The following is a 144,179-nucleotide window of genomic DNA, read 5'->3' on the forward strand; positions in this document are numbered from 1 at the left end:
TGAATCTTGGTTTAATAATGGGATAATTAATTATTTTATGGAGCTGAATTTTGTCAGAGTTTAAACAAAACTGTTGGCTGCTTAACTGCTGATAGTCAGAAAAGCCTGAGTGAGTTATTTCATATGTTGCTCATTCAAAATGGAAGTTAGCGATGGACGAGAGTGAGTCTAATAAGAAAATATCTAAAGAGAACAGATACAATACTAAACTAACTCCAAGGTATTTACTCTGAATAGTTACGGTAACAGTAATAGTTACTGGTGCATTGTCACTTAAGCTACAGTAAAAAATAATTTTGCACTTAAATGGCACTTGACCTATTCAAATCACCGAACAAACATTAAACTAATTGTTCAACATAATATCTTTCTTAGGTAAGTAAGGACTACTATGCCTATTTCATGGGACGACAAAGCAACAACAGTGGTGTTCTGTGCCCAAGACCCCTAAGATGTTACAGAGCCAAGGACTCCCTGACTTTCAGTTTTGTGACATTTTCTTCAAACCCGATCTATTACTATAGGAGCAGCTAAATGTTGCCTAAGTTAGGGAACAGGAAATACAAAACCAAGATTTGCTGAAGTTAGTGAATTTTCAAGTGTTAGTAATTATTAAAACCAGTTAAGTGGCAGCTACCCATTCATTCAATTCCTCTTTTTTGATAGAATAGCAGGGGTAGGTACTCTGCAATCACAATGGTATTTTTATTTTAATCTGCATGGGATTTGACCTGAGGACCTAGTTTCCTGTCAAGAGCCAAAGCAGACATTGGACTCATTCAGTCCAGCACCATTTTGTCTTATTTAGACTCTTTGGAGCCAAATTCTCTTGATTTATGCCTTTACGGCACCTTGCACAATGAGCCCCAGATCCTGTTTTGGACTCCTAGGTACTCTTGCAATGCAAATAACAACAGTAACTATAATTGGCAGGAAGGGAAGATTCCAGCAATAGTAAGTTTTATCATTATAGGATGAATATGATGCGCAACGTACAAAGAAACCCTTTAAAATGAGCAACTGAAAAGTTTTTTTTCCCTGTACTCTGTACTCCTAGGGAAAGAGCATTTCAAAATGTTAATAATATAAAAAAAATTACTGAAGCCCCAACTCTTTCATCTTTATTCATAGTGAATAATACATTCTAATTTTCACCACTACTGAGAGGTACAATCATAACTTCAGTTAGGTGAAGAAGAATGAACTCCTACATAACTGGCTATGCATAGATGCAAGCCTTAAGTAAACTGCTGATCTTCCATTATACTGAAATAGATTATATAGTTGATTTTCTCATTTATCTTTTAAGTAATCTATCCAGCAGTTGCTATTTAATTTTAAAAAGCAAATTGTATATTGTTTCAAACTCTTGTTTTTTCTCAATTCTCTCATGTATTGGTCTTTCTTACCCATTTCATTCTTCTCTGAAAATTGCCCCTCACTTTAGATACTTTTGAACTGGTCTGACAGTTAACAAATTCCATCATTTTGAAGTTTGAGATTGGAGAGGTAGGGAGATTAAACCAATACTTCAAAGACTGAATTGCTTTAATAAAATCTCTAAAGCATTTACAGTCCAAATCTTAAAACGAACATCAGTGAAAAGACAATCCTATCCAAAGCAGGTGTTAATATTACTAATGCCAAATGACTTGAAGAATGTCAAGGTAATTTACTAAATTGCTAAGAAATTATTAAAATTGTCATAATGTGCTAAAAGTGCTAACTATTTTTAGTATAAGAACCAAAGAAAGCACCTCTTTGTTTATAATAGTTGCTATTATTCTTTGTTCTACACTAACTCAAAAAATAATATGAAATTGTTCAGTTACACATGTACTCTCTATGAGAAGCAGAAATGGAAATGTATACAAGGACAAAGGAATGCACCAATTGCCAAGAGGTATTTAACCACTAACAAAAGCACTAATCACTAACATTCAGAATTATGCATGTGTTAACTCAGTAGGATTTTAAAATCCTATCACAATTTAACTAGAAGTATATGGGAATCAATGGCAAATACTAAACAACAAAAAGTCAGTGTTAATGTCAGCAGTGCATACACAGCAAGGAGAGTGTGTGTGGAGAAGAGATGCTGAAATAGAAAATGAATTTTTCTCCTTGAACCAGACAACCAAAGCAATTTAGTCATCTAGTGACAGTAGGGAACTGAATAACTGATGACCTTAGCTCTTTTCTGCACTAAACATTTTCTAAATGTTCTTTCGTTACCACTAGTTCAGCACCAGCAGAGTAGCAACAAGGAGACTTACTAGTGTGGACATGATACCAATGGTCCCCCTTGGCCTGGTCTAATGCTTGAACCATTGCAGATGCAATCTTGAAGAAGCCTTCTCATGTGACATCACAGCAAGAGGCAATGAAGCTAAAAGCCCCCCAAATTCAAAAAGAAGGAGTGTTGTGGCAGATTCTTTTCCAGAAGTTTGGAATTAATTGTCCTACCTTTCTCATTGAATTTGTTCACCATTAAAAATATTACAGAGCCAGCCTATTTATTTTCTCCTGAATTCCTTTCAGGGTTGGCTTGAGGAAATCAGATATTCTGCTCTTTTTTAAATGCTCTAATCTGTTAAATGTGAATATATTTTTAATAATATTGTACATGCACTCAGAGCTCTAACTGAGCACATTTTTATAAACAGAAATAAATACATTTGGTAGGGATTTGGGGGGCTTTAGTTCTTGGCTACTCATGCCTTTGTCTTTGCTCATGACAAAATCATATTTACCATCTTGTTCTACCCTGGCACATTTTTCCAGAGTTCATGATGTGACTAATTCTTATTAGGGATCAACAGCTTCAGTTCTGAACCCAACATTTGCCAACAAAGTTGGACAACAGAAAAAAATTACCAGCTATTTATAATACCATAACAAAGTCCATTTGTTTAATATTTCCTCCCTTTTTATTTATTGATCAATCTGTCTGACTCAAACTTACAATATTATAATGTTTGCCTTCCACCTGCTATTCCCAGCCCTGAAAGAGTAAGATAGCCAGAAGGGTGTCAAAACAATCGTAGAGTTAAATTACGTAGCTCTTCATGTAGTATGGTACAAATCTTTAAACCAAAACACATGCCAATAGACACCCACTACAAAGAACAAAGCAGCAGGGAGACCAAATCCCATCTGCCCACCCGTGATAATAAGCATGTTGCTCTCTTCTGTAATAGCTGCAGGCTGAAGCTGCTTCTTAGGCAACCCAAGATAGAATGCACTGCAGTAATCCAGTCTTAATTACACAAAGGGATGAGTTGCATTAAAAACAGAACACAGATCAGACCAAGGTATGCTGATATTCTTAAAGTACAGTTCCACTCTGAAAAGTGATTGCAAGAATGGATTCTGAGGAGTTCCAGTTTGTTTCATAAAATCCATACCAAATTTTAAAATAATTTCTTTACACTCTACTCCTCTCCTCCCCCAAACACTACAGCTGAAAACCTAACCTCAGTTCTAAATTCATGGAGGGTTTCCTTTTCATGCATCGTCATCAATAAATTAGACTGTACCAACCAATTATGCTCTTACAGGCACCTGTGCAGCTGCATTTTTTTAAATGTACACCAATAAATTATCCGAGGGCATAATTTGACCCACAGAATCATTCATGCATGAAAAATAAAGAACACATATTCCTCCCCATGGAGTTGCATCCTATCATTAATGAGCGGATACTCTTATGTCTACACTATGCGCTTTGCCGGAAGAGGCAATGAAAATGAAGCGCAGATTAGCATTTTCTCATGCTTCATTAGCATAATCTTTTCCGATCTGTTTTTGCACAAGAGGTTTTTGCACAAAAACAAGCAGTGTTGATGTTTCCTTTTTGCACAAAGGGGCTACGTCTACACTGGCCCCTTTTCCGGAAGGGGCATGTAAATTTCACCAGTCGTCGTAGGGAAATCCGCGGGGGATTTAAATATCCCCCGCGGCATTTAAATAAAAATGTCCGCCGCTTTTTTCCGGCTTTTAAAAAAGCCGGAAAAGAGCGTCTAGACTGGCCCCGATCCTCCGGAAAAAGTGCCCTTTTTGAAGTAGGAATAAGACCCTCCGGAAAAGGGCACTTTTTCCGGAGGATCGGGGCCAGTCTAGACGCTCTTTTCCGGCTTTTTTAAAAGCCGGAAAAAAGCGGCGGACATTTTTATTTAAATGCCGCGGGGGATATTTAAATCCCCCGCGGATTTCCCTACGACGACTGGTGAAATTTACATGCCCCTTCCGGAAAAGGGGCCAGTGTAGACGTAGCCAGGAGGCATAAGGATCTTGCGCAGGAGTTTTTGTGCAAAATGGAAACATCCATACTGCTTGTTTTCGCACAAAAACCTCTTGCGCAAAAACGGATCTGAAAAGATTATGCAAATGAAGTATGAGAAAATGTTAATCCATGCATGCTTCATTTGCATTGCCTCTTCCGGCAAGGCGCATAGTGTAGACATTTAGAGTATCAATGTTTAAGATCATGCATGATCTGTTATGACACTGACCTAACACATACAGCCTATCTTTGGAGAAAGACTATGACAGCCCATACATTTTGCCTTTAGACCAGATTTCAGCCTGACTTGACCCTACACCACAGTATCTTCTTAACAAAACGAGGTGCTCCTTGCTTCATTATAATGTAAAATACCACCACATACAATTTACTGTGATCGTTTCCCCTCTGTTTTCTCATTTTCTGTCTTTCTTTTTAGGGAAACTGATTTAATAAAATCATTGTTATTAAGCTGAAAACATTTTTGATGGAAACTATGCTAGCACTTCCTCCATTCAGATAAACATGCCTGGCTTTACAATTTGCAGTTTTCCTATGAATTTAGGGTAGTAGAGTTGAATATTAACTAACCTTAGTGTATTTATAAATTAAGACCAAGACTGTGAAAAAGAACCTTATATTTAACACTGTCCACATGGTACATCAAGGAACATCTAAATGTATACAATATCCGTGTCTATAGTAGATTTGTTTCCTGAGAAGGAAAAGATTGAGGGATAATGTGAAAAACAGGATACTGTGATTGACTAACCCCAAACACCGTAGTATATTAGAAAAGGCCACCCAACCTTGATCTAAAACAGTATAAGCATATTACTAGGAATTGTTTAAGACTACTTTACTAGATGCCCAAAAATCTACAATTCTTAAAATGATCTGATTTAAATGGGAGTGAAAGTAGCTATACAAATAAAAATATATATATAACAAGTCAAAGAAACAATGAAGAGTTCTGTGGCACCTTAGGGTATGTCTACACAGTAGTGGTATTTTGAAATAAGCTATTTCAGAATTAAAACTCTGAAATAGTTTATTTCAAAATAGAACATCGACACGGATTGGAGCCTCAATCGCATTTAAAGCTCTCCCCCCAGCCCCGGAAGCACTTCGGGCAGGACAGCAGTCACTTCCTGTAGCCTCATGACACCCTCAGGTACAGTAGTGACTCAGCCTCCTCTTCTTTGCCTACTACATACTTGAGGCACAGCAAAGCCTTTTCACTGCCTGCTCTGGTTGCCCTTGTGGACACTATAGCACTCCAGCCATGGAACTGGACTTGCTGCCAAGCAGTCACCAGCAACTGGACCTTCCTGGTACAGTTACTGCAGGCTGCCCCCATGGGCAGGGTGGTACCAGCTCCAGGGACTGTATGAGCTCCTTGTTGGTGGACATGGTGGTATCAGTGGCCTGGTCCTGCTCTTCCTCCTCAGCCCCAACCATGCCCTCTGGGAGGGTAACAATGGATGTCTTCAATCCAGAGTCTACAACAAGTGGAGAGGAAGGGAATGACCACTCTCCCAGGATGCTGTGGTGCTGGTCAAAGAAGGGGCAGATCTGGGGTGCTGCCTCTGAGTGGGAGCTGTGCTCTCTGGCCTTTGTGTAGGCTGACCTAAGCTCCTTGACTTTAATGCGCATCTGCTCCTGGGTGCGCATGTGGCCCCTCTGGCCCGGGCTGTCGGCCATCTGGCCGTAGATCTCAGCGTTCCTGCACCTAGTGCGGCGAGCCTGGAGGATTGTCTCTTCTCTCCAGATCTCAGTGAGATCTAAGATCTCTGCACCAGTCCAGGATGGTGCCCACCTCCTCCACCCCCAGAAAGGGGCTTGGGAGCTGTCTGCAGCAGTGCCGGTAGCAGTGGAGGGTTCTGAAGGCATGCTGTGTTCTGCCATGGCAGGAGGGAAGGCAGATCTGGGTGCTGCAGTGTAGCACAGGGCTCACAGAGCCTGCTGTGTGCCACAAGCACTTTCCACTGGGGCTGCAGCTTTAAGGGGTGAAGGGGAAGGGAAACTATAGAGTTTTGATGAATGTGGACAGAGTGGCTAGCAGGGAACCTGTGGGAAGAACTGGAGGCCACTTATTTTGAAATAACCACAGCTGCCCCATCTACACACACCCTATTTCAAAATAGGCGTTATTTCTCATAAAGTGAGGGTTACAGAATTCAAAATAAGACACCCATTATTTTGAAATAATTTCAGACTAATGGGCTTGCTGTATAGATGCTCACTTTGTTATTTTGAAATAACACGAGTTATTTCAAAATAATGCTGCTGTATGGACGTGCCCTTAGAGACTAATGCTGCTGTGTGGACTCTTCATTGTTTTTGAAGATACAGACTAATAAGGCTACCCCTCTGAAAAGTGGAAGAAAGCAGAAGCTGGTAGTAATTGGAAGTTGGAAATTGTAGAAAATTGATAATGAAAGCAAGGAGACACAACGAAAAATCTATGGCCGGCATGGTTATGGGCAATAAGATGACATTTTCAAGAATATTAGGAACACAAAGAATCCTGACAATAGTATTGCTCCATTACTAGCTGGAAATGAAGCATTATTCATAAGAATTCAGAAAAGAATTCAGAAGTGTTCAGTAAATGAATTCTAATTTGTGAAAGAAAGAGATGATGTAGATATTCATATGATGGTGACAACACTCTTTCTATTCCACTAGTATCTCTGGAGGATGTTAATCAGAAGCAACTAAAGTTAGACATTTTAAAGTCAGCAGGTTCAGATAATTTGTGTCCAAGAGGTTTAAAAGAGATGACTGAGGAGCTCACTGAATATAAATGTTGAATTTCAGTAAGTCTTGGAACACTGGGAAAGTTCAAGAAGGCTGGGGGAAAGTTAATTTGTGTCAATAATGTAAAAGGAATGAACCTAATAATTATAGTCAATCTTATATCAAGCCTGGACTAGATAACTGAATGACTGATATGGGACTTATTTAATAACGAACTAAAGGAGAGTAATATAGAATGCCAATCTACATGGGTTTATGGAAAATGGAATCTGTCAAACTAATTGAATTTTTTATGAGACTACAAGTTTGGCTGGTAAAAGCAATTGCATAGATACAGTATACAGCAGTTAGATTTCTGCAAAGCATTTTAATTGACACCACAGATATAAAATTAATATGGCACACAATACATGGCTTAAAAGTTGGCTACCTGATAAGTTTCATAATACAACTGTAAATGAGAACTCATCAATGTGTATGTGTCTCCAATGGTAACAGGCAGGGATTCATTCTCTGGTCCTATACTATTTAAGATCTTTATCAATGATGTGAAGAACGTGAATGTGATAACGTTTCAGACAACACAAATATTGGAGGACTGGTAAATAATGAAAAGTAAAAATCATTGATACAAAGTGATCTGCATTACTTAGTAAGATGGGCACAAGCAAATGATATGGACTTCAGTGTGGCTATATGTAAGTAACTACATCTAGGGACAAAGCAGTAATAATACAGAGGTGAGAGGGTATGTCTACACTACCACCCTAGTTTGAACTAGGGTGGTAATGTAGGCAACCGGAGTTGCAAATGAAGCCCGGGATTTGAATTTCCCGGGCTTCATTTGCATAAAGCCAGGCGCCGCCATTTTTAAATGTCCGCTAGTGCGGACTCCGTGCCGCGCGGCTACACGTGGCACGGACTAGGTAGTTCGGACTAGGCTTCCTAGTCCGAACTACCGTTACTCCTCGTGAAACTACTCATAAAACGAGGAGTAACGGTAGTTTGGACTAGGAAGCCTAGTCCGAACTACCTAGTCCGTGCCGCGTGTAGCCGCGCGGCACGGAGTCCGCACTAGTGGACATTTAAAAATGGCGGCGCCCGGATTTATGCAAATGAAGCCCAGGAAATTCAAATCCCGGGCTTCATTTGCAACTCCGGTTGCCTACATTACCACCCTAGTTCGAACTAGGGTGGTAGTGTAGACATACCCTTAGTGAATAATCACTGACCAAGAGCTCCCAGTCCAATGCTGAGCCAGGTTGGCAGAAGCCCCTGCAGTCAGGTTCCATGGTCCCTGGTAGTGGTTCCTCTAAGGGTGTGTCTAGACTACAGGGTTTTGTCGACAAAAGTGGACTTTTGTCGACAAAACTATACCTGCGTCCACACTACCGCTGAGTTCTGTCGACATAACGTTGACAGAACTCAGCAGTTTTGTCGATGCTGGTAAACCTCATTTCACGAGGCATAACGCCTTCTGTCGACAGAAAGCGTTATTGCATGTAAACTGTCCTTGTGTCTACACTGCCATGTCGACAAAGCAGCTTGCTTTGTCAACAGAACTGAATGTAGTGTAGACGCTCTTTGTCGACAGAAGCTTTGTCAACACTATCTGTCAACAAAACTTCTGTTGACAAAACCCTGTAGTCTAGACGTACCCTAAGATTTTCCTCTCTTGGGCAGGCTGAATTTTTTGGGGTGCAGGTTGAAATTTCTTATGTGCAACACTAATATTGAGGTCGTATGTGGATGTTCACTCACCAGTATAAACAAAAACCATAGATAAATATATTAATAGCTCATAGGTGTGGAAGAAAATATATTAAAAAAAGGAATAATTAACAAGGAGCAATGCTTATGATTATTTAATGTGAAATCAAATAAAAAGAAAATTGACACTACCCTTGGCTGAAGAAGTGGATTGTGCTCAAGAAAGCTCATGATACTATTTATATATTTTTGTTAGTCTAAGTGCTACAGGACCACTGTTGTTTTCTTAAGTATTTTTAGTTACAGACTAACACGACTACCCCTCTGAGACCTTAGAGTACATGTATCATGATCATTTCTAACAGAGAGATGCATGTTTCAAAGATCTTGCAAATAAGGTGTCATTCTACAAACAACTAGCAACACACCTAGTACTTGCTACTTCCGACTCATAAGAGCCAGAAATTACCACATAGCAAGATCTGGCCTTAATCCAATACAATTCACCATGTATTAATTAGTAACACAGGATTTTTTAAAAATCATTAAGATCAGAGATTTAAATATTGGCAACACTCAAAAAAATTCTGTTAAAAGAATCTTTCTTTCTTACCTTAAGCTATTAACACTTATGTAAACTTTGCTTAAAATGTAATCATGCAAATGTGTCGCGCATGCACGCGCGCGCACACACACACACATATCAGGGGAGTATAACACAGGGGATCCTAGCCCAGCCAATTCTTAAATGGGAGGACTAGGGGAGAAGCAGGAACGGGGGAGACTGCTGCTCTGTCAGCGGTTCAAAGGGCAGGGGAGAATTTGGGAAAGAGACAGAGAAGTTGATCCTATCTGGTAGCTTCTGTAACTTACCCAGCATCTTCCACATGGTTGGTGGCAGGTAAGGAAGCACAGATCCCTCTTCCCCTTCATCTGCCAGCTTCAGCATGATCTGGGTCACATGATCCCCCAACTACTTCCTGCCTCCCTGACTGGAGAACTCACTCACCCCAGTGAGTACAGATGCTTCAGGTGGGTGGGGAAGGGAGCGGGGAAGACCAGAGTAGAGGCCGGAGCAGGTACAGCAGACAGCTGCTACTGCTACTGCTTCTGCTCCTCCACTGTGAGGGAGCAAGTACCTGTCCCACGCTTCCCCAGCCAATCACCTGAGCTCCCTGCCTGAGCGGGGAGCTCTGAAATTCTGTGCGGGGCTCAGTTGCACAGGCACACAGCTTACAGGGAAACTTGGTCCCTGGTGCACAAGACATCCTTAGTGATTAACCCCTTCCTGCCCATGCTGTAGCAAGAGGACAGAAGGTGGCTGGGCTATGTCAGTGGCCAGTGCAACTTGGAAGTGTTAGCTGCCTTTCCCTTTGCAAAAAGGGACAAGCAGCTTCTTCTGGAGTGGGGTGAGGAGAGAAGAGATAATTTCTGCAAACACATGCAAGCCATCCCCAACCGGAAGCCGCTCCTGTCCCTTCCTTCTTACACTGTGCCGAAAGGCTGCTGTGGCCATGTGCTGGTGTGAACCCTCTCATAAACCTGTGTGCCCCCACATGTTCCCTTAAGAACTCACGGCGCCAGGTACCAGGAGAGGCAGGTCTAGCCCAGGGCCCCAGCCAGGCGTGGAGCATGGAGAGCACTAGGCATGGCGGATTAGGTCAGGTCAATCAGCCAGCCACCACTATCCCACCAGTGAGAGAGGTGTACATGTGTCACCTCTCCCCATGCAAACCTTAAGGCTACATCTGCACTGTCATGATTTTGCGCAAGAACTCTTTTGCGGAAGAGCTCTTGTGCAAAAACTCTTCCAGAAGAGAGCGTCTACACTGTCATGTGCCTTTGCGCAAGAGATGTGCTTTTGCGCAAGAGCATCCATGCCGTTCTTCCTGAAAAGTAAGAGGTGTAACAGCATTGCGCAAGAGGGTTTTCTTGCGCAAGAAGGGGCAGTGTAGACGCTCCTTCTTGCGCAAGAGCCTCTTCTGAAAAAAATGGTGGCTCATTAGGAATGCAAATGAGGCTCAGCGATATTCCACTCTTAGCCTCATTTGCACATTACTTGCACAAGAAGCCACGAGTGTAGACATAGCCTAGGTGTGTGGGTTACACTTACACCCCGGACAGAGCCCTCACATTCCTGTACCCCAAGCCTGTGCCCCAAGCCTGAGTCCCCTCCCATACTCAGAGCCTTGTGCCTCCCTCCCTCCACCACATTAATTTTGTTATGTGCCCTGATATGAAGACAATGTAGCACATATCACCTCCCTATTGGTGCCCATAATAAATTCATTCCACTCAGGGGTGGGAAAAATTAGAGGAAACACTCATGGTGACACTCCGTTTTTGAATAGATTTCCCTTCAAAGCCCTCCCTTCCTTTTTAACATGGTTTGAAGGTTGTTTTCCTCTTTCATACTGCAGTAATTCATGGTTATGCAGAGCAGGGTTCTCCTCCGTGGTTTTCTAAGGACAGGTCTACACTAAAATGCAGTCTTATGTAGACCTAGCCCTCTAAGGGTATGTCTACACAGCAGCATTATTTTGGAATAACTGTCGCTATTTGAAAATAACAAAATGGGCATCTACACAGCACGCCTTTATTTTGAAATAATGTCAAGCTGAAGGACTTCTTACTCTGACTCCTGAAACCCTCATTTTACGAGGAGTAAGGGAAGTCGAAGGAAGAGTGTTCTTCCTTCAACTTCCTGCTGTGTAGACGTGCCCTAAGTACGTACACTATAGCTCAATGCAGCCAATGGGTGTTTCCTTTTCAGTGTTGATGTCTTTCCATTAGGTTTAATGCTCTATTATTGCTTTTCCCAAGGGTTATAACATGCTAGGTTCTTGGAATTAGTTTTGTGTAAACAACTAGCCTGGAAAAGCTTTGGGGCCTGATTGCTTAATCCCCAATTACAAATGCTATTTTCTACACTCATATATACATGCATACATTCATAACCATAACCTGTATACATATCACCTAATGACTATCAAGTTCAGAACATTACAACATTTCATCAGAGACTTTATTTGACATACGCCTACATAATAACATTGTATACAAGCTGGTGATTCAGTTGTTTGTTCCTCGGGGTTTCAGACCCTTTTTTCTCTTTCCTGGGGGTGTTTGGACCCTGATTGTCACACTTGTGTTATTGAATAAGTGTATAATCCTCAAGTAAACTACATGTTCAAAACAAATCAATAGCTATTTTCCCATTTTATATGCATTATTTCCCCTCTGTAGACTAGCATCCATTTTTTTCCTTATTGCTTGATTTCGCCTCCTTTGGAGCTGTGCCCCTGCTTTGTAAAATAAAGACATATCCATTCCATGTCGAGAAAATGGGCTTGATGAATCCCCCAAACCCACATAATTTACTATAGCATCCCTCAATGCAGCTTTTCAGTCTAATTTAAGGCATTATTGAAGATAAAAGATTAATTAACAGCTGCCTGCAAAACTGTTCCTTTGGATGTTTCTGTGAAGCACTAGTCAAAGAAAAATTAAACACTATACACTAATGATATGCAAAAAGGATGCAAAAGAGATTTAGTTTCACTACATGAGCATTGAGATGTTAATATGATATTTTTAAATAGATACTGCTGTCCAGTCCTTTTATGTGCTAAATTTCAAGCGCCAAAAAACTGTTACTACTTTTCAGGACATATACAACATATAATAAAAACAACAATAAAACACATGGCACAATTACTGTGACTGCTTATCAAGTATGAATTAATGAGCACAGCGTCATTTATTTTTGCATTGCTGCTTCCCTGCCATTACACATTTCTATTATGGCGGGGCCGGAATCAGATCTTCAGATCTACATGTCCCCATATTTGTTTAGTTTTGCTGCTGGCATCTCACCTTTGCAACTGGCTAAAACAAAGTATCAAATGTGGGCACCTTCTTTATAGCTTATGCCTTCTTCTGTAACCACACACAGCCACCAGGACTGAATACGTACCCTCTAGTGTTAAATATTCTGGACTAACTCTGTCCAAATCTGTGCAGGCATTGTCCCTTAAGAAGCAGAGACATAACAGTGTTTAACTGGAATGTATTCAACAGCAGTTGTTGCAAACCAGGAATCATATTTATGTAATTCTTCTGCCAGGTGGAACCAGCAGCAGCCCGGGACTAGTTTACTATCTAGGGGTATCCTTCCTTCAATCCATCACAGAACTAGCTCGAGTCCCCACCTAGTAACCTGGGAAATTCACACACCACCCCTAAGTGCCTCTGAAAGTCAATGCCTCCCCACTCACAGGTGCAGAGTCTGAATGTAGAAAAGAAGATTTTAATAAAAAGAGGGAAATAACTTGGCATTAATTTGGGAAAACAATCTCAAACAAAGCTCATAAACATAAACCAGGAGTAAAAGTCTCATTCCAGTTGGTTGGGCAATATCCTTTTCTTATCAGGTTCTTACGTACAGATACTCCAAAATCTCCTTCACACACCCAGTCCTTCTCTGCACCCCACTAACAGTTGTTGTTCTTGATCAGAGGTTCATCTGCAGAGTTCACCTCCCATCCCGGGTGGAGGAAAGGAAAGAGGCATCTTAGTCGCCCCGTTGGTTGGATGCCATCTGCCTTTTCCATGTTCTGTGCCGCCACCCTACAGGCCGCTCATCACACCTCTCTGTCACCATCATGCTGACCACTCTGCTCCGCCATGACCTCTCTACATCAGTCTCTTAGCAATTTCTAGTTCTTTTGCAAGTTAGACAGAAACATTGTCCCATCTCAGCTGATTTCAGCTGCCAGTGATTTTAACTCCCAGCAGGCAGGGCAGAAACACACCTCTACCCCAATTAAAATAAAAAAGAGGTTCCTACAGAAGCCTATTTAGCTCTATTCTTTGGATCTTGGAGGAAAACAAGTCAAACCAGTCCAGGCAGTAAGGGTCTGCAGCCTCTTGACCAAAATAGTTAAACCCACCCTTCTCATTCTCACAGAGTTGTGACATTCAAGCCCGTGCTTAGCAAAGTCCTTTCTGCTAAATGTGAGCTTTCTCCTTTGGAACAGGTGCTTTCGGTATTCCCACAACAATTATAAACATTGTTAACCATAGTTCACTATCCCTGTAGTTAACATAGCTGGGATTGGATCACAAAATTATGTTGTTTCCAATGGGCAAACAACCACTCCATTTGCTGACTATCTAGCAAAATCAAAGCAAAAAAGGAACAAAATGGATTTACATAGTCACACTCAGGGTCTCTCTCCCCTTCCAGCTAGCTGTCAGCAAAACATTCCTTTAGACTCTGCTTGCAGCTACAATAATGTGTTTATTAAAATTGTTTTCATCAATTCACAAGAAGGTTTCATAAAAACACTTTGGCCTAAATCATCTCTTGTATAAGGGCTGCTGTAGCCAGACAGACCAACCCCCCAAATCCTCCATCTTATTTGCCTCTCTGAAGCATACAGGGCAGAGAAGGAGCAGTAAAATCAGCATAGTCTATGCTGGCTCATCTGATCCTGAGAAGCTGAAAAAACAGAAATGTGGAGAGAGAGCGATTAAGTCAATAAGCTGGCCTCGAGGCTGCGAGAACTGCCCCGGCTGGCATCCATGTTGATTCGAACACACACACAGTCCCTGGGAGAGGAATTTCCCACTGAGAAAAGAATCCCCAGTAATTCCAATTTAGTTATCGCTCTTACAAGTGTAAATTAAGTTCACAACTCCCTTGTAAGAACTGGTCTCACAAAAGACAGACCAGCCCCATTTGGCATGACAGATAAGAAAGAGAAATACGTGACCCCATGAGTATAAAGGTGGTACGGCAGCACACTCTCTTTTGAGTGTCATTCTACCCTCTACCTGCTGGTCGGGTTAGGTGTTTGACCTCCCGAGGTTCTATGGGGACGCCCACCTCGTATTTTCGTCTTTCCTAGGAATTGAGGGACCGGCCCTGGCCTGACATGCTGGAGTCGAGAGGCACAGAAGAGGGTAAAAATTGTACCTGGATGTGGTCCTCTGTCTTAAGTGTACACATAGAAAGAGTAAGCTGTTACTTGGTACCATTATTTCTATTTTTCTATCTTTATCTTCTTTGTAACCATTTTTAAGATCTATATTTTGCTAGCAGTTAAGAAATAGAACAATAGCCATTGCAACCATATGATTTATAAGCTTCCTCAATAAACCTGTAACTGTTTAAGCTTTAACCTGACTCCTTCAGTTGCTGTAACAGAACCAAGCACAATTTAAAAGAACTTCAGCCGGTCTAAAGGGACAGATATAGGGAGAGCTTGGGCGTTTGGATCTGTGTCACTCCCAGGTGACAGGGTCCACTGGGGCATTTCTCAGTCTTCCCCAAGGCTGCCCGCTGCGAAGGAATTATGAATTCTAGCAGCTGAAATCTGAAGTGTAATAAGCTCTCTCTCTGTACACTTATTGGGCGTCCGTCAGCCTCCTCCAGGCTGCCTGCTGCAAGGGACCCTAGTCTCAGCAGTTAAAGTCTCGGGTGTATAGTACACACACAGTATAGGAAGAGCTTGGGCGTTTGGATTTGTGTCAAACCCAGGTGGCAAAATCCGTTGGGGCACTTCTCAGCCCCCCGAGGCTGCCCGCTGTGAAGGAATTATGAATTCTAGCAGCTAAAATCTGAAGTGTAATAAGCTCTTCCTGTACACTTATTGGGGCGCCCATCAACCTCTTCCAGGTTGCCCACTGCAAGGGACCCCGGTCTCAGCAGTTGAAGTCTCGGGTGTATAGTATACACACACATACCACTCACTGCCCTGACAGTCGGCTGATAGCTGCCTTGCCCCACATAATCTGGCTGTGAAGCCATCTTAACTAGGTCATGGGAGAAGATAGAGCTGAGGGACTTTTATGCCTAGGGTACCAGGTGTCTGGTTGCGGACCCGAACACCCAGTCTAAAAGGGACCCTGGCAGCTCCGGTCAGCACTGCTGACTGCACTATTGATTATCTGGTGGCCAGCACCACTACGCTGCACTGTGCAGTCACACCTAGGCATACCTAAGAAGGCATACCCAGGGGTGGGCAGAGGGTGTGTGTGTGCATGCTGCCCTGCCCTGCCCCCCACATGCAGGTGCAGCCCCCATTGGCAGAGGCAGGGCAAGGGAGGAACTATTGCAATTCACAAGCACTCAGCAGGCAGCCATTGAGGGGTCACGTGGCACGCACCTCCCCTGCTGATGTCCAGCCCTCTTCACCTCACATTCCTCCTGCGGCTGGGTTCGAGCTGTGGTGCATGCTTTGTGATGAACCGCCGTCTGTCTGCTGTCCCATCACTGGTGCCAAGGAGTCTGAGGCATGTGTATCCCCATTTCTGAGTCCTGGGAATGGGGCTGCACCCCCATCACCTTCACTACATCCTTCCTCACTCTAACTCCCTGCACTTCCATCCCCCTCACTGCATTCCTTCCCGTCCCACCCCTCTTCCTCTTCACTGTATCCCTCTCTGTCCCACTCTGTCCTGCTCCCCACACCATCCCAGCCCCTACCCCTTACAGTGTTCTCACACCCATTCTCTTCACGTCCGAGAGCTGCCACACCCATATCCCACTCCCCTCCCACTCAGCCCACACCCCATTCATCTTCATACACTGCTGCACTCCCATTATGTCTCCATACACTCCTGCGGCCCCCCTCCATACCCATTGTAACCTTCTTGTTGTTCCCCTTTGTCAAGGAGCAAGAGGCAAGTGTACAGTTTGTTGCATTCCTCACTCTGGCTGGGGAGTGCAGGAACAGACTAACCTAGACCTGCCCCAGCTGGGGGACATGGTGTGCCTGCTGGAACTGCAGCAGCCATGGACAGGTGCTTCTCACCTGGCCCCAAGCTGCTAGGCTGTGTCTACACTGCACCCCTTTTCCGGAAAAGGGATGCAGATGAGACAAGTCGGAATTGCAAATGAAGCGGGGATTTAAATTTTCCCCGCTTCATTTGTATAAACATGGCTGCCGCTTTTTTCCGGCTCGGGGCTGATTTTAAGACGAATAAGGGATCTTTCGGAAAAGGCTTTATTTTCCAAAAGATCCCCGTCTAGACTGGCGCTTTTTTCTGTCAAAGCCCGAGCCGGAAAAAAGCGGCAACCATGTTTATACAAATGAAGCGGGGAAAATTTAAATCCCCGCTTCATTTGCAATTCCGACTTGTCTCATCTGCATCCCTTTTCTGGAAAAGGGGTGCAGTGTAGACACAGCCCTACAGTAAAAGAGAGCTGGGGTTGTTCTCTCTCCCCAGGGCAGCCTGCATACTGAACCCCTCATCCCCACTGCTGCCACAGAACAATGATTTCAATGAAGAAAAACAAAAATTGAGTTAAGGACCCGAGCAACCCTGGGTAAATCTTCTAGTATTAAATAATGTGGAAGTGTATGGATTAGTGCATGCTAGATGAGTATACGTCAATACCTGTGTGTATCTGCATGTGGGAGCCACTTTCTACAGGTGTATTTGTATAGCTATTTGCACAGGTGTGCATTTCTGTCTTGTTTCTCTGTGGATTCATATTTGGGCTTCAGAATGTGTGGCCCTAATTCCACACATAAAATTACAGTAACTTCAGTGAACAAAAATCATGGAGCTGATTATGAAAATTGGGAAGAGGGAAGGGAAAGAATCATGAAAACCTTTGTGAAATTTCATTTATTTTAATCCCCCTTTTGACTATTTTGCTGCCAGCTGGAGCACTCTGTAACAAATAAAACATGAACTTAGCATAATACATCTTTCAAAATAAAAAACATGCCTGTTAGGGACTGGCAGTGAAAATAAGCATGTGGCAGAGAGAGGGGAGATGGAGTGAATGGGGGCAGGGCTTAGGGAAGTGATGGGGCAGGGCAAGGATGTTCGGCTTTCTGGAATTAGAAAGTTGACAACCCTATTCATGACTCTTACCTCTACTTCTACAGATTTGACTAGGAAGGATAGGCATGAATATGAATAGAACACACTAGGACTGCGCTACACTAATCTTCATCTGGTTTTAGCCCCCTATAATCATTGCAAGTCTGCTTAACTTGAAGCAGCACTCAACAGTGCAAGGGGACTGAATGGCACAGAATAGTATCAAGATCATTGCAAAGGTGAACTTTAAGCCCCATCCCTACACACACTTGCGGGCTACATCTAGATTGGCATGATTTTCCACAAATGCTTTTAACGGAAAACTTTTTCTGTTAAAAGCATTTGTGGAAAAGAGCGTCTAGATTGGCACAGACGCTTTTCCGCAAAAGCACTTTTTTTTTTTTGCGGAAAAGCGTCCATGCCAATCTAGACATGGTTTTGCGCAAGAAAGCCCCGATCGCCATTTTCGCAATCGGGATTTTTTTGCTCAAAACAAATGTCTTGTCTACACTGGCCCTCTTGCGCAAAAGCATTTGCACAAAAGGACTTTTGCCCGAACGGGAGCAGCATAGCATTTCCGCAAGAACACTGACAATCTTACATGAGATTGCCAGTGTTCTTGAGGAAATTCAAGCAGCCAGTGTAGACAGCTGGCAAGTTTTTCCGCAAAAGCAGCTGCCAGTCTAGACGCAGCCCACGTGGTGTTTTAGATTCTGCTTGTAATTATTAGAACTGGGAGCACTGGCTGTTGGGAATCTGGAAGCACAGGAAACAGGAAGGAGGGGGGAGGAAATGGGCCAGACTGAGTGAGAGCTACAGAGGGGAGCAGCAGCACCTTTGTAAAGAGGTTTCACCTTTGGTAAATAAAGGCCTGTTGAAGTTTGTTACTACCTTGCTTGCATAATACAACATTTTGGCAACGAGGATGGATCTTCTGCCTCTGAACCCACCTGCACCCTTTCTACAAAGGCCAGGTGAGCCTCCAATTGCTTTTACTGCCTGGATCCATATGTTTGAGACTTATCTGCTTGCAATCAATGCTACAGAGATTTCTGAAGTAAGAAAGAGTGCTCTGCTAATCCACTGCCTTGGAGCAGAAGTGCAGTGTATATTTTACACTTTTCCCCTTGCAGATGATAAATATGAGAGTGCAGTCATTGCATTAAAGAACTTTTTTGTGCCAAAAGTGAATGTAGTAGCTAATCACTATAGATTTCGCCAGCGTGAGCAGAAACCAGGGGAGTTTGTTGCTTCTCTGAGGAGTCTGATTGTTACTTGTGACTTTGGGAATATGGCAGATGTTGCATGTTGCTTCTCTGAGGAGTCTGATTGTTACTTGTGACTTTGGGAATATGGCAGATGAGATGATTAGAGACCAGCTCATTGAGAAAACAACCATGCTTCGTGTAAGAGAACACTTGTTTCTAGAACCACAACTTACACTGGAAAAAGCAATAACCATTGCTACCGAGATTGAGTCAGCTATAGCAGAAGACAAAATAATGAGCATGGATACAGGAGGCCCAGTCCAGGCTGTGACTCCTTTGCAGAAAAGTCCACTATTGCTGCAGAGAAACAATCACAAGGGGAAAACTAATGAAAAACCACAGAATCAGCACATTCAAAGCACAGCAAAAGCATGCTTTCACTGTGGATCCCCACAACACCTTGCAAGCTACACAAGATGTCCTGCAAAAGAAGCTCAGTGCAATCACTGCAAAAAGATTGGGCATTTTGCTAAGGTCTGCCGCAGTAGCCAGTCCAATCAACAGGTGCATGCAGTTACAATACCAGCTGTTACTGTGCTGAGTGTGGACAAAGTCACTACTGCACATATTCTAGAACAGATAAGGTGCACTGTAAATGTTTCTGCTACACCTTTAGGCAAATCACATCCTATTCAGCTAGGCTACGTCTACATGGGCATGATTTTCCGGAAATGCTTTTAACGGAAAAGTTTTCCGTTAAAAGCATTTTCGGAAAAGAGCGTCTAGATTGGCAGGACGCTTTTCCACAAAAGCACGTTTTGCGGAAAAGCGTCTGTGGCCAATCTAGACATGCTTTTCCGCAAAAAAGCCCCGATCGCCATTTTTGCGATCGGGGCTTTTTTGTGGAAAACAGTACTGTGCTGTTTACACTGGCCCTCTTGCGCAAATCATTTGTGCAAGAGGGCTTTTGCCCGAACGGGAGCAGCACAGTATTTCCGCAAGAACACTGACTATCTTACATGAGATCATCAGTGTTCTTGCAAAAATTCAAGCGGCCAGTGTAGACAGTGGGCAAGTTTTTCCGCAAAAGCAGATGATTTTATGGAAAAACTTGCCAGTCTAGACACAGCCCTAATGTTGGACACTGGTTCAGCAGTATCTATACTACCTGATTCCATCTATTTGCATTACTTTAAAGATGTGCCTCTTACTGAACCCAAACTTCACTTGGTGTGCTATTTGAAAAACCAAATTCCAGTACATGGCTGCCTGTCAGCAACAGTGACTTTTGATGATTGCTGTGTAAAGTTCTACAATGTCCACAAAGGCACTCCTATCCTTGGCAGAGATGTATTGGCTGCTTTAAACCTCAGGGTAGTTGATGGACAAATTGATCTTCCTCAGCAAAGCACTCTTGCAGTAGACACACCAGTTTCAGCTGGGACCCAAGACCAGGTTAAGGAGAAACTTAGCTGTGCTTATGGGTTTGTGCATAAAGTTAAAATGAGACATAATGTGATGCCTGTACGACAGAAGTTACGGCACTTACCATTTTCAGTCAGGGAAGCTGTTTCAGAGGAACTTAAAAAACTTGTTCAAAAAGACATTATTGAAGAGATTGACTCATCGGAATGGGTTTCACCTATGGTAGTGACACAGAAGAAGGATGGAGGCATTTGCCTTTGTGTGGACTTAAGGGAGCCAAATAAAGCCATTGTGATTGACAGCCACCCTCTTCCTCACATTGAAGAAGTATTTGCAGAACTCCGTGGAGCAAAGATGTTTTCTACTCTTGATTTGCAGAGCACATACCACCAGGTTATGTTGCATGAAGATAGCAGAGACCTCACAGCATTTTTTACACATGAGGGACTATTTCATTTTAAACGGGTTCCATACAGTCTTGCATCTGCCCCAAGTGCCTTCCAAAAAATTATGTAATTGATTCTGAAGAATCTACATGGAGTTCAGTGCTATCTAGATGATATTATTGTGTTTGGAAATACTTCTGAGGAGCATGACAATAATCTGCAATCTGTACTAAACTGCATCAGCACAGCAGGCCTCAAGTTCAATATGTCTAAATGCAAATTTAGACAAACAGAACTCTCCTTTCTGGGGCATACAATTTCGCCGGCTGGACTAAAACCTGATCCAGATCATATCCTAGTAATTTCAAATGCTCCTCCTCCATCAGATTTGTAAACCTTACGTTCCTTCTTGGGTCTAACTTCCTGGTATGCAAAATTCATTCCCAATTATGCTTCTGTCATTGAACCATTACGAGAATTACTATGGAGAAGTTCAACGTTGGTGTGGACAATGGATGCACAAGCTAGTTTGGAAACTGTGAAAGACTTGATTGTACATAGTCCAGTACTTGCACTATTCAGTCCTGCATTGCCCAAAATTGTGGCTATTGATGCTTCTGATTATGGACGTGGGGCTGTCCTCACACAACTTCATGAGGACAACACAGAGAGGACTGTTGCATTTGCTTCAAGGACACTGAGTGATGCTGAGAGAAAATATTCTACAGTTGAAAAAGAAGCACTTGCTTGTGTCTGGGCTACTGAAAAATGGAGAACTTACCTGTGGGGCCGCACATTCAAGTTGCGCACAGACCACAGCCCTTTGACAACATTGCTAACCACAAAAAGACTGGGAAGAGCAGGGAATCGTATTGCTAGATGGTCTGCTAGACTACTCTCTTTCAATTATGACCTGGAATATAAACCTGGAAACCAATATGTGATAGCTGATTGCCTTTCTCGCCTGCCTTTGTCTTCACCAGATGGTCCACTGGAGGATAAGGATGAAGCAGTTGCACTTATTACAAGCACTCTTACTGCAGTTACAAGAGAGCAATTCCAAGCTGCTTGTTCAGCATGTCCAATCCAACAAAAGCTACAGGAATTTCTGACAAAGAGATGGCCCAGTAACCCTAAAAACCTTGACCCAGTTTTGCTGCCTTATTTTAGAATTCGGGATGAACTTTCTTTGCTTTATGGTTGTGTGCTATGAGGTACACACTGGCTACTTGTGCCAGAAGAATTATAGCCAAAACTCATACACCTGGCACATGATACTCATCAGGGTATTGTCAGAACCAAACAACGACTATGAGATATGTATTGGTGGCCAGGGATGGACTCCCACACTGAAGCAATCATAAAATCCCGTGTCACTTGCCAAATGCATGATAAGACGGCATTGACATGTACCCCACCATTACAGCCTGTTCCTCTTCCAGATTCTGCATGGGAAAAAGTTGCGATTGACATCGTAGGACCCTTTGATACTGCACCAATTGACTGTCATTATGCCATCACTTTAATAGACTATTTCAGCAAATGGCCTGAAGTGGTGTTTACATCACAAATTTCTTCTGCTACAGTAATTAAGTTCCTCTCTACAGTTTTTAGCAGGGAAGGTAACCCCAAATTGGTTTCGGATAATAGTAGTCAATTTACTTCTGTGAAATTTGAAACTTTTCTAGCAGAGAGAAACATTTTACATAGACGATCGCCCCTGTATTATCCTCAAGCCAATGGGGAAATTGAAAGGTTTAACAGAAGTTTGAAAGAGAGTTTGCAAATGGCTAAACTGGAAGGGCGTTCATGGATAACCTTCCCTACTGATTTCTTGAAAGCTTACAAGACTACACGACATGCTACAACGCAAAGATCACCCGCAGAGTTACTGCATGGAAAACAGATGAATACTAAACTGAACATTGCTGGATTGTTAAAGACGAGACCTGATGCACCAAATGAGGATGCTCTGAGAAAAACAGTTGAACAGAAGCAAGCAAAGTATAAGGCTTTCACAGACAAACAGCGGGGTGCTAAGGAACCTAAGTTTGAGTGTGGTTCCTTCGTTAGAGTAAGAAAACCTGGAATTTTACGGAAAGGGGACCATAAATTCACATCTCCTCTTAAAATCATAGAGAAGAAAGGACCTTACACCTATCGACTTTCTGATGGGCGGGTATGGAATGCTTCTTATCTTGCACCTGCCTATGCACCAAGAGGAGATGATGCCAACACCCAGCCCACGTTGTATGACTTCACCGTAGCACCAACACAACAAGACATTGCACTGGAACTGGGGTTTGAGAGACGGTCTGTCAGACCTAGATGACCACCTGTCTGGACTACAGACTATGTTATGTAGTATTTACAGTGTTTTCAGTGTAATATTTCTGCCAACAGTATAGTGTCTTGTTCCATATTTGTTGCTGTGGTTAGAACAATGTTTATTTTATAATTGGGAGAGCTTCTTAAGAGAGGAGGGAATGTGGTGTTTTAGATGCTGCTTGTAATTATTAGAACTGGGAGCACTGGCTGTTGGGAATCTGGAAGCACAGGAAACAGGAAGGAGGGGGGAGGAGATGAGCCAGGCCAGAGTGAGAACTACAGAGAGGAGCAGCAGCAGCTTTGTAAAGAGGTTTCATCTTTGGTAAATAAAGGCCTGTTGAAGTTTGTTACTACCTTGCTTGCATGATACAACAACACTACACATGACTTGCATTTCTTTCTGCTTGACCACATTGCAAACCCTAGTCCATTCAATTTTAACATTTCATAAAATCATAGAACTGAAAGAAAACTCAAAAGGCCATCAGGTCGAGTTTCCTGCACTCATGGCAGGACCAAACACCATCAGCCTGTGTTTCTCAATCTTTTTTTATAAAGCACCCCTTTTAAAAAAAATTATAAGTACCCCCATACCTACAGTTTTCAGACACACATTTTTTCTTACCATTGCAACACGTTTGTTTAAACAACTTAATCATAGCCAGGTGGGCGATGAAATTTTTGGGTGTAAAAAGTACAAAAATAATAAAACACTGTAAAACTTAAAACAAAAATTCAGTTTTCTCCTAATTTCAGTTGTGTTGATGTACACCCCAGACGTCTCTCAAGTACCCCTAATGGGTACTCCTACCACTCGTACCACTGGTTGAGAAACACTGATCTAGGCTATTCTTGACAGATGTTTTTCTAACCTGCTCTTAAAAAACCTCCAATGACGGAGATTCCACAACCTTCCTAGGCAATTTATTTCAATGCTTAACCACCCTGGCAGTTAGGAAGTTTTTCCCTAATGTACAACCTAAAGCTCCCTTGCTGCAATTTAAGTCCATTGTTTCTTGTCCTACCACCAGAAGTTAAGGAGAAATTTTTTTCTCTCTCCTTGTAACAACCTTTCAGGTACCCGCTCAGTCTTCTCTTTTCCAAACTAAACAAAACCATTTTTTTACTCTTCCCTCATAGGTTATGTTTTTTAAACCTTTATAATTTTTGTTGCTCTTCTCTGGATCTTTTCCAATTTGCCCACATCTTTCCTTTAATCAGGCATCCAGAACCAGGCACAATACTCCAATTGAGGCCTAATCAGTGCAGAGTAGAGTGGAAGAATTACTTCTCGAGTCTTGCCTACAACAGTTTTGTTAATACATCCAGAATGATATTTGCTTTTTTTGTACCAGTATCACATTGTTGACCCATTTAGCTTGTGGTCCGCTATGTCCTCTAGATCCCTTTCCGCAGGACTCCTTCCTAGGTAATTTGCCATTTTGTATGTGTGAAACTGAGTGTTCCTTCCTAAGTGGAATACTTTGCATTTGTCCTTCTTGAGCTTCATCCTGTTTATTTCAGACCATTCTCCAGTCTGTCCAGATCATTTTGAAATACTATCCTGCACAGCACTTGCAATCTCTGTCCCAGATTGGTATCATCTACAAACTTTATAAGTATACTCTCTATGTCATTATCTAATTAATTGATGAAGATATTGAACAGAGCCACTCCCATAACTGATGCCTGGGGGACCTCACTCATTATGTCATTCCAGCAAGACTATGAACCATAACTACTCTCTGGGAATGGTTATCCAACCACTTATGTACCCACTGTATACTAACTCCTTTTAGGTTGTATCTCCCTAGCTTGTTAGTGAGAAGGTCATAGGAGACTGTATTAAATGCCTTACTAAAGCCCAAATAAACCACGTCTACCACTTCCCCCTTATCCACAAGGCTTCTTATCCTGTGAAAGAAAGCTATCAGGTTAGTTTCACATGCTGTGTTCTTTACAAATCTATTCTGTCTGTTACTTATAATATTATTATCTTATAAATGTTTGCAAATGGACTCCTTAATTATTTACTTCATAATCTTTCCTGGTACAGAAGTTAAAATGACTAATCTACAATTCCCTGGATTTTCCTTATTTCCCTTTTTATATATGGGCACTATATTTTCTCTTTTCAGTCTTCTGCAATCTCCCATCTGTCATGATTTCAAAGATAATAGCTAATGGTCAGTTATCTCCTCAGCAGCCCCTTGAGTATGCTAGCATGCATGTCATCAAACCATGGTAACCTGAAAACATCTAATTTGTTTAAGTAATTTTTAACTTGTTCTTTTCTTATTTTACTTTCTGAACCCACTCCATTTCCACTACATATAGGCTACGTCTACACTGGCCCCTTTTTCGGAAGGGGCATGCTAATTTTGAAAGTGGGAATAGGGAAATCTGCGGGGGATTTAAATATCCCCCGCGGATTTAAATAAAGATGTCCGCCGCTTTTTTTCCGGCTTGGGGAAAAGCTGGAAAAAAAGCATCTAGACTGGCCCGATCCTCCGGAATAAAGCCCTATTCTGGAGGATCTCTTATTCCTACTTCCCCAAGCCGGAAAAAAAGCGGTGGACATGTTTATTTAAATCCGCGGGGGATATTTAAATCCCCCGCGGATTTCCCTATTCCCACTTTCAAAAGTAGCATGCCCCTTCCGAAAAAGGGGCCAGTGTAGACGTAGCCCTCATGTTTTTCTATCTGGATTACCAAGTAGTTTAAGTAGCAACTGACAATTAAGGTACCCAGGTATTTCTTTCAGCTATATATGCCTCTCACTAGTACATTTTTGTCTGGGAATCAATTGATTTCCATATCTATTTTTGTATCTCTTTAAAAAGTATTCTTTGATAGTCACACTCGAACAATGCTTTTCCACTGAGACACAAGGGAGAAAAAATAATGTTAATAATGTCAAATAACGTTAATGATGTAAAACAGGGGTGGGGAACATAAGGCCTGAGGGCTGGATGAGGCCCCCAGCTTAACTGGATCCAACCCCCAAGGCTCAGGGCTTTCCTCCTCCCTCACAACATTGGGGAGCCTACACTGGCACTCCAGCCTCCCCCCCCCCACACACACACACTGTAGGGCTGGAGCACACAAAATCTACAAGTCTGGGTACCTCTAGGCTCAGGAATGTGAGGAGTGTCTTTCTCCTTCTCAGTCGGGGGCCACATCAGTGAGGGTTTGTTTGTTCGTTTTTGCTTCTCACTGGTGTGTGGGCCCTGACTGATTTTTCTATGGGTCAGCATCCCCTGACCCAAAAAAAGTTCCCAACCTCTAAAAGATGAATCAAAAATCCCAAGACAGGATGCTAGGAGCCAAAACCTATTACAGTAGTTCAATACATCACTGAACTACTTATGACTCTCTGTGAATAATGCTGATTATTGCTGACTCTTCGTGAACAGAAGTATGGTAACAAATGATGACCGATTCTTTTAATTTCTTTAATATATTTTCTGTGCCAAGACAAGTGCTTTTTATGTCCTTTACAATTAGTAGACACAAGATGTTGGCCTAACCACCTTGCAAAAGTAAGAGACTGTGTATAATAGTAATGTCATGCAGAGTAGAGATTTTATAATTGTATTGGATAGCCATAAGACCACTGCTTTTAAAAAATCTATTATACATGAATGTATCAGTTTAAAAAACATAGCATATAAAGCCAACAGTTTTTTATTTGTTACCAGACATTTTGATAAAACAGGTCTTTCAAAACTCACAGGCCTTTCATACGGTACTTTTCAAGGTTACTCGACTTTTGCTAAATCACATGTAGAAATAACTGTTTCATACATCTTATGGACTTACTGAACTATATATTTTGTTGCTTTCTGGAAATATATATAAGTCAACTTAAGTCTCATTGACTATGTTCCTATAGTGACTATTTAGTAATATTATACTTAGAATATTTCCTAACAAAAATATTTTTACATAGGTTATTTAAACATTAGGAAAAAAGTATTCAACTAAATATTACTATATCTTCATCCTGGTTTCTGGGAGCCAAAACTAGTAGATCCATTTTTCTGAAAGACAAAGAAAAGATTGATTAGAAGCATCAAAGCAAATATACAATCTATGCTTTCTAAACACACCAAAATGAATGTAATTGAATTACTGCAAAAGAGCTATTGAGGACAGATACTTAGTGATGTAAACTGGCATAGTTCTATGGACTCCACAGAGATTTGCTAGCTTACATAAACTCAAGATCTGGCCCTTGGTTTTAAAAATTCTAAAGGTTCATAACTGACACAATACATTATTGATTTTAACTGATTTTCCCACTGATTTTTGCAATGACATACATTAACATTGCATATTTCAATAAAGTAATCCTAATGAGTATAATCTCATTTATGTAAGAGTTGTATACAAGAAATATATATTCACTGATAATTTATTAAACAAAGCTCTAGCTAGGCTTCAATTTGACTTTATACAGTACACAGATTAATATTAATAATGCCATTCACAAGGCGTTGCTTCAGATACAGAGAACCTCATGTTTTGTGACTAATCCTAAGAAACAAATGAAAAATAAGGCCCTGATTCTCCACTGTCTTGCATTTTTGTATAGTCAATTACATCTATGCCAAATATGCACAATGGAGGTGCAAAATATTTCCCTTCTGATATGGTGGTGTTTTACTCCCACTTAGCACAAGTGTGAATGACTACTCAAGGAGGAAAGCAGTGGAGAATCAAGCCATTGATTTCTTGTGTCATGCATTTAATATGGCACAAAACATTAAAATTTAACATCCACTGATTCCCAAAACATGATAGAATCCAGAATGTGTAACTGTTGGTCTCCCAATCTCAACAAACACAGTACTTCTTTTAAAGCAAATTACAGACTTATGTGCATAGATTTGTGACTCTGGCAGACCAGCCCCCAGCCCCTCCCAAAGCTTTAAGCCTCAGCCAACCACTGGCAAATTCATTGCTGAAAACCGTCTGTTTCACCTGGGTGTTAGCCAGGCCAAGATGGGTTTTTAACTTACAAACAATTCAAGAAGTCTAACAACATTGTCATAAGTTGCTTCATGCATTTATATCACTTATAATATCTTTATAACCTGCTGTAAGGCAGTATATAAGTTTCTACTTTAATAATGGCAAAAAATGTTTGCTGTGAAACTGTTGAATCTAGTCAGGAGAGGTCATCTCCTGCCCATCAAAACTAAATGGGCCATTTTTGGACACAATAAAACAAACCCTTTGTTAATTGCCCCTTCACCCTGAAGGGGCTATATGCATAAGTACTTGGCACATCAGCTTGAATTCTGGAAGAATGCAAAAAAGGAGCTAAAAAGATTTTTTTTCCCCATTTTTTTTCTTGTTTGGATTGAGAGCTATAACCCAGAAGCAAAGATATTCGTGACCAAGCAGTGTTAGCCCTAAAAGATATTCACAGATGACCAATTATTCAGACTGTCACCTTTTGAAATCCTAGAATTAGATTCCCTCTGGGTAGCAGACTTGGGGCTAGGATTAGGGCTCCTAATGGTAGGCATCCTCTTACAAGGGTTAGGGTTGCTCTGCATAGGCAATCTGGGGCCAGGGTAAGGGTTTCTACAGATAGGGGAGCTGAGGCTAGAGTTCTCTCTCCTACAGGGAGGCATCCCCACCCTTGGGTTAGGATTACTATTAGCGGGAAATTTGGTGGTAAGGCTAAGGTTCCCATGGGTAGATATCCCCACCTTACTACTGGCAGAAGATTTGGGGATCAAATTTGGGTTTCTATGGGTAAGGATCCGCACCCTACGGTAGGGCTCTATGAGTAGGGAATGCTGGGCTAAGGTTAGGGTTCCCATAGGTAAATATCCCTGCCCTACGATTAGAGCTACTACCCTAGAAAATTTGTGTATAGGGCTAAGGTTCCCATGGGTAAGCATCTCCACCCTCAGTTTAGGATTCCCATGGGTGAAGTACTTGGTGTTAGGGTTAGGGATGAGAAGGGGGTTTGCAGCTAGGATTAGGGTTCCTATGGTTAGGCATCTTCATCCTAGGTTTTGGATTCTGACAGGTAGGGGACTTGGGATTAGGGTTAGAGTTCCTACGTATGGGCACTCCTGCCCTAAGATTAGGGTTCCTGTGGGTATAGATCTTAGTGCTCGAGTCAGGATTCCTATGGATAGGCATCCCTGTCCTAGTGTTAAGGTCCTCATGGGTAGGCATCCCCATCCTAGGGTTAGGGCTCCTATGGATTGAGGACTGGGACCTAGGGTTATTGTTTGGTGGATAGAGGTCTTGGGGTAGGGTGGTGGTTCTCAAACATTGTGTGAGGACCCTGAAGTAGGTTGCCACCTTGTTTTAATGTGGTCACTAGTATTTGCACTTGACTTGCTGGGTTCTGAGACCAACACCCAAGCAGAAGCCCCACGGCTCAGGGCTGAGGTATTGACGTCAGCTGTAGGTTTCAGGGCTTAGATTACAGGTGCCCTGCCTGTGTATGAAGCCCTTGGGCTTCCACTTTGGGCCCCCTGCACAGGGTCTCAGGCTTTCTTTTATCCCTGCTGCCCCAAGCAGTGGGGCTTGATGAGGCTCAGGCTCCACTCCCCCTTCTTGGGAGGGTCATATAGTAATTTTTATTGTCAGAAGGAGGTTGCAGTGCCATGAAGTTTGAGAGTATTTGCTCTATAGTGTAACTCATTTGTGTATATATGGTAGTCTGCTTTAACCTTGTAATAAATCTCTCATTTCTTCTCATAATTAATAAGTCTTTATATTGTTTACTATTCCACTGCCTAAAATTTGGTGTGAGTACAAATTGACCTAAGGTAAGTGTCTAGTTTCTGGGGACTGAGAGCAACCTGAAAATGTTGTCATCTTTTCACTACAGGTTGAACTTCTCTTGTCCAGTACCTTCAGGACCTGACTGGTGATGAACCATAGAATTTGCCAAACCACAGGAGGTCAATATTGTCTAGCAGCATTACCAACACTTCTATTGTTTACTGGGCTCTTAGAAGACATTCAGGGGAAAATTGGAACTAAATAACAGCACAGAACACTGAGGCTGCGTCTAGACTGGCATGATTTTGTGGAAATACTTTTAATGGAAAAGCTTTTCCGTTAAAAGTATTTCCGCAAAAGAGCGTCTAGATTGGCACGGATGCTTTTGCGCAAAAAGTGCTTTCGCGCAAAAGCATCCGTGCCCAGTATAGACGCACTTTTTCACAAGAAAGCTCCAATAGCCATTTTAGCCATAGGGCTTTCTTGCGCAAAAAATTAAGGTGCCTGTCTACACTGACCCTCTTGCACAAGTATTCTTGCGCAAGAGGGCTTATGCCTGAGTGGGAGCATCAAAGTATTTGCGCAAGAAGTACTGAATTCTTACATTAGAACGTCAGTGCTCTTGCACAAATTCAAGCGGCCAGTGTAGACAGCTGGCAAGTGTTTGCGCAAAAGTGGCCGTTTTTGCGCAAAATCTTGCCAGTCTAGATGCACCCTGAGAGCCAGGACTTGTGGCTGTAAACAAACTTTACTGGATTGAAGGAAACTTGGCCATACCCTTGGTAAGTGGATATCCAGCTAACTAAAATCATGACAGACCACGGATGTTGCCGGACCAGAGAGGTTCAATCTGTATGGCAAGCAACTATCACTAGGTCCAGCTTGCCTGGGTGGCAAGATAGACTGGAATGCCCAGAGGACTGTTTGTGACTCCATGGTAAGATTGCTATAAAGTATTAGACGTTCATACTTGTTGTATTGGTATAATTTCATTAGAGAACATAGAAATAGTTTGAGGTTTCTGCCCTGCTTCTTGACAGTCTGCTCTGAGGTTGGCATGAGCAATCTTACCACACATCATCACTGAAACAAAAACTGAATTGCATTTTCGAAAGATATTTTAGAAATTTGAGAGGGAAAATAGAGCATTTAATTCAATTTACTATATTGTAGTCTTCTTGCAACTTACCTTTAATTTTGGAATAGCAGGGTTCACAATGCACAGTATTTTTGTAAATCCAAATGCTGTCTCCTGCTTTCAGGTCTTCCAAAGATCTTTTGCACACTTCACACTTTAACACATAATTATATGCACAGTTTTAAGTAAAAAAGAAATCCAAAAATCTGTCTGATATTTAAGCTCCAGCATATAAACATTCAAGGACAGAGGTGTAGCCAGCAGTATTTCGGTGTCACTGAACACAATCTCTCCAAGGAGTAGCAAACCTAATCAGCACAGTCAAATTATTACTTTCATGTAGTGCCCAAGGCTCAGTACTTTTTAACCTTGCAAACTGTAGATTTTCCTCCCCAACATTCTTAATTCTTTTTTCCATAGTTTGGGCCAGATAAGTGCGCTGTTTAACAATCTTGACCTTTATGGAATAGATAGCGGAAACAACAGGAAAAACTGCCCAAAACACAAGACTGGTCAGAAACTCAGTTCTGAGTGCAAGAGTGAGAGTGAAAGTGCAGGCAGAAACTCCACAAAAGGAAACAAAAAATACAGTAAGGAAGCACCAGATACAGAAGCAATGTTAATTTGCTACAGAGAAAAAACTAAAAGCATTGGCTAGAAAGGAGCTTAGAATTATGAGCCATGAAACTGTCTCCTGCTTGATTCTTACTGTGTGGAAGGAAACATTACTTTACAATTCATTGTTAAATAAACATGATTAAACATAAACATTAGAAAAACATAAAGGGTGTGTCTACCCAGCAAAGTTATTCCAGAATAATGGCCATTATTCCACAATAATTATGCGAGCGTCTACCCAGCCAGAGGATGAGGTGAAGGCTAGAACTTTAACACGGTTGAAAAAAGAGCTAGATAGATTCATGGAGGTTAGGTCCATCAATGGCTATTAGCCAGGATGGATAGGAATGGTGTCCTTCATCTCTGTTTCTCTGGAAGTGGGAGACAAGGGAGGGATCATGTGAGGATTACTTGCTGTGATCCCTCCCTCTGGGGCATCTGGTATTGGCCACTGTTGGCTGACAGGATACTGGGCTAGATGGACCTTTGGTCTGACCCACTATGGCCGTTCTTATGTAATTCCGTTATTTTGAAATAATTTTGAAATAACGGATGGCTTATTCTGATTTCTGTAAACCTAATTCTATGAAAAATAATACCTATTCCAAAATAGCTATTTCGTAATAAGGTGTGTGTAGATGCTCCACTTCCGCTATTTCGAAATAGCCCCTCACCAGGGCCATTTTAAGTTATTCCTCCTGGGGCTCTAAATTGAGATAGCACATGTACATAAGGGAAGCCTGCCTTGGACTAATTTTGAGGCTTCCCTGCAGTATATACCTGCTATTTCAAAATAAGCTGTTTTGGAATAACTATTTTGGAATAGCTTATTCCAAAATAACTGTGTAGCCAAAGGAAGTACCTCACTCCATCATCAATTTCTCCCCTAACAGAGAGAGCCAAAATGTCAGATCTTATGGGTAACTGTTCATATCAAAAGGGGTAACTTTACCTAAGCTTTGCTGCCCCACCTCACTAGCTCTTACTAGTCCCTGGAAAATACAGATGGAAAGAAAGTGAAACCCCTTCTTACCTTGAAACAAGTTGAGTGACAGCAAATCTGTAGGGCATCTAAGATCATTTTGGCCTCTATGCCCAGTGGTTTCCGGCAGAATGTGCACATATCTTTTTCAATTATAGACCTATGTGTAAATAATATAACATCAGCTGTCAGAAAAACAGATACCATTAAAATCCAGGGAGAGAACTGATTAATTTAGTACATTACAGTGGAAGACCATTAGTATACAGCACATCCGTCAGGAATGAACTAATGATGCATCGATATTTTGTTGTGTGATTAATAGTAGTGATGCATATACTGCAGGGTTGGGAAAACCAATTGATACATTTACCAGATAGCAAGAATACAAGCTTTATTTGGTGAGTGAAATGATTCTAAATGGCAATCAAAATGTATTAAGTTGCTGACTACCTCGGGGTGTGTTCACAAAGCACTCTAGTGTACCCACAACTGGGCGCGTATTGTCTAGTACAGACGGATGGTATCTCTTCTCCAGTCACACTGCAGCAGCATGGGTGTTAGGTCAGGCTAGCTGCCCGAATATGTACCTGGGGGTACACAGATGGCATTGTACTTGGGCAGACTGTACTCGGGAGCCACCTTCTATGCCACCATAGACACTCTGCTATTTGTAGCACATTGTCTCTCTACTGTACAGACATTCCTTAACTGGAGGGGGCAGGGAAGCTAGTGCTTAGGACATTTTAATGTTTCAAAGAAGCAATCCAAGCAACTTATAGTTAGATTTACACTCTCAGTTAAGTACCCAATCATATACTGAGTTTTGGATCATCTCAGTGCTCGCTGCCTTTTCTTGTCATATTCCCAGTCTTTTCTTTTGACACTTTCATCTGCTGCTGCTGTTCTGGCTGTGTAAACTGAACTAATTTTGCTCACACCCACACACTGTTATGCTCCTGTATCCATTCCCATTTACCATGGTTGTTTGCCCTACTAGGCTATACTTACTTACATATTAGCCCTATTTTCATTAGGGTGTAGTCTATATTACAGAAGACGGTTGAATTAAGATACACAAATCCTGCTATGTTAATTACATAGCCAGAGCTGAAATGCCTTAAATTGAGTTTCTGCACCATCCATACAGCGGGAGCCCAATGGAGTCTTCACTAGACCTGCTAAATAGAACCCCAGAAGATCGACAACAGCAGTGTCAATTTTCCACATAGTGTTGACATGGCCTAAGAGTCTTTCTCAATGCAATTATTCCCTAATAATGGGAAGGTTAATGTTATGTGAATCCTAAATGGTGGACACAGTTTAAACTTCTTTTTATTGGTAAGTGAGGTTTTATTGCTTTGAGCAGGTATTCCCTCTGTACTTGGAAATACTGTATTGTTAAAAATAAAACTTTCAATTGCAACCTTCCCCCATATCAGCCAATTTATCCATCTCTGTGCTCTGAACATTTGGTCACTACTGACTCTGTCCCCACTATAGCAAAGATAATTGTCCAAAACCAACATCTGCCAAATTACAATAAGGGCATGTCTATATGAAAGTTAGAACACAGCAAGCTGGGGTAAAAATCTACCTCGCATTAGTCTGCTGGGTGCACTAAGTGTCTGGTGTGGATCTCTAGAGCAATGGGTACTTGTAATGCAGAGCACAAGACCCTGGAAATGGCACAATTCTATTGGAAGGCAGGCCTGTCTGAGCAGACAGTCTGATCATAATGGGAGTGGCTTTTACTGTACTCGTTTGTCTATAGGTGATACTGCAAAGTGTCTGTGTTCTGCAGTACTCAGACATACATACCGATCAGAAGTAGAATAAACAGTTTTGATAGATTTTCCAGTAACATTTTCTTCATATGTATCATTGAGTGGTTTTCTGTAATACAGTAAATGATCAGTAGTTAGCAAGCAATAATTTTTTCAAAACTTTAATGCAATAAAGAAAATGTGCAGTTCACAAATGTTAACATATAACCACAGCCTAAACTGTAAAAATAAGCTGAGATGAATTTTGTCTTTGTTTTAACACTCAATTGAGAAAATAAATCTCATTTTAATAAATTCAACAAAATACCATGTTTTGTGCTGTGTTGCTTTACAATCCTTACAAACATTTCAAACTGAAATAAAAAACCCATTAAGCAAAATCTGCAATATGATAAATTTGACTGCTTGCGATTATCTCCCCATCTAAACGTTATCAGATTGATCGGTTATAAGGTCAAAAGAGAGCACTAGGATCATCTAGTCTGACCTCCTGTAGTACCCAAGCCAGATGATTTAATTCCTGTTTGAACTAAAGCATATATTTTTTTAAAAGCATCAGAGAAATGCCATGTTTTTCTACCAGTGCTGCCCTTTTAGTATTAGTCAATCATTTTTTGCTAAAATTGTGATATATCCCTAGTACAATGAGCATCATTGAGATATAAAGTTGTCTATTACACAATGGTATGTCTAGTTACCACAGTAATTGTAGAGCTCCATATACTGATAACTGGAAATACTGTAGAAAATTTAACTATTTTGGAGCTAACCAGTCAGGTATTTTTTAACAGAGCTTGTTCTGGCTATTTTACTGTTGAGAATAATTCCATTTAACATAGCAGTAATCATCAGTCGGGAAGCAAGTAAGAAAGTCTACCTGCCAAACAAATTCACAGGTTTTGAACTTTTCTGAACTTAATAATCTTACTTCTTGAGGATTACATTGGTACTATCATAAGATAATGATGACAACTTTGTACTATTGTTTTATAATGCAGTTAAAATTGCTTTTTACAGTAGTCCTTATTTGCATTAGAAGCCTTCTCTCAGGGTATGTCTACACTACAAAGTTAATTCGAACTAACAGACATTAGTTTGAATTAACTTTAATAGGCGCTACACATACAAACCGCTAGTTCGAACTTAATTCGAATTAGCGGAGCGCTTAATTCGAACTAAGTAAACCTCATTCTACGAGGACTAATGCCTAGTTCAAATTAAGTAGTTCGAATTAAGGGCTGTGTAGCCACTTAATTCGAACTAGTGGGAGGCTAGCCCTCCCCAGCTTGCCCTGGTGGCCACTCTGGGCACCACCAGGGAAATTTGTCTGCCCCCCTCCCGGCCCCAGAACCCTTAAAGGGGGACGGTCTGGCTATGGTGCCCGTGCCAGGTGCAAGCCTGCCAGCACCCAGCCAGCAGACCCTGCACCTAGCACGAGCCAGCCACCCGCTGCCACCCAGCCCTCCGCCTCTTCCCGGGACCAGGCTGGCGGCTCCCAGGAGCCTGCCCGGGGCCGCAAGAGGTGGGCGCCCGCCTGGTCTAGTTCGGAGATCGTGGACCTCATCGAGGTTTGGGGGGAAGCCTCCAACGTCCACGACCTCCGCACTAGGCACAGGAAAGTGGCCGTCTAGAGCAGGATAGCTGCCAGCCTGGCCACCCAGGAGCAGGTTTGCATGAAAATCAAGGTGGTCCAGTGAGACCCCCGACCCTGAGCCCTGAGCTTAGAACATAAGAACATAAGAACGGCTGTACCGGGTCAGACCAAAGGTCCATCTAGCCCAGTAGCCTGTTTGCCGACAGCGGCCCACACTAGGTACCCTGGAGGGGATGGACCGAAGACAATGACCAAGCCATTTGTCTTGTGCCATCCATCTCCAGCCTTCCACAAACAGAGGCCAGGGACACCATTTCTACCCCCTAGCTAATACCACTCCACGGACCCAACCTCCATGAATTTATCTAAATTCTCTTTAAACTCTATTATAGTTCTAGCCTTCACAGCCTCCTGCAGCAAGGAGTTCCACAGGTTGACTATTTGCTTTGTGAAGAAGAACTTTCTGTTATTAGTTTGAAGCCTGCTACCCATTCATTTCATTTGGTGTCCTGTAGTCCTTCTATTATGGGAACTAATGAAGAAATTTTCTTTATGCACCCTCTCCACATCACTCATGCTTTTATAGACCTCTATCATATCCCCCCTCAGTCTCCTCTTTTCTAAGCTGAAAAGTCCCAGTCTCTTTAGCCTCTTTAGCCACAAATAACATCATTTGTGTATAACTTGGTATATTCAGAATTGCTGTAGAGAAAAACACTTGGAGGTATCTTTCCAGTACCTATTCTCCTTATATGTCTTTGTGTACACAACAGTGTCCTTTGAACTTGAGGAACTGGTTGAAGTATTATTGCTGAAAGAGAAACAAACATGTATTACTGCATCTTTAAAAAAGTAATTATACTATATACAAAACAATTACAAGAGGCTGTAAATAATAGTAAAGCTAATTCCTAGTCCTGAATTTCACTGGTTATTTTAGGGTCTAATCTTGCCCTCACAAAGTTCCACAGAAGCCAGGGCCTCAGTCAGCAACTCAGTCATATTGTTTCATACAATAGCAGGAACCTATTCACTACACATAATAGAGCAGTACAAAAGGAATTAACATTGGGATGAAATCCAATCCCTCTCCCCTCCTGGAAATTCTACATTTAGAATTTTTTTTGTCAATCCTGCTGCACGTTCCTTAATTTTCACGTTGCAGTCTGGTTCTGCAGTACCTATAGCAACATAATTAGCACTCTTCGAAAGAATTAACTATGGGAAAATGGACAGAACAACACGAGGGCATTTCACTTTGTTTAAATATTTTAATGACTTAAATGTGGTTTTCTATTCACAGTGCAGTAAAGGGTACACATCCTGCCAAGTTAAAAGGAAACACTACATACTGTATCACACTCTTTACCTGTTAAAATGTCTCAGAGGAGTAGCCATGTTTGTCTGTAACTTTAAAAACAAGTAGTCCTGTGGCACCTTAGAGACTAACAAATATATATACATGTTTTGTATCATGAGTTTTCGTGAGCAAAACCCACTTCTTCAGATGAGCTGGAATGGAATATTTTTCAGCATCCAGCTCATCTGAAGAATTGGATTTTGCCCACGAAAGCTCATGATTCTTTATCTGCTGTTATTGTTTTATTATTATCCATGACACTTTTCAAAATTAGTCACAAAGCTACAAAAGCCATAACAACAATTATACACCACCTGCGAAATGCTGATCAACATGTGTGTTGAATATTTATTCTGAGTCCTGAAGTTATGTTTTCTTTCACTTTTGGCCAAATTGTCATCTGAGCTTATGTGGTAATGCACAAGTGTAACCATAAGCAAGAACGCCCAGTATCCCGTTGCAGAAATAGGAAGAGGAGGGACTGTACACCTGGTTCTTCCTTCCCCTCCCCACTTCCAAGCAAGAGGCAGGAAGAGTATGGAGAGGACAGGCGTGGGTGGAGCCTTGGCCCCAGCTGAAATAATGCACCTCCCATTCCTCATTACTGAGTAGTATCTTGCATTGCTACTGATCAAGGTCAGTAGCAGAATTCTTCCATTCTCCTCCTCAAGAGTGTTCTTTCATTCAGGCAGAATGACACATTGTTTATTTGTCATCAAAGACTTAATCTTCTGATAACCCTGTTATGACTTGGTGTGGAAAAAGCATATTATTTGTTTCACTTGCTTTCTCACTACCCTTCAATAAGTGGGAAGTTGATACTTTCTCCAAGTATCCAGTCTATAAATGTGGTGAGTTTTCAAAGAAATTTACAGTATAAGTGTCTGTAGTTACAAATTCTAGATAAAGGAAGAGACTTCAGCACTGAAAGGGAAGAACCTTTTAAAAATCTATTTGCTTCAGTATGTCCCTCACCGGAGAGACAGAAAACCCAATCGAGTTCTGCTATGAAAAGTGAGAAATGACACAAGGCATCTCTTCCTACTATGTGCCTTGGAGTTGTGCGACCTGAAGGTTCCATCTATGGCAGCATGGAAAGTTTCTGGGTGGGGCAGAGAGCTTAAAGGAACAATCAGTAAATTCATCCTTTGTTTCCCTTGTCATTCCCCAGGCTGGAGGGAGGATTCCAGACCATTCTCCATGGAACTTTCATTCATAAAACTTCTCTGCCTGGTTTTTGTATAAGGAAGAGTGCTTGAGGCATTGTTTAATTAAACTTGGTAATTTTGTTGACTACAGTACCTGGCTCTTCTGTTGTCATAAGAGGAATTTGTGTTAGCTGGTTTATTTGGAGCTTTAGTGGAATCATGAGGTTGTTCAGTTGTCCTAAAAAACAAATGACAAGACAAAGATTTATGACACCAACTATATTTTTAAATCATGCTCCGAGCACCTTCAGATACCCTTGAAGGTACCATATAACCAGTGTTACTACCATTAGACCATGAACAAAAGACATTATCTTTCTCTTCCTTTGTTTAAAAAAAAAAGGGGTGTGAATTTAGCAGGGTTAGGGGAACAAGACCTGGAGTGGGAGGGGGAGATAAAGAGGCTGTGCTTGCAGCAAGCAGGATACACAGAATCTGAAAAAGAGAGCACTTAAGACACCATAAGGCCACAGAACCTCATGCCAAGGTAACAACCCCAGCTAGTTTGGTATAGAGATACTGAAAAAGAAGGATTTATCACAGGACCTGCTGTGGCAAGAGGGATTATGTGGTGGAAACAAGGCAGGGAGCCTCTGTAGACTTGGATACACATCCAGACTTTTAAACATTTTTTTTCTTATTAAGTGAAAGCCAAACTCTGTAAGGCTCCCATTAATAGCTCTCATTTCTATGTCAAGTCGCAGTGTTGATGTTAAGGTTTTTATGTTGGCTATATTTCTGCAATGTTGGCAATCTATTTTTGGGTAAGTTCTACATTTTAAATGGCAACTTTAAAATACCAGCTCAGAACAGACATGAAGAGTTGAAAGCAAAATATAAGGACTCACTTTTTAAAGTAAAGTTTTTTTTTCTAGTTCAGAAAAGGCCACGTGGAAAATAGTCTAAAGAACATGATGTAATTGGTGTAATAGTGATGGGTTCACTAGAAAGGACTAGCTAGATAGATATACCAAGCAGCACCAGGATTTCTAAATAAGTATCACAGTTTCTTCCATTTTTCATGGCTATAAACATGACGCTCTACAGAGCATAAACTCATCAACCTAATGAACTGAATATAAATTCTAACAATATTCAGGATTTTTCTTTTACAGTGAAGCTCAAACAAATGGCCACTAACTGTATGTCAAAAGCAATAATTCTGCCAAAAGTTACGTTCAGGGAGAAAGTGATAACAATGAGCCCGAACACTGGTTATTTTGCTGGCAGTTGGATTTGTTGCAGTGCAATTGCCAAGGTTTGGATTTCTCTGCTAAATGAATCTTCCTCAATATCAGTGTTTTACATGCGCAACATGTAGCATGAACCAGTACTCTCCATTGTGCCTCAACTTTGAAGTGGCAGGGCTACTTTAAGAAAACTGAGAGAAAATTTTGTGTTCTCTAAACTTGCAGCCTTTGCCTCTCTGAGGAGACTGCTAGCCAGGGTCCTCTCCTGATGGGGATTTTTGTGATGTGAACCCCTTTCTATTAAGAAAAGGATAGAAATTATTCATTTACTGAAATGGCTAACCCTTCTTAAATACTTAGATGGTGTGTGGGGGTTTCCATTTAGGCATAAAGCGTAACGAAGGACTCCCACTAAATGAAGACAAAAGAACCACGAATAAGGTTTTCCTTGAAAGATTGACTGCTAAATTACAGTACATTTCGTTAAATGAATCAAGACTTCAATAGCTCAAGTGATCAGGAACCTTACAAGCATGGATGTATGCACTGAACTATCAAATAGTTTAATTATCTTGGTTATATGACTTTGTGACTCCAGGACATTAGGTCATGTCTACACTAGGAACCTATTTTGAAATAACTAAACTCGACTTAACTCCCAATTTTACAAAGTCAAAATAGCGTGTCCTCACTTTGGGGAAGCCTCAGAATTAGCCTGAGGCAGGCTTCGTTAATGTGGATGCACTACCTCAACTTAGAGCACCAGAAAGCACTGAGGATAACTAGTTTGAATTACTCTGGGGAGTAGTTATTTCGAAATAGTGGCACCAGAGTGTCCACATTAATGCTATTTCAAAATAAGTGTGGACACTCCGCTTATACATTTGACCTAAGGGGGGTTATTTCGAAATAAAGCCCTATGTAGACCAGGGATAAGAGAAGTAATAAGTTCAGATATGAATTTTTAAATAAATAAATAATTACAGGTGCATGCTTAATTACGTTAGGTGAATATATACATTCATATGTCTTTCTAAAGATCTGCAATTTTTACATGGTTACATTGATAAGAAACATTCTCATGCATAGTACTACACAGTAAAATGCTGCCCCACTGCAAAACATTTTAATTTTCAGTGAATGTAAAACAAAGCTATGAGTTCAGTCTCACCGATTTTTATTTTGTTCTGCAGTTTTTACTTCAATGAGATCATCAAGACCTTGGTCTCTGTGAAAATGAAATATACCTCAGTGTTAGTCATAATATTCAGTTCAATTATAAATTAGCAATACTTGCACTTTAAAAAGGAGAAAAAATTCTGTTTTCTACAAGTAAGAGAATGCTGCACTGCATCATTGTCCTGGTTGCCTGACAAACACTAGTTCCCAGGATAAAGCCCTCCATCTTGTAAATATGGCCTACATTCTTGGTTACATTCAGCCATACTGAAATGAATTTTTTTGGCTTGTGTTCAGTTTACCAAGTAATCCAGCTGGCTGTGTATCAATGACTTGTTCTCTTCACTAATTACTACTCTCCCAATCTATATGTCATCTGCAAACTTTCAGTGATTGTTTTCTATTTTCTTCCAAGCCATTGATAAAAATAGAATAGGATAAAAAGATAAAAATCTGTACACTCTCTACCACGTAAGAGAAAACCAAGATGGACAAAGCAACTTAAAAAAATATCTTTTTTATGTTGATACATTTTCTAGCATTTTTTTCTTCTTGTATAAAAAGGTGCAGTACTAGTTTACATTAGTGTGGAATTCTGTATTATAGAACTCACTACTCTCTTAATGTCACAGTGTAGCTGGCTCTTTTAGGGAGTCAGGAACTCAGTTTGCCTGAGAATAGGGTTGCCAGGTGTCCAGTACTGAACCAGGCAGTTCGGAATTTTTGTCTCTTGTCTGGTAAAAAAATAAAAAATAAACAAATACCGGACACCTAAAATGTCCGGTATCTTCTGATTTTTTTTTCCCGGCCAGGAGGCGAAAATCCTGGGCTGTCCGACTCAATATGGAGACAGCCTAGCAACCCTAGTGCTTACTGGGTTCCGCAGGGGAGCTCTACGGCCCTGCGCATAGGGTTGCGGCGCACCGGAGGGAAGCCTGGCGTGGGTGAGGGGAGCGGCTGGAAGGCGGGGCCACGATCGGCGCTAGGCGCCTGTGATTGCACAGAAGGCTGGCAGGGGCGTGGGGAGTAGCTGGGACTCCCCCACCCCCACATGGCTTCTGGGCAATCACAGGCTCCCAGCGCTGATCGCAGCCCCGCCTCCCAGCTGGGAGTCCCAGGCTGGGAGGCGGGGCCGCGATCACCGCTCTTGGCACATCAGAAGCCTAGCGGGGGCGGGGGGAGTGGCTGGGAGGCCCAGCTGGGAGGCGGGACCACGATTTGCCAGTCTGGGTATGTCAGAAGGGGTGGGGGGAGTGGCTGGGAGAGGCAGTACTTATTATCCTGTGCTCCTTTTTTTTTTTTTTTTTTTGCTTGACCAAAAGACCACGTGTCTGGTGTTTTTTGGGAGGACCATCTGGCAACCCTACCCGCGCTGGGAGGCAAGATGGCAGGCAGCCACTGGCAGCCTGTTAGGGCCCAAAAGCCTCAAAAGCGTTTCTTAAAAGGGCCATGCTGGGGGGATGGGGCGGACGGTTCGGAATTTTTCAGAAACCATCTGACAACCCTACCTGAGAGATGCTCTATTAAAGAGAACAAGCCAGGGGGCATATAGGGAGAAATATCAGCCTTGATATAAAAGGGTGTTCCAGGGGATAGTGCCTACCATAGCAACTGACATGCTTCAGAATTACAATTTTACTTGAACTAAGAGAATTAGGCAAAATAGAAAATTGCTGGGTCTCATATTTTTAGATACAGGTAGCTGAGAAGTCATGCGTACCCACTGAACAATAACTGATGTAGGATAATAGTCATGATACAAATAAAATACTGGATTTTATCAATTGTGATAAATTCACAATGGAGGCTGTAGCACAGAATAGCAGAAAATAGCTTTAAATGATATGGCAGTCATATCTTTACTATTTATTAAGGCAGATGAATGCTGAACATTTTGATTTTCTATATACAGTAAACTTCCGATAATCCGGCACCTTTGGGACCCAGGGGGTGCCGGATTATCAGATATGCCGGACTATCGGAAGGGGGACCTATGAGGGGTCTGGGTGGGGTGGGGGTGCCACCCCAGACTCCTCATAGCTCCCCCTTCCGATAGTCCGGCTCTGCCCCAAGCGTCCCTGATTCAGCCACTGCTGAAACTGACCAGCAGCGGCTGAATCGGAGACGCCTGGGGCAGAGCAGCTGGGGTGCTGCTGGGTTGGTCCCGCAGCGCCGCTCCTTGGCGCTACTGGATCAACCCGGCAGCACCCCAGCATCTCTGCCCCAGGCGTCCCCAAGAGCAGCTGGGGTGCTGCCTGGTTGATCCAGTAGCGCCGAGGAGTGGCGGTGAGGGACCAACCCAGCAGCACCCCAGCTGCTCTGCCCCAAGCGTCCCCAAGTCAGCCGCTGCTGAAATTGACCAAGAGCTGACTCCAGGAAGCCTGAGGCAGAGCAGCTCTGCCCCGGGCTTCCCGGAATCAGCCGCTGGTCAATTTCAACAGCAGCTGAATCGGGGACGCCTGGGGTGCTGCCAGGTTGGTCCCGCAGCCCCCAGGGGCAGCGCTAGGGGACCTACCCTGCAGTGCCCCAGCTGCTCTGCCTCCGGCTTCCCCGATTCAGCCGCTGATCAGTTTTAGCAGCGGCTGAATAGGGGAAGCTGGAGGCAGAGCAGCTCCAATGGTCCGGCTGCGGAGCACTTCCGGGTTCCTGATGGTGCCGGACCAATGGAGTTTTACTGTATATCCACCAAATGTGGGATGCAGCTTCCTCTCCTCATAACTTAAAGCAAGGTCAGGGTTGGTTGTGCCAGAAGCCCCAGGAAAAGGAACAATTTTCCATAACATGTAAAAGGAGGTGCTGCTGTTCTGAGGAACATGATATGAAAGTGGTCATTGGGGGCAGCAAACCCAAAGGAAAGCTATCCTGCAACGTGTCCACTGAGGGCAGCCTTCCTATCAAGGAAATGTCCAGCAGGGCTGGGGCTGCACCATCTTGCCTGCCAGCACACTGTTAAGTAGTCCCTGCCCCGGTCCCAAACCCTTTCCCCCCTCCTGGCCCTTGGCTGCAGTGGCGGGGGAGGGAGGTAGACCAGGGAGAGCAATGGGAGGGACAAGGCCCTGGTAGCTGAGGGGTGGGGGACGGGGCGGGGCGGGGCGGGGGACTGGAGGGAGAGAAAAGGCCCCTGGCTGCTAGCAGGGCGGGATTAAGACCTTTAGAGGCTCTAAGCACTGAAAAGATTATGGTGCCCCCCCATATCTAATTCAAAATAAAAACAATGCTATACCGTAAAATCTCATTTTTTGTGGTGCCCCTGCTTTGCTGGTGCCCTAAGCACGTGCTTAGTTTGCCTATTGGGTAATCCAGCCCTGGCTGCTAGAGAGAGCAGAAGGAAGAGAAAAGGCCCACGCTGGATGGGAACCCTCTCCCTGTCCCTCCTCAACCCCCAATCCTCACTCTCATCACCCCTACCTTCTGCACCCTCCCATATCCCCAAGGCCCTGCCCTGAGTCCTGCACACACCCTACACTGCCAGCCACCTGCCCTGAAGAACCCGGGTAACACCAGGTAGATCTGTTAGTAGATAATAAAATCCTCTGTAAATGTCTCTTAATATCTATATTGGATTATTTCTATTTACTATTTATTGAGAAGTTAAAAACAATAAACATGGATTTTACTTTAATAACCGAGACAAAGTCAATTAATGGTTGTGAGTTTTGGCTCATGTAACCACATTTACAGAAATAAATCCTCAGTAACAAGACACACTTTGCAGTTACCCGGCTACAATCCCTTTTTAAATTCGGAGAGAACATCACTATAAGTCTTGCCTCTTATTTTTATTTGCAGCAGTATTTACAACGGTGAGATCATCAAGGTCTTTTCTTCTGTGGAACAACAAAAATAGAGTGGTGTTAAAATATTCTGCTTGATTATAAAATTAGACATAAGTAGGATTTCTTTTAAAAAGATAAAGAAATTCATGCATATGAAAAAAAACAACAACCGTGAAGTGGGAGGTTGAAACTACCAACCCTGAAAATACAGGCACTGCACAAGTTTAAGCATCTACAGGGTCCAGTGGGAGTTCTGTGGATCACAATGGAGCTTAAAATTAGAATGTAATTGTAACTCACACACATAGCGTGGTTCACTGTCCCATGTAGTGGCACTTAGACCACTTACAGTGAGAAATAAGAACAAGTGAGCTCTGTAGCATAAGCAGAGAGTTAGCTGACTTTGTAGTTCAAGCTGTAGCAACTCCTGCATTAGGCTCCAGAGATCCCAAGTTCAAAACTGCCTGGTGCCAGTTACATAATCACTTATGTACCATTGCAGATCCAGGCCTCAGTGGCTTTCAGGGTTTGATCCAACATAAAAGCTAAATTTTGCTTTAAATTAATATTTGGGCTGGTTATAGTAGCATCATGCCCATATTGCAAGGCTGGGGGGGGGGGGGGAAGGAGTAAAATAGTGGGATTACATCATAACTACAAACAGCCTCATCCTTGTAATTGTGAGCAGAATGTGAGTCCTCGCGTGTAGAGATCATTGCATAGCTCCTATTAGCAAAGTAGCATAGCAGTTTCCTGCCAGCTCAGTCCATAAAACTGTTCATAGACCACAAGAACCTTGGTCTGAACTGCACTCTAGTGATACTGAGTTCTCACTGAGTCTGTCCCTTTACAATGTATCTAGCAAACACAGCTATTCTGGGGGTTCTTCACAATTTTATTTAATCCCCTACAAAATATATCTGAAGTTCTGTAGATAGATCTACAGGACAGTGATGAACTCCGAAGCATTTATAAATGTGCATGGATAGTGCCAAGGATTCACAAAGAAAAACCCTGGGCTGGGGTGTTGGAACAATTTGTATAAAGGGGGGTGTTCAGAGCCACTGAAGCAAACTGCTAATCTTGTATATAATGGAAACCACTTCAAGTCAGGGATGTGGCAGCACTCCCTGCACTTCTTGCTCTAGCACCTGGGTGTTGACTGATTAGTTAATAGTATGTAAATGCTATTTCATCATTGCATTATTTTCATTCTAATGTTGCCCTGTACTTAAGAACTTCATGTATTTTAATATTAGCCTTTTTTCAAATGTCTATACTAATACACCCTCAACTACAAAAAATAACGGAGCTGCTTACAAGACTTACCCCTTGTCATTTGTGTTAGATGTGGGATTTTCTTTGAGATTATCAAGATCTTGGCTCCTTTAAAGATAAAGCAAAACAGAGCACGTCACAGTCAGGACATACAACCATCCATGACTTTAAGCAAGTCCTTAGTTTTAGCTAAAAGTGGTTATTGAGACATTTTTCAAGAATGATGGAGTTAAATTGATGGCAAAGTTGAAAGCCTACATTGCTTTATTAATTCAATTATATGTAACCAGTAAATATATATCCTTTTAGGTATTTCCACTTGAACTGAAAAACACCTAGTTATGTTTTATATAGAACCAACTACACCTCACACATGAGTCAAAGGGGTAAGTTCCTTCTTAGCACTCAATCATAATAAAAAAATACTTTAAAAATTTTAAAAAATTGCATGCCTCTAGCCAGCAATGAACTTTAAAACATAAGACCACTGAAACACAAAATCAACAGAATATTCCTATGATGTGTTCAAGAACGAGTCCCTGCTGAAAAGAAACAAGTCATATGCTAGAAGAAATTAATCACTGGGGAAAAAAATGTTCCCTTGTGTTGTAGACAAGTCAGCCCTCTGGACCACTGGGATCCTGATTTAATTCTCGCAGTGTTGGTGCCACCATCTAGCCAGGTTGCCAATTCCTGGTTTTATCTGCATCTCTTGGTGTGTTTCTGGAGTCATGAGATTAAACAAGACTCTCAGTTTGACCCTTAAAAACAGAGTATTAGGTGGTTTGTTTAAGAAAAAAGCATTCAAGAATATTGTGTAGGGGAAAAGAGGGAATAGGATTTGTTGGACTATTATTTTCCATACAGCAGTGATTCTTAAACTGTTCTCCAGGGGCAGCTTGCTGGATCACATGATTCCAAATCTCCTACTTGTTTCAAAATGCTAAGTAACATAAAAATCTAGCTAAAGCATGATTAAATACTTTTTATTACTTTTCCATGTTAATTGTATTAATTGCCACGACAATGTAATCTGATCATCATTAAGAGAGGAGCCTCAGAGGGGCAGCGTCTGACAAAGTGGTTTTTACCCATGAAAGCTTATGCCCAAACAAATCTGTTAGACTTTAAGGTGCCACAGGAGTCTTTGTATTTTTTGTTTGGTTTGATTTGGTTTGATTTTTGTAGTGAGAGGGGAGATTGGTCTGAGCAAATCAGGAATGTTCTAGGACACAGTTGCACTATTAAGATGAAAAATACTTTCCATATTGTCTAAGTAACTTAAGATCCTAAGTCCTACTGACTTTCAAAGAGAGCTTGTCTACACCATGCTGCAGTGTGCTCTACAGAGCACTCTAACATGTTACACTCTAAGGCTACGTCTGCACTGTGCTCTTATTTCGAAATAACCTATTCCAGAAGAAATACTCCTAAATAGCTTATTTTGAAATAGTGTGTCTACACTATAGGGAAGCCTCGAAATAAGCCCGAGGCAGGCTCCCTTAATATGGACACACTACCTCGATTTAGAGCCCCAGGAAGCACTGACGAGTAATTACTTTGAATGGCTGGTGGAGGACCTATTTCAAAATAGCAGCAGTGGCACATCCACTCTACTGCTATTCTGAAATAACTGTTTCAGAAAATCCTTGTGGAATGAGGTTTACAGAAGCCAGAATAAGCTGCCCATTATTTCAAAATTATTTTGAAATAATGGGCTAGCTGTGTAGATGCTCGCAAAGTTATTTTGGAATAATGTCCGTTATCCCAAAATAACGTTGCTGTGTAGATACACCCTAACTGCCCCATTTGGAGTTTGCTGGTACAAACAAAAAGGTGCCTATTTTGCTTTGATGTGACCCCATTTGGAGCCTATATGTTTTTGAAAATTTAACTAAGGTCTTTAATATAAAAAATGTTGGGGACTCCAGACTTAAACATAGTATAACAATTTTCAATTAATTGTATGTCGTCCCTACCTTATAGTTCTTTCTGCTGCAATTCTTCCTTCAGCAACAGTCATGCCAGGTTTTGTTGGAGATACTAGTCTATAAAAATTAAATACTATTAATACAGTTATAATGTTTTATACAAATATATAAAAGCACCCACTCCAAAGAAGTTCAATAGAACACTCCGAATACGACATCTTATCCTGTATAAATAGTAGTGTCAAATGTTAAAAAGGAACCAGTGTTTTCCTGTGAAATACTGCATAATAGGTAGGGAATTAAAATAAAAACAAAATAGATTAAAATATTAAATTAATACATAGTCAAAAAATCTGATGAACTGTGCCATGAGGCGCAGCACGAGGCCCATGAGCCTGGCACTATTTTGCAGCAGCTCCAGCTCCTTGTCGTGAGTGCTGTGGCACCCACAAGAGCAACCAGAGCACGCTGCTTCCATTTGCTGTCCCGTGACTGGGGAGGTAGCGGAGAAGTGGCATGTGAGATGCAGCCATAGAGAGGAGCTCGTGAAAGTACGTGTTGAAGCTTGCCTGTCCAAGCAGACAGAGGAAGTGTCTGCCTTCCTGGTGCCCTCCTGGAATTTGGGGGCTCTAAATCTGAGGCAGGTTCCAATCAGTGTGGACACGCTGTTTCAAAATAATTTTAAGTCCAATGCTTCCCCATAGTGGGGACACGCTATTTCAATTTTGGTATTTCAGGTGTTATTTCAATTTTACTTATTTGAAATTATTTCCTAGTGTAGACATGCCCCCATTGAGGGCAGGAGAGATCTGGGTGCAGGGTGAGAAGAAGAATGTTTGTGGTGGAATGGCTGTCTAGGCAAAGAAAAGAAACAGATCACAAAAATGTTGTTTCTTTGGCAGGGTGAGTTAATTAGTTTTCATCTGGAAATTATGACAATAAAATAAACTCTCAGACAAATTCCATGTTTTAAATTAACCTTAAATTTACTCTTCTGTTTATATTTTAAATAACAACCGCCTATGCCAACTTCATTTTCCCCTTATAAGCTATTCTTAATACACTGAGGAACAGTATTGATTGGCTTGGAGAAGAGGGTGCAATTTCATCTCTTGTCTAAAGGGACATTAACAACAAAGGTACTTCTTCAATAAAATATGACTTCTATACTGTGTGTATATATATTTCCATCCTGTCAATCATTCTAATTTATAAAATAAAGTTGAGGAATCCAGATAAATGATACATCCTGTGATCTACACTCTGAGGTGACTCATCTGTTTAGCTATGTTGTATGGTTTCCTGGAAAAAAACATTTCCTTCTTCCATCAAATATGACCTGGTGGATATATTACATTTTACACAATGCTTCCTTAGCTCAGTCTCTTTTTATTCACCATCTGCTTGGCAGGATTAAAGTAATCAAGATTAACATCTCGCAAATTCCTCAAGTTAGGGGCAACTGGCTGGCTGAAGGAACTGGGAATAGGATATAGATTCTTAAGGTCACTAGTTCAAATACCTGTCAGGTTAATAACTACAGTTAAGATGCAATGGTTATTTAGAAAGACACAAATAATATAATAAATTCAATAGGACAACCCGCAAGGCTAACTGGATAAATTAGAATTTGCAAAACCAGATCCAAAGACTGTCTGCAGTGACATTTTTCTTAAAATTCCTACAGTTGCCTGACAAGCCTACACCTATTGTAGCAACTTCTGTAAAGCATCTGCCAGCATTTACGGCACCATCTAAGCTCTCTTGGAATAGGTCTGGCACCTTAGTGCTCTCGCCATTTCTACTACCAGTGTAGCTGCAACGCTGGAGTGTAACAATGAGAGACAGAGAAAAAAAGTGCATAAACTGATGGACTTAAGATGTAACTTGCTGAGTGGTGATTGCAAGTGCTAAGTGAATGATGGAAGTAAACCAATTTCATGGGGTGGCTTTGAGTGGGGTTTCATGTATTATAAAGGCACCAAGATTCTAGGTCAAGATTTTCAAAGGAATAGGGAGGTGCTTTCTGATAACCAGGCTCCTCTGTAATGTCTCAAGTTGGACACCTACAAATGAGGTACCAAAAACCACTAGTTATTTAAAAAATATTTGGCCTTTTAAAAATGTTGGCCTTACTTTTTATGTCTAGCTGAAATGATTTATACTCACTTTATTTTCCAGCTGACTGCTGGGTTGTAAACCAATCACTATGCAACCAAGAAAAGGTTGACAAAACCTTTGAAAACACTACCATTTCAATAATAAAGCAGAGCTAAAATCTCAAAGACATCTCTGTCCTAATAACATCAGCACTGAAAAGGGCAGTTTCAGGTTACAAAAACAACTACAAGTTGCCAGCTGGAACGTCTAAATTCTGGATCAAATGGGAAATGCATCCTGAAACATAGTAAGTAATTCAGGATTTGCATTGTACTAAGACTAACATAACAGGCCTTTCTGAGTGTTGATCGTCAATTGTCCAGACGCCCTTCAAAGCCCCTAGTACAGACATTATGGTGTGTAAATAAGAAAGGAATGGCTTTTATTCTGAATTAGGGTGTGTTTTAATCACTGTTGCAAACCAGACTAACCAATGCCAGGTTGCTTTCAATCTGCCTCAAAGGAGCCCTCACCTTGCACCAGCAGTAGCCAAGGTTGAGGAAATTGAAGAGGTCTGCAGCCGACTGTGAAAACCATTTATACTGTGCCAAAACCACAACGTGCTGCTTAGCATAGAGAATTTCAGAGCTAAATACAGAGGAAAAGTTGTTGAAGAGAATGTTTTGAGGGGAAGTGGATTGGAAAAGATCACAGGAGAAAAACCAGCAATTCATTGAGTTTTGCTTTGAGGATAAGTATGACCTTGTAAACGCTGCAAGAAATAATGCATTTGGATCTTTTCACATCAGCTCTGCAGTGGAAAATCATTTATATGATTGAACAGAAGAGATGCAAACCAACACTGCTAACCATAAAACTCTAACAGGTGCCATCTGTACTAGAAATGAACTGCAGAATCCCCCCACTCACTATAAAGTCAGTTAATGTGCAGCTTTGTTGTCTTTTGCAGTGGTGCCAAAATTTCTCACCAGAAATGCGTATATTCATTTGCAGAAAAAAGCAGTCTGGAATGTCAAAAGCTACTTTTTATAATCACAAACAGGCTTTTCAGACAAACCCAGATGTGACAGCAGTTACTAGTAACATATACTTTACACGTGCTCCAGGATTAATCCTACTTTTTTAGTAACTAGGGTATGTCTAGACTGTACCCCTTTGCGGGCAGAGGGATGCAGATTAGACAGGTTGAAATTGCTAATGAAGTGGGGATTTAAATATCCCGCGCTTCATTAGCATAAAAATGGCCGCCACGTTTTATTGGCGTGGAGCTTTGTCGGAGAAAAGCGGCAGTCTAGAGGCTGATCTTTCACAAAAGAAAGCCTTTTCTGATAGATCCCTTATGCCTTGTAAAACAAGGTATACAGTATCTATCGGAAAAGGCTTTCTTTAGCGAAAGATCAGCCTCTAGACTGCCGCTTTTCTCCGACAAAGCTCCGTGCCAAAAAAAAGCAGCGGCCATTTTATGCTAATGAAGCGCGGGATATTTAAATCCCCACTTCATTAGCAATTTCAACCTGCCTAATCTGCATCCCTCTGCCGGCAGAGGGGTGCAGTCAAGACATACCCTACGAGTCCAACACACATGTGGGTGAGAAGCAACCCATGTCTCATTCTAGTAGTCTGCCCCAGTATACTCTCTAGAAAAGGAAGGTAAATTAGGAAGACACCAAAGTGCAGTAGCTAGAAAGGAAAACTTAGTGATATGTAACTGCAGTGCATAAGCAGGATGACATGTAACATTAGACACAATTGAAAGATTCTTAGGCATATATATATATATCTTAATAGAGTTGGTTAATGGCTTCAGGCCATTAAGTAAAAATAATAGAAAAAAATAGGTAAGCACAAAAAATACACTGCTATCCTCTATAGAAAAGTCAGCTTAGTAGTTGTATTGGTATATCAGTGATGTGTGTGAGGGGTTTTTTTGTTTTGTTTTTTATTTTGGTTTTTTTGGTCAAAGAAAAAAAGTGTTACTATCTTTAACATCCCTGCAGTTATCTCAGTGCAGGTATGTTATTCATCATCATCAACAACAACCATGGGCACAACACCTGTTGGTGTTCAGTGCTTCCCTCACTATTTCCTTCCATCTTTCCCTGTCCAGCACGGAGTGGCTTAATTTCTGTGGACTAGCTCCACACCAATCTACTATATCATCTACCCATTTTCGTTGGTGACCTTCTGCATCCATCCTATTCTCAGGATCTTTCTATAACAGCTCCTCTCGAACGCCAATATCCTTCTCTTCGAATCTTTTGTTATCAGCCATGTCACACATCTGTACAACATGCTGCTAAATACACACGTTTTCAAGATGCGCAGCTTCATTCCTAAGCCAATCGCTTTACTTTTCCAGATCTTATCCGTCACCTTCAAAGTCACTCTTGCTTTCACTATTCTAGTCACTATTTCCTTCTTACTGTCTTGATCATATGTCATGTTGCTCCCCAGATACGTGAACTTCTCTACGTTCTCTAGTTCGATCCCATCTACGCTGATCTCCCTTCCTATTTCCTTATCTCCAAACACCATTGTCTTAATTTCGTCGAATGGTATACTTTATTCCCAAGGAATGAATGTGTTGTTTGAATTGCCTTCATATTTTTAAATTAAAGTTGGCAATTCTTCTTAATTCCTAAATAAAAATATTACAAAAGTGGAACGTATAGATATCTATAGATACCAACTAAATTTGTTATTTCCTGACAGAAATAATTTCCTTGCATTCCCTGAAGGAGGCTTCAATGGCCCTCCAGAAATACTAACATTCATGCCTGCAGCGAAAATATTCCCTACGATAGCAGCAGAAATTTTCCAGACAGCATTAATGGACAAAGATTGAGCTTTTCACTTCAACATAGGCTGAATCTTATTGCAAATCTCATCTACCCAAGTCCCACATTTAAATCAGGCAAAGAGTTTTCACCACATCCTACCAAGTAAAAGTGAACTATGCAAATATAGGCTCCTTACTCAAAAACATTGCTGAGAATCATAAGTCAGTAAATAAGTACATCTGAACATAAGAACATAAGAACGGCCATACTGGGTCAGACCAAAGGTCCATCTAGCCCAGTATCCTGTCTACCGACAGTGGCCAGCACCAGGTGCCCCAGAGTGGGTGGACCGAAGACAATGATCAAGCGATTTGTCTCCTGCAATCCCTCTCCAGCCTCTGACAGACAGAGGCCAAAGACACCATTTTATCCCCTGGCTAATAGCCTTTTATGGACCTAACCTCCAGGAAATTATCTAGCTTCCCTTTAAACTCTATTATAGTCCTAGCCTTCACAGACTCCTCTGGCAAGGAGTTCCACAGGTTGACTACACGCTGTGTGAAGAAGAACTTTCTTTTATTAGTTTTAAACCTGCTACCCATTCATTTCATTTGGTGTCCTCTACTTCTTCTATTTAGGGAACTAATAAATAACTTTTCTTTATCGGCCCTCTCTATACCACTCATGATTTTATAAACCTCTATCATATCCTCCCTCAGTCTTCTCTTTTCTAAACTGAAAAGTCCCAGTCGCTTTAACCTCTCCTCATACGGGACCCGTTCCAAACCCCTAATCATTTTAGTTGCCCTTTTCTGAACCCTTTCCAAGGCCAAAATATCTTTTTTGAGGTGAGGAGACCACATCTGTACACAGTATTCAAGATGTGGGGGTACCATAGTTTTATATAGGGGCAGTAAGATATTCTGGGTCTTATTTTCTATCCCTTTCCTAATAATTCCTAGCATCCTATTTACCTTTTTGACCGCCGCTGCACACTGTGTGGAAGTTTTCAGAGAACTGTCCACGATAACTCCGAGATCTCTTTCCTGATTTGGCATAGCCAAATTAGCCCCCATCATACTGTACGTATAGTTGGGGTTATTTTTCCCGATGTGCATTACTTTACACTTATCCACATTAAATTTCATTTGCCATTTTGTTGCCCAATCACTCAGTTTGGTGAGATCTTCTTGGAGTCCCTCACAGTCGGCTTCTGTCTTAACTATCCTAAACAGTTTTGTATCATCTGCAAACTTTACTACCTCACTGCTTACCCCTTTCTCCAGATCATTTATGAATATGCTGAAAAGGATTGGACCCAGGACTGACCCTTGGGGTACACCATTAGTTACCCCTCTCCAATCTGAAAATTTACCATTTATTCCTACCCTTTGTTTCCTGTCTTTTAACCAGTTCTCAATCCAAGAAAGGACCTTCCCTCTTATCCCATGGCCATGTAATTTACACAAGAGCCTTTGGTGAGGGACCTTGTCAAAGGCTTTCTGAAAATCTAAGTATACTATATCTACCGGATCCCCCTTGTCCGCATGTTTGTTAACCCCTTTAAAGAACTCTAATAGATTAGTAAGACAGGATTTCCCTTTACAGAAACCATGTTGACTTTTGTCCAACAAATTATGTTCTTCTACATGCTTCACAATTTTATTCTTTACTATTGTTTCGACTAATTTGCCCGGTACTGAGGTTAGACTTACCAGTCTGTAATTGCCAGGATCGCCTCTACAGCCCTTTTTAAATATTGGTGTCACATTGGCTACCTTCCGGTCATTAGGTATGGAAGCCAATTTAAAGGATAGGTTACAAACCACAGATGATAGCTCAGCAATTTCCCATTTGAGTTCTTTTAGAACCCTTGGATGAATGCCATCCAGTCCCGGAAATTTATTAACATTAAGTTTTTCTATTTGTTCCAAAACCTCCTCTAATGACACTTCAATCCGGAACAGTTCCTCAGATTCATCACCCACAAAGGATGGTGCAGATTCAGGAATCTCCCCAACGTCCTCAGCCGTGAAGACTGAAGCAAAGAAATCATTTAGTTTCTCCGCAATGGCTTTATCGTCCTTGATTGCTCCTTTTATAGCTCGATCATCTAGGGGACCCACAGGTTTTTTAGCAGGCTTCCTGCTTCTAATGTACTTAAAAACATTTTGTTATTTCTTTTTGAGTTTTTGGCTAGCTGTTCCTCAAAATCTTTTTTTGCTTTTCTTATTACATTTTTTACACTTGATTTGACAGTGTTTATGTTCTTTTCTATTTATCTCACTAGGATAAACAGTTATAAACAGCCAATGGGAAGAACACAAACATCAGAGTGGAAAGGCTACACTCTGCATTGCAAGCACAGAGGCATAGGTCATAATGGCATCCCCCTCTCCATATGTAAATGTAATTGGAACCTCACCCTTTGCAAACATGTCTTGGGTAGTTGCTCATCTATGCCCAAACCCAGTATTCCCTTATCCATGGCAGCTTCAACCCACTCCTTAAAACAGCAGAAGACTCTAGAAAATGGCAGCAATCAATGAAAAAGAAGAAAGTCACTTACTTTTTTTTTCATTGTTTCTCTGGATCCTTTTTAAGTTACAACTTTAGTCTTACATTAAATGGGATGATTATGGAAATAAGGGACAGCTAGCTAGACGGAATCAAACACTATGATTTCTCAAATAGTGACATTACATTTTATTTTGAAAAGCCACAGGTAGGACAGCTTGAATAACAAAAGATGATGAAAATATCTGCATAAAATAGTCAATGAAAGCTGAAGGCTGGCCTCTCCATCAGCTTCCAAGACAAAAGTTATTCAGTTACTTAGGAAGACTCCTCTTTACCCACCTTCATCCACATACACACTATTAAAACATCTTACTCAACCCACATTTACTACACTGCTTGAAAAAAAGACTCTGTAGTGTTTACTATACCTCTACAGTTTGACAGTCATTAAAGTTCAGTGAGGCAGCCAGCATGAGTAAAAGCAATTTGGCAGCTGAGTAAGAGCTCTATTCAAGTTTTATAAGGCCCTCATCACTAGAGCGTCTGAGCATCTTCCCAAATACTCCAAAATAGCTTAGGTCAACACAGGGTTGTGAATTTTAGAACTTCTTAATAATTGAAGCTATTCTGTTATTGATTCATTATATTCTATTTAATCTCTTTGTGGCAATCCCTTCATTAATTATTTGTAATACATTGGCACAAATTAGTCCCTGATGTAATGGAGTTGCATTCAGATTTTATCTCACCCAGTGTACCTAGTACTGTATTTGCTCCCTCTCCCTTAAATAGAATTTCTCTAGGGTTGGAATCCTTTGTTCAACTCTTCCCCATCTGGAAAAATACCAAATTCAAGATGGATTCCAGCACCCAGTTGCCCTGGTTCACTTGCCTTTCTAGGACCAACTACAATCCAGGTTTACAGGAAAAACAAAATCATTCACAGATCATTTAGATAAGTTTTATTGTGTGTGAACTTATGTGTAGTCTTTACATAACTTCAGACACATAAATTACCTCCTTCTTAAAGGAGATCATTAATAGATGGAAGAATAAAATTATACTTGGAATCTTGACTATGATTTAAAAGAACAAACTATCGCCTTTTGTACACCACTCAATGCAGGTTTTGAAAATTTGCTGTGCTGCTCTGCCCATTGTTTTTATGAATATGAATATGCAAATATGCCTTATGCAAAATGGGACAAATAATCTCATTAATAATCTTGTAATCTGCTGAATTTGTATATTCTATGTGTGTGCATGTATCATTCTTGTATGTGCAGTTAGAAATAGGTTAATAAACAGGTTTACATTTCATAAGTCTTCTAATGAAAGCCATTAGTAGTACTTAAGGAAATTATAGCCCGGTGCTCAAAACAATGATCTATGAATGATTTTGTTTTTTCTGTAAGACTGGATTGTGGTAGGTCCTAGAAAGATGAGTGACCAGTGCAACCTGGTACTGGAATCCATTTTGAATTTGGTATTTTTCCAGAGGGGGGGAAGAGTTGAACAAAGGATTTCCACCCTGGATAAATTCTATTTAAGGGAGAGGGAGCAAATAAGGACTGAAACTGCCATCCAACCCTAAGAGGATACCCAAGAACACATGGAAGAAAAAAAATTGTAACAAGAGGAATGGAGGAGCATTGCTAGGCCCAGGTCAGAGGAAAAGATCAGCCCTGGCTTGTGAAGAATTGCATCTGAAATAAAACTAGGGTGAGAACTATGATTTTTGTAACAACTTTTCTCATGATGTTAGGCTTAGCTGGCATATTTTGTTTTATTTTTGTTTAATAAATTACTTTGATCTGACTGTTTTCACTTGCAATCACTTAAATCCTGCTTTTTGATACTTAATGAAAATACTTTTGTTTATTATCCACCCTGTTATGGGGTGGAAGGGAATCAACAGTTGTGCACACCTCTCTTTCACTGATAAAGAGGGTGAACATCTTTATGAGCCTGTTCCATGTTAAACTTTTATAAAAAGTAAAATGGATTTATTTAGGGTTTTAGTCCCTTTTAGGATTGTATTTCTGGGTGCTGATGAGTCCCTTTAGCTTAGTTCTCCCAGATCTGAGTAGTGTGTTACTCTTCCGGGGAACTATTACCCAATTCCATGCCTTAGCTGGGAGAGATGGCACAAATATTCTGGCCCAGCAAGATAGGATCGTGGGGCGCCTGGGAGGGCAGGCAGGTGAGCTTATGGTATAATCAGCAGACCAGACATCAGTCTCAAGGGGACCTCACTGATTCAAGCCATCACATTTGCAACTAATAGAAGAGTAACTGTTGTCAAATTGCTACAGTTATCTAATACAATAAAATTATTGCTCAAGGCAAGGCAAAACAATCCACTTGGTGCAAAACTGAAAGAGGAAGACGCACAACAGGCCCAGGATGGTATTAGCACAACACAAATAGGATCCATTCAACAGATCTGAAGGAAAAAGTGTGTCTATGTAGGTTTCTTTATAATTTATATATTTTCAGGTGGGTATAAGATGGTAAGGCCACTGCCCTGAGGGACCTACTGTCTAAATTATACATAACACACAAATAAATTATAGACACATTGAGAGCAAATAAAGACAGGGGAAGGGATACAGTACAAAAGGTGATGTGACTTTGTATGGTTAATTGTCAGCCCCAGGAGCCCTGGAAGCCACGGCAGCCCCAACGGCCATGGGAGCTCCAGCAGCAATGGTAGCCATGGCAGCTCAGGTGGCTCCACTGGCCACACAGGGCCAGGATCCTTGGAAACTCTGGCAGCCGCTGGATCTCCAGCAGCTGTGGGAGCCACAGTAACTCCAGTGGCCACACTTGACCAGGAACCCTAGAAGCCCTGTGGGGCCAAGAGCCATGGCAGTCCCATGGGGAGCCGCAGTTCACTGTACCACCACTGGGCATTTAGGGGGCCACCAAAATGTCTACAAATGAGTGATGTTAAAAATCTAAAAAAATATTAACCATGTAACAGATAGAAATTCTATCTGTTACATGGTTAATAATTTTTTAGATTTTTAACGTCCCTCATTTGTAGAAATTTTGGTGGTACCCAGAATGCTCAAAGCCTGCACCCCTCCCCCATGCAAATTCCCTCTCCCAACCACTGGCCTAAGGCTCTGGGAGGGAGTTTGAGTGAGGGAAGGGGTCTTAGGTAAAGGCTCTGGGATAGAGTTTGGGTACCGTGTACAGGCTCTAGGCTGGGTCAGGGAATTGGGTTGCAGAAGAGGGTGCAGGATGCAAGCTATGGGAGGGCATTCGGGTGCAGAATATGTGAGGCATCAGGTTCTGGGAGGGAGTTTAGGGGGGAGGGGTAGAGGTACAGGCTTTGGAAGGAAGGAAGTTTGGGAGTGGGAAGGGATGAAGGCGTGATGCTTACCTGGGACACTCTTGTTTGGTAGTGGCTCTTGGCAGAGGGAGTCTTCACATGCTGCTGCCTGCAGGCATCACCTCTGCAGCTCTCATTGGCCATAGGAATGCTTGGGCCTCATGTGGAGACACACACAACCCACCCAGGAGCCTCAGGGTCATGCTGGCAGCCATATGGAGTACACGGGCAGGAAGCTGTTGTAGCCCCACTGTGCGGCTAGTGGTGGTGGTGAGGCTCCTAGGTCATTTTAAATTGCCTGAGGGCAGCAGGCATCCCAGGGGATGCCCCAGGCAGGGGGAGTATGTAGGACTGTGGGAGAGACCCATCCCCAAACTTTGCTGGAGCAAGGCCTCCAAAATAGGAATATTCCTAGAGCTCAGGCACCAAGGGCCCATATAACTCCTCGCCCCTGCTTAATAGATAACATTCTTTGTATATTACAGCCATCTCAGCTAATCTCCCTCCAAATTATGCTCTTACTAGCATTGACAGCTTCCACATGGAATCAGCTGCATTTCTCCTTAAATGATTTGCCACAACTTAGATCCTATGAGGTTAACAAAGAAAGTCAAGGACTGATTCACCTCAAAATGTAATCTGTAGAATCCAATAGCATATACCTGTTCCAGGTATATGTTTTTCCTAGCCCATACAGACCTCTCAAAATAAAGAAGACTTGATAACTATTGTGTCCTCATAAATGTTAATAAGAACCTATATTTAATTTAATCACGTAAGAATGAATAGAATGCTGCACTTTAGTACCCTACAGAAGACGTCATTTTAAATGGGGATTAATTCATTAATCCCCTAAAATCACTCTAGAGAAAAAACAAATCCAAGTAAATATATATCTTCAAAAATTCATTTAAATGTTACAGTGCTAGGTAAAATTACGCAATGGTAAAATATTTCACACGTTAGCTAAAATAATATCCTTAATATTATTTTAGTGAATTTAAGCATTACTAGAAAATAGATTTACTGTTAATTTTCCTTGGTGTGAAGTAAATATTTTCTCCAAAATAATAGCATTAATGTAGTATTAACAGAAAATGATGTTTCTATTGACCACTATTGGATACATACATTTAGCAGAATTTATAGCCAAACCGTACAATTGGTTACATCAGGGATAATTTATCCCTCGGTTTTCCAAGCTACTTATAGTTTACAATAGTGACACAAATAGCTGCAGAACAAGGTTACCATAGTAACATAGTAGATCAGTCAAATATTATTCATACAGCACTCCACCAATGGAGGAACTGGAATAAAAAGCTTGATATGTTAATGAGACTCACTAAAGGAGGATGGATATGTGCTACATGAGAATGGGGATTAAGGAAGACTTTAAGAACCCTTTATAGTGGGGAATGGCTGTGACATCCCTAGTTAATGAACTGGTATATTTTATTCTGTAGAATCTTCAAGATTTGCCAACAGAACTGTCTCACTGAAGCATTGCTTTCTTCCTAGAAAATTACACTGCCAGACATCTTTGTGGTGTTTTCCTTGTGATTTTTGCACTGTATATTTTGTCGGTGAATTCAAGGTAACACATGCTGTGGCTCCAAATCTCCAAAAATGTGACTTTGATAATCAAATCTATGTAACTGAATTAATTTAAGATGAGTTTAATATCTGTGGCTTTTTTATTTAAAATTAAATATATAAAATTGTTTGCTACTATAATTCTCAGTGCATATCTGTTCTGTAATGAAATCACAATTTTAATCAAATAGCTAAATTGCATAGTCAGGGACTATATTACAGCAGTGGTTCTCAAATTGTGGTCTGCAGACCACTAGTGGTCCGTGGCCACCTCCCAGATGGTCAAGCTTAACCTCAGACTCCCTCCGCCCCCTAAGGCAGGAAGCCTGTGCTGCCACTCCAGCCTTAGCTTCCCGCTGCAGTGGAGAGAAAGCCCTGAGCCTCACTGCGTGATCTGTCTCACAGGGAAGAAGCAGTTTCCCTACCACAGTTGGGGAACAGCAGCACATGGGCGCACTGCTTGGATGCTTTCCTTGCTGCTCCCATTGGCCAGAATCTGGCCATTAGGAGCAGTGGGATACAGTGCCTGGGACTGGTATGGGGCACAAAGGCATGTAAGTGCCCCCCATGCCCAGATCCCAGTATTGCCAGCTCCCTTGCACACCCCCCACTGAGACCCTGCACCTCGCCCTGTTTCTGCAGCCTCCCCTCTAACCAGACACCCTACACCAGCTCATTTTGGCTCCCCTTGCTCCTGCACCCTCCTTCCTGGCCACACACTGCACTTTCCCTTGCTCTTGCCCCTCTCCATGGCCATACCCTACTCCCAGCCGGCTTCTACACCAAACTCCCATCCAGACCTTGCACCTAACCCCCCCCCCCCCCGCATCTCACCTCCTGCCCACCTCCTGCATCTCCTTCCCTCTTGCTGGTAGCCATGTTCCACATACTGAACTTGCCATTTTTCACCCAACCCCAGAGCCTAGGGTGGGGCCCACAAAATCCACTAACCCTGGAATCCCAGGAGAGTTAATTTGGTCTATAGGAAGTTCTGAATCTCAGTCCTCTTTGCTCCTTCCCTGTCCCCAGGTAGGGCTGGAGCACCAGAGAAGTGAAGTGTTTCAGTTGGTGGCCACATCAATGAGGTCTGGAGATTTTTGGAGGGTTTTTTTTCTTTTGCCTCTCACTTGTGTGGTCCCCAACTGATTTTTCTGTGGGATCATGGCCCCTGACCCAAAAAAGGTTCCCTACCCCTGCCATTAATAAAGTAAACAACAAGGCAATTTTTTTTGTTGGACATAAATTAATATTTAAAATGAAGTTTGATAAATTAATATAAAAAAGTTTAAGTGCTTACTCTGTTTAATAATTAACATTAATATTTCCTTTCTTCCTGGTTAAATTAAACCGTTTTCCTTAGCTGCATCACTAGCAAAATGGCTCGAGCGTAATTATGTAATTAACGACAAGTTTCCATTAGCAACTCATAGTCCATGAAAAGGTTTGTATTGACCCAGCTGGGCTATGGGCCAAAAAGTTTGAGAACCATTGTATTTCAGGTAAGAGTGCAGCATTTATGTTTGTGCACTGTTATTATTGAATACATTGAAATATGTACCATTTCCATTCTGACAAGCCTCCCAGTTTAAATAATCAGCATTTCTACATTCTTTGACAACGTTTATAGCTAATTAATATCATTCTATACATATTATCACATTTACTCTTAAAAAGATATGTTTATATTTGTGCATTATATTGTGTTTACATTTTTCTGTCTAAAACACTAACAACCTTTAGCACGAATATGTGCCTTTTATCCACATAACACAATGCAGACATTAACTAAGCCAGTGGTTCTCAACCGTGGGCCATATGGCTCTCCAGAGGCCACGCCCTACCTCTAGGGGACCACATGGAAAAAACGGAACATTAGGTAAATTATGTACCTTTTTTCCAGCTAACAGCGGCTATGAGGGGGGCCACAGAGGTAAACAAGGCTCAGAAGGGGGCCAGGAGCAAAAAAAGGTTGAGAAACACTGAACTAAACCACTGCCTATGGTCTTAAAATCGTGTAACAACGTATAAACTACTATCATCCAGCCTCTTGCCCTTTAATGTGACCCCTTGTAGCCAAACATTTTTTAAAAAAACAAGCAGCTGTCAAGGGAGCCATTTCAGATTTGAGTGAGGGAAAGGGGCCAAATTTTAATCTCACTGTTGGAAATTAGCCATTTAGTAGCAGCTAGGGGAGTGATTGCTCTCTACATTAACCCTTCCATGTTGGCTGCTGTGTGTTTCTATGCTACTCTACTCCACACTACTCCAATTTGACAGCTGTGGAATCTGAAGCACAAAAGGTGTAATTGCTTTGTGACGCTGCACCCCATGTTGTTCGTAGTCCATACTATGATTATGACGTCGTTATGATGTATTTTATGCAAGATAAGTCATGTGAGATGTCATTGGAAAGGTTATGATATGCAGAATATGGTTATTCTATTTGTGTGTATGTGTCTTTTCATATCTGAAGTTATGAATATTGACCATGTATCTGTATTTCACTTGTAGTTATACCTGGGATACACCCACTAGACAAGATGGTTTCATTTTGAATAGCTGGGTGGGGAAGGACTTAGTCAGAGTAATTAGCCATTAAAAAAAGGCTTTAGGATAACCTTATATCCCACTGGGGTGCCTTCCTGAGAATGCTACTTACACCCTCCAAGTAATGGCTGCTATGACTGTCCCACAGCAATGGGCAACCAAAGCTAGTAACTGGACCATATAAGTGGCCCTCCTTTATCTCAGTGGTCCACAAGATTGAAATGGGGCATGTGCAGTAACTGTGACCCCCAAGAATAAAATTAAATACATTACACTTGGGTCTCCTTCTTATCATGCCTTTTCAACACAAAGTGATCCATTATTAGGAACAAATGAAATTGCTGGAAAAAGTAACAAAGAAGCAGAGGATCATGCAGTTCTGACAATGTTGTGTGTAAACCGCATGCAGCTCCTAATTTAAATGTGTGTTACGTCTCGTTTTGCCGTACTCCAGTACCATCACTTTCCTGAAGCCCACCTGGCCTCTTCCTTGCTTCTTCCCCTGAGCGTGCCCTATCCCTTGTCCTCCTCTTCCTCCCAGCACTTCTGGAGCACTGTGACTCACTGATTCATGGCGTTCAAGCTCTGGGAGAGAGAGGGAGGATGAGGATGGGGGTGTGGATGAGTCAAGTCACAGCATTCCAGAAATGTTGTGGGGGAAAGGGAAGAGTAGGTAAAAGGCATGGGGGGAGAAACCCAAGGGGGTTGTGAGGGCCCAACAGGCCACAGGTTGCCCATCACTGCTCTAGAAAGACATGTGATGTGACCATATCTCTAGATTTCATCTTGAGATGTCAGTATTTTTCCACAAACTGGTCTGTGAATTATGCTTTGAAACAAAGAGTTCCTGACATATAGAAAAAGCTGCATGGGAATGTATGGGCAGGGAATGACATCAGCTGTGGTTCTTCAGTTCCCACACAAGAAGAGTCCTGGAAACACCTACGGGAAGTGCTGGGCCCAGGCTAAAGGAACTCCAAGCTGTAAATAAGTGCAGCTTGTCCTTTAAGAATATGCTGCCTGCTTGTATCATCTCTTAGGTGGAGAATCTGCTATTCAGAACCAATCAGTATAGTATGTTTAGTTTAATTCACAAATTTGTTTATTTGCTAGGTAATTTCCTTTTATCTGTTTGCTAGCACTTATAATCATTTAAAATCTATCTTTTGTACTTAATAAACTTGGTTTTGCTTCATATAAACCAGTTTGTGGGAATCCTAACTCCTGGCAAAAGTCTGTTGCATATGCCTCTCCACATTGAGGGAAGGACAAATTTCATGAGTTTACACTATAAATGCCCTGTGCAGTGCAAGATAGTACAGTTTTGGGTTCATACTCCAGAGGAGTTGTGTATCTGAGGAGCTAGAAGGTTGGGAGCTGCCCTAGCTGGAATGTTCCCATGCAGGGGCTGGTCAGAGAATATGCTGGTGAAAATGCAGGCAGAAAGGCTTTGTAGCTTGTCATAGAGTCCAGTGTTAAAAATAGTTCAAACTGGTGGATTGGAGGCTCAGTGGTATCCCAGTTCTAGGGGGCACCCCAGAGGGAACATAGCACAGACTTCCCCAAGATAATGCAGAAAATAACTGTCAGAACCAGGATTAGCACTCATGGAATTCCAGATTTCTAGTCCTAAACTTGGTCCATACTGCTTCTCCTTATCCACAGAAAACACATGTAACCCATCAGATACTGAAGTCTAATAAAGCTATTGAAGTAAATGGATATCAAATCAATATCAATACTTTTGATTATGTTTATTTGTAATACCTTGTTCTGGTTTGATCATCTAAAGCAGTTTTTGATCTCTCAGGTGTAGTTTGTTCTGTTTGTTCTGATGTCCTGCAACACAATGTTAAATATATGTTTAATACATGAGTAACATACTTGAATTATAAATCTTATTCCACATACGTAAGTTATACTAGTACACATAATTGTATTTCTTAAGTTTATAATACAGTAATGGGTTAGGTTTTTGGAGAAAGGACAACTACTTTCCACAGATATTTTAAATTACATATATACCACATAAAACACTAGACGATCAAGATGCTAAAGGAGTAAGATCCTAAGGATCATAAGGTTATTGCGGAAAAAGTAAAAGAATTCTTTGCATTGGTCTTCATGGCTGAAGATATGAGGGAAATTCCCAAATCTGAGCCATTCTTTTTGTGAGACAAATCTAAGGAACAGTCACAGACTGAGGTGTCATCACAGGAGGTTTTGGAACAAATAGATAAACTAAAGAGTAACAAGTCACCCAGAATAGAGGACATTCACCCAAGAGTTCTGAAACAACTCAAATGTGAAATTGTGGACTATTAACTTTGATTTGTAACCTATTCTTTAAATCAGTTTCCATATCAAAAGGGCTCTAGTGATGATCCTGGCAATTACAAGCCAGTAAGTCTAACTTCAGTACCAGGCAAATTGGTTGAAACTACAGTAAAGAACAGAATTGCCAGACATGTAGATGAGCATAATTTGTTGGGGAAGAGTCAACATGAATTCTGTAAAGAGAAATCACGCCTCATCAATTTACTAGAATTCTATGAGGAGGTCAACAAGCATGTGGGCTAAGGACATCCACTGGATATAGTGTACTTAAATTTCCAGAAAGCCTTTGACAAGGTCCCTCACCAAAGGCTTTTAACAAAGGCTATGTCTAGACTGCAGACTTCTTTCAGAAGAAGCTTTTCTGGAAGAGATCCTCCGAAAACATTTCTTCCGAAAGAGAGCGTCCATACTGCCAAAGCGCATCAAAAAAGCGATCTGTTTTTTCGAAAGATAGTGTCCATTCAGTGTGGACACTATCTCACATTTAAGCTGTGATTACTATGGACAAAGTGACTACCAGGGCTTTTTCCTCTTCTTTCAAAATAACTCCCTCTTCCCCATCCACACACGCCTTTTTCTGAAAGAGCTCTTTCAGAAAAAGGCTTTTTCCTCATAGAAAGAGGTTTACCAATGTCGGGAAAACCCCTCTGGTCTTTCAATTTTTTTCTGAAAGAACGTGATTGCAGTGTGGACATAAATGAATTTTTTTTGGAAAAACAGCAGCATGACAAAACATTTGTTATAAATCTTAGATACTGTACACCCCAGCAAGAAAAGAAGTGCATGACATTGGCTGTAATTTAATTTCCAGACTAGCCCTAAACCAAACACCTGTGTATATAGATAGTTACTGAAAGTATGTTAATTATATCCAGGCTGAATTCTTACTTCCTGCAACTGCTGACTCTATGGACAGAGATATGTTGGGTGAGGTATTATCTTTTACTGACCCACCTTCTGTTGGTGAAAGAAGTTTTTGAGCTCTACTGTGCTCCTTGTCTCTTTCATATCTTGAGATAAACACAGCTACAACAACTCTATGGATACTCACACAGTAAAGGAAGTGTAAAGGAGGATGGGGGGGAGAAGAGCACAAGCATCCAAGAAAATGCATTTACATAGCCGTTTGGAAGTTTATCCCTGGGCAGAATACAGGCAGTCCCCGGGTTACATGGATCCAACTTACATCGGATCCTTACTTACAAACGGGGTGAGGAAACCCCACACTAGCTGCTTCCCCCCAGCAGACCAGGGAGACGCAAAGCTAGTGCCCCCCCCCCCCAGCAGACCAGGGAGACACGAAGCGGCTTCTCTCAGCAGACACCTCAGCTTGAGAATAAAGGACTGAGGGAAGTGAGGGGTGGGAGAATAAAACTGAGCTCTGGAGAAATGTTTGGCTAGAGTTTCCCCTACAATATGTACCAGTTCCGACTTACATACAAATTCAACTTAAGAACAAACCTACAGTCCCTATCTTGTACGTAATCCGGGGACTGCCTGTATTCAGGATTATCACAGAGTTGCTATTCTATAATGAGCTAAGGGACTTGAAAGGAACTGTACTGCAGCATAGGAAAACAAACCCCACTTCTTCAGCATGTTTCTGAAGGAATCATAATATAATCACTGTATACTCCTTCTTACCGTTTAGTATCAACTGTTGTTATGGTGGTTGTATGTGGAGGGGTGCTGGGCTGCCTGTGTAAAAACATGTAATAAATATAGTATCTGAGCATTTTTCTTTAAGAATATTTATTTGCTAATTTACCATTTAGAAAGAGCTTTGAGAGATACAACATAAGCTAACAAATGGTGAAATTAGTGTGCTGCTTCACAAAAACATTCATTACAAAAGAATGGATAGCCCCTGCACAGACAGACTATAGAGAACATCTCAATGAAAGGCCAGTTTTCAGACTGCCACTTCACAGCTCCCAACAACTTGGTAAAAACAAAACAAAAGCAGTTCAAATTTATCCAGATTGCAACAAACCATGGTGAGTTGGTTTGTTGGAGATTTTAAAAAAATAATTGAATTTGTAAATAAATCCCATTTCAAGTTTTGTGGGTACATTTTTTGACATGTTGAAGATTTATTAAGCTTTGTACATACATTTTATATAGGTTTTTATGCATGATTTGTATGTGCATCATTTTTCTTTTAACTAAGAAAAGTGCATTATTTATCTATGTGCAACAATATATTTAAATTATCTACGTATAAATGAACATCTAAAAATTAGGCTTGTGAACACATTTCTAATCATCTTCCTCATTCACTCCTTCTTCCTAACAAAATCATGTTCTATGTCACTAAAAGGGTAATGCTTTTAGGCCTCAGTGTGAATTAGTGATTAGCGTGCAGCTTTGGAGGAGATCGTGTAATCTGTCATTAGTCACTCACAGGTGGCTGCTGTGAAGGGGCCCCCAAATTAAGTGCCACATTCTCCCTCTTCAATCGCTCTAAGATTTCAATAAACCAATCCTTATGGCACTTCAGAAAATGGAGTGAGTGAAAGTCATCAATATTCTCCTGTCTAGTACATCCGTCCCACTGTTATTTAACTAGGGATTAAGGGAGAAGGAAATGCAATCTTTATTAGACTACCTAAAGTATCACAATGCAATAGCACTGTTGAAATTTATCCTAGATTCCTAGTCTTTTTGCTTTTGTGGATTTTCCTCTAATAATTTTTAAATTGGGTTTTTTTTCTTTTTCAATCAAACATTCTGGGCCCAATTCTCCCCATTTGAACAGCTACCCATACTTCAAGGAGAATTTTACACATATAGCTGAGAACATAATTGCCATTTAGATCCCAGTTCTCTGAATATGTGTGCACCTGCTTAAACGTATACACATGAGTAGTCCCACCGAGTTCAATTCCTATAATTTCACTTCTGCAAATGTAATTTTACTTAGAAACACTGATATCACAAAGCAATTTTCACTGGTATGAATAATTCAGAATAAAGTTAATACCCACATCTGGTGGGCGAGTGTACACATTTTCAATAATTCATCCATATTTAACATTGAGATGTGAGAAAAGATACTTTCATTCAGTCTCATTCATCAGACAGAAAGCAGATGCAGCTGTAGTATTAAAAACTAAACATTCATTTCTTACATAACTGCAGCTAATTTTAGCACAGGTTTTTCTGAACTATTTCCTAAATATTTGTTATTGGGAGCTGATTCATGGAATCAGGATCAGGCCCCAAAATAATAATAATAATAAACACCTAAATGCTATTCTTAATCCTTACCCATTGTTTTCCACACTAACGGTGATGTTCTTATAACTGGAGACTGGTGGTGGCATCCAAGACTGCCTGTTTATAGTATTAATGAATAATTCAATTACAGAGCATGAGCATGTAGTGTTTAGTGAATGAACAGCAGTTTAATTCTAGAATATTAGAGTGTCAAAGGTGATATAGAAAATGTTTATAACATTTTATACATTATCATTCTCCTTTAAAACTTATTTTCTGGGCTTTAATAGATGCTGCAATCTTGTCACACTATTCTCTTCATTCTGTTAGAGCATTTTTATGGAAATGTAATGTAATTGGTTATAAAACGAAACCTTTAATTACAAGAGTGCCATCAATGTACAAAATCAAATCTTTGGTCCAAGTTCTTCTTTGGTACAGCTCAAATGAAGTAAGAATTTAGCCAAATAGAACAGGTCTCATAAAGAACAACCAGATGAGTCAAACAATCAAGCCAATCAGATTTGGATAAACTGATATTTTTATGTGGCCTTATCAGCACACTTAGATTGTGCAGAATTTTAAGTTTTCATTTTCACATAAGTTCCTAACCATCACTGCAGTAAAGAAAAATCTTCCAAATTGTGCACCAAGTGTAATTATTGCAATGATGTCTTCCCATGTCTGCAGACAGCCTAAAGAAATGACTGGAGTAAACTGTCTACTCTCCGTTAATCACATTAGGATGTTAATTCCAACACAACAACACTTTAATTTCAATGTCAATAATTTAATTACTGATCATTTTAGTATATGGAATGGAGAAGGAATTGGAACAAAACCATAAGGCACAGAATTTTGGAGTTGCTTCCAGGAATGAAATGTAGAAGAAAATGGGTATCTGCCTGCAGCCTAATTCAGTTCTCTGCTAGGGTTGCCTCCTGTGCATGTTTTTCCCAGGATTGTCATTCATTTGAGATAGAGCTCCTGGGAATTCTGTAAGAGTGTTCATTACACGCTGCCAGTTGTCCAGCTTTATAGACTCAGGATCATGCTAGATGTCCCAGTCTTCTGTATCTTAAAGGTGGCAACCCTGTACTCCATAGCCAATTCTCTCCATCTCCCAGCTATTGCCATTGAAATCAGAAAAGTTTCTCTTAGGGTGTGTCTAGACTACATGCCTCCTTCGACGGAGGCATGTAGATTAGCCAGATCGGAAGAGGGAAATGAAGCCGCGATTAAAATAATCGCGGCTTCATTTAAATTTAAATAGCTGCCCCGATCTGCCGATCAGCTGTTTGTCGGCAGATCGGGGGAGTCTGGACGCGATGCGCCGACAAAGAAGCCTTTCTTCATCGGCACAGGTAAGCCTCGTGAAACCAGGTTTACCTGTGCCGATGAAGAAAGGCTTCTTTGTCGGCGCATCGCGTCCAGACTCCCCCGATCTGCCGACAAACAGCTGATCGGCAGATCGGGGCAGCCATTTAAATTTAAATGAAGCCGCAATTATTTTAATCGCGGCTTCATTTCCCTCTTCCGATCTGGCTAATCTACATGCCTCCGTCGAAGGAGGCATGTAGTCTAGACACACCCTTAGTCTCCTCTATTATAGAAGACAGTACTATTATTGTTCATTTGTACTGCAGTAGTGTGTAATGGCTTTGGTAAAAAATCAGGACCCATTGTGCTAGACTAAGCACAAATAAGCATAAAAAGAGAATTCCTACCCCACAGTGGTCTAGTGGGGACCAACCAGCTCATGATAATTTTCAGGAGCTTAATTCTTTTAAAAATAAATTCCAAACACATTAGAGGAAGTTGTGATTCCAATATAACCATAATACATTGATGATGCACAACAGTACTGTGTATATCCTCAAAGAGCAAGACTAAGGTGGCATTGAATACCTTTTGTGCTTCACAGGAGATGTGGTGGTGGTTGATCTATCAGGAGGAGTCCAGGACTGTCTGTTAACAAAAGAGCCTGAGATTGCTCATTGTTCTTCAGTGAAGTTATGATTTTAATCAATAAACTAAGAAATGGGATTTTTGCTATCAGAACTCTTGGAAGGGTGGAATTATAAGCACTAGTTGGTACAAATGTTGGCTAAGATTTTCAGAACTAACTAGTGATTTCAGGAGCCTCAATTTTGGATGCCCAATTTAAAATACTTTGAAGGGTCCTGATATTCAGAAGGTATTCTGAAAAATTAAAGGAAAAATTAGGTAACACTTTAAAGACTAACAAGATGGTTTAATAAGTGATGAGCTCTCGTGGGCCAGACCCACTTCCTCAGATCATATTCTGAAAGAGAATTGGCATGACCATATATGCCAAAGGAATACAAAGAAAAATGTGAACATATTAAACTGACAAAATCAGATTTAGAACAGAATGTTCTAAATTTGTCAGTTTAATAATGTGTTCACTTTTTTCTTTGTATTCCTTTGGTATATATGGTCATGCCAATTCTCTTTCAGAATATGATCTGAGGAAGTGGGTCTGGTGCACGAAAGCTCATCACCTATTTAAACCATCTTGTTAGTCTTTAAAATGCTACATAGTTTGTCCTTTTGTTTTAGCAAGATCAGATTAACACGGCTACCTCTCTATTGAAAAATTAAATCACCTTAAAGTGTCTCAAATGGGCACCCAAAAACACTAGCCACTTGTAAATATCTTATCTGTTATATCCATCCATTTCACCGCACTATACTTTATAGCTACCAAAACATTAAAAGATCTTTTTCACATTTTGAATGATATGCTTCTTAATAGAATACTATTATTGGGGCAATGCTGTACATTCTCAATTCCCTTCATCTTCATCAGTTGTACCATAATATGCATAGGTCAGCCATCACATTATCTGTAACCAAAGCCAGCAACCACCTCCATCAGCACTAGTTTGGTTTAGCTGCTTTCTTGGTACAGTCTTATTATTAGCATGGAAGATCAACAAATTACAAAGCATGTTTACTGAGGAATGCCACTACATGGTTAGCAATCACATGGTCACCAAAAGTTTGGAGTCGTAATGAGATCACCAGTGATGTCCACAGACTGAACATCCAGTCATACCATCTTGTGGACTCAGCTAGAAAGAGATCTGGGTGGTACTCAGTTAACAAGCAACCTACATCTCTTTGCCATCATACTGATGATAGATGACGAATGCAGTACATTTAAGTATATGCCCACAAGACTATTTGACATTTAGACCTGCAGTGATTTACTCATATGAGGTTTGCATCTGATAAGTTATTGTCCTACCTTCTCAACTTTTGAACAAGTAAGCATTGATATAGTGTGGAATCTATCACAAATCTTGTTATGAACATTGCTTAGGGAACACGTGAGCCCCTGCCCACACTGTGAACTAGGGATGTCAACATATAGTTGACCATATGATTAACCAGTAGGCCTAGGCTTATCGGTTAATGTTCTTGACTACACGCATTCCCCCTTTACTGCTGTTATAGCAAGGAGGTGGGGAGCAGGAGCTGCTGCAGGAAAGCAGCTTAAAAGCTGGTTCCCACCTCCAAGCACAGGTTCTGTGTTGTCACCTGCACCCTGCCGCACACTGCTGTCGGGGCAGGGGAGGCTGCCACGAAGTGCCCCCCGGAGAGAGGCTGCTCCACTGTGGGCAGAGACTGCCTTGTGACAGCAGCCCCTATGGGGGGGGGGGGGAATGGGAAGAGGGAAGGAGGCCTTCCCAGCTCCCCATGGTCACAAGCTGCTCCACATCCCACAGAGCAATCTTTTGCTGGGGAGATCAGACCCCGCATGGACAAGGGCTGTTGACACCCCGTGCTGTATCAGAGGCAGCAGCACGGGGTGGCAGGCAGCTGGTCTGTGCGGGGAGCTGGTTTTTATACTGGTTCCCCTCATGGTCCGGCTTCCCCTGCCACTCCATGCTGCTACCTCTGATACAGAGGCAGCAGCACGCAGTGGCAGTGGGCTCCCCAGGAATGGGGCCAGAGTGCTCTGGGCTGCTGACTCTGCCCCTGGGGATAATCAAATAGTCGTGTAACCACAAAGTTTTCATGCGGTTACATGACTACTCAATTATCTGCTATCTATCATCCTTACTGTCAACCTCTCAGCTTCACCCCACATCACCTCTACATTGGTGCAAATAGAAAACATTCAGCCTGCTCACAGCTGTAAAAAATTAGAGGGAACATTGGATAACATAAAACCCATTTTATATATTTCATACTTGCTTATATCAAAGTTGAAAGAAATCTTAATCTGAAAACATAATCTCATTTGCAATGTAAGTGCCAGAGTCACTCAGTTTCACTTTAAAGTTATCTCACCACTTCATAAGGCTATACTTCAGTGTACTGTTTGGTTATCATAACAATTGGAAAGGACATAATTTTTTACTAAGATAACTAACATTGATGAAGTTGGACGAGGGTGAACGTGACCCATTTCATGTACAAATATTATAGCTGAGCTTTTAGGACTTTTATCTTCTTAATGGAGATTTAAATTACTCATGTGCCAACATCAGAGGGGTAGCCGTGTTAGTCTGAATCTGCAAAAGCGAGAGGAGTCCTGTGGCACCTTATAGACTAACTGAAGTGTAGGAGCAGAAGCTTTCGTGGGCAAAGACCCACTTCGTCAGATGCATGCATCTGACGAAGTGGGTCTTTGCCCACGAAAGCTTATGCTCCTACACTTCAGTTAGTCTATAAGGTGCCACAGGACTCCTCGTCGCTCATGTGCCAACAGTAATTTAGTAGGTATATCTTCAGAATTGTTCAGTTATTTTAGTACATATTTAATATGGTCATTCCTGACTCAACAAAAAACCTGGAGCAGGTCTACTCTTTCTGCCAGTGGAAAATTTAGTTTGTTAACCAGAAAATGTCTGGTTTCCTCAAAATTTTTTGGTATTTTTCATTAGAAAACAAAAAAAACCAACTCTTTTTTTGTATTATTTTCAGCTCGCAAAAATTCTTTCCATTTTCATTTGTTTTTCAGCTGAAAATTTTGATGAAAAAGTTTTTAATCTAAATTTCAAAAAATTCTGACCAGCTCTAAAATCTTTCTCATGTTACACACTACTGCTTAAACTCTCTATTCATCCTTGATTTATGCATCACTAATGAAATAACAGTAATAACATCCTACCCAGGAGTTTCACAAGTCTGTTGACCACCCTGGCTCCACCCCAGAGCCTGCACCCCCACCAGAATCCACACCCCCTGCACCTCCAGGCCCAACCCTCTTCCCTAGGCCTGAACCCCCTCCCTCACCCCAACTGCCTCATTCCCAGCCCCAAGCCAGAGCCCTCATCCTCCCTGCTCCCTAATACTTTGCCCCAGCCCAGAATGTATAAGAATCTCTTTAAGGGATAGCAGGTCTCAGGCTCATACCTGTTGGTTGTCCTGTTTCCTGAGAGTGGGGAATTATTTGATTTATCAGCATCGCTACTGTCTGAAATTCTGCACAGAAATACAGAACAAAGTAAATTTTCACAGTACATTTAGATTAGAATAAAATATTTACAAGTACACTAAAAATAACATGGCAACATCATCTATTACCTGGTGAGGCTACATAATAGGCATACAGCACATGAGATCTTGATAAATAAGAAAAGTATAGAACCTGAATCAAAATAATTTCAATGTCAGCATATTGCTGAAAAAAGATTACAAATTCTGAATGGTTAAATATGCTGTAAATACTACAGTCATCATTCAAATGTACTAATTAGATTTTTCCTTTAAACTGGCTGTGAACACTAGTGAAGATCAAACTGTTAGGAAGCCTTTTGATGAAGCAATGCTGTATATTTACAATCAAATGACTCTTCCACTGCCCAATATTCTTTCCTGATAGTTTTTAGAAATCAATGTGATCTGAAAATACTCTGGTACAGAATCAGTGATGGAACTGAGCTTTGACCTTCAGGGGTAACAGCTGCACATGATTTTTCATGTCTTTTATAAATTATATAGTCATTGCCTAAAACTTTTTCTAACTGTTAGTGAATTCAGAATTAAGATAAGATAGCATTTTAATCTTTCACTCCAGTCTGAGTATAACATGTATTCTAGGAGAACTGGTAACACTTACTAAGTTCTATCCTTATTCCATGTGTAGAATGCCCATTAATACCAATAGGAGTTCAGCACAAAGATCAAGTGTATAATACATACTTTAAGATTCATGATAAACTCTAAATTGGAAATGTTTGTCTTAACCGCTCTTCACTTAACTAGCTTAAATTACTGAAAACAGTTGAAGAGCTCTGAAGATGAAAAATACCCAAAGAAGAGCTCTGTGGCACATTCTTTCTTTCACGAACAGACGTTGTTCCAATGAAAGATATTACTTCACCTTTTCTGAAAAACGCTTGTCAGTTGAGACCCATTTTATTTAAATACAAACGTGAAAATAATTTCAATTATTTATTCTTTTTTAAAATAAAAGAGTACCCATACAATGCAATGGACACAGAACAATAATTAGCCATGTTCAGTCATAGAACTACTAAACAGATGTCACTGTCAAACAAAGAATTACATATTCTGCTCTCAGATACACATCTGATTGCTTTCAACAGGAATTCTTCCACAGACATTCTACAGCCCACTTTGTGCAATGTGTTCTCTAGATTTTTTTTTTAAACTCTTAACATTAGATATGCAAGTAGTTTAAGTTTCGCATGTACCAGCAGTTATTCAGGAGACCACTGGAGGTCTCACTAAACTTTCTAACATTACAGGCATCATAGGGATGAAAATTTCTTAAATTAATTCTCAATCAGCTGTTATTCACTAAGAGGCTAAGGCACTTGTCCTGCATTCTAATTTTTATGGAGGACAGGACATTGCAGGAGAAACTATATCTACATCTTTAATTTCCCTAGTATTTCTGTGCTAGTGACTCAGAGTTTCATGGCAACAATGCACTGGAAGATTAAGATGGGCATGAGTGTTCTTTTTATTTACTTCAGTCACCTTTTTCAAGGCTCAAATATCACAGAAGTAAATTAGTAGTGTTTATTCTTCAGCACATCAGTTTTAGAGTCAGTAATATTTTGTACAAAGAAGCCACAGCATAAAGTGCATCATGATGACCACCTGATCTTAAGGCATGTCTTTCACCTCTTTCCCACAGATGTAATTGATTCTCAATAAGAAGGGAGAAAAAAGCTGGGAAACCTAAGGGTGTGTCTAGACTACAGAGTTTTGTCGACAAAAGTGGACTTTTGTTGACAAAACTAAACCTGCGTCTAGACTACCGTTGAGTTCTGTCGACATAACGTCGACAGAACTCAGCAGTTTTGTCGACGCCGGTAAACCTCATTTTACGAGGCATAACGCCTTCTGTCAACAGAGTTCTGTCGACAGAAGGTGTTATTGCATGTAGGGTTGTGTCTAGACTACAGGGTTTTGTCAACAAAGCAGCTTGCTTTGTTGACAGAACTGAATGTAGTCTAGACGCTCTTTGTCGACAGAAGCTTTGTCGACAAAACTTCTGTCGACAAAACCCTGTAGTCTAGACGTACCCTAAGATACCCTTCCCACTTCTCATAAATAAAGGAGGGATTTATGATCCATTTTGGAGGGAAACATAGTGTCTCAGAAACTTGGGTGAGGCTTCCTCAATGTGAACATTTTGAGGCTAGGCCATTGCTAATTCACATACACGGCAACTGTATTTGCTGGCAGAAATGTATATATTTATATTACACAGAGAGGACCCAATTCTCTGCTCACTTACATGGGAGTAAATCAGAAGGAATTACATTTACAATACTAGGATATCCATTTTTATAGAAGACCCTAACCAGTTCTACAGACACAGAGTAATAAAAATGGGAAATCCCTTTTAAATGTACATCCAAGTCTAAACATCAACCAAAACTGATGCAGAAACTGCTATACCATCCTGCTATCTGAATGCTTTCTGGACACAGAACTATGCCAAAAGATCTTAGAGGAAAAAACATGTTCAGAAGTTCTAAAATATAAATAAATCAGATTATGGTGGTATAAATGCAAAAATTAATATTCAGCTCAAACACATTTTACTTCATAATACTTTTCCTTTTGCAGACAAAACAGATACAAAGCAGCATTTGCACAACAATGACAAAATACTGAACGTAATAATATGCTACCTGTTTAAAGTGGTATCAGACCTGTATCGGCCAAGTAACACTTTCTGATCTTCCTTTTCATTTAAGTTACTGTTACAAAGAAAAACTAGTTAGACATGTAATCAAAAACAAACTAATTTTAAAATTTGCATTTGTTTGCAAAAATGGCATTTTATTCTAATAAACATATATACACATGTATTTTAACATTTTAATTCATTTGATCAAATGAATTAAACAATATGCAAATTTTGATTTAAGACATAATGCAGTACTCAGATATATTCAGAATTAAAGACCTGATTCTATTTCCGTTGAAGAAGTTGATAGGAGGTAAGTAATTAATGACAATGGGAGCAAGACAGGTTTGAACTGAACAAAGCCAGTTCTTTGAATAAATAGGATTTTCATGTGTTTATTTTCCTTTACCTTTGGCAATAGCAGTTGAAAGATGTATAGACATACAACTTACTGTACCTGTGTAAGCTCTCTTGAGATTTGTATTGGTTAAGCACAACTCTGCCATAGTTTTCATTAGTGCTGGGGGAGGGGGGGGAAAAAGCCAGATCTTTAGTGAAAATCAGATTATTTAAATAAAGTCCAAGTTCTTGACAAAGATTCATCTCCTGACTCAGATCTCACACCAGTTTTAAACCACAGTAACTCCACTGACAGCAATGCTTGTCTGTAAGCTCTTTGGAACAGGGACACTCTTACTATGTATTTGTACAGTGGCCTGAACTTATTTGGGCTTCTAGGCATTATTGCAATACTAATCATAATAACAGAGCTCCACTGTGTAAAAGTGTTGGTCCCGGTTCAATTACATTCCTTAAATAAATCTGTCAAACATTAAATGAATGACTTGTTTCCAGGCATGGAAAAGCATATGGGAATATCATCTAAAGTTCATCCAGTGAAGTGCTGAGTACATCTGGCAAGATGCTGTGCACCCCAAACTCCCACAGAGATAACAATGGAAGCAGCGGGTGTTAACAGCTTGCAGGACGCACTTAGCAGCAGTTTCTCTCAGAGTTGGGCCAATAGAGATTTTACAGTGAAATAAATGCAAACTCACTTGCATTACTCATGCAAAAAAATCAGACAATATAAAAACCAGAAGAGTAAGTTAACTTGCAGTCAAGGATATATATGTTGTATATGCTCTTTACTGCCTAAGCTGAAATTATTCTGTCTTTACCTCTCCTCTGGTCTTTTCTTTATCCAGCTGTTATCCTGCAACAGGCTCCTTCGTTTGCTGTTGTCATCTTGAATAGCCTGTTGCCTGCTTTTCCCTGTAGGAGAGGGACTCTTTACATCACTAAATGTACCTATTGAAAAAAAAAACAGTGCAATACAGTTCTAAAACTTAAGAGCATAAGAAATATTTGTTTTTCTGAGAAAGTTTGCACTATATCTCTACATATTATAGTGCACAAGTTATACCTTAACTTTAGCACAGCTTTTGATATAGTCTCCACTAGTATTCTTGCCAACAAGTTAAAGAAGTATGGCACAGATGAATGGACTTAAAGGTGGATAGAAAGCTAGCTAGATCATTAAAAATACTTGGACTTTTCAGCTTAGAAAAGAGTAGACTAAGAGGACACAATATAAGAACTAGGGGTCACCAAATGAAATTAATAAGCAGCAGGTTTAAAACAAACAAAAGGAAGTTTTTCTTCACTCAGCGCACAGTCGACCTGTGGGGAATTCTTTTCCAGAGGATGTGGTAAAGTCTAGGGCTTTAACGGTGTTCAAAAATGAGCTAGACAGATTCATATACAATATAATAGAGGTTAGGTCCATCAATGGCTATTAGCCAGGATGGGTAGGACTGGTGTCCCTAGCCTCTGTTTGTCTGGAAATGGGTGACAGGAGAGGACTCACATGAGGATTACCTGTTGTGTTCCCTCCCTCATGAGCATCTGGTATTGGCCACTGTTGGCTGACAGGATACTGAGCTAGATGGACCTTTGGTCTGACCCATTATGGCCGTTCTTATGTTCTTATGTCAGTGTCAGTGGATAATGATCAACAGCTTGATGTCTAGGCAGATGGTTTCAACTGGAGTGCCACAGGGATCAGTCCTGGGGCAAGTTTTATTCAACATCTTCATTAATTATCTGGAGTGGGAGGGGTGGAGGGAGGGCATCGCAGATTGCCCACTGGCTTTGGCCTAAGGCACATCCCATTGTCCTGGCACAAACAAACCCTCACCTGGTTTTTAGTTATAAAAAGAAGAAGCTGCATACCAAATGTGGTGGTCCTAGCTCTTACTATTTAAGAGGAGTTCTTGAACAAATGCACTCACAGATGGATGGACAAACACACATATCTAAAATGAGATGGACTGAACTCTCAGCAAGTTTTCAGATGATACTATACGGGGGGAGAGAGGTAGATATGCTGGAGGGTAATTATAGGGTCCAGAGTAAGGTTCCCTCTAAGCCTAGCCACACAGCTGCTAAATGAACCCTGCCCAGGGCTGCCGTGCATGGAGCCGCCTGGCTGGGAGAAGGGCACTTCTCCCTCAACTATCTACCAGCTGGGAGAGACTCGCTGCTCTGTCCTCAGCAGGGAGCTGCCACTGTAGCTTAGGGGGAAGTGCCCCTCCTCCAGCAAGGCAGCTCCATGTGCAGAACCCTAAGCTCCTGAGTGGGGCTCATTAAGCAGTTGCATGGCTGTGCTACCACGCAGCTTAGAGGAATGCTTGGTACAGAGTAACACAGACAAACTGGAAGATTGAAACCACCATTAAGGATACCCACTTACTCAATAAATTGGAGTGCTTAAGGAAAAATGGGTTCTGCATCCATTGTATTGGGAAGCCTGTTGGGTTATGTATATACGGTGCCTACCACCCCAGCACAGAAACTTCAAAAGTCCTTGGTTCACTCAAATGGATTTGAGCAGATATAACAAAAATCATTCAGATTGAAAGTATATGGTTATACTCGGTGGATGGGTCTACACAGCAAAGTTATTTCGGAATAACGGCTGTTATTCTGAAATAACTATGCGAGCGTCTACACAGCAATTCCATCATTTTGAAATAATTTCGAAATAACAGACAGCTTATTCCAACTTCTGCAAACCTCATCATATATATAGTAGCACATTGTCTGTGAGTCTGTAACGCTGACATACATGGCCACGTCCCCTGGCCGTGTACATCAGCACCCCGCCCCCCTTCCCTCCCTCCGTGGCGGTTCGGCCAGCCCCACGGCCCCCCGAACACCCCTCCTCCCCCGCCAGCGCTGCTTCCCTCCCCCCTTCCTCCGGGCCCCCTCATCCTCCCCTCCAGCCCCACTGCCCCCAATCCCCCCAGCTCTGCTTTCCCCCCCCTTTCCCCTCTCTGCGTGGTGCCCACCCCCCTTCCCCTCCCTCTGTGGCGCGCTGTGGCACTCCCGCCGGGCCCAGCTGAGCCATTTGGGGTCTGCTTGCCACTGCTTGCTCCCCCGCCGGAACCCACACACCACAGAGGGAAGGGAATGGGGGCGGGGCGCCATGGTGGGAGGGAAAGGGGGCGGGGATGACCGGAAGGGGGGTGGGAAGCAGAGCTGGGAGGGATCGGGGGCTGTGGCACTGTAGGGGAGGATGGGGATGTAGGGATAACATATTAATGTATTGAAAATAATTCCTCCAAATGAAAGTGACCCCCCATAATTTGTTCCCCACAACTTAAAGTGTTTAGATTTATTATTAATTATTCTTATTATTATTATTATTATTTGTTAAGATTGTTAAATGTTTAGATTTATTATTATTATTGTCCCTTTAAAATATAATGTATTAGGTCATGTAACTTAGAACTGTTAAAAATATAATCCTATGTAACCAGAAACAGCCCCCCCCCCCCCCCCCCGCCCCCCGTCTGTGCTCCAGGGCATGCTCAAGTTTGTGCAAGGGGCTGCTTGAAATTAACATTGCAAAGATACATTGTAACAATGCATTGTCAAACCACTAACTCTGCTATGGGAGCCAAGCCCTGTAATTGACTAAGGGCATTGTTACTTAATTGACGCCTGTTCTCTTTAAAACATTGTAACTTTACTCAGCACTCAGAGAATGTTTTAAGCAATACCACCCAGAAACTTTTTGTAACTACAACTCTAATATATGTAAAGTTATTATTATACAAAAACATTGTATGGGAAACATTAAGGAATGTATGTAAGAGAGAGAGAGTGCTTGGATGATAAGTGAATGGTTCTAAGAGGTGCCAGCCTAAGAATACAGCAACAAAGGGCTGAAGAAGGCGTCAGGTGCCAGTGCAACCAAAAGGTGTCAAGTGGAGAAACTGGAGGTCCACCCGATAAGATCACTGATGAGCACCTGGCAGCCACCCTGGAAACATCAGCATAATACAGCAATTTCCATAAACTGGCATAGGAAAAAATTCCTATAAGAACTGAACTAAAAAACTATAAAATCAAAGTCCAAGGTTCTGCTGCCAGCCCACCAGGAGCTTCAAATGCGCATCTAATCAGAACTTCGCTCCCCACTACCATCACTTGTGTACAAAGTACCTGGCCAGTATCCTGTCACAAGCAACTTCCAGGCTGGTAACTATACACAAAACTTGAATAAATAAATGTATAAATGAATGGTTATATATATATATATATATATACACAAGTGTATAAGGGTTAAGTAGTGTTAGGAATAAGTAGTTAAACAACGTTGTTTGCTTCTATCTTTTCTTTATTTTTTTATTATTATCTTTACAATAAATGTGGCTTTTTGCCTTATCCCCCTCATAAAATCCTGCTTGCTTTTATTTGGTACAACAGGGAGGCCCGGAGGAAGGGGGGAGGGAAGCAGTGCTGGCAGGGCGTATCTGGGGGGCCATGTGGCTGGCTGGCAGGAAGAGGGGGTGGGAAGCAGAGCTGGGGGGGAATCAGGGGCTGTGGGGCTGGACGGGAGGAGGGGGTGGGAAGCAGACCTGGCGAGGGGGGGTTGCAGCACGGACCCCAAACGGCCGCTTGCCGCCACTTGCTCCCCCGGCGGGAGCGCCGCTCAGCTGAGCAGCGCAGGATGCCATAGAGGGAGGGTCCCGGAGGAAGAGGGGAGGGAAGCAGTGCTGGTGGGGGGGAGGTGGGAGGTGTCCGGGGGGCCGTGGGGCTGGCTGGCAGGAAGAGGGGGCGGGAAGCAGAGCTGGGGAGATCGGGGGCCGTGGCACTGGACGGGAGGAGGGGGGCGGGAAGCAGACCTGGTGGGGGGGGTGCAGCTACTGGCCGCAGCCAGACCCCAAATGGCCGCTTGCTCCCCAACCGCGGCCCAGCTGAGTGGCGCTGGCACTGCACCGCTCATCTGAGCCCCGGTGGGACAGGAAGGGGGGCGGGGTGGTGAGGTACACGGACAGGGGGCAGGGCCGTGTACGTCACGGCCCCCGCTTCCTCCTCCTGCCATGGCGCTGAGTGGTGCGCCCCTCAGTTGGGCCACCGTGGGAGAGAAGAGGCGGGGGCGTTGATGTAGACAAAACAAGGACGTCACCAGAAGCAAGGAAATTTTTCCAGGACTCCTTTCATATCGGTAGCATAATCTGAGCAAAGGATTCCTGCAAACCTTTCCAACATATTTAAGGTTCTGCTCTAAAGTCAGTTATATTCTCACATGTCTTCAAAAATCCAGAATTACACATATGCCACTATGCATAAGCACAAGCACTAATGTGGTATTTTCAAGATGCACATCCTTGTATACCCAGGAGAACATCGAGGCTGGTTTGTGGAACATTAATTTCTCTCCAGTGGCATATAATGAAAGTGAAATCACTCTCAAAGTCTATTTAGGATTTTTTAAATCATATTTCTTACTTTAAGTAATCCAATTAACTTGAAATGAAGCCCCATCTAGAGGCAGCAGCTAAACAATACGCATTTAATATTTGCTTTTAATACTCAGTTAAAATAGTTTACTGTTAAAGTGTGTTTCTACAGTATTTGTGGTCCTATCCATATTAAACTGGAACTATACTGATCAAGCCAAGGATGAAAATTATTAATGTGCTTAATACAGATAGATCTTTCTATCTGTATTAAGCATAGTAATTAATCAGGATCCTGAGCAAGGCAGCTTCTGCTAACAGCCCTCCTGCACTTGGGGCTGCCACTGCTGGCGCCCACCACGCTTATATAATTTTTATTCTTCAGCTTATCCTTAGTCCTTGAACAAGTACAACTGGGACAAAAAACAATCCTTAAGGCATGGGCAAAACTCAGTTGCAAGCTTTACACAGTGCCAACCACATGTTGCACCCATTTCAAGCGTGTAACAGTCTGTGCTCCGCAAGAGTTCCTCTTCGAACTCTGTGTAGTGCGCTTCTATGCCAGGGTGGGCAAAAGGACTTACACAGGCCGGATCCATCCTGCCAAACGGGTGAATCTGGCCCATGGAGACCCTGCCACTCCCCCATCCCCAGGCCAATTAGGGCCTGGGGGCGGGGGAGCGCGCAAAGCCTCCTCCCACCCTGCCAGGAGCACTTGGTGCTTTGAAGCGCCACGCGCTGCTCACAGGGTGGGGACAGAGCAGAAGAAGCTATGCGCGCTTCCCCGCCCCAGGTCCTATTTGGCCTAGAGGCGGGGGAGCATGAGAAGTCTCCTTCCACGCCAGGGGCATGGGCACCTCGGAGGAACATGGGAGGGGGCAAAGTCACTCCCTGCCCCCCAGACCAATCCCCCAGACCTGTAAGTATCTTGGCCCCATGCCTTCCTGTGCGGCCAAGGGCCACTTCAAAAATTATTGCCCACCCCTGTTCTATACTAATCCTTATGGCTGCTTTGTGATGATGCAGCAACTAACAGAACCTTATATTTCAATTATTAAAAATGGCAGTATAAAGATGTGTGCTTCAAGTCAAGGTAAACATTTTAATTAGGGTTGCGAATTAAAATTAACTTAAGTATTTACAGATTAAATTGATTAAATAAACAAAACAAATCAAAATACATTAACTTGATTAAAAATAATCACGATTAATCACAGTTTTAATCAGACTGTTCGCCAAAAATAGAATATATGATTGAAATTTATTGTAAATAGTTTTGGATATTTTTCTATATTTTCAAATATATTAATTTAAATTAAACACTGAATACAAAGTATACATGGTTACACTGTTTTGGTTTTGAGTACAGTTATGTACCAAAAAAAATCTACATTTATAGATAAATTGTATTACTATAATTGTATGACGTGAAAAGACTGTTTCTTCCATGTATCTTTTTTAAAGTGCAAATTGTATTCTGTGCTATAACTGAAATCAAAATATTTTACAATAGAGAAAACATGCACAAATATTTAAATATATGGTGTTTAAAACTGCAATTCATGAAGATTTCTTTAAAAATCCCACAATTAATCATCATCAATTTTTTAAAATTGTTTGACAGTCCTAATTTTAATAGATCAGATCAAGTAAGAAGCTTGTTTAGTCTTTGCTTGTCTTGGAGCTGGTTGAACAAAACCTTTTCAGGGCTTCTGAAATGTTCAGCTATAAGTCTTTCCAGGGCTGGTTCCTGATCCTGCTTCCAATGTTGTCAGTGGTAAGATTGTCACTGACTTCCATTTTCATATTTCTCCTTTCTGAGGCATTATTACAGACAGGGTTGACAATAGCAATAATCTTGCTTGATAACAACCAGTGAATTATATTTCCTTTCCCTCTGCCCTATCTTCCCATGTTTTCTTTCGCTAAGTCTCCTTCTCCAAAAATCTGAAATTACAGGTTGCACTGGAGAGAAGGACAGAGTAGCAAGGAAGTCAGCCTGCTCCTCTCTGCAAAGGCTTCTCTGCTCACACTGCCTGTTTTCTCTGCTTCCCTTTGCAGTTGTTGAGCATGCTCCTTGGTCTCCAGGGTAACCACAGGCACTAATCCAAGCAAAATCCAAGCTCTACTCTTGCTGTTTCCCTCCCGCATTCTTCCCTTGTGTGGTGCTGCCATTCCCAGAGCTTCAGCTAGAATGAAAGTGCTGATAAGGATCAAGCCGCACTGCTGCCTCCCCCTCTCAAACCAGTCCGTGCATGTATTGCCTAATCCAATAACTAGACTGCCATTCTTCCTGGGTGTGCAGTACAGGCAGTCCCCAGGTTACATGGATCCGACTTACATCGGATCCCTACTTACAAACGGGGTGAGGCAACCCCGCACTAGCTACTTCCCCCCAGCAGACCAGGAAGACGCGGAGCAGCTTTTCTCAGCAGACACCTCAGCTTGAGAATAAAGGACTGAGGGAAGTGAGGTGTGGGAGAATAAAACTGAGCTCTGGAGAAATGTTTGGCTGGAGTTTCCCCTACAATATGTACCAGTTCCGACTTGCATACAAATTCAACTTAAGAACAAACCTACAGTCTCTATCTTGTACGTAACCCGGGGACTGCCTGTATACAGTCTGATTTGAAACCATGTTGAGGTAAATCCACCGTGACACTAGGCTTAGGTTCACATACTGCACATATGCAATGAAAAGAGTTCATTTCCTCCCCCAGCCCCCCATGCTTTAAATCCCCTGAAAGTAACAGCATCAACATTACCACTTTGATTAGTGGATGATTTTCCTATGGTGAAGGTCGACATTTTATTGAGGTTATGTATCCTCCTTTGGGATCTAAAAGAAAAAAAAACATTGAACAATCTCACCATAGTGTTCTTAAGAATTAGTGACAATGACAGTTTGTCATCTTCATCAACACGGGATCTGCTTAGGTTTGGAAATATATAACAGAGCACAACAGATTTCAGAAGAGTCTGACGCAACTTGATTCACAAAGGGCCTGATCCAACTGTCACTCAAAAATCAGTGGAAAGGTGTTAGTTTAGCTCAAGTGAAAGTAGGACGAGGCCCTAAAGCAGGGGTGGGCAATTATTTCTGAAGGGTGGCCACTTCATAAATTTCGGAAGTGGCCCCAGACCGACCCGGAAGGGGCGGGGCCTTGGGCGGCAGTGGTTTGGTTGGGAGCTACCCTATCAGGAGCTTTGCTTGACTTGTGGTCCCTCCCCCCTGACTTCTGGCCAATGGAAGGGACCTAGAGCACATGAGAGGGTGCTGGGGACTAGCCTCCTCCCAGAGGTGTCTGGGGTGGAGGTTTAGAATTCCCATAACGTGGCTGGCAGCTCCTGTCCCCTGCTCTAACTACTTGCCCTGCAGCCACCTGGCAAGCACATGCCCTTTGAAAAGAAGCAGTTGAAAGGGTTCACACCTCCCGGGCAGCTCCCAGGCACTGGGCCAGTGGGATCGAGAGCTGCGAGCCCTTTCAATTGCTTCTGTTTAAAGGGCTTGTGCCTGCTGGGTGGCTGCCAGGCAACGCAGCCATCCAGTAGGCGTGAGCCCCTTAAATAGAAGCAAATAAAAAGGCTCTCATGTCTCTAGCTCCCAGACAGTGAGTTGAGGGCAGGGCCTGGAACTGCCTCACGGGCTGAATCAAAGCCCTAGGCAGGCTGGATCCAGCCTGCTAAGAGGCTTTTGCCCATGATTGAGGTAAAACTCCTTATCAAATAAATGTTGAGGAAAATTTAGAAATGTTTTGAATGATGAAACTTTGCTGTGACTTCAAGAGCTTTAGTGCATTGCAGTATTAGTCGCTAAAATTTAGATGCATCTTAATAAAGAATCACTATAAATCAGAACCTAATCAAGAAATACTTGAGATCTTCTAGGAGACAAGAAAGCCTTTCATAGTCAGTTACATCAGTAGAATTTGAACTGTTCAAACCTTAATACATGAATTCATACAAACAAACAGAAATCAAATCTGAAATGGGCTTCTGCAAATACTTAAAATTAACTCGTTTTCTAGCTCAACCAGCTGTAGAGCGAAAAATAGGATGCGTGTCTCAAAGGAGAAGGGTTCATAGCATATTTGGATATACTGGGTATTAGTATGGTATAGTGGGGGTCAGGGTAGTGTATGCAGGAGGATTTGGATGCTGGAGGAGAGAGGAAAACTGTCATTCCCATCTGTTACTACATGTTCTGTATTTTGAGGTTTTGGATTGTTTTTCTTCCTCCTCTGTTTTTGATGTAGCCTTTACTATTTTCCTCTCTCCTCTCCCACTCTCATATTTATGATCCTTTCCTCATTCTCTCTCTGCATATCACATTCCTTTACTCTCTCAGGGTATGTCTATACTACAAAGTTAGTTCAAACTAACGGACGTTAGTTCGAACTAACTTTCATAGGTGCTACACTAGCGCTCCGTTAGTTCGAATTTAATTCGAACTAACGGAGCGCTTAGTTCGAACTAGGTAATCCTCATTCCACGAGGATTAAGCCTAGTTCGAACTAGCTAGTTCGAATTAAGGGGTGTGTAGCCCCTTAGTTCGAACTAGTGGGAGGCTAGCCCTCCCCAGGTTTCCCTGGTGGCCACTCTGGCCAACACCAGGGAAACTCGTCTGCCCCCCTCCCGGCCCCGGACCCCTTAAAGGGGCACGGGCTGGCTACGGTGCCCGTGCCAGGTGCAATCCTGCCAGCACCCAGCCAGCAGACCCTGCACCTGGCACGGATCGAGCCACCCACCCGATGCCCCCCAGCCCTCCCCCTCTTCCCGGGACCAGGCTGGCGGCTCCTGGGAGCTTACCCGGGACGGCAAGAGGCAGGCACCCGCCTGGGCTAGTGCGGACATCGTGGACCTCGTCCATGATCTCCGCACTAGGCACAGGAAAGTGGCCGGCTAGGGCAGGAGAGCTGCCAGCCTGGCCACCCAGGAGCAGGTGTGCAAGAGAATCAAGGGGGTCCACTGAGACCCCCGACCCTGAGCCCTGAGCTTACAATGGCCGTCCTGGGTCAGACCAAAGGTCCATCTAGCCCAGTAGCCTGTCTGCCAACAGCGGCCAACCCTAGGAACTCTGGAGGGGATGGACTGAAGACAGTGACCAAGCCATTTGTCTCATGCCATCCCTCTCCAGCCTTCCACAAACCTTGGGCAGGGACACCACTCCTACCCCCTGGCTAATACCACTCCATGGACCCAACCTCCATGACTTGATCTCACTTCCCTTTAAACTCTGTTCCAGTTCTAGCCTTCACAGCCTCCTGCAGCAAGGAGTTCCACAGGTTGACTCTTTGCTTTGTGAAGAAGAACTTTCTGTTACTAGTTTGAAGCCTGCTACCCATTCCTTTCCTTTGGTGTCCTCTAGTCCTTCTTTATGGGAACTAATGAAGAACTTTTCTTGATGCACCGTCTCCACCCAACTCCTGCTTTTAGAGACCTCTATCCTGTCCCCCCTCCATCTCCTCTTTTCTAAGCTGAAAAGTCCCAGTCTCGTTAGCCTCTCTTCATATGGGACCTGTTCCCAACCCCTGATCATTTTAGTTGCCCTCCCCTCTCCTACCCTCTCTCTTCCCCTCTCCCACCTCCTTTTCCCAGTCTCCCCCAGTTTTGTTCAATAAAGACAGATTCCATTTTGGAAGACACGTTATCTTTATTTTGTACATCAAGAAGAGGGGCTAGGGAAGGGTAAGTGGAAGGAGATGAGGGAGGAATGGGGCACGAGCCCCCGATGGGGAGGACTGGTCTGGCTCTGCGGGCTTCTGGGGGTGGAAGCTCTCCTACAGCCCCCCAATTGTCCCCTCTCCCCAGATGGCAGCCTGCGGCAAATGCAGCCAGTCTGATGGCCGAGTGCTGTGATGTGCCCAGTGTGGGTAGTCCGGGCACTCCAAGCCAGGACTGCTTTGCAAGCGGGGCACCCCTGAGAACTGTCTGTCCGGGGTGGGGGTCGGGACCCTTTAAGCACAGCCCTCAGCTAGCCTGAGACAGCATCTCCAGCTTACCCGGGACCGCAAGAGGTGGCTCTAAGTCCTCCTCTGATGCCCTGCCGGCACTGCTTCCGGCCATCCTTAACCCTGGTTCAGAGTCCACTTAATGTGGACATGCTAGTTCGAATTAGCAAAACGCTAATTCGAACTAGTTTTTTAGTCTGGATCCGTTAGTTCGAATTAGCTTAGTTCGAATTAACTAATTCGAACTAAGTTAGTTCGAATTAATGTTGTAGTGTAGACGTACCCTCAGTCCTTTGTCTTCCCCTGGATTCCTTCCATTCTGTGTACCTGATCCATCACTTTCTTATGCTAGTTTTACACAGATGTAAGCTGACAGTGAATCAGGACCTATATGCAGAGAGGCTGTTTCCTGAAAGACTTTATATTAGAGGGCTGGGTGGCAACATATTAGGACAGATCTAGGATAATCCGTAAGGGTAGGTCTTCACAGCTGTTGGGAGCATGTCTCATAGCTCAGGTCAACCCCAACGCACTAGTGGGGCTCTCAGTAAAAATAGCTGTTAAGACATTGCACTGACATTATGACTTGGACTGAAGCTCAGGCTCTAAAGTTCACCCCACTCCTAGCTCCAGCCCAAGCCAGACTGTTCACATTGTTATTTGCAGCCCAGTAGCCTGAGTCTCTCTGTCCAGACTGCAAAACATGCTCCCAATAGCTGTGCGCACATACCCTCTTGTGCCAGTGCTTTTTTTGTGACAATGCAGCTCGGAATGCGTACTGTCACCTGTTTTCCCAACACATAGTAAAGGAATGGTATTTCTACCTGCACTTACTGGCACCTGTTTTCCTGGTGCTGCTTGTCTCCTGACAGAAGCCTGCTCAGGAAACAAGGCAGGTTTTTTTCCCGGCATGGCATTTTGGCTCTTAAAGGGGATGCGATCGCATTTTTTTGCTCAACAACTCTTTTCCTCTTTTTTCCCCCTTCCTCAACATGTTTGAGCCTGGAGTACCCGCACCTTTTTTCTTACAAAAAAAAAAGCACTGTCTGGTGCCATCCACTGCCCTGCAGTTACTTCAAGTGTCCAGTTTGCTAGAGCTTACAAGAACCAGGACAAAGTGGTCGTCTGTAAGAATGACACAGAATTTCCCTGAAAACAGTGATTGATATACAGTTACCATATTTATTTATACAACCTGAGTTTGATGTGATTGGACAACCATGTTGGCTGTAGGACGATGGCACTCTGGGTGAATTTGCATATTGGTGCCTCTGGCCCCATAGCCACGGTGGCCTCCCCCCCATTACTCCGGGTCCACCTTAAGCTCCCAAGGCCTCCCACCCTCCCTTCCCCCCAGACCCTGCACCTCCCTCCTGTGCCCTAACCCCTGCACTGTGCCCCCTTTGCTCCTAATGCCTGCAACTCCTTCCAGTGCCCCAGCCCCAAGACCCCCTCCTGCACCCACCCCTGCACTGTGCCTCATGGGGAAACTGGCCCACCAGGATACACATAGCAGCTTGGCATTGCTACTTGCTCCCATACTGGACTGCTCCTTCACCCCAAGCAGCCCAGGGATGCACCAGGAAAGGGACAGAGCACAGCTCTGAAGCCTCAGCACCATCCAGGTGGGGAAGTGACCTGAATGCAGGGAGCCCTGGTGTTGTGTGTTGGCAAGGGAGAGTGAGAGAAAGAGAGGGACAGAGTGTGCACGCCTGAGTATATGAGCGTGCTGTCTCTTTAAGAGAGCAGTCAGGGTCGGGAGCTTATAGTCTTGTGTTCAGACTCAGGCTACTGAGAGTGGTTCCAGCCCAGGCCTCCAGAGAGGAAGCAGCACATCAGACCCCCCCACAGGATGGTGCCAGTCCAGAGTGATTAAGGTGGCTCTGAGGAGAAAGAGGGGGGAGCAGGAACAGCAGTGGCGGCACATGTGGAGCAGGGTGGAGGTGCTCTCGCTTCTACAGTTGGTCATCCATTTGTCTCCTGCAGCGCTGGGTCTCTCTGCACCCCCAGCGCTGCTGCTCCTCTGCCTGCTTGCTACTCTGTCAGCCCCCCATCTCTCTTGCAGGTCAGACAGGAATTCAAATTTTGCTCATGGCGCTCCCTTTGGCAAGCCACCATTGGCAGGGGCCCTCAGAGCCCACCCCAAAGCCAGCCGTGATGAACAACAACACAATGCAGAGAGGGATGTGAGAATGTCAGGCAAGCGTTGGGATGAGAGACAGGAAGAGACTTGGGGATGGGGATATAGGTGGTAAATGACAAAAAGTTCTGCAAGCTTGCCTAAACAAAATACTTAGAACAGCCCTGACAGTATATTATTTAAAACTCATGAAAACTAGTCCTGACAAGGAGAACTGCATTTTTACTTTTTAAGCTGAGTTTTTCAAGTCATTCTGTGAAAATTCTTAAGATTCCTGGCACTCCTCAATAATAATCAGAACAGCCAATACCCTGATTAAAGCAAATAGAAATATTTAACAAGGTCGTTGTAAAGACAAAAATCAGATATGAGCTAAAAAAAATCTTCAAAACAGTCTTATACTAGCTCACAATTTAATAAAGAATTAAATTTCACTAAAAGCACTTTCCTCTTTTGACTACTATGTTGGTTCAAAGCACTCAGTGGTACTGTGTAATCTACAAAATATGTGATTGCATTATTTGGTACCCACCTCATAAAAATATGTTCAAGGCTATAGTAAACCTGTCTGATTCTGTAACATCTTATAAAAATATCCTTTACAAATTCTGCTGACAAATTTTAATCAAAGATATCTGAATTTTTCCTAGGAACGTCTGTGTAAGTTACCATGCAAGTGCCTCTGGTTAGCAATGAGTTTTGTCACATAAGTTAGGGTACCTAACTTGCTATAATCACATGAGAAGCAAGAACACAAGATAGGACCTGATTTAAAAAAAATTGCAAAGGCAATATTTGACAATCTATTGCTTTTCATTGCATCTCCTCCCTGAATAATAAGAGTAGGTTTGCTTGTAAAACTTGTCAAAATGTCAGTCAACCATGGTGATGCTTTATCTAGGATAGCCCAGCAATTTCTGACTTCATGACTTCACAGCTGTTTCTGACTTCACAACTTCACAAATGTTTTAACATAAACACTAAAAACAAAAAAAGTTGATGGCCACATCCTACCCCATGTCCCTGTAGTGAGAAGTTGCTAGCCCATAGCCATGTTGGAGTCTTGCATTTACCACAGGCTCAGGTAGTTACAGAATCTTTGAGATAGCTTGATCTCCTCAACAGACCACCACACTGGTCATAAAAAGGCTAGAGATCACTGCTGTACTGCCTGCTTTCTTTGATTATTTTCCATCTCCTCTGTGAAGTATCCCTGTCCTAGCTGCAATAGATAGCAGGGTTTTGGTCCTTCATCCAATCAAGGAGACTGTTTTGCCCCCCTGTGATGGCATGCTATTGAGGGCCAAAAACACAAAGAAGGAGTATAAATACAGAAGAAATATCCTGGTGTAACAATCTTTTACCTGATTCCATTTTACCATTACTCTTTCGGCATGCTAGAGAGGAGTTATAGTGGCCAAAATCCCATAAGAATTCAAATGCCCTGAATTCTTCAAAGGAAAATTAGGGCCTGTTGTCAGTGACAGAAGTGTCCAGAATGCCATATCTTGCCAAGTGGGCTTTCAGTTGGCCAGTCACTGTCTTGCTTCTGTTAATCAGGCAGGGTATTGACCTCCCAGAAGTTTAAGTAGACTCCACTGTAATCAAGCACTAGTTTTCCTTAAAGGTAAAGAAGCCTGCTCCCACCTTTTCCCCTGCCTGAGTGGGCAACTCACCTGATGCTATAGTCTCTTTCTACTAGTGGTTATCACATAACTGGCAGGTGTCACACCTGTCTAACAAGCCCATTTGTGTTTTCATTCATTACCAGTAAACACTCTTTCAAGCCCACCTAAAACAGATGTTAATCCTCAAATGGGAGGCATGTATCTTTTCCATGACACCCTTATGTAATGAGGCAAGACAAACAACTCTCCGCCCTTCAAATATGATTCCATTCTCAAACTCAGCTCATGTTTAGTTTGAAAGTATGGTGTTGGTCCTACCGGAACTTGGCTTTTGTCTTCTGGCCACCTTTGTAAACGGCCCCTGCTTCTTCGTGCTCCTGCACCACCCCATTCCATTCCCAATGCATCTCTTCTCCCAACCCCTCCCCTGAATTAAGTGACCCGGGGGACTACCGGGGGGGGGGGGGCATGGCAGTGGGTGGCAGCAGGGATTGGACCATCGACACTCACCATGGCAGTGTGAGCTGGAGCGAAGCAGCCACCTGCTCCTCCCTTCTGCTCCCCTGAGCCATGCATCACTCCAGGGAGCAGAGCGGACTGCAGCCAGGGTGGGGTCCAGGTCTCTCTGCTTGCCACCATCGCAGTGAAGTGGAGCGCAGCAGGCTAGGAGATAGGTGGCAGAGCAAAGCAGCTGCTGGGATGTTCTGCTTCTTGTGGCTCCCACTACCATGGTGAATATAAGGGACCTGACCCCTGGTCCTACCCCACACCAGGCCCTGAAGGTAATTCCCCAGGCCTACCTGGGCCCTGCAGGCCTGGTTCATAGGATTAGTGAGGCAGCTGTCATTGGGCTTCCAAAAACATTGTGTCTGGGGCAGCTACCCTGAACCATACTATGGACGGGACAGTTCTACTCATACTATCATTTTCTTGACTGCCTGTAGTTGGATGTCCTTTTCCAGAGCCTCTTTTATTTCTACCAGCTTTGTGTTGAAACTGAGAGTTAGTGGGAGCTGGCATGTTAATGGATTCAGTGCCCTGCTCCCCTTCCTCCAACTCACTCATGATGAGTATATATGCCCTATTCAAGCTGTCAGCTAAGACTAATAACTGTACCTGGCAACATTAAAGGTGCTGCAATCTCACCAAGAAAGAGTTTTGCTATGATTGTCTCCTGGAATTTGTACTTTGATTCCGTTATTACTAGGTACTAATACAAAAGTACTAATATAATTGCTCCAAATACCACAGCCAGGAGCTCTTTCTCTATTTGGGTGTGCCCAGCAATCTGTCTTCCGGGAACTATTGTACTTCTAATATTCCAGCTTTCTCAAGAGCTTTAAAACTTTGCTCTTAAAGTAATAAAGGAGACAGGTAATTATTCTCTGCTTTGTCCAAAATGTGGTATTCCCCAGTGGCAATATTCAGCTCTAGACTAATATGACTCTCCCATACCTTGTGACCAGAGGAGGAAACTGGACATTTATTCCATTAGAAATCCAAGCAATCCTGTTCTTGCCTTGTGATGTAAGGATTTGGTTTGCTCTTTTTTCCCTCTTTCCTTTCCATATTTACTGTTTCTAAAGTAGGTCACATTCGAATATTTTTTGTTATCAGGTATATCTAGAACTATTCAGGTCCTTAACTGCAGCCATATTCATGGGCTCCAGCAGAATGAAAATACCTTCAGTTTGCTTTTCCTGATAAAGCAGGAGGTTTTCTTCAGATTCTGTTACACCATGAGTATTTTATTTTTATTTTATTTATATTTATTTTTGCATTTTTTTTAAATCAAACTCTGTCAGACCACAGTGGCACCTAATAAACCCCTGACATACAATCATAGAATACTACAACTGGAAGGAACCTTGGGAGGCCTCTTGCTGCGGCTCTGCAATAATACTTTCCTTACAGAGCCGCAGCAAGGGTAGATCCCAGGACTGGCGCAAGCCAAGACTGAACCGGGCTGCCTGCCTCCGGCTCTTAGATTAATTTTAATACAGAGCTGCAGCAGGAGATAACTCCCGGGACCTGGCGCAAGCCGGTACTGAGCCAGGCTACTGGCCAACCCTCTAAAAAAATCTACTGGCTGAGCTGCGGGGGAAGGGGAAGAGGGATGTGTATAGTTGGTAGCATTAACCAATAAGCTTTCACTTATCAATTCATTGTTTAACCAACTACATCTCTATTGGAGAGGAAGCTTATTTTCACAACTGCATGCTGAACAGACAGGAAGTTTACACTACAAGAGGTAGGAAGGAAGCTATGATTAGAATTTTTCTAAATTTTTTTAACAAACTTTTTCTATTGAAGCCAAACTGTTTTGCAGCAATTGATTGGTTCTGATGAAATTTTTTTCAGGAAAGTTTCTCAGACCCAGATGGAATTTCTGGTCAAAAAACAGATGAGAATGCAAGCAAGCCATATCCCACCATAGCAAGAAGCAGGGTGGCTATGAGGTGAACCTAGGATCAAGTCCCTGTTCCAAGTGGAGCAGAATCTGGGTCTCCAGTCTCCCATTCCTAGCTGCCAGACTGTTGTAGGGTGGAGAGTGAAGCCGGAAAGTTTTTCATAAAGTGAAATAGTTTTCCATCTGGTCCTGGTTGTGATATATTATTCTGCATGCAAAGAAATGTTATTAAGACGTTTAGAAACAGGGATCTGTCCAGGTTATTATATCGCACCACAGTATCTAAGCAAGTGGAATGGAGAGGACAGGATGAGTTGCACATTTTCTGGTGCTTTATCCAGCCTACATTTAAATGCATCCAGCAATGGGGATTTCACTACTTCCCTTAATAACCTACACCAGTCTAATTCATCTCAACATTAGGAAGTTCTTCCTAATTTATGGTCTATGCCAGGGCTACTCAACACACAGTCCATGGGCTGCATGCGGCCCATGGTGCGATTTGGGTTTATGAGGGGCTCAAAATGAGGCCTGCGAGTGGGATCCTTTGAACATGGCCTCCACTGGGAACACGCTCCACAACGGTGAGGCGCCTCCCAGGCAGGATGAGCACTAAAAGATGCAAGCGGGTGGGCTGGCTGGAACAGAGGGGTACAGGATGTCACCGTTTCTAGCTCCCAGGGAGGAGTGCTGGAAACACCAGGGCATTGTGAGAAGTGCTTTGTATTAGTGCCCATCAATGTGAAAGAAGCTATTTGCATATATTTGCATGTATATGCAACCTCACTTAAGTTATGGCCCTCAGCATGTGCTTGAGTATCACTGTGGCCCCCGGGGCTTCCAAAGTTGAGTAGCCCTGGTCTATGTTTTCCCTATTTTAACTTATCACACTGGTTTTTTTGCTTAAGTTCAAGAGACATTTTAGTTGTAAAAATCTCCTTTGGTAGATGTTTTGTTCTCTGGAAAAAGCTATGAATTCTGTACTGCAAGGCTTATTGTTTACTTGTAAAATATGACCAGTTGAAGCTGACATTTTAAATGAAAAACACATGTAGCCCTAATTAATTCCAATTTTTTAAAAAAACAACTACAGTATTTCATTAAAATTTTCCCATTATTTGTTGACCTAGTCAGTCAGATCAGGTCAGATTATGTTCTCCCTCCTTTCCCATGAAAATAACATGTTTTATGAGTATGTGTTAGTGGGTAGTAACCATCAGCTCTACTAGAAGCTCATTTCAACCTAAACTGTATTTCTTCCCCTGCTAACATAGATATCTCTTGTTTGAGATTTCCAGGCTCTATGAAGTAAGCATTATGGACAAATAATTGTCATTTGGAAATTTCAGTCTAACATTTGAAGTCATACTGATAACTTGCCACTGACTTCCATGAGTCCAAAATTTCACCCCTTGCCTAGACACAAAATCTGTACTACCCAGCAGTATATTCTTATTTGTTATTTCTATTGTGATGGAGGTCAGATACCCCATCAAGAGTGGCATCCCTTGTGCTATTGGTCCTTACTAATGAAGCCTCAAGTCAAATGTGTAATTATGTTTTCAGCCCTTTGTTTCCCTTCCCGATTGAAGGATGGGCCTCTTCCTTCCTCCCTCCCTCCCTCATGCCAGCTTTATCCAACACAGCAACAGTGGTGCCACCTCTGTTTTGTTCTAAAGCTAGTTCTTTTGGCAATAAGAATGGAAACATTTCTCCTTACCTTAGGCAGACTACTAGCTTTTCAGCTGGGATCGTACACAAGAAAAGCGAATGCATTTTCCCCAATCTATTACCAAATCAACACCCTGCTTTAAATTCTGAAGTGAAAGCAAAAGGAGTAGAAGTACAGGTTGTACCTCCCATGATCGGGACTCCCTGGTCTGGCAACATCCGTGGTTTGGCATGGAGCATGGATGTTCCTGGACCATAGAGCCAAGGAAGAGGGAGGTCTAGCAGTGGTGTAGAGTGCCTTAAGGGGCACTGACAACTCAGCCAGGAGCCCCAGTGTGTGGAGTCGGGAGAGGGGAGGACAGATGGCATGACAGGGAGTTCTGACCCCAGCGGAGCTCCCTGGCCAGAGCAGCTGGGAAGCTCTAGCATGGCCATAGCCATGGACCTCTGTCCCAAGCCAGGGAGCTCTGGCCCCAGCCCCGGCTGCAGAGCTCCGGCCCCAGTTGTGTAGCTAGGTGGCTGCAGAGCTCTGCCCCGGCTGCACTGGCTGTGGCACTCTGGCCCCAGCAGTAGTGGGGCTGGGGAGAGCCCTGGTGGGCTGGGGCAGTAGCAGGGGCAGGCAGGAGCCCTAGCCTTGTGGCAGCATGGGCCAGAAGGGAAGGAACCTTCCATGGTCCAGTAAATCCCCTCGTTTGGAACTAGTCAGTTCCCAAGGGTGCCAGACCAGCAAGGTCCAACCTGTAGGGTAATTCAGTTGCTTGACAAATAAACAAACCCAACCAAATTCTCATTTACCCTCTCGAAACTCTTGAGTTGAGAAACGGACTCAGTTTTTTAATCCCAAATTGAAGTTTATTTAGCAAGAGCTGACTGTTTTAAGTATCCTTTATTGGGAGACACATTTTCAAGTAACCACACACACTTTACACAAAGTTAAAAAGAAAATTGCTCCCAGGCTGAACATTTCTTCTCAAGTTTCATGGGCTATAGCAGGGATGGGGAACATTTTTGAGATGGAGGCCACTGACCCACAGAAAAATTAGTTAGGGGCTGCACACAAGTGAGAAAAAATCAAAAAACCCTCAGTGATGTGGGGGTCACTCACTCCCCATATTCCCCTTGCACACTGAAGTCTAGGTGGAGCCAGCCTACTAGATTTTTTGTGATCCAGACTCGGCAGGGGGGTGGGGGTACCAGCACCATCTCCTCAATGCTAGGTGGGGGGCCCTGAGCCTTGGGGGCTGGATCCAGTTTTTAAAAAATGGTCCATGTACTTTACATGCTATTTTAAAATTTGCACTGGGCTGAAGAGTTGCACATAAGAAAGGTTATTAATATCCATATCTCTGAATTACAGGAAAAATTACAAGTTAAAAGGGAAAAAAGTTTAGCCAATGAGCATACAAATGCAAGACGGAAATAAATTGTCAATTCACAGCACAGAGAGCTACCAAAACTGGTTTTTCAGGACATGGGTGGAGAAGATTCTGTTTTGAAAGAAGTTAAGCTTTGAAATTGTCAGTACTACAAAAATCACCTACAAAATCAGAACTCTGATTTTTATGCACCTTGTTTTCCCTTACAAGTATATGAAAGATTAATTTTAAAATAATTCTCTCATACAGAGTACAGAGCGGATTTGTTTTCAGTTAAAAAACTTTTATTGCAACCTCTAGTTTCTACAGCCTTAATGTCCCATAAGTATATGTTTTATTTTATGATGTACTAAAATTAATGTCTTGGATCAAAACAGTCATGTTTTACTATTTTATGCATATTTTGAAATTATGTTAGTATCTTCTAGATACTTTATTGGTGATTTAACCCCTAAAAGGCTAACTACTGATAGGGTTTTCAGCATTCACCATAAGGCAACTTCAGGTAAATGAGACTTTTATTTTATCATGTTTCTTGTGATATTTAAAAAAGAAATGCCACAGAAATTATAAAGATACCACAGAACACAGGAAAAATACCAATAAAACACCTCTAATTGAAAAGGAGATGTGTGTCCAGTTTGTTATTTGAAAAATAAAAAATATAATTAAATAAATTCAGTCAGAGAAGCAAGATAACAAATGATAATGTATAACGTAATGCACACATTTTGGCCAAGATTTCTAAAGGTCTGCGGTGATTTTGAGTTCCCAGCTTGAGACACCATAAAGATGCTTAACTTTCACAGTCATTTCTGAAAAATGAGGCACTTTTAAGCCGCAAAAATTGGGCACTCAAATATCACTGCACATTTGAAAATCTTCCACTTGAAACATACAGTATAGTTTTTAAAAGTAAGGCTTACCTCTATATAATTAATAAGTACTCTGCAGCTGGCCGACTGCAATGATTGATGGTCACCTGGAAACTGAGGGGTAGTTACAGTTTACGGAGAGCAGTATCACACTCCATCTGACTGAAAAGCTCGAGGTTTCTCCTTCAGAGGCTGAGTCACTTATGGAGGAGGTGGGAGGTGTGGAAAAGGGTGTCACCTAGTACAAATACTAATTCCATTAAAAATACCTTTGAGATTGCTGTACTCCAGTACTTGCTGTATTCTTTTCATAAAGCAGGGCTGGGTTTCACAAAGTAAAAATGCTTTAATGGATCCAAAATTAGCACCTTAGGCCATTGATACCTATATAGCACACAAGGTTTAGTTTGGATTCTCCACACAAATAAAAGGTCTGTGGGCAATGGGCCTCTCTCTCAAATAGAGGATTTAATGAATGTAATGCACATATTCACATGCAAGAAATATGCAAGGAAGGACCATCTTTCATCAAGGAAAGGTCTCAGAAATGTTATGTGAGGAATGTAAACTGGAATCTGACACACTAAATACTGGTCTCATTTTTTATGTTAGGAGAAAAAAAACACATACCAAGAAAAACAACTCACACCAGAATCTGTTGCAAATTCCTGCCATCCGGGTGTATTTGTATTTCCTTTTATTATTGCTGATGTTAATAGGGCAAAGACGAAAGATTGCCTCCATTTTTCCTTGTTGTAATTCATTGCTCTGAAGGTTAAGAAAAGGCTCTCTGAACAAGAGACAAAGGAACACAGGACTCCATAGCTCTGAAATCACCACACCCAAGAACTTGGGCTACAAGTGCATATTAAACCGGTTTAATATTCACCGGTTCTGTAATTTGGGGGCTCTTTTATACTAACAAGACCTGATCCTAACTTCAGAGGAAGCTGACATTGCTCAGTCCCTCACAAGATCAGGCCTGTAGAGGTGTGTGTAGACTACACGGCTTTTTTGAGAACAGTAGCCTTTTTTCGAAAAATCTTCCTCTGCATCTAGACTCACATCGCATTCATTTGAAAGTAAATTGAAAGAACATGGCGGTTTTGTTGACAGCGGTAAACCTCGTTTTACGAGGAAGAATGCCTTTTTCGACAGAGATCTGTCAAAAAAAGGTGTGTGTGGACGCAGGGAGCCTGTTCTTTCGAAAAAAAATGGCCTCCAGGAAGAAGCCCTGGTGGACAGTCCTTCCTTACCATGCTGAGCAGCTCTACTGTTTCTGTCTGCAGCCTCTTAAAGGCATAGGCACCCAGACAGGCATTGCTTTAGGGAAGCCAGCCTCAGGACCCATGCCAGCCATGCTAGCCAGTCCTAGCCTCAAGGCCCCCCTGGCCCTTCTCGGGACAGTGAAGAGGACCTACCCAGGGGCTCCAAAAGGCAGGCACCAGCCTGGTCAGGGCCTGAAATAAAAAACCTCCTGGAACTCTGGTCTCAGGAAGAATCCCTGCAGGCCATGCAGTAGCACCGCAGGAATGTGGACATATATGGGCACATGGCCCAGGGACTGGCCAAGAAAGGGCATCACCCCTGCACCCTGGACCAAGTGAGGCCCAAGGTGAAGAAACTGTGGCAGGGGTATGCAAAGGCCTGAGACCAGAACTCCTGCTTCAAAGCAGCCCCACAGAGCTGCCCATATTATGCGGACCTGGAGCAGATTCTGGATCGTGGGGAAGCCCAGGCCCCGCTGCGTGTTGTGGAGTCTGGGTTACCCCACCATATTGTGGACCAACCCCTGAGGGAGGACTATCAGGAAGGAGGGACAGGAGAGCTGCACCAGAAGGAGGAGGATGAGGAAGAGACAGCAGAGACTCTATCCCTGGAGCCAGTCCTCCAAACCCCAGAGGCCTCCCAGGCGTCCTCGGACATGGCGGACGGAACATCAGGTGAGTGCTTTGAGGGGTTATCACACACAGCGGCTTGGCAGTGCAGGGGAACATCTTGTCCCATTGCCACTGTGGGGAACCTGTGATGCTCAGGCTGATGCCCAACTCACACACGACGGGATCACGTGTAAAACCTCTGAGAATCTCCTGTCTGAAGGAGGGCCCCTTACAGCAACAGCATGCCCTCGGGGACAGCTGATGCACACATACATGATTGTGTCCTCCTCTTTTCCTCCACAGCCAGACCCCTCACCCAAGAGGGTAGCACCACACCTGCCCCACCACCATCCCAGACACATGGCACCTGAAGGCACTGGTGTGTCTACACGGCAGGGGTGGACATAGGGCAGGGCGAACGGGCGGTCCTGCAGGACCTCAACAGGACTCTTCAACAGAGGACAGAGGCCGAATGACGCAACAGGATGCTGGATGAGCTGGTCCAGCAGCGCAGTTCAATCTGTGCCACTGTGTGGGAGGTCCTAGCCTTGCCTGGCCCTGTCACGGGCACCGCTCCTCCTGCACGTCAGGACCCTGTCTCCCCCAACACCCCCTTCTTCCCCAGCACCTCCTGCTCCCCAGCCCCCCTTTCTGCCCCAGACCCTCCTGATCCCGAGCTCTCACAGGCCCAACAGCTGCCCCCCCCCTCCTGCCCAGGCCAGGACTAGCTCTTGCTCCACCCAACCCCAGTGCCATGGTGGTGCCAGAATGCAAGGTGGCAGGACCCTGCGATCAGGGAAGCAGCGGCCCCCTCCTGAGCCCCCCTCTCCCCTCCAGGTCCCCTACTACCCCAGTGAGAAAGACCATTTCAGTGATGTAACAAAATCTTTATTTTGGAGTGAAAGATCTAGCTTGTATATAAACAGAAGAACAGTAAAAAAAGAGAATGTTTTGTTTTAAACAGCACATTTTCCTTACAGATATTGTTTCTAATAAACACCCGGTTTTCTTTGTAAACAGATATTGGTTTTTTATATATTTTTTATGGGAAGAGAGTGAGAGTGAGGGTTGAGGAGGGAAAGGTAGGGGTGAGCCAAGCCAAATCTCCCATGGGAGAGGCCCTGGGGAGAGTCAGTGGGCTCCTTCAGAGAATCTTTCCCTCAGGGCCTCTCGGATGCGAACACCAGACTGGTGAGCCTGGCGGATGGTAGCTGTCCAGGACTGCTTGAATTGTCCCCTCTCGCCATTAGCACCTGTCCCCTACCCCGCCAGGAAGGCCTCCCCTTTCCTCTCCACAAGCTTATGGAGCACACAACATGCGGCCACCACCTCGAGGATGTTGCATTCGCCCATGTCCAGCCGTGTGAGGAGGCAACAAAACCTCCCTTTCAAGTGGTCGAATGCGCATTCAATCTGCATGCGAGCCTGGCTAAGATGCATGTTAAATAACTCCTTGCTCGCATCCAGGTGGCCGGTGTAGGGCTTCATGAGCCACGGCATCAGCGGGTAGGCTGCGTTGGCCACTATGCACACCGGCATCTGCACATCCCCAAGCGTGAGGTCCCAATGTGGGAAAAATGTCCCTGCCTGCAACCTGTGATACAGGTACGAATTGCGGAAGATGTGGGCATCATGTGCCCACCCCGACCACCCGACACAAATGTCCATAAACTGTCCCTGGTGGTCAACCGGGGCCTGCAGCACCATGGAATAGTAGGCCCTGCGATTAATAAATTGGGCTGCTTGATAGGGCAGTACGCGGATTGGGATGTGTGTCCCATTGAGGGCTCCTCCACAGTTCGGGAAGCTAAGCCCAGCAAAGCTAGCAATGATGGTGTCCAGGTTTCCCAGATGGACAAGCCTCTTCAGCAGCTCCTCATTGATGGCCCTCACCACCTGCAGAAAGACACAAATGGACAGACAGAAACTAGGGAGTAAGACAGGTTACCTAAGACTTTGGGAGAAGAACTCCCCCCCCCCCCCCCGCAGCCCACTCCTCCCCTTGTCAGGATGCCCCCCTCCCGCGCATCAGTGCAGGGTTGGCCGAGGAACCGTCTCCAAGTGCCACTCCATCCCCCACTCCTCCTTGCCCTTGCCTGGCAGTCCCCCTTTTTCAGCCCTTTCCTTCCCCCCCCCCCCCACTCAATAGGGCCTGTCCCCCGAAAGTGACTTACCTCCATCAAAACGGCCCTGATGATAGACCTCCCCACGCCAAACTGATGTCTCACGGAGAGGTAGCTGTCAGGGGTCGCCAGCTTCCACAGGGCGAATGCGACCCGCTTCTGCAGGGGAATGGCAGGCTGCAGGTGAGTGTCCTGGTGTTCCAGAGCAGGGGTGAGCTAGGCACACACCTCCTGGAACATGGCCTTCCGCATCCGGAAGTTGCGGAGCCAGTGGTCGTCATCCCAGAGCTCCATGACAAGCCCCACCAGTCCAAATTCGTCTCATGCCTCCAAATCCGCCTGTCCCCAAAAAAGTTTGGAAGCAAGGGCATAGCTCCTGCATCCCGGACAAAGGTTTCATAGCTCTAGTCCGGGTCCATATGGGGCAGGAGTTTCATGACAAAGTCATGAAGCTGCAGCATGGCAGCGTGGGGCCATCGCCTGCCCAGGGCCAGCTCTGGCTCCATGGCCAAAAACACAATGAAAAGCAGGAAAACCAGACAGAAAAGAAATTGCTGTGGTGTCCAAGAAAGCAGGGCAACCAGAGCAAGCACTGTAGTAGCTTTGCTTTCCCTCTAGGAGGTAGGCAAGCCAGAAGCAGAAGCAGAACAACGGCTGTCCTGGGGAATCTTTTAAGCACGTGCCTCTGCAAAGGGCATGGACCAGCATCGGGCTGTAAATGCTGCCCCCATGCTCTGCCAGAAGCGGTTCCGGGTGCCTTTTTTTTTTTGAAAGAGCATCCAATAGTCTGGATGCTCTTTTTTGAAAAAGCGGATTGATTTTTTGATCCACGTAATGCAATCTAGACGCTCTTTGTCAAAAGAGGTTTTTTTGAAAGATACTTTCAAAAAAGGCGTGTAGTCTAGACGTAGCCTAGATGTATTAACATAGTAAATGTGCCTTTAGAGCAAATATTTGTAACCTCTTTTCTTGTTAAAGACTAATTCATGTAAAAAAGGTAGGCTCAGTGCTTATGAATAAAAAATTAGTAGAGATTGCCTATCTTCTAGAACCAGAAGGGACCTTGAAAGATCATCAAGTCCAATCCCCTGCCTTCATAGCAGGACCAAGTACCATCCCTGACAAATTTTTGCTCCAAATGGCCTCCACAAGGATTGAGCTCACCACCCTGGGTTTAGCAGTCCAATGCTCAAACCACTGAGCTATCCTTCCCCCACTGTTGGCTCTGGTGCTGCCAGACAAGCATAGTACTGCAGATATGGGACAAAGAAAATGTTATGAATGGCCAGTTTTGAGAGTCATGCACTTTGCTCTCAACAAAGTGCTCCTGCATTAAGTGTGTAATGCCCTACCCCTGCAATACAGGCAATACAAAGACTGATGTTCAGAAATCATGCATTTTTATTTAGGGGTGGATGGGGACCCTCTCCAGGCACACCACCATGCACTCCATCATAGCTGTCAGAGACTAAAAGCCATTCTCCTGGTGCTTCACTTGCAGTCCTATGCATGCTCTCCTCTCGTACTGCTCTACTGTCCTTTTCTGTCATTATATTGTCCTCTCCTGCCACTCTGCTCCCATCTCATCAAGTAGCATATTCCTCCACTCCATTTGCTCCATAAACATGTCTTCCATTGTCCATTTTTGCTTGTGGATTTCTGTGAGCCGGACAGCGGCTGGAGCCGGGGTACACAGCAAGCTCCCTGCTGTTCCCACTATAACAAAAAGTTACAAGGACACACATTACAGGAGAGACACTGTGGAGCCTAAAATCTAATATGTTATTATATAGTGAAGGCCTCTCTAAAGACAATGGAGATGTGTTCTGTGCAAGGCCAAAGTTATGCTTTAAATCAGCCACTATACAGCAGGTACACAACAGAGTTCTCAAGGAAACACCTAGACTCACACAATTTGGTAGCAGACATGGTAAGGGGCCTGCCAAGGCACGATTCTATGTGTGGGAGGAAGGAGTAGGTCTGGTTATGCCACTGGGGCAAGGTGGTGGCTCACACAGCTTCCCTCCTCTTTATCTGCCAAAACCCGCCTACCAGGAGAATGCTAACCCAAAGTCTCCTTGAAGACATGCCCAGCATAAGTCATTTTAGAATGGAAAAGAAAGCCCTCCACACAACAGTCACAGTGCATCCTCCCCACACAGGTAGCCACACCATCACCACACACACAAAAAGACAAGAACCATTCAAAATTGCTGCAGAGTAAGGTAGCCTTGTAGACAGAGACATGTTCTTAATAAAGCTATAGGAACCACTTTCAGAGCAGTGCAATAAATGCAGAGGGAAGCATACCTAAATATGACTCACCAATAGCTTTTTTCCCCCAAAGGACATAATTTCTGATTCACCTCTTACTTAAATCACTAGCTTAGGGCATGAGATCATGTTTCATTCTCAGAGCCTGCTTATTTAACTGAGAGTCATGCACTTTGCTCTCAAAAATTGCCAGCAATGGATGTTGACTTTTAACCTGTGTTTTTCTGTGAGGTCACAGTGTAGTGATATTCAGCAAGCTGTATTGTCTGTCTTTGATTTACCTGTTATTTTCTTAAGAATAAAAACATAGTAAGAGTTCATGTTCTGACCCCATATTCTAGCTAAGGGTTTAGCAAGAGAGTCGTGTGTGTGTGTGACAACTGATTCAGCCAGTATATCCTGTAGGTAGGAATAGTCGAGAGGAGCATCATTTGTGACAATCTCAAAATAGAGAATATGCAGACAGAACCCATTCACCTAATCGTCTGATATAATGTTTTCCTTCTTTTACTATTCAGAGTCCTGCTGGTTGGATTTGTACATAATTTTCTCCAGGACATATAATTACTATGGCCAAAATTTTCAGAAGTATAATTAGTTTGTGGTGCCTCAGTTTAAGATGCTGTGGGCCTGATTTTTCAGAAGTGCTGCTATAACTGTTGCTGGAGTGGGCTAATCAAACTTCAAATCTTGAGCAATACAGATAGGATCTCTGTTGTGTGTGTTAGTTAATGGCCAGGCACTAGAATAAAGTTAATTAATTAGTGCAATCCTTATCTAGGTGCCGGACTCCGTGTTTATGCATGTAGCACATTTTTCTAACTGAATCCTGATCTTGAACCTATAAGGTCTGTAGGCAGCAGCTTTATCAGGTGAGTCAAATGGAGGTATTCAGTGAAATTGAAAAACGACAAATACAACACTACTAAAAAATGTGATCTATGCACCACTTAAGTCTCACTTAAGCCCTCAGTACAGAGCTGGATTCCACCCACAATGCCTAATTAACTTTGGCAACTCATTTCTACAAATCATCAGAGATGCTAAGGGCTAAATATAACTCAGAAAAGGATTGGACATTTATATGGATAATAGGAATATCCACCAGTTACACTGGAGAAGAAAGGAAATATACAATGGTAAATAATACAATTTGATCACAAAGGTTAAGGATTATGTCACTTAAGCAGATCTCTGTGACATGCATTTCAGACCCCCACAGGGGCCAGGTCTAGCTTCCATGATTTCTGGTTTATTGCCTGCATGCCAAAATCTTAACCTCAACAATGGCTATAAATCTTCATGCTTCAAGGCATGCATTGACAACTGATTTAGAATTATAGAACACTAGAACTGGAAGGGACCTCAAGAAATCAATGAGTCCAGTCCCCTACCCTCACGTCAGGACAGAACACTGTCTAGACCATCCCTGATAGATGGCTATCTAACCTGCTCTTAAATATCTCCAGTAATGGAGAATCCACAACCTCCGTAGGCAACCTCCCTCGCTGCAGTTTAAGCCCATTCCTTCTTGTCCTATCCTCAGAGGCCAAGGAGAACAATATTTCTCCCTCCTCCTTTGCAACACTCTTTTAGGTACTTGGAAAGTGCTATCATATCCCCTCTCAGTCTTCTCTTTTCTAAACTAAACAAGCCAAATTCTTTCAGTCTTCCTTCATAGGTCATGTTCTCTAGGCCTTTAATCATTCTTGTTGCTTTTCTCTGGACCTTTTCCAATTTCTCCACATCTTTCTTGAAATGTGGTACCCAGAACTGGACACAATACTCCAATTGAGGCCTAAGCAGCGCAGAGTAGAGCGGAACAATGACTCCTCATGTCTTGCTTGCAACACACCTGTTAATTCATTCCAGAATCATATATGCTTTTTTTTCCAACAGTGTCACACTGTTGACTCATATTTAGCTTGTGGTCCACCATGACCCCTAGATCTCTTTCTGCAGTACTCCTTCCTAGACAGTCACTTCCCATTCTGTATGTGTGAAACTGATTGTTCCTTCCTAAGTGGAGTACTTTGTATTTGTCCTTATTAAACTTCATCCTATTTACCTTGAACCATTTCTCCAGTTTGTCTAGATCATTTTGAATGATGGCCCTATCCTCTAAAGCAGTTGCAACCCCTCCCAGCTTGGTATCATCTGCAAACTTAATAAGCGTACTCTCTATACTGCTATCTAAATCATGGATGAAAATATTGAACAGAACCAGTCCCAAAACAGACCCCTACAGAACCACACTTGTTATGTCATTCCAGCAGGATTGTGAACCTTTAATAACTACTCTCTAAGACTGGTTATCCAGCCAGTTATGCACCCACCTTATAGTAGCCCCATCTAAGTTGTATTTGCCTAGATTATTGATAAGAAGGTCATGCAAGACTGTATCAAATGCCTTACTAAAGTCTAGGTATACCACATCCACCACTTCTCCTTTATCTACAAGACTTATTATCCTATCAAAGAAAGCTATCAGATTGGTTTGACGTGATTTGTTCTTTACAAATACATGCTGGCTATATTTACATGCTTACCTATCACCTTATTTTCTTCCAGATGTATGCAGATGAATTCCTTAATTACTTGCTCCATTATCTTTCCTGGCACAAAAGTTAAACTGACTGGTCTGTAGTTTCCTGGGTTGTTCTTGTTTCCCTTTTTATAGATGGGCACTATATTTGCCCTTTTCCAGTCTTCTGGAATCTCTCCTGTCTCCCATGATTTTCCAAAGATGATAGCTAAAGGCTCAGATACCTCCTCTATCAGCTCCTTGAGTATTCTAGGATGCATTTCATCAGACTCTGGTGACTTGCAGACATCAAACTTTTCTAAGTAATTTTTCACTTGTTCTTTTTAAATTTTACCTTCTAAACCTACCCCCTTCCCACTAGCATCTTAGGCATTCCTTCATCATCAGACTTCTTGGGTGAAGATCGAAACAAAGAGTCATTAAGCACCTCTGCCATTTCCATTGATATTGTTTCTCCCTCCTTGAAGTTTCTGTTACTGCCATTTCTAGAGACAGGAGACTGGACTAGATGAATTACTGGTCTGAACCAATGTGGAAATTATTATTATCTAATTATTATTGTCTAATTCTGACTATAACCCAGATGTTTAAAGATATTTAGGCATCACTTCATGTAGCATTTCCCAAATAACTTTAAAAATCTGGACCTAAATCAGTAGAAACTGTGCTGAGCAAGCATCAAATTGGAAGCCAATTTCTCTTATATATTATGTTATGACTATGCATATGTGTCTTTGTGCAATGAAAAATATGTTGTCTTCCTTTCTCCAGCCACACAACTGTTTTGTCCTGTGAGCATTCTTTTTACTAACTCTTCCCAAAAATCCTCTCTTTCCTCTTCCCTTTTCTAAGAAGGGAATCTCCTACAATATAGAGACTCCATACTCTTCTGTGTTTTCCTCTCTCTCATTTTCTATATTGCAGTTGTAAGTGGTATGACCTCTGGGCTGTTAACAAGGTAGCTAGAGGAGCAATATCACGTGAAAGGAGCGGTTATAAAGAGGAAAACAAGTTAAGTCTGCTTTCAATGTTTGTAGTTATAACAAATAATATATTTCAGGGGGTCAGAAATTGGTAAGAAATGCACTATGAAATGCACCAGAGATAGTGCCTTGCCTCATGGATTAATTCTTGCAACATATGTTGCTTCAGTCCTAGTATATCCACTGTTTTGTATATAGCCACACTCAGGGAAGATATTCCAGTTCTTAATTTTAAAGTATGTAGCATGATACCTTTGCCACTCCTTTCTAAGCACAAGAAAGAGCACCGCCAAAGCTGTCAACGCTTTGCAAATACATTTTTTAGATGCCAAGAAATCCTTCAGTGACAATGAAAAAGTATCCGGTAGGTTGTTGTTTTTCTAGAAGGTGTGTCACTGAGAAAAGGTGTGGAGAAGTTCATATGCCAGAGATGGCAAGGAGTTGTGGCTCTAAGTGGTAACCCCTTCATTGCTCATAGTTTCATCAGAAAACTGCAGGGCAAACTCCTGTTTCCCTTTTTATATTGAAAGTAATGGTGCACAGGCTACAACTGACAAGAAACAGCACATTTCATGAAGGTACATGATCTTTAGTGCAGAAGGGTTAAGTTAGGTCCAGCTTCTGCCACACTTACACGGGATACTACTTTACACCATGAAGCAATAGGACTGCTCAGATGAGTAAGGTACTAATCTGCAAGGCAACCAAGCTCAAGAGGATGTTTACATCTAGCATCATTATTATTGCTACTCAAGCAAAAAGAATACAGAGAATATTTCTGATAAAAATCATATTTCTCTAAGGAAAAATGTGCTGAAAACTGGCAAAAACAAAAGACATCTGTTACACACTAGAGCTACATCTACACTGTATCCTTCTTCTGCAAAAGCTTATGCAAATGAAGCACAGAGTGGAATATCACCACTTCATTTGCATAATTAATTGGCAGCCACTTTTGCACAAGCGGCTTTTGTGCAAAAAGGAGCTGTGTAGACGGCAAAAAACCCTCTTACGCAAGAGCAGTTCTTCCTGAAAAAAATGAGGAAGAACGGCTTTTGCACAAGAGGGATTTTTTGCACAAAAAGGAGCCATCTTCACAGCTCCTTTTTGTGCAAAAGCTTCATGTGCAAAAGCTGCTGCCAATTAATTATGCAAATGAAGTGTGGCGATATTCCACTCCATGCTTCATTTCCATAAGTTTTTCCAGAAGAAGGCCACAGTGTAGACATAGCCAAGCTGAACAGGTAGACCCCATTTTGTATCTTACTTTATAAGTAAACAGCTTATTTATTTGTTTTATTGCCATCTGGGTTAATGAACATCAAGCATGTGAGAAGACTGTGGCTAAAGAAAGGAAGGTTAGACAGGTTAAAATCTCAGAACAGATGCCTTCCTGGGATCCAAAACAGATAATAGCAGGGTGTGACAGAGCTGCAATTGGATAAGGTGAGTGTATAGAGGGCAAGCAGGACTTAACATTTGCTGGTACTATGTGTAATTGCTGGGGGGTAGCCCTTGGAAAGAGCTAAAACCAACAAGAGAGTGAAATTAATCATATTTAAAATGCTAGAGTTAGACAATTATAGAATCACAGAAATGTAGGGCTGAAAAGGAGCTCAAGAAGTCATGAAGTCCAACCCTCTTGCTCTGTGGCAGCACCAACTAAACCTAGACCATCTCTAACAAGTGTTATGCCATACCTCCCTTGGAAACTTATTCCAAAACGTCATTATCCTTATTGTTAAACTGGATTCTCTCCAATTTGCTCACATCATCCTAAAGTGTGGTGCCCAGAATTAGAACCAGTACTCCAGCCTCGCCAGTGCTGAGTCATGCAGGACAATTGCCTCCTGTTTCTTACATGCAACAACAGTCATATTGATTCACCCCAGAATGATATTAGCCTTTTCTGCACTGCATCACATTGTTGACTCATGCTCAGTTTGTAATCCACTGTGAGCCTGAGATCCCTTTCAGCAGTCTTATCATCTAACCAGTTTTTCCACATATTGTACTTGTGCGTTTGATTTTTGTTTCCTTCCTAAATGTAGTACTTTGAATGTTGTTTTATTTTTCAAAATCATTTTATTAATTTCAAGCCTATTCCTCAATGTGTCACGGTCCTTTTCAAGTCTAATCCTGTCCTCCAATGCACGTGCAATCCCTCCCATCTTGATAGCATCCTCAAATGTGATAAGCATAGTTTTCATTTCATTTCCAAGGCATTATGAAAATACTGAACCATACAAGTGGCATGAAAGTTTATCTTTGTATCTTTGAGCTTGAAAATATGTAGCCAGAGTCATGGAGTTGAATGCCACAAGGGATCATCAGATCATCTAGTCTGACCTCCTATCACAGACTACGGATGCCATCCAATACCCACACACAAGACCCAACAAATGAAAATAGATCAAATACCACATCTCCAGTAATGCATCTTTCCAGGGACTTTGATCATGAACTGCAGCATGACAAGCCACAAAAGAGATTATGATGCATCACTATAAACTCACCAGGGTGCCCAGACTCCAGAGGAGAGATGAGACATTCATACTGCAACTGCCCTAAGGCAGCAACATTTGCCATCAGTTTTCAGCCAAAAGATTTTGGTTTTCAGTTTTTTGCCAAAAAATTGAAATTTGCTGAAAGGAACACACTCCTCCTCACCCATTCTTCCAGCTAACTCTAATCTCTTTGAATACCAGTTAATTTGAGCACTAAAGTTAAATTTATATTGTTCACGATATAACCACAAACATGGATAAATAACATGTTGTACTGAAGTACTATACTACAGACAATTAGTATTCTCAATTAATTAGCTAATATTTTTACAGCACAAATATCAAGCAGTAGCACATATCATTGCCGGTTATAAATGGTGTTGTCTTAATTGCTTAGTTTCTCTGGACACGATCCAAAGTGTTCAGGGACTCCACAGCCAAAAAGGACCATTATGATCTTCATCTTGTCTGGCCTCTTGCATAAGACAGAACTTCCCCAAAGTAATTCTTAAAGCACCTCTTTTAGAAAAACATCCAGTCTTGATCTAAAAGATATCAGTGATGGACAATCCCCCATGAAACTTGGTAAATTGTTCCAGTGCTTAATTACTCTCACTATTATAAGTGCATGCCTTACTTCCAGTCTAAATTTGTCCAGCTTCAATGTCTAACCAATTGATGTTGTTACACTTTCATTTGCTAGACTGAAGAGCTAAGTATTAAATATTTGTTCCCCACATAGATATTCATAGACTGTAATGAACTCACTTCTTAACCTTCCCTTTTTTAAGATAAACAGTTTGAGATCCTTGGGTCTAATACTATAAGGCAAGTTTTCTAAACTTTTAATTAGTTTTTTCTGAACCCTCTCTAATTTATCGACATCTTTCTTGAATTGTGGACGAAATAACTCAACACAGTATTCCAGCAGTGGCCACACCAATGCCAAATATAGAGGTATTTTTCTATTCCTTCTTGAGATTCTCCTGTTTATGCATCCAAAGATTGTGCTAGTCCTTTTTATCACAGTGTCACCCTGAGAATTCATTACTGCAGATTATCCACCATGACCCCCAAATGTTTTTCAGTCACTGTTTCCCAGGATAACATACCCTGAAGAATTTCAACAACTTCCACCCCACCATCAACCTCAGCCTGGACCAGTCCACATGAAAAATCCACTTCCTGGATACTACAGTACAGTTAAATAATGGACAAATTTTCACCACCCTATACCAGAAACCCACCGACCACTACACTTGCCTTCATGCCTCCAGCTTCCATCCCAGACACATTTCTCAGTCTATTGTATACAGCCAAGCCCTAAAATGAAACTGGATTTGTTCTAACCCCACAGACAGAGACAATACAGGATCTTTACAGAGCATTCCTAAAACTGAAATACCCACCTGGAGAAGTGAAAAAACAAATTGACAGAGCCAAAAAAGTACCCAGACATGAACTACTTCAAGACAGACCCAAAAGAGAAAATAACAGAACTCCACTTGTTATTACCTATAGTCTACAACTCAGACCCCTCTAGCGCATTATACACAATCTACAACCCATCTTGGAAAATGATCCCTCACTCTCAGAGGCCTAGAGAGAAAAGTCTATTCTCGCTTACAGGCAGCCCCCCAACCTGAAACGAATTCTTTCCGGTAACCATGCCACACAACCACATCATAAGCATCCAGGAACCCAGCCCTGCAACCAAACACGATGCCAACTCTGCCCACATATCTATACTAGCAAATTCATCACTGGAGTCAACAACATAAGCCACCAAATCAAAAGGTCATTTGACTGCACATCCAGTAATTTAATTTATGCCATCAAATGCCAGCAATGCCTCACTGCTATATATATTGGACAAACTGGACAGTCTCTGCAGGAAAGAATCAATGGACAACAAATCAGATATACATAAAGAAGACATACAGAAACCTGTTGGGGAACATTTTAATCTTCCTAATCACTGTTTAAAAGATCTTCAAGTAGCTGTCTTGTCACAAACCAGTTCTACTAGCCAGATACAAAGAGAAACATTGGAATTACAGTTCATCCACAAATTCAATTCACATACTAATGGACTCAATCGTGATGAAGGATGGTTGGGGCGCTATCAACTTAATAGTCATTGAAGGTACAAACAGATCTTTGTGTAGACTCCTATGTCAGGAAGGATACTATCAACTGACTTTTATTCTTATGTGCTTCGTTTTAACTACCCAATTTTCAGATACTTACTGATTCCCTCTAGCTCTCTGTTGCCCCCTACCCCCACCTTTCTCTCCTATTTATTTTGGGTCTGCACATCCTAAACTCAAAACTCCAGTCATCTGAAGAAGTGGACTATGCCCACAAAATCTCATGATACCATCTACACGTTTTGTTAGTCTATAAAGTGCTACCAGACCATCTGTTGTTTTTTCTGTACAGACTAACTCAACTATCCCCTGAAGCTTCCATTCCCCATACTGTAACTATGATCTACATTCTTCATTTTTAGATGCACACATTTACTTTGAGTTATCTTAAAACATACATTGTTGGCTTAAGCCCACCTTACCAAATGAGTCAGATAACAATGTATTTATTGACTAGTCATCATTATTTTCCACTCTCCCATTTTTTGTGTCATTTGCAAACTTTATTAATGTTGATTATATATATTTTTCCCTAGATTATTTTTAAAATAGAAGAGGGCCAAAAACAGATCCCTGAAGGACTACCTAAAAATACCTTCATTCAATGATGATTTCCTATTTACAATTACATAGTGAGAACTATTAATCAGTTAGCCAGTGTTTAGTCCATTTAATGTGCCATGTTACTTTTATAACATTTAGTTTTTTAAATCAAAATATCATGGGGCACCAAGTCAAACATTTCACAGAAGCCTAAGTATATTACTGTCCACTATTACCTTTATCAATCATATCTGTAATCCCATAAAAAAGAAATCAGCTTAGTTTTACAGCAGGGTTGGAGAACCTTTTTCTGCCAGAGGCCAGTGACCCACAGAAAAATCAGTTGGGGACCACACACAAGCAAAAAAGAAACCTCACTCGACTCTTGTAATCGGGAACAGATTGAATCTTGCAGGGGCCCAGGACTATTCGATTCTGTGGGCCCTCTAGGCTCCACGATGGGCCCAAAACTAAGGGGTTCAGAGTGCAGGAAGGGGCTGCAGGTTGAAGCAGGAGGGTGGGTACAAGGGAGAGTAGGACTCCGACTGGGGGTACGTGCCCTAGTGTGGTGCTGAAGGGTGCTTACCTGGGGATGCTCTCCTTTGGTGGTGGTGAAGGGGAAGCAGATGGCTCAGCATGAGTGATGCTACACTGCCCTCACCTGCAAGCACTATCACCCACAGCTTCCATTGGCCATGAATGGATGGGACAGAACAGAGACAGAGCTTCCCCCAGCACTTACATTGATGCAGGTCCAATCCAGTGGGGTACAGCAGTGCACGGAGCTGACTCCCCCCCATCTCCAGGCAGGGCCAGATAATGTGCAGGGGCTTTAGTGCCTGCAGCTCAGGGCCCCAGGTTAAGGGCAGCCTTGCAAAAAGTTCTAGATTTTTAGTGAACTGGAGATTTAGTGGGGTCCCCCTTTGCTCTGGGGTGTAGTCTCTTAAGCCCCATTCTTAATACTGCCCTGCCTGTAGTGGAAATGGGCTCTGCTGGTGTTCATGCTCCAGCAGGGGCACCAAGGCTCAGGGTTTCCAGCCTATGGCATGGAAACTTGCCACAGGCCACATCAAATTCAGCAGGAGGCTGAATCCAGCCCACGGGCTGGAGGTTCCTCACCCCTGATTTACAGGATCTAGCAGCTCACAGGCTAGACGTGGATCATCAGAGTTAACCCTGGCAGGCTTCCAGACACTTTATTTATCTGAGCATCTTCCATCACTGCTGCTTGCAGCTCCCTTTGTCCACTGTTCATAGCCAATTGGAGCTGCAGGAAGTGGCACAGGTTGGACCACCACTTTCCACAGCTCCCATAGACTCATAGAATACTAGGACTGGAAGGGAACTCGAGAGGTCATCGAGTCCAGTCCCCTGCCCTCTTGGCAGGACCAAATACTGTCTAGACCATCCCTGATAGACATTTATCTAACCTACTCTTAAATATCTCCACAGATGGAGATTCCAATGAACAACCAGCCAAAGGGAGTTGTGAGCAGCTACACATGTGGACACTCAAGTAAATAAAGCATCAGGCATTCCACCAGGGCAAACCTTGGTGAATCACGTCTGTGAGCTGCTTATTGCCCTCTCCTGCATAAACCCCTTTTGATTGGCATTAATTATATTATCCTGCTTTAATTCTTGAGAATGGAGTTCCAGATCAGCTGCTCCATTATCTTGCCTGGGATTGATATCAGAATGACAGGCCTATAATTAACTGGTTCATCCCACTCACCCTTTTTTAATATTGGCACAACATTAGCTTTCTTCCAATCTTCTGAAATTCCCTCAGTATCCTAAGATTTATTGAAAATTAGTATTAATGGTCCAGTGAGTTTCTCAGTCCACTCTTTTAAAATTCTTCACTGCAAGTTATCTGGCCCTGTTGATTTTAAAATATCTAACTTTAATATCTGCTGTTAAACATCCTTCTGAGTTACTAGTGAAATGGAAAGAGTGCTAGACATTTCTGCCTTATTAGTTAAAGTTTTACTATTTCTGTCTTGTAATGGACCAATACTATCATCTAGATTTTTTTCTGTTCATAATATACTTAAAGACTCCTTATTATTGTCCTTAATTCTGCTGGTCATAAATTTATTTTTGCATCCTCATCAGCTTTCTAGAATTTCTAGCTTGTGTTTTATATTCCTTACTCTCAACTTCCTTTCTCTTTCATTTGTTATAAAAATAATATGTAACAGCCTTCACTTCCCCTCTAACCTTTCCAGACTTGTGAACCAAGTGTGAAGCACCCAAATCTAGATTTAGGTACCTAAATTCAGAAATGTGTGTTCTGAATTCTCAGAGGTATCAAGCACCCAAAAGCAAAGGGAAGTCATAGGCCATACACAGGCCATGGAAGAATTGGGGATTTTATATTATTGTTTGTTTATATTTTTTTTCAGTATGCCCCTGCGCTCACATATTTCAGTGGAAAATGGAAGTCCTGGAGGATAGTTGGCACAGGAATATGAAGAGGAAGTGTCGTTATAAAATAAGCTCACCCTCTCCTGATTAGCTACCAGCTGCCCTTCTAAGCAAATTACTTGAATAACTAACCTGAAGAAAGGAGAACAGTCTGGAAAAAGCAGAAAGTGATTAGGAAACAGCTACTTTGTGGAATCTGACCCTCAAGAAAAGGCAGACCTTGTATCCCATTGTCCCCTCCACTGGAGAAGTCACAAGAATCAGTCCTTCTATCTCTGGATAAAGTTCTACTATAAATCTAATAATTCTCTAGGGATTTGAATTCTGTCCATATAAATGGAAGCTTTAGGTTTTCCAGCAGTGATTGCTGGGTGATGTGTAGGTCTTGCTTTCAGCTAAACAAAGGGAAGTACAGGCAGTCCCCGGGTTACGTACAAGATAGGGACTGTAGGTTTGTTCTTAAGTTGAATCTGTATGTAAGTCGGAACTGGCGTCCAGATTCAGACACTGCTGAAACTGACCGCCAGTTCTGACTTACATACAGAATCAACTTAAGAACCCCAGGCGTCCCCAAGTCAGCTGCTGCTGAAACTGATCAGCAGCTCATTCCAGGAAGCCCGGGGCAGAGCAACTCTGCCTGGGGCTTCCTGTAGTCAGCGCTGGTCAGTTTCAGCAGAAGCTGACTTGGGGACGCCTGGGGCAGAGCAGCTGGGGTGCTACTGGACCAACCCAGCAGCACCCCATCTGCTCTGCCCCAGACGTCCTGATTCAGCCGCTGCTGAAACTGACCAGCAGTGGCTGAATCAGGACATGGGGCAGAGCAGCTGGGGTGCTGCCGGGTTGGTCCAGTAGTGCCCACGGGCGCTGCAGGACCAATCGGCAGCGCCCCAGCTGCTCTGCCCCAGAGTCCAAAACAAAAGCCTGGTCTGCTGGGGGGGGGGGGAGCACACTAGCTGCGCCCCCCCTCCCCCCCCCAGCAGACCAGGGACACGGGGAGCAGAGCCGCAGCGGCAGCGAGGTGCCGCGCCTCTGAGGCTTTGCTCTGGCAAAGCCTCTGAGGCGCGGGACCCCCCGCGGCTGCGGCTTCAGTCAGGGTGCCTTCAGTCAGGGTGCTCTGGCAAAGCCTCAGAAGCGCAGGAACCCGCCCGCTGCTGCCGCTTGGGTCCCGGTGCCTGTGGTCTGCTGGGGACCACAGGCACCGGCACCCAAGTGGCAGCAGCAGCGGTTCCCGCGCTTCCGAGGCTTTGCTCTGGCAAAGCCTCAGAAGCGCGGGAACCCGCCCGGTGCCCCTGGTCTGCTGGAGACGGTCTCCAGCAGACCAGGGGCACCGGAGCAACTTACGAACGGGGCTTTCTCACCCCGACTTCCGGGGCGAGAAAGCTCCGTTCGTAAGTGCGGATCCGACGTAAGTCGGATCCGCGTAAGTCGGGGACTGCCTGTAGTTTGGATTGGTCAGCTGTGGACAAAACAATGTAAATGGACTTTACCTTAGCTATGGAACTGTGACCAGCACCTCCCTAACACGCACAAAAATCTAATTCATTAAGTTGTTCTTAAATTCACTCTAATTCAAATTACATTTAATTGCTTGAGCTCTGGCATCTTTTTCATTACATGTTAAGTACTGCCTGAAATGCTCGAGGCCCTTGAATTTTCTGAAGTTTTACTATTTTAAGCTGAATAAGAAAACTGAGTTGACACACTGCATTGCACCTTAATTACACGATTGACTTGGGTGTGTATTAAAATGCCTACAGTAAACTGGATGATAAATTGCTGAGTTTGGTTTTTCTTGATTTACAAGATAGTTAGTGGTGCATGTTCCCAGGGAGTGGTAAAACCTAGGGATGGGTAAAACAGGTTCAAGTACATTTTTAAGATATGCTGTCAAATTTAAAACATACCAGATTTGATTAATTTCCTCTTCAGTTAAAAACATTTTCTGTCCCCAAAACAGTAAATAAACTGGAATGCATACTAACTCCTTAATTAAGTGACATATAGCAAAATTCAGACTAACATATCACATCTAGTAGTCCTGTAGCACCTTAGCCATGGTCTACACTAGGGAGTTATTTCTAAATAACCCCCCTTATTTTGAAATAATAAGCAGAGCATCCACAATACCAAGCCCGTTATTTCAAAATAATGGGCTGGTTATTCAAAATCTGTACTCCTGCTTTCCTCGGGAAATAATGCTTATTTCAAAATAGCGTTAATGTGGATGCTCCACTGCGGCTATTTCAGAATAACTACTCCACAGAGTACTTTGGGGTAATTACTCCCCAGTACTTCCTGGGCTCTAAGTTGAAGTAGTACGTCTGTAACAGAGCCTGCCTCCAACTAATTTCAAGGCTCCCCTGTAGCGTGGACACACTATTTTGATTTTGTTAAATTGGGAGTTGTTATTTTGAATTTAGTTATTGTGAAATAATTTCCTAGTGTATTCATAGAAAACTAGAACTGGAAGGGACCTCAAGAGATCATCAAGTACAGTCCCCAACCCTCATGGCAGGACCAAGAAAGGTCTAGACCATCCCTGATAGATGTCTGTCTAACCTGCTCTTGAATATCTTCAGTGATGGAGATTCCACAACCTCCCTAGGCAATTTATTCCAGTGTTTAACCACCTTGACAGTTAGGACATTTTTCCTGGTGTCCAACTAAACCTCCCTCACTGCAGTTTAAAGCCATTGCTTCTTGTCTTATCATCAGAGACCAAGGAGAACAATTATTCCCGCTCCTCCCTGGGACACCCTTTTAGATACCTGAAAACTGCTATCATGTCCCCTCTCAGTCTTCTCTTTTCTAAACTAAACAAGCCCAATTCTTTCAGTCTTCCCTCATAGGACATGTTTTCTAGGCCTTTAATCATTCTTGTTGCTTTTCTCTGGACCTTCTCCAGTTTCTCCACATCTTTCTTGAAATGTGGTGCCCAGAACTGGACACAATACTCCAACTGAGGCCTAATCAGTGCAGAGTAGAGCGGAAGAATGACTTCTAAGGTCTTGCTGACAACACTCCACAGATGCTTCCTCAGATGCTCAAATGTCAAATTATGAATTCCAGCTGAGTGGTTTTAAATTGAAGTCTGTTTTTTAATTATTTTTTTTACCTCAGAATGGCACGTTAGTGACTGTGTATGGAAATCATATGCAAATTTGACCCTCTCAAAATGGGTCTGAATAGAGACATGGAATGGCTCCCTGATTACAATAAGTAATTTCCCTTCAGAAACTCCCACTTTCTCATCCCCTGTTGGAGGTGAGCCGCTTCCACCCTCCTTTAATTAGCACTGATGTTTCACTCCCATCTTGGTATCCCGCCTTAAGCACCAGAGGAATTGAGAAAGTGACACCTGCCAGGGATGGTCTAGACTTTTTGGTACCTCTCCCTACCTGAGAGCCAGGCCCACTGATGAGGGGGGAAAGGGAGCAGTTGCTCCTGGGCCTGGTGATTCAAAGGAGCCTGGGCAGAGCTAAGGACTGGCAGGGAAGGGGATGGGTACACCTCATTCTGGGCAGCACTGAAGGCTGGCTGCCCTCAGCCCTGCTTCTTCCACTGTTAGCTCTGCCCCTTCTGGGAGTGCCCTTGCTCAGGAGCCTGCTCAGGCTGTCGGTTCCACTGCCGACAGCCTGGACTTATAGACTTCACTGTTCTTTCCTGAATACAGGCCACAGCCTCCTGTTAGCTTCCCTGTTTTGAGGGGCTAGACTTATAGATTTCATGACTCTATCTTGACTGCAGGCAAGAACCCTTAAACTGTTCAGTGCCCACCTCTTTGGAGGGCCTGCACACCTGACTGCAGGCCAGAGTTCTCTGTTTGGTGACCAGCTCTGTTTGAGGACCTGAGCTTCAAGATTACTGACTGGTCTAGCCTGCCAAATGGTGAAGACCCCAGTGCTAATTCCTGCCCCTCCCTCCCAAATGGTGCCCCTCCAGATGCTTTGTAGTGAGGGAGTGTGGCCTCCCTCCCAGACAGATGGTGAGACAGCCACAACTACCCTACACATAAAATAAAAGAGCAATGATAAAAGTGCTTCACATGCACAGAGGGACACTTCCTTGCCCTAAACATCTTACAGTCCACATAAACAAAATGCAAACAAGTGATGGAAGGGATGGAGTGGGTAGTGTTGCAGCATGAAAACTAGATGAGCAATGATGCCTAGCTGTTAGTTTTATAGTTCCACCAGCTATCTTTGTAATGTGTGGATGGCACTGCGTGTTTAATTAAGTGATGAAGCAACATAAGAGAGCAGGGAGAAGAATGAAGAATAAAATCTCACTGAAAGGGCTTGAAGAAAACACTGCTAAACAGACGTCACCAAGTTCACAGGGAGGCCTGAGTTCAGTTCATTTGACTCTCAAAAGCAACGTTTCACAAACATTCAAAAGCTGAGCCCCACCTTGGGCTAAAGGAAACATATCACACTGTCATAGGTGGAGGTTGGGAGAGTGCCAGCCCAAACAGCCAGGCATGACCCTACCCACAGCATATTCCCTGGCCTCTGCTTTGGCTGTGATGCTGGGCTACGGGGGCTGGTGAGGCTGAAGCGTCATCTCCACATGCTCTCCCTCCCTGCACTCCAGGGCTGAGGGGGGCTTTGGCAGCACCACATGCTCTTCCTCCCAGCACTTTGGGGCGGTGAGCACCAGACAGCATGATCGGGGGGCGGGGGGGGGGAAGAGGAGGCTCTGGTGCATACGGAAGGGGCGGGGCTCTGGTGCATATAGAAAGGGCAGGGCTTTGGGTGGAAGAGACAGAGCTGGGGGCTAGCTTCTCCCAGCCAGTGGTTCACTTGCCACCCGTGCACACTTTCTTTCAGCCCCATCATGTGTTGTTAAAGGTGTGAATGGTCACTTGGAGTACATTGCATAGATCTTTATAATATGTAAGACTTCCGTTTCTGGATGGTTATTCATTTGATTTTCTGGTGGTTATTTTTCAGCAAATTGAGTTTTATGTAACTGTACAAACTCAGGGCTTTCTCTTTGCATACATGGTAATTCTACATTATATATACTCATTATGGTAGTATATAACTGATGGGGACAACCCATCCTAAGAGTGCCACTTGTCTGCTAGTGTGATGCTGCAAGCAATCTTGTTCCAGACACCCTCTGAATATGGCACAAAAAGTAAGAGTGTCCTAATGACATTTGCTAATGATATGTATCATCAGTACATAGCAGAACTGGAACATTGTAAAAGAAGATGTGGATGACCTTGAAGACTGGAGGGACAGAAACAGAATGAAATTCATTACTATGAAATGCAAGGCCATACTTGGGGTCTAATATTACAAATTTATACTACAAACTGGGGCTCATCAGTTGGATGTGACTTGTGTGTGTGTGTGAGAGAGAGAGAGAGAGTCACAGGATGACTGATCAGAATGATGGAGCTATGAAAAAAGTAAATGCAATCCTAGCAGGCATTCAGTGAGGTATTTCCAGCACAGTTAGAGAAATATTAATGTCATTGTGCAAGACATGGATAATACCGCATTTGGTATATTGAGTGCTATTCTGGTGACCCATGTCCAAGAAAGGATTTAATGTGGAACAGCTACAAAGAAGAGCTCTAAGGATGATTAGTGCAACAGAAGACTTATTACATGAGAGGAGACTGGAAGAATTTGGCTTATTTATTGAGAGTAATTATATCCCCTCAGCCTTCTATTTTCTAAATAAGCTGGAGAGCAAATAGCAGGGAGGACAAAGAGCTATAAAAGTGGAAGGATAATGCTGACACAAGAACAAATAGGTATAAATCGGCCATGAACAAATTCAGGATGGAAATTAGAGGGGTTCTAATCAGAGGGGTGAGATTCTGGAACAGCCTCCCAATATGAGTTGTTGGAGCAAGCAACTTTTTTAAATTTAAGAGAGCACAAAATTATAAGTCCAATTGATGGGTTTGCTTGTGATGCTGGTGGGCAGGGCTCCAAATCCCTGGGGCTTACCTCCAGTTTATATCTTGTGTTCCTAAAGCACATGCCTCAGGGTTTTAACTGGCCACTGGCAGGAGTCAGGAAGGGATCTATTCTCACAGTATAGTCTTCTGAAGCATCAGGAATATCCATGACAAGAAATGGGACATTGGGTGGGGGAGGCTAAGGCTCTATGTTGGAATCAAACATTCTCTCAGATGCTTGGCTAGGTGACTGTTGCTCATACACTCGGAGTCTAGCTGATCACCATATGTGCTGTCAGGAAGGAATTTTCCCCCAGGTCAGATTGGCAATGATCTCTAAAGGGTTTGGTTTTGGGTTTTTTGCCTTCCGCTGTAGTATGCAGCTGGAGGGCACGTGCCAGGATTAAATATGTATATCTCATTTAATCAGTTCCCTGCCATTTCAGAGGCCTTGAGCAGTGGTTCACCTCAATTATCCTATACTCTTCCTAGAGCACATAATAGTCTAGTCTCTGTGGGTCTCATTTACTTTCCTCTAATTTCCATTGTTGTGTTTAATGTGCAAGAGCAGGATGGTGTTGGTGTTATACAGGTCAGTACAGATGATCTAGTGCTCCCTTCTGGCCTTAAAGAATATGACACTATTGCTCCTGTTGAACTGGTTTTACAAAAAACCACAAAAGCTCATGATATATTTGTTAGTTTCCAAAGTGCCATAGGCTTGCTCAATGTTTTTAAAGTTACAGAATAATACAGCTATTACTCTGAAATTGTGCACTGTTTAAGGCTTAATACCTATGGTATCCACAAACTTATTCTATCCTGAGGACCCTAGAAAAATACTCTTTCACTTTGCTATGTATGTGAGTGGTTATTGGGACACACCAGGATTGGCACCTGCCTTGTGATTGTAGAGGAAGGTTGGAAAATGTCATTGATTGCACCCTAAGAACTCAAAAACCAGAAGGTGAATGATGAAAATCCCCCCTTTAAAAAAAAGGCATGATTTTTATGCCAGTGTCATGATTTTGGTGGTATGACTCATGACTTTGAGGTCAGGAAACAGTGCAGAGGTATGAAGGTATTTAATAAATGTCACAGTCAAAAGAGGGTTCTCGTCCCACTTCTGCTTTCCTGGACAGGTCTTACTAGGGTGACCATAGAGCAAATGTGAAAAATTCAGTCATGGGTGGTAGATAAAAGGCTCCTATATAAGACAATGGCCCAAATATCAGGACATCTACTCATCCTCGGTCAGTGGTCAGTGGGATCTACCGGTAGATCTTGGAGCCTCTGACAGGTGATCCTGACTGGTTTGGCCGGGCAGTTATCAAGTGCTGGCACTTCAGTTGCCCGTCCACCCACTGTCATGCTGCTCCTGCCCTCTGCTTTGGAGCTGCCCCCCCGGGAGACTCCTGCTTGCTGTGCATGGTGTGGGAGGGAGAAGAAGAGGGGTGCTGATGTCAGGGTGTCCTTCCTCTCCCCACTCCTGTACACTATCTCCACACAGGGAGAAGGGGATGGAGGGAGCTTGGCAATGCAAAACACTGTCACGCTCACAAACTGTGTGTGTGTGTGTCTGTCATTCTCACAAACACACACACACACTGTCCTTCACTCTCATCCCCTCACCCAACACGTACATGAGGGGTTGTTGCTACTTGTTTTACTGCTTGCAAAGTGTGTAATTTTTGGTTTTTGACTGGTCTGTGCATTTCATAATTTCATTTCTCTCTTACACTTTGAGTAATTAGTTCTAAAATGCTTAACCTGTCATGGCTGGAGTAATTATCTCTATGGTAAATGCTGCTCCTGGAATTGGCTGGCACGTCCCTGCAGCCCCTGAGAAAGGCAGTGTGGGGGGAAGGAGCAGGAGGAGGAGGAGGATGTCTCATCATGCTGTCCTTGCCTGCAGACACCATTCCTGCAGGTCCCATTGATCAATAACGGGGAGCCATGGCTAGCAGAAGCTGTCGGCTCAGTGCCTGTAGATGGTGCCCTGGAGCCACTGCTGTACATGCCAGCTGCTTTCAGGAGTGGTGCAGGGCCAGAGCAAGCGTGAGCCTGCCTTAACTTCACTATTCCACCACCTGGAAGCCATCTCAGTTACATGGTGCCCAGCCAGAGCCTCTTTCCTGAATCCCTGTCCCAGTCCTGAGTTGCCTCCTGCAACCAACCTCCTGCCCCAGACCTGAGTCCCCCTGCACCCAAACTCCTTCCCAGAGCTTGCACCCTCAAACCCCTCCTAGACCCCAGTTCCTGACACTGGGCTAAGCCCGGAGCCCCTCACACACTCCAAACCCTTTGGCCCAAGACCAGAGCCTGCGTCCCAACCCTCTACCCAGTCTGGTGAAAGTGAGTGAGGATGGGATGTGGAGTGAGCAAGGTGAGGCCTCAGTGAAGGGGTGGGAAGGACGTGGGGTGGGAAGGACGTGGGGGCAAGGGTATTTGGATTTGAGTTTGACTGGGGGCCACTTCAGAAATTTTTGAAGTGGACCTGGGTCACCCCAGAAGGGGAGGGGTCTCAGGGAGAAGGGGCAGGGCCAGGACATTTCCATGCTTCCTCACCCACAGACCCTGATAGGTCTGGGGGCGGGGAAGCCCACAAAGTCTTTGCCCTCCCTCCCCCAAAAGAACTGCAAGCTGTTGTGAACAGCTGGCAGTTCCCTCTAGGTACTCATGCAATTGGCGGTGGGAGCAGACTTTTCATGCTCCCAAGTCAATCAGGGCCTGGGGAGGGGGAACATGTGAAGTCTCTCGCTCCTTGCCCCTACCCTGCAAGGGAGCACCGTGCTTAAAGTCAGCAGCAGCTGGCGGTTGACCTCCCTCCTGTCCCCAAGCCAATCAGGGGCTGGGGACAGGGGGAGTGCACGAAGTCTCTCCCGCCCTACCAGGAGCACACAGCACTTCTAAGCACCGCAAGGTCTTTGTAGAATGGGGGCAGGGTGGGAGGAGGATTTGCATGCTCCCCCGGCCCCAGGCCAACCAGAGTTTGGGGGTAGGAGGAGTGCATAAAGTTCCCTCCCGCCCTGCAAGGGGTGTGGCGCTTCTAAGCAGCGCATGCTCCTTGCAGGATGGGGCAGGGTGGGAGGAGACTTTGCGTGCTCCCCCCACCCTCAGGCCCTCATAGGCCTGGGTGCGAGGGGAGTGACATGGTCTCCGCAAGCTGGATCAACTCACTTGGCAGGCCGGATCCGGCCCACAGAGGCCCTTTTGTCCACCCCTGATATACATGGTTTATATTTTGTTGCAATGACTCTTAGCACCCCCACTACACAAATTGTTCCAGCACTCCTGGGAAAGCCTATCTAATTTCTGAAGAGAGTTTGAGGTGGCTTTCTGCAGCAGTTTAATTATGTAATTGTGTAACCATGAAAATTTCAGCCCTTACATGGTTACATGTGGGTCAGGGTAGAGGAGGGGGGAGATCAGTGCGTGTGTGGAGCCAGCTAGAGTCAGCTACCTGAACGCACTGGCTCCTGCCTGTCCCCCCTCCACCCCAGCACTGCTACCTTTGAATCAGAGACAGCAATGGGGGCAGGGGGCACCTCTGTGGGAGCTGATACCAGGTGGCTTGGCTCCTGGGGAGTTAGGTGCTAAAGAGGTGGAGGGAAGGGAAAAGAAAGGGAGGGGGGGAAATGTCCACCTCCACTGCTCTGAGTTCCCAACCCACCATGGCAGTTTCCATAGGGAAATCTGCAGCTACCTTCAGGCAGGCTCCAGGGGGGAAGACCCTGAGTTCCAGTTACAGGGAAGGGAGTCCCCCAGCTCCATGGGTGTGTCTAGACTACAGGGTTTTGTCGACAGAAGTTTTGTTGACAGATACTGTTGACAAAGCTTCTGTTGACATAGCGCGTCTAGACTACAGCCAGTTCTGTCGACAAAGCAAGCCGCTTTGTCGACATAACAGTGTGGACGCAAAGGACAGTGTAGATGCAATAATGCCTTCTATCGACAGAACTCTGTCAACAATAGGCGTTATTCCTCGTAGAATGAGGTTTACATACGTCGACAAAACTGCTGAGTTTTGTCGACGTTATGTCGACATAACTCAAAGGCAGTGTGGACGCAGGTATAGTTTTGTCAACAGAAGTCCACTTTTGTCGACAAAACCCTGTAGTCTAGACACACCCCATGTGTCCCCAGGCAACTTTCTATTAACTTTGCTTGAAGCGCTGCTTGCCACGCCACCGCATGCTCTGCAAGTCTATGAGCAGACAGAGCTGGTGCCTGGTTCAGGAAGCATCTCTGGCAAAACTTCAAATGGTGCTGGCTCTGGAGAGTCTGAATCTGGCTCTGGCTCCAGCTGCTGGGACAGGAATCTGCCAACCCCTTTTCCTTCCCCAGAGCTGCAAGTGGTAAGAGTCAGCAGATCAGAGCCTGGCAAAGCAGAAGAGACAGGTGAGAATGCTTCTTCCCTGCACTGCACCCAGGAGTCTCCCTCCAGGGCCAGCAGACCTAGAGCAGCTCCTGTTTCCAAAGTCCCTTCACAGTCCCACTCCTGGCCACAGCCCAAAGCTCCTTAGGACAAGCAGGGCTCAGCATCCTGGCTTGTGGGGGCAGATGGAAGAACTAACCAGGAGGACCCTCAGTGCACCCAGCCCTAGGAGGAGATGCCACTCTCTAGTGCACACAGCTCCCAGCACCCACTGTGCCATGCTGGCTCCTGTCATGTTGATCTCCCAAGGGCAGGAAAGAAGCCCACAGCTGGCGGGCATTTTAAAAGCAGCGAGTAGCGTGGGGAAGGGGCAAGAGGGCAGACAGGAGACAACAAGCAGGCATGAGCTTTTTCTGATTCCCTTTATAAAAAAAATTCCTACCCATGCTGCTGATTCATTGGTGCCCCTAACTACATGCCTACTGTGTCTAATGGGAAATATCTCCAGCACTGTTCTCCCTGATTTGTAGGGAAGAGTTTCTTAAAACTTCAAAATATTCACACACATTTGGATACACCAGTCATCTGAAGAAGTGGGCTGTACCTACAAAAGCACACGATACCATCTTTTGTTAGTCTTTAAAGTGCTACCAGACTATTGGTTGTTTTTTAAGTTTTTCCTGTTACAGACTGACTCCGCTACCCCTCTCAAGCATTTGGACTATAGGTACTCATAATAGGGTGTAATGTGCAGTTTGAGCACTAGGTGGAAATAGAGTAGCAAAAATGAAAAGACCCTCCTTTAAAAAAAAAATCACCACAAGAAAAATCCATAATCCCCTCAACATAGCAAATGGAAGCAGGAACATGCTTCAGACTATACTTTAGAAATAAAAGCAGGTGAAAAAGGCAGCTTAGAACCAGATGAAATAGGTCTTTTACATAATCTGTTCTTGAGCAGATCAAGCTATCCAGACCCTCTCTCAAACTTGCTTTTTTTTTTTTTTTTGTCCTTCTTTCCTTACCTTTTTTACTCTAAATATTGAGATAAATTCTGGGCAGCTAAAGTATTCATCTTACCCTTATAGTTCTGTGGTGTCCAACACCCTAGCCACTAGCCACATTGCTATTTGGCCAGTTGAGTGTGACTAGTTGGCTTGAATAACGTGGCTATTTGGCTGGTTGAGGGTCGCTAGTGCGCTATAGCAATAGCCACTATAGTGGGTACTGCTTCAGAACTGGTTGGACACCACAGCTTTAGTTGTTACTGCTCAGACATTAAAATGAGAAACTAAGATCTGTATTTGAAATATTCATTGTCATTGTTATAATTTTGCAGTGTTGTTCACTATAGTTAAAATTAACGGCTTTTTGGCTTTCCACTTGATAGCTACAGCTTACAACAAATACAAATTTTAAAAACAATTAATAGTTATGTGGCACCTTAGCCCTAGTCTACACTAGGAAGTTATTATTTTGAAATAAAGGGGGTTATTTCAAAATAAGTGGCTCGTCTGCATTACCAAGGCCATTATTTTGAAATAAGGGGCTAGTTATTTTGAAGTAATAACTCCAGCTTTCCTTGGGGAATAAGCTTATTTCAAAATAGATATTTTTGCAGTTATTATTTCAAAATAATTTCCTAGTATAGACATGCCCCTAGAGACTAATAAAAATATATAGCATGACGAGCTTTCATGGGTGTCACAAGGCCTACTTGTTGATTTTAACATTATAGACTAACATGGCTACCCCCTCAGACTTTGTAAAATATAAATTTTGACAATGAAAATAGTAATAGTAATAAAATCCTCTCTCTCTCTCTCTCTCTCTCTCTCTCTCTCTTTCAATAAAAGTTTTTCCTGACAGATAACAGAATGCTGGGTGACAGAATGATGACATCATGTCATTGATGTCCACAGACTCTTTCAGTGAAGTGAAAGCAGCCAGAGACAGAGGGGTAGGCAAACGTAGTGAGCAGAAGGTGCAGCCCCTAGAATAAATAAAAAAAACTATTCTTGTGATAATACATTAAGATTATATAACAAAAAAAAGAGCTAGAAAGGAAATGCATTAATACTACTCACTAGTCACAAAACTATTTTTTAAATAGCTTGATTATTATCCTAATTTTCCAAATATAATTAATGAGCAAAAGGGAAATGGGATGATATCAACATCTGGATGATAACTGTTTTTAAATAGTCTATTGCTTATGATAATTTGGCTCAAAAAAAAACCATATGCAGAATGCAGCAACAATAGCAGCCAATAGAAGAAACCAGAAATGGTGCAACATCATGCTGGCAGCAAAATGATTAAGGGTTTGGAACGGATCCCATATGAGGAGAAATTAAAGAGACTAGGACTTTTCAGCTTGGAAAAGAGGAGACTAAGGGAGGCTATGACAGAGGTATATAAAATCATGAGTGGTGTGGAGAAAATGAATAAGGAAAAGTTATTTACTTGTTCCATAATATAAGAACTAGGGCCACCAAATGAAACTAATGGGCAGAAGGTTTAAAACAGATAAAAGGAAGTTCTTCACACAGAGCATAGTCAACCTGTGGAACTCCTTGCCTGAGGAGGTTGTGAAGGCTAGGACCATAACAGGGTTTAAAAGAGAACTAGATAAATTCATGGAGGTTAAGTCCTTTAATGGCTATTAGCCAGGATGAGTAAGGAATGGTGTCCCTAGCCTCTGTTTGTCAGAGGGTGGAGATGGATGGCAGGAGAGAGATCACCTGATCATTACGTGTTCAGTTCACTCCCTCTGGGACACCTGGCATTGGCCATTGTCTGCAGACAGGATACTGGGCTGGATGGACCTTTGGTCTGACCCAGAATGGCCATTCTTATGTTCTTAAGCAGCATAACCAACCACATAACAGCAGTCCTATCACAGGGGCAGGTGGAGACTGGGCATTGTCCCACTTCCCCACACCCACATCAATTTTATAAATAGTTGTCTAATCACAGTGCAAGTGTGTCTTGTAGAGACATAGCCTAAATTTACAGATCCTCAGATGAGATTTATTGGCTCTGTATTTCCCCTGCATCACTTGTAGAGCCCAGCAATGGGACCATTATTAAGTCCATAAAGTCAGCTGAGTACATCTCTACACAAGTCTTAACTACTGTACATGACACTGATCCAGTGGTGATTGGGTGCCATCAAGGTACTCCATATCAACAGATAATGACCCAAAAGGTTTCCTGCAATATTTTGCCCCAAGTACAAATTGTTCTCTTTATTTTTATTCTTGTTAATACATTGTTAATCATTAGCACAGTGTGTTGTCACATTCCTGTGTGTTTCCCCAAGTTCTAACTCCTTATTTGTCTATCAGCATATTAGGAAAATAGAAATTAGTTTGGCGTGCCAGGTTTCCACACTTTGAAGCCAGTTTGTGCTCTCTTAAGTGACTTAGGCCTATCACCACAAAAGCACTTTCTCAGCATTAGGTACCACTGAGATCCACAAGACCACCCTCTAGGCTGCTGCCTTAGCACCTAAATTTCTCCTATAAACGCTTCTTAGACACCCAAGTCTCTTCCTCAAGGCACGTATGCTGTTGCCTTACTACGCATCCTGAGGCCTAACTCCCAATATAGCCCATGAAGTGGGAGAACATAGATGGGCAAATGCATACCATGGGGCCTGATACAGTGGGCATATTCTGAATGCACCTTCTGGAGTGGGCCCCATTCAAAAAATGAGGAGGAGGTGGTTGCAATGTCTACATTGTAACTTTAAGCCATTGGTTAGTGCACTCACTAGGCATGTGGGAAATGCTAGTTCAGTTCCCTTCTCTGTTAGGGTCTCTCAGATGAGTGCTCTAACCTTTGGGCTAAAAACAATGTGAGCCCTCCTACAGTCATTTTGTGTGGGGTGAGACTGGAGGTTCACTCATATTTACAAGATGTAGCTTAGGAGCCTAGCTCCCTGGGGACCAGGCCTTTCGACATATTCCTTTCTGTGGCATCTCCCATTGGGGTCAGTTTACAAAGCTCCCTGTATTTTGTGGATCCTGTGTATGGGTGCCTATCTGTCCCCATATAGGGAGTCCAAGTGTCTAACTCAGACTTTGTGGATCCCAGTATTGTTCCAGTGATTTTTCAAGGCACCTAAAGGTTAGGAGTTGCAATGCTCAGCATTGCATACCCTAGGTCCCTTTGGGCATTAGTAAATTGGCCCAGATAACAAAGAAAATAATCACAGTTATGAAATGTGAATAAAAATCACAATGGAATATAAAACCATTAGTAGCAGGGTAAGCAACAGAATGTGTTGTTTCCTACCCAGGTTAAATATTTTACCATCTGAACTAGCTGTTTCAAATAAATGGGATGAACATCGTGGTCTTGATTATAATTTCCAGATGGTGTGGGAAATGGTGTTTGGCTAATCCCAAAGTGAGATTGACAGTTTGGGTACATTTTTGTTAAGAAAGTTCTTGCTAAAAGGTAGTGTAGAGAGGGCTTCAGTTTTCTAAGATAAAAGTCAAATATGCAACTTATAAAACAAAACCTCCACCCTGGGAGGGGACTGAGGAAATCAAGACAGATGTGCCTCAGTTACACTTGGAACAAGCTCTAATGCCTATAGATAGGTTTTAATAAAAACAAAAAATGAGAACTCTAGAAAACAATTGTGAAATCTGTCTGTCTGGGCCCCCTCTAGCTAGCCACTTCTATTGGGCATTTCCCACATTTTGGAGGACATTGCTTTAAGTTATCTGACACTGCAAGGTCATCCAAGGAAAAGGGGACAACTGTCATGAGCCTTTAACTCAAATTAACCATGTTGTATACAATAGGAACCATTTTACCCATCTCCAAATGTAATCAACTCCTGAACACAGCATCTATTAAATATGACACAGTTAGATTACACAGCCATTTAGGACACACAAGTCCTGTGTGTTTTCAGTTACATATCTACTTGCACTACAGACAAAAGGTTCTGCTTCTGCATTTTGGGAGGGTGGGAGGAGGGCAGCAGCAGTGAGCTCCCTTCACCAGCCAGGTGTGAGGGGCACGTATGGAATGCAAGTACTTTCCTCTCACTCCCTGAGTGTCTGAGGAATGGAATGAAAAGCAAGATGTGTCCTGGAGCGCACAGCTGCTCCCCCCTCTACAGTCCCAAAATGGCGCCCTTGTGCTTTTGGCCCCGGTTAGGTGGGTCACATAGCTACACAGAGCTATGTGTATGAGAGCTGGATTTGTGCATCAACATTTTTTTTACTGCATTCCAGTTACATAGCCAGTGATTACCACTCAGTGCCTTCCTCATTGCAGGCATTTAACCAGTAGACTCAATGTTTGCTACTAATGCTGATGTGAGAAAGGGAAGAACCTAGTCTGACTGCCAGAGTCCAGATTGAGTATGAATCTGGCAGTTAGGAAATAGTTTTGTACATAAAAGTAAGGCACTTGATATGAACACAACTCCTTTCTTTCATCTGAGTCATTTTTCAGATTAACCCTCCCACTTTAAAGTCCCAAGAAGAGCTCATTGGCATTCAATGGATTAATTCATATTCTACTGCTGAGGACGGTAGAGACAGATTTCCAGAGGTCAGAACCTTCACGGTCAGTATTACCAAATAATGGCTCTTAATACCTAAAATATGCCAACCTCAGATTGTTCCATTAAATTGGCTCAAGTCTAACCTCCAAGGAGATAGAAATATCAGATTAAAATTTTAAAAATGGAAGGTGTGTCTCCTTGTTTATATAGCAAGTGCCAATAACTAAAAAAAAAAAGAGTTGCTAGGTGTGGTTTTGATTATTAACATTGCAGTGTTGACTCACCTTGTAGAATAAAATACTAATAAACCCAGCCTCTCTCCTGTTCTAAAAAGAAATTCAACTGTTGCATAAATCAGAATAGGATGTTGGTTAAATTCAGAACAAAAATCTGTATTACTGACACACAGAAGAATAAGAGGCAGTATTACTTCTACTGAATCCAGCAGTCATTTGCAGAACTTTGCCTTCATTTGTCTACTTCATTATGACAGGATATTTTCTGAACCATCTCCCTTCTATCCCAGTCCCACTCACTACCTCACCTGTAAAGTAAGCAGATGAGGCTATGTCTAGACTATGGAGTTTTTCCAAGATACCAGAAGTATCCTGGAAAAACTCTGCTGCATTCAGGGATCACGTCTGCTCTTCTGACATTTTTTACGGAAGAGCAGATGCGCTCTTTCGAAAGCCCTGTCTTCCTCATGCCACAAGGAAAAAGGGCTCTTCCAAAAGAGGAGGTTTTTCTGAAATTTGACCTTGTGTAGCCGGGCCAAATTTCGGAAAAGTCTCTTCCAACAAAACTATTGGAAAAAGGTACTCAAATTGCGGAGCGCACATTTGAGTACATTTGTCCCTTTTTCCAATAGAAAGTGGCAGTCTAGACATAGCCTGAGTGATAATTACAAAGGATGAAATCCTGACCCAGTGGAAGCCAATGGCAAAAGTCCCATTGACTTTAGTGGATTTTGGTGAATTTCACTCCAGAATCACTACTGTATGCTTGAAAGCACTGCTTAATATAATCATAGAATCATAGAACTGGAAGGGACCTCAAGAGGTCATCGAGTCCAGTCCCCTGCCTTCATGGAAGGACCAAGCACTGTCTAGATCATCTCTGACAGATGTCTAACCTGCTCTTAAATATCTCCAGCGAGGGAGATTCCACAACCCCTTTAGGCAATTTACTCTGGTGTTTAACCACCCTGACAGTTAAGAAGTTTTTCCTAATGTCCAAGCTAAACTCCCTTGCTGCAGTTTAAGCCCTTTGCTTCTTGTTCTAACCTCAGAGGCCAACCGGAACAATTTTCTCCCTCCTTGTAACACCCTTGTAGATACTTGAAAATTGCTATCATGTCCCCTCTCAATCTTCTCTTTTCTAAACTAAACAAGCCAAATTCTTTCAGTCTTCCTTCCTAAGTCATGTTCTTCAGACCTTTAATCATTCTTGTTGCTCTTCTCTGGATCTTCTCCAATTTTTCCACGTCTTTCTTGAAGTGCGGTGCCCAGAACTGGACACAATACTCCAACTGAGACCTAATCAGCACAGAGTAGAGCGGAAGAATGACTTCTCATGTCTTGCTCACAACACTTCTGTTAATGCAACACTTCCTCAAAACCCTTCACCACAACTCACTGCCTTCTACCCTTTAGCTCTTAAAATTCATGTGTTATTCCACATCCCTGTTCCATTGAACTCCATGAATTTAATTATTCTCTCCTTTGTAATTTGTTCCACAATCTTACATACCAGGCCTGCTGACAGGCGCAGGGCAAAGGGGGCAATTGCCACCCAGGAGATCCAAAGGTATCTGGAATCCTGGGCTCTTTTGAACTGCTGCCAGAATGCAGCTCTGTGTGGCTTTGAGGACTGGGGAGGGTGAAATGTGGTCTGGGCGGCACTAAGGGCTGATTGGCCTCAGCTTCGCCCCTTTCACCCAACACCACGCCTCTTTTGGGGGTATAGAGATGCCCCCCCACACACACACACACACTAGGGTTACCAAATAGTTTAAAAAAAATACCAGACACACTTGATCTCAGCTCAGGCAGGGTGGGGAGACCGGCCAGGAGGGTAGTGGGGCTGGCCAGCAGGGGTCTGGGGGAGCGGGGTTGGCCAGGGGGGAACCGGCCGGCGGGAAGCAGGGCTGTCTGGGAGGAGGTTGGGGGGAGCAATCTTATGTGCCAATTCTTTTGCCATTCTGGGCTGCAAATGATCCAGTCCTCCCAGTTTGATCACAGAAAGCTCTTGGAGTATTTTTTCCACCTCAGATTTGGTGATTTCTATTTCTATACTCTCATTTCCAATAATCCTTTTAAGGAGGTTATTCATCTGGCTGGGTCTGGAGCCTGGCTTGGGAAGCAAATTGTAGATCATTTTTGTATAGCTGATTTAAAGAAATGTCATGCCTCCTCCACTTTGATAGCTTTGAGCTCTTAAATTTAGTTGAATTCTTTAACTAATTCCCTTAATTTCATGAAGTCTGACCCTTTGAAATAAAAAACATATCTGATTAACTGCTTTTGACTATCCTTCTACTTAAGTTGATCTGATACTGCTTGTCACTCATCCAAAGTTGTTTCCTATGACCAGCTCTTCTACAATGGCCTCACTACTTACTAAAACCAAATCTAAAATGGAATTGCCTCTTGTTGATTCAGTGATGATTTAATAAAGAAAATTGTGAACTACTACATCCAGGAACTCTTGCGCAAAAGGCTTCTTGTGCAAGAAGCCAGCAGCGTAGACATAGCCTGATGGTAGTACAGCCAGGCCAGAGGAGCTGCTGGAAAGAGGCACTGCCCATTGAAGTAGTAGCCCACCAGATTAATGCTTGAGCTGCTGTGGGTCTCGCTAGACCCTGCATCTCTGTAACTACTGATTTATATCTGCAGCTGCACAGGGCTCTACTCATATCTATGGAATTAAGCCAAGCACAAATTGAAAAAGATGTGAAAGCAGGAGCTGAAGGAATGTATCCCTTGCAGTTATCTGGAAGTGGGGAGAGCCCCTGGGTTCATCTATGTAAATACAGTTTGCTCCAGCTTTGTTTAGATTTGTTAAATATTCAGCTGATGGAGTGATGTTTTACTCATTGTAATCAACTTGGCTGGTGCTGGGCCACAAATAATGTTAATACTAAAATGCAGGGATTGTGAAATATGATCATCAATGCTTGTAATTATTGTGGGAATTCAGAAAATCAGACCGCATAGTATAAAGAACCATGGCTGAACCAGTGCTCCACTGCTACGGTGGGTCTAGACTACATGCCTCTGCCGACAGAGGCATGTAAAATAGGCTACCCAACATAGTCAGTGAAGCAGGGATTTAAATATCCCTGGCTTCATTAAAATAAAAATGGCTGCCACGCTGTGCTGGCTCAACTGGTCGTCAGCACAGCACGCGAGTCAAGATGTGGATCGATCGAGAGCTGCATTTGCATTCCTCTCTTGAAAGAGGAATGCAGTGTAGACATGCCCTGAGAAAAAGCAGGAGTACAGATTTTGAAATTTCTCCCTTATTTCTCCTTATTTCTTAATAACAGGCTTAGCAGTGTGGACACTCTGCTTATAAATTTGATCTAAGGGGGGTTATTTTGAAATAAAACACTAGTATAGAACAGGGCTGAGAACTGAAGTCACTGATTTTGCCCAGAGCCAGATCCACCACAAGTCAGTGGAAGCAGCAAGCCCAGTGGCCCAGCGGGAGCAACAATGAGTGAGCAGACAGTCGGAGCAGCAAATGGATGGCAGGAGCAGCAGGTGGCCAGCAGGGTAGCCAGTGGAAGCAGCAGAGCGATGGTGGCACAACAAGCAGCCAGCAGGGCAGCAGCAGTGAGCAATGAGCAGGCGGATGGCCAATGATCAACAGAGTGAGTAAGATGCTTCTTCCCCTCCCCCACTCAGGATGGAAGATGAACTCTGCAGATTTACCTCTGAGCCTGCCCTGACTGAGGACATCAACTGTGAGTAGGGTGCAGAAAAAGGTTAAACACATGAAAGGGACATTTAGGTTGCTGAACTTAAGAACCCTCAAGGCAAAGGACATTGCCCAACCTACTTGGGTGGGATTTTTACTCATTTTGTTTATGAACTCAATGATGTTTTCCCAAGTTAATGCCACATTACTTTCCTCCCTTTTATTAAAAAATTCTTTATCTAGACTCAGCCTCTGTGCTTGCCAGTGGGGAAGCATCACCTCTCAGAAGGACTCAGGCGTTGCTGTGGATTTCCCAAGTTACTTGGTAAAGGCTCAAGCCAGTTCTGTGTTGAATGGATGGAGAGGAACCCCTTAGATATTCAACCTGGTGCTAGATGCTGCTGGATCTATATGGCAGAAGGATTACAGATGCATATGATTGTGGCTTCGGCCATACAATATTTAGCCCTGCTTTCTGCAAAAAAGATGGACATATAGAAATAAACAATATATGAAATGTTGGCTAGTAAAATTAAAGCAGAGCTAAGGAGATCTCTTCCATGCTAAAGGAATACACCGACTTTCACTGACTGTATAGATCATTTAACTTGTTATCTTATTGGGATTTACCAAATAATGTTACAGATTCTATGTAGCTGCAAGTATAAGGTGGTGGATCTTTACAGAAAGGCTTTGGTAGTTGAGACACATGTCACTGCAGAAGCTGGAGGCAATGCAAAGTAACCTTTGTTCACTGTTGAAATTGTGAGCTGCTACCTACAGGATATATCTACTCAAATATATTATGATTCCCCATAAAGCTTGCAATCAGATTCTTAGCAAGACTCTCATCTTCATCTTTTTTTCTGTGAAGTACTTACAGTAGGATAATGTGGGCACTATACACATATGATAATACTAACAATTCATTAAGCTTTTTCACTCTCTAAAAGTAAATATATCTAGCTCTTTTAAAAGGATTGTAAGTAGTATACACCAGGAAGTGCTGTGATAATTAATTACATATTGTACAGAGAGCAAAATGTTGGTACAGTGCAAATAAATAGTTACTACAACTACCAGTGGAGGGTACTGTAAAACCTATGTATACATTGCTGTATTACAGTACATTCATAATTTTTTCTCCCCCGGCCTCGCCCCTGACCCTGCTGAATAGGTTACATCTTAAGGCACAATAATAGTCTTCCTTTAATGATGGAAATATAAAATATAAGACTTTTGGCAGCTGCTTGGTAAGACAGCACTCTGATTCCTGTAGATATTTCTTCTACTGTCTGTTGATGAGATTCTGTCTCCACAATGTGACCCTACCTACAAGAAAGTAGGGCTAGGACAGAGATTCAGAACACACTATTTTTATTATGCCACTCTCTCCAATACAACTCCAGTCTCTCTTTGATTCAATGCCTACTAAAAAATGGCAGCAGTTCAAGAACATATCAAGGAGTGGAAAGCTGAAAGCATACAAATCACTGGCAAGTATTATCATGCACTCAAAATAATTGCTATTAAAAAAAAACTTTAAGCAATGATAGAATAATACTTCTGATCTGCTTTCAGAATAACTACATTGCTTTAAAAAAAACTTTGCTGCCACATTGACTCACCATTTGAAGCTTGAATAAGAAGGCTGTTCTACAAGTCATGCTGACTAACACCTTATAAAAAGGTAGAAGAGTTTGGAGAAGACATTAAAGACATTTAATTCACAACTGAATTTTCTCATTTTGTAGGAAAACATTTTTTTATCCAGCTTGGATTTTGATTTGTGTGGATTTTCTTTTTATGTGAAAAATAAGAACTCACTCTACTAAACCTCAAATTAAGATAGGACTGTTCCATCTTATGATAGCTTTTATTTAAACTAGTTTTTATTACCTTGCAATTCAATATGTTTTATGTTTATATAAAAGACAAAAAATAAAAACGTTTGCCGTCACATTATATGTAGAATGATGTGGATTGCCTGTGGCAATGCATAAAGATCTAGGGACACATGAATTCCATCAAAACAAGAATTGGACATTCGTGCATTTAATTGCTGTATGTAGGAACTGAACTGTATTTCAGTTTTCCCCTTCTGCAAGATGTCCTGTGTTTGCACAACATTGTGGTGTAAATGAAAAGCCTCAATCAACATTTTTGAATCAATAAGACCTATCTAAACCTGTGACAGAAAGGGCAACTGCCAGGTTTAAGGACGAAGGAAAATTTGCTTATCACCTGCTGTGAACAATGCCTAACCCTAGAACATAAAATAAAGAGAGGGCTGGAAGGGACCTAAATAAGTTGCATCCCCCTGCTCCAGGGTAGGGCCACAAACTTAGACCATCTCTGATGAGTGTTTGTACAATCTTTTTAAAAACTTCCAATAAAGGGGACCCCACAGAGGTGACTGGTGACAGGGGAAAGAGAGGGAGCATCAGCCATGTGTCCCCAACCTGGGGAAGGGCTGGGTCAACCCCCTTCCAACCCAGACTCCACCTCTCCCTGCTCCACCTGTGTCCTGCCCCCACCCTGTCCTTGCTCTGCCCCTCCTCTTCCCCAGCCAGGCAGCTCAAGGGACTAGCAGGGCTGTGGGGCCACAACAACAGCAGGAGGCTGCACCCCCCCACACACACACACTTGCTGGCAGTCACAGCTCCAGGGGAAGGGTAGGGCTGCCCCAGCACTCTCAGGAAGTGGAAGTGGCATGGCCAAAGATGTCTTCCTGCACTTCACCACTGCTTCCGCTGAGTGCGGGCGTGGGGGTATGCAGATGCACGGGGGACTTGCGGGCTGCACTGGTAGCAGGAGTTCAAGCTGTTTCCCACTCGCTCCCCAGCAGCAGGGAAGGCATCTCTGGCCACACTGCTTCCACGAAGTGCTGGGGATGTCCTGCCCTTCCTCCAGAGCAGCACAGCCAGACCTGCCTAGCCTGCACCTTCCCCATCGCTGCTGCTAGTGAATGGTGGAGAGAGGCGCAGCATGGTCACCAGCACCAGCCTTCTGGCCCATTAGACCCCCTGCTGACTGGCCTTGGCCCCACACCATCGGGGTGCATGTGCCCCCCGAGCACCCGCCCCCATGCATCACCTATGCCTGCTAATTTAACTACAGAGCTTAACTACCCTTCTAGTTAAAGTGCTTTTCCTAATAGCTAACCTAAATATCTCTTGCAGCAGATTAAGCCTATTATTCTTGTGCTACCTTCAGAGTACATGGAGAACAATTGATCACCATGCTCTTTATAACAGTCCTTGCCATATTTCAAGGTAGTTACCATCCTCAAACCTCCTTTTGTCAAGACTAAAATGTCTGGGGAGGTTTAAGCCTTTCCCCACAGGTCAGGTTTTCTAAACCTTTTATTATTTTTGTTTCTCTCTTCTGGACTTTCTCCAAATCTTTTCAAAAGTGTGGCATCCAAAATTGGACAAACTACACCAGCTGAGGCCTCACCAATCCTGACTACAGCAGGCAATTACCTCCCACATCTTAACTAGAATGTCACATATAATACCCTCCAGAATTATATTGGCTTTCCCCCCACCCCACAGTTGCATCACATTGTTGACTCATATTTAATTTGTGATCCATTATCACACTCATATCCTTTTCAGCAGTACTGCCATCTAGCAGCTGTATATTTCATTTTTCCTTCCTGAGCCATTTACTTGGAATTTCATCCTGTTGATTTCAGATCAATTCTCCAATTTATCAAGGTTGTTTTGAATTGTAATCCTGTCCCCCAAAGTGCTTGCCACAGCTTCCCGCTTGTTATCATCTGCAAATTGTGTAAGTAGTAAGGGGGTGTGCTCTGGTGCATGACTCTGGCAAGAGCTAGCTGAGCTGTGGCAAAAGCCAGGAGGGAGCTATGTAAAAAGCTGGCAGGGATGTAAGTTGCAATAGGACACTAGCTGTAAGAAATTTGAAGTTACTTTCACTGCTGATAAGCACACTCTCCACTCAGTTATCCAGATCATTAATGAAAATAGTGAATAGTTTCAGACATAGGGCTGATCACCGTAGGACTCAATTAGGTATGCCATCCCATTCTGACAGTGAACCACTGATGACTATTATTTAAGTATAGTCTTTCTACTGCTTGTGCTCCCACTATATAGTAGCTTCATCTAGATTACATTTGCATACAAAACTAACATGGGACTGAGAAAGACAAGGTGAGTGAAGTAAAATCTTGTATTAGATCTACTCCTATTGGTGAGAGAGACAAGCTTCCCAGCTACTTGGAGCTTGTTTTCAGATGTAGAACAGGTATGCAAAGTGTCTCAGCTACACACAAGGTGGAAGGGACTGGTTAGCTTAAGCAGTTAATATATAGGTCACCCTAGGCACTCATGCCCCAAGAACTGCGAGGGGAAAGCTAGACAATCTCTATGGTCCCAAATCGCTATGCTCTAGAAAAACCAATACAAAAAGATAAAAATCACCTTATCACCTGTAGATTATTATTCCACAACTGGATCTCTCAGTCCTCATCCTCAAAGGAAACTTGCATAATATCTTCAAGAGACAAGCCAAAGAACTTAAATTCATAACGTAGCTATACATTAAAATCATGGTTTTAACAAACACTCTATCGGTTATAGAAGCATATGTAATTCACTAGCCTTCTTTTGCATCTAATGACAGAGGTATTAACTGGCCACTTCATGTTGAATAGTCCTTTAGAATATGTATTAACTACTTATGCTAAATTATCCACTCCACCTTGTAGTTAGCTCCGACACTTTCCCAGACCTGAAGAGCAGCTATGTGTAACACAAAAAGCTCACATTTCACCAATGGAAGCTGATCCAGTAAAGAATATTACCACACCCACTCTTGGCTCTCTAATATCCTGGGACCAAACACAACTGCAGTACTGCAAACAATAATGGAAGATGTGGAATTGTGTTTGTGTAACACCAAAAGGCAAAATCAAACCTGGAACCATTGGAGTTTAATGCATGAGCCTCTGCAGCTTGAGCTAAAAGCCAGCTGATGCTCATCTTAGGCTAGAGAGGAAACTTATTCTCTCTCTCTAAGTGGGCTAAGTGCCACTACATGGGCCAGTGAACCATACCCAGCAAGTGTGTGGGTTACATTTGCACAATGGAAGGCAGTATAATATGATCACTTCTTGTTCTCCAGGCCTTGCTCAAACTGTTAATCATAATCATAAAGTTTTAAATTAATCAATCTGTCTTTTTCCAAAGACATGAGGCAGAGGGAAACCGAGCCCCTGAAGCACAGAAAGTGTTTCCAACTGGATTATGTCACTATCTTGCTTCATTTCATACTGCAGTCTAGACCACATGTGAGCAGTTTATTAACATTGAAAACATGTTTCATGGTTTGCTCTGCTAGCAGACAAAGAGCATATTAGCAGACAAAGAAGTCAGGTGGCTTTGCAAGATTGGGGACCTCACTCTTCCGTCCCTGTATTGCAAAACAGAAGGCAGATTAGATAATAAAGTAAAACCAATCAGTTAAAACATACATCTTGCCTCACAAGTTATATTTATATGTAGCTCTTGGCCTTTCAAATTAATTTTATATAGTGCTGTTTGGGATTGAATGAGAGCCAACTGCTGATGACAGTGCTTGTGTTCCCCCTCACCCATAGAAGGGAATAAAGATCTGGACAGTATCATCAAGGCTTTTTAGGAGGTCATTAATAAATCATGTGAAAATACTGATAAGGATTAATAAATGAGACAAATGCTTTGCATGCCTTTGAAATAAACAGGTGCTTGAGAAAATACTTCATTACAATTATTTGTTCTGGACAAAAGCTAGTTGCCTTCTCTGTATTGTTTTAATGCAATGACACCCAACTAACTTAAACACTAATGTACTATACATAGTTCCTGAGTCACTATTTTGTGTTAAAAGATATAGAATATATCAACTGTCCAAATAGCATTTGGAGGGTTTTGACAAATATATCCTTTTTTACTGTTGAACCTTAGTTTGCTGAGTGTTCAAAAGAGAAACCACTCTGATTTTGGAGATCGTCACATATGGAGGGGGGATTAAAAATACATTTGTCGATGTTTGGAAAGTAGCCTCATAAATAACTCATCTGATGAGTGTTGGCCAGCCCGCAATACAGCTAGTAGGATATTAGGGAAAGTCTATATGAATACAATTTATATAATCAATTGAGGGAGGGAACTCATTTGAGGAATAAGTGCTATTTGTAATTACTTCGCCAGCTCTAATTAAATAGATTTAACCCCTTGAGGGAGTACAGAAAAACCCTTAAGAATGTTTAGGATCTTTTGATCCTGCCCTAATTTGTTCCAATATACCTGATTCTCTGCTATCCTTGTTGTTTTTCAGCTGCTTTGGCTGGTTTGCTGTTTCCATAAAACTGCTGTAAACCAACCAAAGCTGTTGCTTTCATAATTTTTCATGTGTACCAGATAACAAGACAGATGCTTCAATGGTGCAGTCCTGTAGCCCAAGAAGAAAGGTTTTTGTTATTAGAGAAAATAATGAAGATTCTGCATTTCAAATTAAAGAAATGTATTCTCTTACTATAGGCAAAATGTTAGCATCAAATGCAGATTATCAATTGGAATATCATTTATTCATAATGAGACTAGAAAGGAGGGGCTTGTGATTGTAGTATAGAACTGAGATGCAGAAAGTACAGATTTCTCATCTGCATGCTGCCAGGGACTTCCCCTGAGACTCTGGGAAAAGCACCTTCTCTTTCTGTTTAGCTCCCCATATACAATTTAAGGATAAAACCTTTCTGATCAAGGTGCTGGTAAGCCTTCATTCCTTAACATATGTAAAATAAATAGAGGTCCTACAGTGAACAGAACTATCAAAATGTGCATTACTATTTTTGCTATATATTTTACAAGAGACATCAACAAACAGTTTAGCCCATAGTTGAGAAACCTCCACAAGTTGTGTCCAGGAATTAGACAGTTCTGGGAGGAAATTATTAAAGAGATTCATTTATGAAAAATGCCAGCTCCCTCGAGAGCCATTGGCTTGCTTACTTCGGGTAAGTCTATGCTGCAATTAAAAATCTGCAGCTGTCCTGTGCCAGCTGATTCATGCTATTTAATTATGGTGTAGAGGTCTGGGCTTGAGCTGGGACTGGGTCCTTAGGACAGTGCAAAGTGGGTGCATCCCAGAGCATGGGTTCCAGCCCAGACATCTATACCACAATTAAACACTCCCTTAGCCCAAGTCCAAAAAAAAAATATCAACTGTCATAGGCCTGCCATGGGTCTTTAGTTGTAGTATAGATATACTCTGTGGCTGCGTCTAGATTGGCATGATTTTCCAGAAATGCTTTTAACGGAAAAGTTTTCCATTAAAAGCATTTGCAGAAAAGAACGTCTAGATTAGCACAGACGCTTTTACGCAAAAGCACTTTTTGCGGAAAAGCGTTCATGCCAATCTAGACGCGCTTTTCCGCAAAAAAGCCCCGATCGCCATTTTCGCGATCGGGGCTTTTTTGCGGAAAACAAATCTAAGCTGTCTACACTGGCCCCTTTGCGTAAAAGGGACTTTTGCCTGAACGGGAGCAGAACAGTATTTCCACAAGAAGCACTGATTTCTTATAGTAGGAAGTCAGTGCTTTTGCGGAAATTCAAGCGGCCAGTGTAGACAGCTGGCAAGTTTTTCCAGAAAAGTGGCTGATTTTCCGGAAAAACTGGCCAGTCTAGACACAGCCTCAGGGTTTAAATAAAAGATCTACATTTCAAACACAACCTTTTATTTGATGAGACCTATTTTCTTAATCATTCTCATCCTTCTAAGGAGTGCTCCTGAAGTTGATAGAGGAACTGGACTGTGTGAGGGAATTGCTTATATGACTTATTAGCCAGTGTGGTGAAACAGATATTCTATTTTGGGCTGATTTGGGGTACTATGAGTGAAAGATCCTCAGTTTTGGGCTGTGGCTGCCCCATTTCTAAGCAGTTCACTCTGATTTGGTACTCTTAGTCATGTCCTACCAAAGCATGACTTGTTACATCTGATGGAGATGCAGCCATGTTAGTCTGGTCTATCTGAAACAAAAGACGTAATCACAGGGCGCCCGGGCCGGTGGCACCCTAGGCAACTGCTTAGTTTGCCTAGGCTCATGGGCTGCCCCTGAATATAACAAGAAACAAAAGACAGGACTATGCAGCACTTTAAAGACTAATAAGATGATTTATTAAGTAATGAGCTTTCATGGGCCAGACCCACTTCCTCAAATCAATTTGTGGAATAAAATTGGCACGACCATATATACCAAAGTGATACAATTAAAAAAAAGTGAAAACATATACAATTGACAATTCAGATTTTAGAACAGGGTCTGTCTCCCATAATCTCCTACAGACAACCACCTAACCTCAAGATGATTCTTACCAACAACCATATGACATACCACACTAATACCAATCCTGGAACTTTCCCTTGCAACAAACCCCAGTGCCAGCTTTGTCCACATATTTACTCTGCTGACACCATTATTGGACCTAACCATTCCAGTTACAAGATCAAGAACACATATTCCTGTTCATCCAGAAATATAATGTATGCCATCATGTGCCTAAAGTGTCCATCCGCTATGTATATTGGACAAACTTCTCAGACATTTCACCAAAGAATCAATGCACATAAAACAGACATCAGGCTCTCTGACAGAGAGAAGACTGTTGCTTGCCATTTTAACCAGACTGACCATTCTCTCAATGACCTTAAAACGTGCATATTGCTTCAAAGAGACTTTAACTCCAGACTTCAAAGAGAACTGTCATTCATGCTTAAATTTGACACTTTGGCTACATCTACACTGGCCCCAAATTCCGGA

The 144,179-nt window shown here is 42.7% G+C and overlaps 1 protein-coding gene across 2 annotated transcripts; it reads right to left on the reverse strand.

The window, feature by feature from the left end:
* Positions 1-26,387: 26,387 nt before the first annotated feature.
* Positions 26,388-98,586, reverse strand: SCEL (sciellin). 2 transcript variants are annotated; one of them, XM_006116447.5, is made up of 20 exons: positions 98,211-98,585; positions 84,874-84,947; positions 77,537-77,666; positions 76,813-76,875; positions 76,357-76,425; positions 73,598-73,666; positions 70,115-70,174; positions 68,258-68,323; positions 66,632-66,685; positions 64,418-64,489; positions 47,795-47,863; positions 45,867-45,923; positions 44,532-44,588; positions 40,754-40,810; positions 38,487-38,570; positions 36,564-36,635; positions 34,265-34,339; positions 32,495-32,603; positions 30,895-30,997; positions 26,388-26,989 (listed from the first exon to the last, which is right to left on the reverse strand). In XM_006116447.5, the coding sequence occupies exons 2-20, from the start codon at positions 84,914-84,916 to the stop codon at positions 26,973-26,975; spliced, it is 1,326 nt and encodes a 441-aa protein (XP_006116509.1). In that variant the 5' UTR covers positions 84,917-84,947; positions 98,211-98,585; the 3' UTR covers positions 26,388-26,972. The 2 variants fall into 2 exon arrangements, with proteins under 2 accessions (XP_006116509.1, XP_006116510.1); XM_006116448.5 differs by lacking the exon at positions 76,813-76,875 and having other exon boundaries at positions 98,211-98,586.
* Between the last annotated feature and the right edge of the window lie 45,593 nt (positions 98,587-144,179).

This window comes from Pelodiscus sinensis, chromosome 1 (genome assembly GCF_052426305.1).
Source record: "Pelodiscus sinensis isolate ZL-2025 chromosome 1, ASM5242630v1, whole genome shotgun sequence".
Taxonomy (NCBI): domain Eukaryota; kingdom Metazoa; phylum Chordata; order Testudines; family Trionychidae; genus Pelodiscus; species Pelodiscus sinensis.

Coding starts and splice junctions, on each gene's coding strand:
- SCEL (XM_006116447.5), bottom strand. CDS start 84,916: ATGTCGACCTTCACCATAGGAAAATCATCCACTAATCAAAGTG. Junction 73,667..76,356: donor TCTGATACCACTTTAAACAG/GTAGCATATTAT, acceptor ATTTCTGTGCAG/AATTTCAGACAGTAGCGATG. Junction 45,924..47,794: donor GCAGCAGAAAGAACTATAAG/GTAGGGACGACA, acceptor TTATCTTTAAAG/GAGCCAAGATCTTGATAATC.